Source organism: Nerophis lumbriciformis, linkage group LG37 (genome assembly GCF_033978685.3).
Source record: "Nerophis lumbriciformis linkage group LG37, RoL_Nlum_v2.1, whole genome shotgun sequence".
Taxonomy (NCBI): domain Eukaryota; kingdom Metazoa; phylum Chordata; class Actinopteri; order Syngnathiformes; family Syngnathidae; genus Nerophis; species Nerophis lumbriciformis.
Window position 1 is genome coordinate 23772501 of NC_084584.2, and position 110000 is coordinate 23882500.

General features: G+C 39.0%; 1 protein-coding gene across 2 annotated transcripts; it reads left to right on the top strand.

Moving 5' to 3' along the window:
• The first annotated feature begins 19127 nt into the window (after positions 1-19127).
• slc66a2 (solute carrier family 66 member 2) lies at positions 19128-106305 on the top strand. 2 transcript variants are annotated; one of them, XM_061930734.2, is made up of 5 exons: positions 19128-19835; positions 31126-31259; positions 36805-36852; positions 71059-71275; positions 104723-106305. In XM_061930734.2, exons 1-5 carry the CDS (start codon positions 19633-19635, stop codon positions 104931-104933), a joined length of 813 nt encoding a protein of 270 aa, XP_061786718.1. In that variant the 5' UTR covers positions 19128-19632; the 3' UTR covers positions 104934-106305. The 2 variants fall into 2 exon arrangements, with proteins under 2 accessions (XP_061786718.1, XP_061786719.1); XM_061930735.2 differs by lacking the exon at positions 36805-36852 and having other exon boundaries at positions 19133-19835; positions 104723-106304.
• Positions 106306-110000: the final 3695 nt, after the last annotated feature.

Sequence of the window (110000 nt, forward strand, 5' to 3'; positions counted from 1 at the left end):
ATATACTTCTTGAAATGGGAACAAACTGAAATGTCAGTGCTTGTTGGCAGGTTGTTTTGTTTATTGTAATAATATAGCTCACATAATATTTATATTTACAATGATAAAATACCAAAATGTAATTATGACCAAGGAATATTCAATTTTTGAAATCATGGTAAAGAAAATGTGTTTTGTTTTTTGTAAAGAGAATATAACACAGATTTTAATTATTTTTTCAATAATGAAAAAGTAAATATTGTACATATTTCTTTGTTTAATGTTTTTTTTATTGACAAACAATATATATTTTTAGCGGTCTTATATAATCCATCCATCCATTTCCTACTGCTTGTCCCGTTCGGGGTAGCAGGGGGCGCTGGAGCCTATCTCAGCTGCATACGGGCGGAAGGCAGGGTACACCCTGCACAAGTTGCCACCAAAGAAAAAAAAAGAAAAGAAAAAAAAAAAGTCTTATATAATATTTATTTGATTATTCATCTCCTTATGTACATATAGCATGAGTTATTAACAATTATTTATTCACGAAAGCTTTAGAATGTATTTATTTAATTTGTTTAAGCTACAGCTTGAGCACAGGAGGTAAACAAATGCATTAGAAATGTCTGTGAAACGTAAAAGGGGTATAATTAAATGAGCCTTGCTTCTTCCTACTCCTGCTTCCAACATGTTTTATTGAGAAACTGGAAATATGGTTTGCTCAAGAAAACCCGCCATCAAGCTACTTACTTAGCCTTTATATCTGTATTACATCATATGGATGCTATCATCTCTTCCTAACCCTTTGCACGGCCCATAGGGAGGGTTATTTGGTCATAAAATAGAAGTCAGAGATAAAAATAGCACAACATAAAATCATCAGCATGAACCTTGCAAATAAAACCTACAATGTTGTGAGGGAGCACACCTGTTTACACACTTTGCTTTTCATTCCCCCCAACCTACACACACACACACACACACACACACACACACACACACACACACACACACACACACACACACACAAAAACACGGTCCAAACAAACACACACCTGTCACAGGAGAACACACCATGACTACAAGTGAAGCTGACCCAGTTTCCATGGCGACAAAATAAGGGTCTGTTGCCGGGCGCTGATCCCCCAGGACACACCCATGTTTCACTAACACATAAAGAAGAGATGCTGTCAACAGACTGCTATTTATTTGGGACATTGTGCTTAACCTTACCTTAATCGGCAGCATCTTTATACGCCATTATCCTTGCACATCACGGATATAACAACGGTTTTATATTGGAGGCATTTATCATTTGAATGGACTATAGAAATACTATTAAATTAAATTAAAACAATTGCAATGAACTCCAATAACCATCATTAATTTAAAAAACGATATATTTATAAACATTTTTCCATCCAAAATTCAAAATACACATTTTTATTTTCATGTGTATACTCCTTTTTTGAGAAACCAAAAACGATATAAATTTTTTTTTTTTTTAAATATATTGATATCTTATGGAAATGATAAATACAAAAATCTATGCATTGATAGTCCATGAAACAATAAAGACAAAATAATGTGTAGATTGGTATCTTATGAAAAAATAAATGCAAAATATTTTTTGGATTAGTAGTTTATGAAAAAAACTAATACAAAATACATTTTAAATTGATCGATAATGAAGAAAATAAGTACGAAATACATTTTAGAGTTATCGTTTAGGAAGAAAATAAATACAAAATAATGTGTACATGGATATTTTATGAAAAAATTAAATACAAAATTATTTCTACATCGAGTTAAAAAAAAAAACAGGTAGGAAAAAGGGTAGATTGTTATAGTTTATCGAAAAATAAATACTAAATAATCTATAGATTAATAGTTTTTGAAAAAGATAAATACAACATAATTTATAGATTGATATTTTATGAAAAATTAATACAAAAAATGTGTGGATTGATAACTTATAAAAAAATAAAAATAAATAATGTGTAAATTCAGTATATTATAAACATTTTTTTTTACAATATAACGTTTATAGATTAATAGTTTATGAAGAAAATAAATCCCAAATAATTTGTCCATGATAGCTTGTGAATAAATTAATTGTATACTGATAATTTATGAAACAATTAAGTAGAAAACAAATGTACATTGTGATAGTTTATGAAAATATAAATATACAAAATAATTTGTTGATTGATAGCTAATAAAAAAATAAATACAAAACATTTTGTAGATTCATAGTTTATGAAAAGAATACATACAAAATAATTAGTAGAAAGCATATGAAAAATATAAATACAAAATTTGTTTGGATTATGTTTTATTAAAAAAATAATAATAATAATTTGAATATTAATAGTTTATGGGGAAAAAAATCTTTCATCCTCGCTCAAATTAATGGGGAAATCGTCGCTTTCTCGGTCCGAATCGCTCTCGCTGCTGGTGGCCATGATTGTAAACATGTGTGCAGATGTGAGGAGCTCCACAACCTGTGACGTCACGCTACTCGTCTGCTACTTCCGGTACAGGCAAGGCTTTTTTATCAGCGACCAAAAGTTGCGAACTTTATCGTCGATGTTCTCTACTAAATCCTTTCAGCAAAAATATGGCAATATCGCGAAATCATCAATTATGACACATAGAATGGACCTGCTATCCCCGTTTAAATAAGAAAATCGTATTTTAGTAGGTCTTTAAATACTGTTTAAATATGCAAAAATATATTATCAAACATTCAAACCATTTTTTAAATATAAATAAATACTAATAATAATGATTTCAAAGCAAGCTATCCATGAAATTGTGCAATGTAAGAGTAGCAATAGATTTCATGGTAGAATTGTGAAATTTACTGTGGTTTTTACAGCATTTTACTCTAAATGAAAAAAACGGTACTTTGTTTTACTGTAATAAACGGTGGTGTTGTTTTGGCATTTATAGTAATACACCGGAAAATTTAGTTGTTGATTTGAAAAAAACAAAAAAACAAAACTGGCAGCCCAGGTGCCAAAATTTTACTGTAAAATTGCAGTTTTTTTTATTTACATTAAAAAAACAAATATACATTTTACAGTAAAATTCTGGCAACTGAGCTGCCTTTTTTTTTTTTTTAACCATAAAAACAGCAGTACTGTTTTTCCATTTACAGTAATATACATTAACTTTTGAGGTGAAATTATTGCAATTTACCTTTTTTTTTTTTTTTAATCTACTAAAAAATGCATCAAAAATTTGTGTAATAATTGTATTCACCATTGGGGGCCAAACATAACTGCGATGTGGCCCTCAGTGAAAACGACTTTGACACCTCTGCTCTAAGTGGACTATTCGGGGTAGCAACTCAGTCATCTTCTCTCAGCAAATCCAAAAATAATCTTGTAGAATTCACTACTTTGTTGGCCAGAAGACTAATTGTGTTAAATTGGAGGGCAACAGCGCATCCCTGCCACACCCGCTGGATTAAAGATGTTCTGTAATTTCTCAAACTGCAGACAATTAGGCTGACATTGAACGGCTGTTCTGTGAAGTTTCAAGCAGTAATTAAAAATATGTAAAAGAGACTGTTCTCAGATTTAACCCTGATTGAAAAGTAATTGAAAGGTAGATAATTGATGAGCCCTTTGTCTGTTTTTGTGTATTGCTGCATCGTGTTGGGGACATTCAGGAGTGCAGTTGTTTGTGGCTTCATGTCAAAATGTTCCTGTATATTATTTTTATTTTGTTTTATGTATAATTTTGTGTTTGAGGGAGAGAAAAAAAACACATTTTAAATGTGTTTAATTATATTTCTGGACTGTATTTGTCAAAAAACCAATAAACAAATGTTAAAAAATATAATAATACAAAATAATTTGATAGTTTATGAAAAAAAATGCATTTACTCTGATGAATCACAGATATATTGAAATTGAGTACAAACATATATATTATTTAGAATGCCACAGCTTTATGTTAGAGTAGCTGCACCTTCCACCCATATATGTGCAATGTGGATAAAATGGCGTCTACTAAATGAATTAGCATAATTAAAAAAACATATTTTCTTGCCTTTTCAAGTCCCCCAATGGCCCCAAGCCCCCGCGTGCTGTCTCTCAGAGCTGTGAAATGGCCTGCGACCGTGCGTTTCTATTCCTGTACAAAGAAATATATCAGAGCAGACAGAAGTGATGTGTGCTATAAAGAACCTGAAATAACTGCAGGGCTAAATTTAGGCACAGGTCGCCGAGGGGCACAATGGAATAAAGTAGAATGTATGAATGAGAGTCTGGCTGCTTTTTTGGGGCCGGTGATGGAGGAGAATTTACAGCCACAAAGATAACAGATGGTGGCTGCTGTGTGTGTGTGTATGTGTGTGTTCTTGTATTTCTACTCTTCTTGAGACATCAACAAGGAAAAGTGCCTTCCATATGAGGAGCGGTGAACAAGTTAGGACATAAATCATGGTCCCAATACGGAAAAGCATCGCATCTAATAGAGAATGTCTCATTTCCACACCTGGTGGTGAAATCTATCAAAATGAGTGTGGTCACAAAAAGGAGGGATTTTTCAAATTGACTGTGTGTCGGTTTTAAAAGTGCTCCCCCTCTGGTCAACATATGAAATAACAAGTGTGTGTAAAAATTTGAAGTGCTCCCCCTCTGGCCAACATATGTAATAAGTGTGTGTAAGAAATTGAAATGCGCCCCCTTTGGCCAAAATTAATAAAAAATAAATATGTATATAAAGACATACTGTAATAACGAAGTAAATAATGAAGATTAAAAACCAATTACAAACAAAAAATTAACTAAAAGCAGTTTTTTTCTCACTTTTTTTCTTATAAATTTGGGAACAATTTCTCATATTCTTTCTGTTTCTGTAATATTGCAATATTTTCTCTTAAAATTATTACGTTTTTATGTAAAATTATTATTTTTCAATGCGAAATGGGAACATTTGTCATATAACATTCTGACTTTTATCACAATATTGCCAATGTTTTTGTTGTTCTTGTAGTATAGTGAAATTTTTTCGGAAAATTATGACTTTTGTCATAATTTTGCCATGTAAAATTCCGATGAGTATTATAATATTGCCAAAATTTGAAAGTTTTCTTATAAAATTGTGACTTTTGTCTAGTAAAATTACGACTCTTTTCGTAAAATTGCACACATTTTAAGCTTTTCTCGTAAAATTGCGACTGTTATTGAGTAAAATTCCAACTTTTATCAGAATACTGCACAAATGTTCAGTTTTTCTTGTAAAATGTTGAGTTGCGTTGAGTAAACTTCCGACTTTTATTATAATACTGCCAAAATTCTAAGTTTTTCTTGTGAAATAGTTACTTTTTTCTTGTGAAATTCCAACTAATTTTTCACAACAAGCTGTTTTATATTTGCATATTAGTATGTATATATTATTAATGGTGTAAATACAAATCTTTATATATCTAGAAAGGGAGGTCCTAAAGAGGTATTATCAAGAAGGTAACAAATACAAGAGTGTGTGTGTGTGTGTGTGTGTGTGTGTGTGTGTGTGTGTGTGTGTGTGTGTGTGTGTGTGTGTGTGTGTGTGTGTGTGCGTTCTTGTATTTCTACTCTTCTTGAGACATCAACAAGGAAAAGTATCTTCCATATGAGGAGCGGTGAACAAGTCAGGACATAAATCATGGTCCCAATACGGAAAAGCATTGCATCTAATAGAGAATGTCTCATTTGTACCCCTGGTGGTGAAATCTATTAAAATGAGGGTGGTCACAAAAAAGAAGGGATTTTTCAAATTGACTGTGTGTCAGTTTTAAAAGTGCCCCCCCTCTGGTCAACATATGAAATAACAGGTGTGTGTAAAAATTTGAAGTGCTCCCCCTCTGGCCAACATATGTAACAAGTGTGAGTAAGAAATTAAAATGCGCCCCCTTTGGCCAAAATTAATAAAAAATAAATATGTATATAGAGACATACTGTAATGACAAAGTAAATAATGAAGATTAAAAACCAATTACAAACAAAAAATGAACTAAAAGCAGCCTTTTTCTCACAATGTGTTGACTTTTTTTTCTTATAAAATTGGGAATAATTTATCATATTCTTTCTGTTTCTGTAATATTGCAATATTTTCTCATAAAATTATTACGTTTTTATGTAAAATTAATATTTTTCAATGCGAAATGGTGACATTTGTCATAAAATTCTGACTTGTATCACAATATTGCCATTATTTTTGTCGTTCTTGTAAAATAGTGACATTTTTTGAGGAAAATGATGACTTTTGTCATAATTTTGCCAAGTAGAATTTCGATGATTATTATAATATTGCCAACATTTGAAAGTTTTCTTATAAATATTATATAATATTATTATTATTATTATTATATATTATATATTGTGACTTTTGTCGAGTATAATTACGACTCTTTTCGTAAAATTGCACACATTTTAGCTTTTCTTGTAAAATTGCGACTGTTATTGAGTAAAATTCCAACTTTTATCAGAATATTGCACAAACGTTCAGTTTTTCTTGTAAAATGTTGACTTGCGTTGAGTAAAATTCTGACTTTTATTATAATACTGCCAAAATTCCAAGTTTTTCTTGTGAAATTGTTACCTTTTTTTTGTAAAATTCCGACTCATTTGTCACAACAAGCTGTTTTATATTTGCATAGTATGTATTAGAGACGCGCGGTTTGCGGGCACAACCGCGGAGTCCGCGGATTATCCGCGAATCGGGCGGATGAAATTTAAAAAAATTAGATTTTATCAGCGGGTCGGGTCGGGTCGGGCGATTAAAATAAAAAAAAATTAGATTTTAAATAGATTCAGGCGGGTGGCAGTTAAACCAATTCAGAAATATGATGTAGCGGCTAGCTACGGGGTGTTAGCCAATGGCTTTGGCTGGGGGGCGGGACTTCCGGGCAAGTTAGGGAAGTGACGTTGTTGACCGGAAGTGTTAGTTCGAGTTTTGCCGGGAAAGAGGGGAGACGCACATTGGAGCTGTTGTGTGGTTACATTGCATCTTATTACAATAAATACGAGACAAACGAATAAGTCTATGAGCCTACGTTCCTGGGAACATTACAATATATACATAGTTAAATGTTGTTACCCACATACGAAAAACGCGCAGGCACCTGCTGCATATGCCACAACAGAAAAAAAAGAAAAAGAGATGGACACTTTTACGGAGCGGAGAAGGCCCCCGACGCCTCGCCGGGGTCCGGGACCGAGGCCCCTTCCCCCGAGAGGGCCCCACCGGGAGCCGTAGCTGAGGCGATCCGCGAGAAGGGCCCGACGCACGTCCAGGGTCACTACCGCGCCCACCGCACCGACACCCCGCCTCGTCCGCCTTCGCCGCGGCCGGCGTCACGCGCAGCAGGTAAGCAGCTTACCTGCCCGCCACCCCCGTGGCCGGGGGCTCGTAACAGGGGTCACTCCGCGCGCTCCGCCCGCGCAGCTTACCTGCCCGCCACCCCTGTTGCCGGGGGCGCGTAACAGGGGTCACTCCGCGCGCAGTGCGCTCACGAAAGGGGTGGGGCTCACCCTGGCTGATATATGCAGCAGCTAGGACGGTGGCCATGGAAGTTGGAACCCGCTAAGGAGTGTGTAACAACAAACCTGCCGAATCAACTAGCCCTGAAAATGGATGGCGCTGGAGCGTCGGGCCCATACCCGGCCGTCGCCGGCAGCGAGACGCGCTTGGAGGTGCGCTCAGCGCGGCTCCCATATGATTGCGCACTGGTGTGGGTCTGGGTCGTGACAGCGTGGCACGCGAATGTCTGTGCTGCGTTGGATCAGTCTCCTTTCTTTAACAGGCAAAAGCTTTATAACCTCACTAATGCCTTGCATCGTCTATATTAGATATATAACAACGGGCGGGTGCGGGCGGATGCAGTTCTGATCAAATGTTGGATCGGGTGGATTGCAGATGGTTGACGACTTTCTGATGCGGTTGCGGATGAAATAATTGCCTATCCGCGCATCTCTAGTATGTATATATTAATGTTGTAAATACAATTTTGTACATATCTATAAAGGGAGGTCCTAAAGAGGTATTATTCGGAGGTGTCAAGAAGGTAACAAATACAAGAATATAAGTGTGTGTGTGTGTGTGTGTGTGTGTGTGTGTGTGTGTGTGTGTGTGTGTGTGTGTGTGTGCATTCTTGTATTTCTACCCTTTTTGAGACATCAACAAGGAAAAGTATCTTCCATATGAGGAGCGGTGAACAAGTCAGGACATAAATCATGGTCCCAATACGGAAAAGTATTGCATCTAATAGAGAATGTCTCATTTGCACCCCTGGTGGTGAAATCTATTAAAATGAGTGTGGTCACAAAAAGGAGGGATTTTTCAAATTGACTGTGTGTTGGTTTTAAAAGTGCTCCCCCTCTGGTCAACATATGAAATAACAAGTGTGTGTAAAAATTTGAAGTGCTCCCCCTCTGGCCAACATATGTAATAACAAGTGTGAGTAAGAAATTGAAATGCGCCCCCTTTGGCCAAAATTAATAAAAAAAATAAATATGTATATAGAGACATACTGTAATAACAAAGTAAATAATGAAGATTAAAAACCAATTACAAACAAAAAATTCAAAAAAATAATTAACTAAAAGCAATGTGTTGACTTTTTTTCTTATAAAATTGGAAATAATTTCACATATTCTTTCTGTTTCTGTAATATTGCAATATTTTCTCATAAAATGATTACGTTTTTATGTAATATTATTATTTTTCAATGCAAAATGGTGAAATTTGTCATTATAAAATTCTGACTTGTATCACAATATTGCAATTTTTTTGTCGTTCTTGTAAAATAGTGAGATTTTTTGAGGAAAATTATGACTTTTGTCAAAATTTTGCCAAGTAAAATTCTGATGATTATTATAATATTGCCAAAATTTGAAAGTTTTCTTATAAAATTGTGACTTTTGTCGAGTAAAATGACGACTCTTTTCGTAACATTGCACACATTTTAGGCTTTTCTTGTAAAATTGCGACTGTTAGAGTAAAATTCCAACTTGTATCATAATATCGCACAAATGTTCAGTTTTTCTTGTAAAATTTTGACTTGCGTTGAGTAAAATTCCGACTTTTATTACAAACCCCGCTTCCATATAAGTTGGGAAATTGTGTTAGATGTAAATATAAACGGAATACAATGATTTGCAAATCATTTTCAACCCACATTCAGTTGAATATGCTACAAAGACAACATAATTGATGTTCAAACTGATAAACATTTTTTTTTTTCCAATAATCATTAACTTTAGAATTTGATGCCAGCAACACGTGACAAAGAAGTTGGGAAAGGTGGCAATAAATACTGATAAAGTTGAGGAATGCTCATCAAACACTTATTTGGAACATCCCACAGGTGAACAGGCAAATTGGGAACAGGTGGGTGCCATGATTGGGTATAAAAGTAGATTCCATGAAATGCTCAGTCATTCACAAACAAGGATGGGGCGAGGGTCACCACTTTGTAAACAAATGCGTGAGCAAATTGTTGAACAGTTTAAGAAAAACCTTTCTCAACCAGCTATTGCAAGGAATTTAGGGATTTCACCATCTACGGTCCGTAATATCATCAAAGGGTTCAGAGAATCTGGAGAAATCACTGCACGTAAGCAGCTAAGCCCGTGACTTTTGATCCCTCAGGCTGTACTGCATCAACATGCGACATCAGTGTGTAAAGGATATCACCACATGGGCTCAGGAACACTTCAGAAACCCACTGTTAGTAACTACAGTTGGTCGCTACATCTGTAAGTGCAAGTTAAAACTCTCCTATGCAAGGCGAAAACAGTTTAACAACAACACCCAGAAACGTCGTCGGCTTCGCTGGGCCTGAGCTCATCTAAGATGGACTGATACAAAGTGGAAAAGTGTTCTGTGGTCTGACGAGTCCACATTTCAAATTGTTTTTGGAAACTGTGGACGTCGTGTCCTCCGGACCAAAGAGGAAAAGAACCATCCGGATTGTTATAGGTGTAAAGTTGAAAAGCCAGCATCTGTGATGGTATGGGGGTGTATTAGTGCCCAAGACATGGGTAACTTACACATCTGTGAAGGCGCCATTAATGCTGAAAGGTACATACAGGTTTTGGAGCAACATATGTTGCCATCCAAGCAACGTTACCATGGACGCCCCTGCTTATTTCAGCAAGACAATGCCAAGCCACGTGTTACATCAACATGGCTTCATAGTAAAAGAGTGCGGGTACTAGACTGGCCTGCCTGTAGTCCAGACCTATCTCCCATTGAAAATGTGTGGCGCATTATGAAGCCTAAAATACCACAACGGAGACCCCCGGACTGTTGAACAACTTAAGCTGTACATCAAGCAAGAATGGGAAAGAATTCCACCTGAGAAGCTTAAAAAATGTGTCTCCTCAGTAACCAAACGTTTACTGAGTGTTGTTAAAAGGAAAGGCCATGTAACACAGTGGTGAACATGCCCTTTCCCAACTACTTTGGCACGTGTTGCAGCCATGAAATTCTAAGTTAATTATTATTTGCAAAAAAAATATATAAAGTTTATGAGTTTGAACATCATGGGTGAGAAGCTCTGCCATCCGGGAGGAGCTCAAAGTAAAGCCGCTGCTCCTCCACATCGAGAGGAGCCAGATGAGGTGGTTCGGGCATCTGGTCAGGATGCCACCCGAACGCCTCCCTAGGGAGGTGTTTAGGGCACGTCCGACCGGTAGGAGGCCGCGGGGAAGACCCAGGACACGTTGGGAAGACTATGTCTCCCGGCTGGCCTGGGAACGCCTCGGGGTTCCACAGGAAGAGCTGGACGAAGTGGCTGGGGAGAGGGAAGTCTGGGCTTCCCTGCTTAGGCTGCTGCCCCCGCGACCCGACCTCGGATAAGCGGAAGAAGATGGATGGATGGATGGAGTTTGAACATCAAATATCTTGTCTTTGTAGTGCATTCAATTGAATATGGGTTGAAAAGGATTTGCAAATCATTGTATTCCGTTTATATTTACATCTAACACAATTTCCCAACTCATATGGAACCGGGGTTTGTATAATACTGCCAAAATTCCAAGTTTTTCTTGTGAAATTGTTACCTTTTTTTTGTGAAATTCCAACTCATTTTTCACAACAAGCTGTTTTATATTTTGCATAGTATGTCTATATTAATGTTGTAAATACAAATCTGTATATATCTAGAAAGGGGGGTCCTAAAGAGGTATTATTCGGAGGTGTCAAGAAGGTAACAAATACAAGAATGTGTGTCTGTGTCAGTGTGTGTGTGTGTGTGTGTGTGTGTGTGTGTGTGTGTGTGTGTGTGTGTGTGTGTGTGTGTGTGTGTGTGTGAGGGCGAGAGAATGAAAGCTAACAGGGATTTTCACTTCAAAGTGGGCAGCAGCGCAGCAGATTAAAGCCCACCAGGTATCAAAGAGCTTCAGGTGGTCGGGGGCACACAGGTGGGCTCCCTAACCCACCATACGTATGCATATGTGCTGGAAACAGCCTATTCACCATCGCGCACATTTTACGGGATGCGCTGAAGAGAATCGAAGCCACTTCAAACTACTGACATTTTACTTTGTGCTTCACCTGCTAAGTGACGTGTGCAAAAGTAGCACCAGAGAGAGAGAGAGAGAGAGAAAAAAAAGGGCGAACGAGGCGCTATGAAGTGTTCCCGAGCGTGGGCCACAGGGTCAACGCTCTCAGCCGCCACTCACACCCACTCGCCACTCCACGGCTCACAAACCCACCGCGCCATGGACGTCACAAACCCCCATAACTTTCCTTTTTTCCTCCTCCTCCTACTCGCCTGTCTTGAACAACTTCTTGAGAAACGTCCTGAAGACATGGTTGTCATGGCAACAGCGCCAGCCAATCAGCAGGCTGCTTTGACAATAACTCATCTATTTTTTTAATTTTTTTTTTAAATAGTTTTTCGTGTTTGAAGGACACACAACAGGAGTGCACACACATTTGCAAAATATTTACAGGATTTTTATGGGATGAATACTGACACCTATAGCTACAACTCTGCAACTGCACCCTCTATGAGAACAAAGTGGTACTAATCAACTTCTAAGAGCGCTTAATATTATCAATAATAGCGAAATGACTGTTTTTTACGTCGTTAAGTGGAATTGAGTTAGTATTGAGAGCTTTGGTAGTTCAACTAAGCTCTTGAGCCGCATGTGGCTCTTTAGTGCCGCCCTAGTGGCTCCCGGGAGCATTTTTAAAGAAGGTATGAAAATGAAAAAAACATTTGTTTGTTTTAGTATGTTTTTCGTTTGAGGACAAACATGACACAAACCTTCCCAATTGTTAGAAAGCCCACTGTTGAATATGTTTGTGTGTGTGCTTCACTGATGGGAGCATTTGGTGAACATCGTTTTGTCCTACTAATTTTGTCGGTTCTTGAACTCACCATAGAGTGGAATGTGACACAACAGTTTGTTTACATGTAAAATCTTCCGCTCCTTCTTTGTCTCATTTTGTCCACCAAGCGTTTTATGCTGTGCGTGAATGCACAAAGGTGCGCTTTGTTGGTGTTATTGACTTGTTGGGAGTGCTAATCAGGCATATTTGGTCAATGCTAACATGCTATTTAGGCTAGCTGTCTGTACATATTGCATCATTATGCCTAATTTAAGTTAAGTTAAAGTACCAATGATTGTCACACACACACTAGGTGTGGCGAAATTATTCTCTGCATTTGACCCATCACCCTTGATCACACCCTGGGAGGTGAGGGGAGCAGTGAGCAGCAGTGGTGGCCGCGCCCAGGAATCGTTTTTGGTGATTTAACCCCCAATTCCAACCCTTGATGCTGAGTGCCAAGCAGGGAGGTAATGGGTCACATTTGTATAGTCTTTGGTATGACTTGGCCGGGGTTTGAACTCACAACCTACCAGTATATTTGAGCTCATTTAATTTCCTTTACTTTTGTCGTCTTTCTATATAATTTAGTTTTCCATGTCTCATGACACATTACCTGTATGGAATATTGGCCGCATTTCAGATAGTTGTTTGTGTGCCATGTTGTTCCAGACCACAGCAAACATTACCGAGCTTGCCAAAGATTGTAAATAATCTATTAAAAGAAGGCAGCCTTAACTTGGACACACACATCTATACCTTTGGCCATTAGAAGCCAGTCATTTCCAGGAGTTATCTCACCTTCTGAGTAGCCTCTGATTTACTAATGTTTTTTAATGTTGTAAAAATGTGTAGAATAAATTTTAAATTTCAACATTTCTGTCAACAAAGATTTGCTTCAGCCTGCGACAGTCATTTTGATAGTAGGCTATCATAGCTAATATGGACCCTTGCATCATGTGTTGCCTTCATTATAGCACTTATATAAGATGTTTAAAGTCATTTTGATAGTAGGCTAATAAAGACACTTATGTCATGTGTTGCCTTCATTATAACACTTATATAAGATGTTTAAAGTCATTTTGATAGTAGGCTAATATAGCTAATATAGACACTTACGTCATGTGTTGCCTTCATTATAACACTTATATAAGATGTTTAGTCATTTTGATAGTAGGCTATTATAGCTAATATGGACACTTGCCTCATGTGTTGCCTTCATTATAACACTTATATAAGGCTTTTCATTTTTTGCGGCTCCAGACAGGTTTGTTTTTTGTATTTTTGGTCCAATTTGGCTCTTTCAACATTTTGGGTTGCCGACCCCTGAACTAAGAGATGGAATGAAGAGGAAACAAATCAGGACCAGGGTCAGTGCCAAGCAATACTGCCTGCAATTGGTAAAGACGCCACTAGAGGGAAACATTATTTCACAATCCAATTCAAACACTATGAAATCTGTGTCAATACATCTTTATTTGGCAATTGGAAGCACATTGACACGTTGCATAGCTTAGTCCAAAAAATATTTGACTTTGCAAATACATTTCTATCGGTGCATGTGGTACTTTTTGCACCATTTCAAGAACCAGTGCTCTAGAATGTTAGGACAGGCGTAATACTGTTTGCAACTTTTTTTTTTCTGAGTGCTGTCTTCTTGCTGACTTGTCAAAAGGCCACACATGATTTTCTTTGGCTTTAAAGTGTCTGAGTTACTTTTGGAGCCATCGTATAACACTATTGTGAACGGTGCACAGAGGTAGTAAATGCATATACTTGGCTAGCTGCAGGTGTAGGAATATTTTGGAATGTGCTGGATTTTTTTACTAGTTAGGGAGAAGGTCGCTCATTTTAGAAACAGGCTGATCTTCCATACCAGCTTCGGTCATCAGCTCTGTTACGTTCTTCTCAAGGCCGCTGATGCGTGTTCCCATCTCACCTAGTGTAACAGTCAAGGGATCAATAGAAAGTAAGGGTGGGCGGATGGATTCTAATATCAACATCAATACCCAGAGTAGTATCAGTATCAGATCTATACTAGTGCGATCAGATATTTACTATCATTGTTTGGTATGTTGTTTATATTGTTAAAATGTTGATAGTGTTATATTTATATATTGTTTACAAACTCATTGTTACAAATTTAGACAAAGGAGGACTTTGGGGGGGAAAAAAACAAAGGATTCAAATGAGAGCAAATAGTAGTTTTTGCTTTTGTTTACATAGTTTGCTCCTAAAAAAATTATGTAATTAAAAAATCATATTATTTTGCTGATAATGTAACTAGAGATGTCCGATAATGGCTTTTTTGCCGATATTCCGATATTGTCCAACTCTTAATTACCGATACCGATATCAACCGATACAGATATATACAGTCGTGGAATTAACACAACATGCCTAATTTTGTTGTGATGCCTCGCTGGATGCATTAAAATAAATCAACTGAAGTTATTGAAGAAAATGCCAACATGGCACTGCCATATTTATTATTGAAGTCACAAAGTGCATTATTTTTTTTAACATGCCTCAAAACAGCAGCTTGGAATTTGGGACATGAGGAGGTTGAGGTGGGCGGGGATAGGGGGGTGTATATTGCAGCGTCCCGGAAGAGTTAGTGCTGCAAGGATTTCTGGGTATTTGTTCTGTTGTGTTTATGTTGTGTTACGGTGCGGATGTTCTCCCGAAATGTGTTTGTCATTCTTGTTTGGTGTGGGTTCACAGTGTGGCGCATATTTGTAACCGTGTTAAAGTTGTTTATACGGCCACCCTCAGTGTGACCTGTATGGCTGTTGACCAAGTATGCATTGCATTCACTTGTATGTGTGAAAAGCCGTATATATTATGTGACTGGGCCGGCACGCAAAGGAAGTGCCTTTAAGGTTTATTGGCGCTCTGAACATGTTCAGCGGCGTTTTAAAAAGTCATACATTTTGCTTTATGAAACCGATACCGATAATTTTGAAATCGATACCGATAATTTCCGATATTACATTTTAAAGCATTTATCGGCCGATATCGGCAGTCTGAATTTATCGGACATCCCAAGGCCGCAAAGATTAATCAATTAAAGTAGAAAAAAGGTTTCACCTTATATTTTGTTGTGTAGATCAGTGATTCTCAAACTAGTGGTACGCCATAGAATCGCTTGACTATTTAAACACAGTGTTACTGTTCAAACTGAGTGTAATATTACAGTGACCAAAATATCAAATACACTTGTTAAAAAAAACATCTGCCTTGCTTTTAATGAATATTCATGTCTACTACGCTACTGTATTTTAATGTTTTGTCAATATGGTGCTACTCGCAGAGCCAAGTGATATTTGATAAATCATTTGATAAAAAAATAATCAAGTGTGGACCACATGAAATGCCTGTGACTTAAATACGTTGACATACACTATATTGCCAAAAGTATTAGGCCACCTGCCTTGACTCACATATGAACTTGAAGTGCCATCCCATTCCTATCCTGGAGCATTCAAAGTTCCTTTCACTGGAACTAAGGGGCCAAGCCCATCTCCTAAAAAACAACCCCACACCATAATTCCTCCTCCACCAAATTTCACAATGCAGTCCGAAATGTACTGTTCTCCTGGCAACCTCCAAACCCAGATTGCCAGATGGAAAAGCGTGAGTCATCACTCCAGAGAAGGCGTCTCCACTGCTCTAGAGTCCAGTGGCGACGTGCTTTACACCACTTTAGTGATGTATGGCTTAGATGCAGCTGCTCGGCCATGGAAACCCATTCCATGAAGCTCCCTGCGTACTGTACGTGGGCTAAATGGAAGGTCACATGAAGTTTGGAGCTCTTTGGCAACTGACTGTGCAGAAAGTCTTTGCACTATGCGCTTCAGCATCCACAGACCCCTCTCTGTCAGTTTACGTGGCCTATCACTTCGTGGCTGAGTTGCTGTTGTTCCCAAACTCTTCCATTTTCTTATAATAAAGCCGACAGTTGACTTTGGAATATTTAGGAGCGAGGAAATGTCACAACTGGATTTGTTGCACTGTCCTATGACAGTTCCACGCTGGAAATCACTGAGCTCCTAAGAATGGCCCATTCTTTCACAAATGTTTGTAGAAAGAGTCTCCATGCTTAAGTGTTTGATTTTATACACCTGTGGTCAGGCCAAGTCATTAGGACACCTGATTCTGATCATTTGGATGGGTGGCCAAATACTTTTGGCAATATAGTGTAGTTTACGCACGGTTTATTTTTATTAATGCACACATGTTAAAAGTGCGATTTAAAGGCCTACTGAAACCCACTACTACCGACCACGCAGTCTGATAGTTTATATATCAATGATGAAATCTTAACATTGCAACACATGCCAATACGGCCGGGCTAGTTTACTAAAGTGCAATTTTAAATTTTGCGCGAAATATCCTGCTGAAAACGTCTCGGTATGATGACGTCAGCGCGTGATGTTGTGGATTGTAGAGGACATTTTGGGACAGCATGGTGGCCAGCTATTAAGTCGTCTGTTTTCATCGCAAAATTCCACAGTATTCTGGACATCTGTGTTGGTGAATCTTTTGCTATTTCTTCAATGAACAATGGAGACAGCAAAGAAGAAAGCTGTAGGTGGGAAACGGTGTATTGCGGCCGATTGCAGCAACACAAACACAGCCGGTGTTTCATTGTTTACATTCCTGAAAGATGACAGTCAAGCTTTACCATTGGCCTGTGGAGAACTGGGACAACAGAGACTCTTACCAGGAGGACTTTGAGTTAGATACGCAGACACGGTACCGTGAGTACGCATGCAGCTGCGGCTTCCAAACATTTGATCGCTTGCCCGTACGTGCGTGCCGCTATGTGCATGTCACGTACGTAACTTTGGGGAAATATATGTGCTGTATGAACTTTGGGGAGGTGAACGGTACTTTGGGCTGTGGGATTGAGTGTGTTGTGCAGGTGTTTGAGTTGTATTGGCGGGTTATATGGACGGGAGGGGGGAGGTGTTTGTTATGCGGGATTAATTTGTGGCATATTAAATATAAGCCTGGTTGTGTTGTGGCTAATAAGAGTATATTTATGTCTTGTGTTTATTTACTGTTTTAGTCATTCCCAGCTGAATATCAGGTCCCACCCGCCTCTCACAGCATCTTCCCTATCTGAATCGCTCCCACTGCCCTCTAGTTCTTCACTCTCACTTTCCTCATCCACGAATCTTTCATCCTCGCTCAAATTAATGGGGAAATCGTCGCTTTGTCGGTCCGAATCGCTCTCGCTGCTGGTGGCCATGATTGTAAACAATGTGCGGATGTGAGGAGCTCCACAACCTGTGACGTCACGCTACTCGTCTGCTACTTCCGGTACAGGCAAGGCTTTTTTAATCAGCGACCAAAAGTTGCGAACTTTATCGTTGATGTTCTCTACTAAATCCTTTCAGCAAGAATATGGCAATATCGCGAAATGATCAAGTATCCCCGTTTAAATAAGAAAATCGCATTTCAGTAGACCTTTAAATGATTGATTTAAAAATAAAATAATGGAGGTCATGACAATCAGAACAAAGGTCAAGTATTTTCCCTAAAACATGCATTGCAGCTATAAAGTGTGTTTTATCCAATTATTTGATTAATCGGTTACTAAAAATCTACTTTTTCCTTTACAATACAAGTTTATTTACACACTGTGTTGATACTGAATCAAAAATTAAAGGCAAAATCATTCAATGAGATGGATTTTGAAAGTTGAAGTTACAGTATTGATATCGGATTGCCAATAAATTCTGCAGTATCGACCACAACATTTGATGGCCCCACCTAGTGGAAAGAAATGACACCGAATTACCAGCAAAGTTTACAGGGTTAAAGAGGATATTATGTCCTTCCAGTTGTTCAGAGATAGCCTGGAATCTTTCGTGTAGTCGATCCATTGTTTCATCCATCTGTGAAGTTTAAAAACAACCAAACAATCATTCATCAGACTGTCTGTCCCACTACACATAACAACGATGAAACTCACCGCCTCAGTCATCACTTTGGCTGCCTCGTTCTCTCTTTTTGACATAGTAGAGCTTCCCCACAAGCCAACAAATAACTATTTGGTAAGTTTATTTCATTAAAAAAAAAAAGCGTTATCTTGTGAGCAGCAGTCGGCAACTTTGCTGCAACTTTAGCTAGCGTGCGTAAAATAGCGCTACTTCCGCATCATCGTTTAAAAAATTAAAGTCGGTGTGTGATTCCTCTTCTGCTGTAAACATTTAAATGTTTACTTTTCCAATGTCATTCAAATGTAAACTTACATAATTAAATACGTAAGTCTAATTAATGAGTCCATATGACACACAAACATGAGTCCTACTGGGGAATGTGCTTTTAACGTGAAAGTTGGTATGACGTATTTCCGACAAGCTCCTGCTTTAACATCCGGCAAGATTCTATGACTGTGTAAAGAGAAAAAAAACCCGTTATTATATTTTTAAACCGTTTTACCACTGTGAGATTAATAACATCTCTAACTACCCTCGTTTGGTTTGTAGTCTCTACACAGTTATTAAGTAGTGACAGCCGAAATATTTCAAGATGTCAGTCTAGTCAGGCACAGTTGACTTGTTTCATAACTCCTAAATCATCTGTAGTCCGTGAACTCACCACAAAGATGAACAGACGTCAAAATTCGATGCCGAATTGAAAACGTATTTTATTCGAACTGAAATAATTATACGACAGTAACTATAAATAACGTATAAATGGTCATTTATGTTGCTTGAATACATTTGAAGCCCATTTCCTCTCTCATTCGGCCGCGTGGCGGAAGCAGCCGTGAATCATCTTGGCGGTAAAGTAACATCTTTGGACGTAAAATCGAGCAGCGACGTTTCAGGAAGTGTCGCTTCATATCGCCAGTATCCCCGGTGTCGGTAGGGTTGTTAAAGCTGCTTTCTCGTTGTAATAATTGTTCTTATATGTTCTTTTTTTTACGTTAAATGTTAATTTAAGGGATATTTAACTATCAAATCGGAAATATTTGGTGTTGGTGAAGTGCAGCCTGAAAGTAAAACTTGGCTTTTTCGTCAACATTAAGACAAACACTGCGAATGCAAGCAACTACTATTGCAATTATTAAATTTGGAAAGTAAAAAAAAATGGCCAGTGCAAGTTTAGTGATGGCGTGGCATTAGGCTAGCGACTGTTGTTTGTGTGCTGCAAGGATTATGCAGACAAAACACGGACGATACTCCGATCATTTGAACGCACCAGAAGCGTCCTGTTTTACACGTCTTATATTAAGATATTTGGCAAAAGAGCCAGTAGGGAGCATTCGGCCACGACCGACCGTGTTTGCACGTCGCCATGGAAGAAGAAGCCTTTGCCCAGATAGTGAGCGCTGTCAACCAGCTGGTGTCATGGGTGGCGGCCGGGGCTATGGTGTTCGGCGGGGTGGTTCCGTACATCCCGCAGTACCGGGACATCCGGCGCACGCAGAGCGCCGAGGGCTTCTCCACCTATGTGTGCTTGGTCCTCCTGGTGGCCAACATCCTACGAATCCTCTTCAGGTATAAAATGGACCAACACCACCAAACTCCATTGGGGAAAAAAAAAAGGATCTGATTTAAAGGGGAACATAACTTTTTAAATGTGCAACCCTTATGTAAGCCAAGACTATATGTTTTTCTTTTCTTATGCATTCAAAATCATAAATAAACGTTAGCAATAGTCAGCTAACAAATGAGTTAATGGGAATCGCTCTATTCCGCCTATACAGCATTTAATGTGTTTGTCCGGGTCATACTTGCCAACCCTCCCGAATTTTCCGGGAGACTTCTGAATTTCAATACCTCTCCCGAAAATCTCCCGGGACAACCATTCTCCCGAAAATCTCCCAATTTTCAACCGATTGATTGATTGATTGAGACTTTTATTAGTAGGTTGCACAGTGAAGTACATATTCTGTACAATTGACCACTAAATGGTAACACCCGAATACGTTTTTCAAGTTGTTTAAGTTGGGGTCCACTTAAATTGATTAATGATGCAGATATATACTATCAGATATATACTATCATCATAATACAGTCATCACACAAGATCATCACATTGAATTATTTACATTATTTACAATCCGGGGTGTGGAGGGGGGTTAGGTTTGGTTGTTGAGAGAGAGAGAGAGAGAGAGAGAGATCAGAGATCAGAAGGCATTAGAAAAAGTATCTGCATTTGATTGTTTACATTTGATTATTAACAATCCGGGGAGGGTGTTAGTTTAGGGTTGTAGCTGCCTGGAGGTGAACTTTTATTGCGGTTTTGAAGGAGGATAGAGATGCACTTTCTTTTATACCTGTTGGGAGCGCATTCCACATTGATGTGGCATAGAAAGAGAATGAGTTAAGACCTTTGTTCGGAATCTGGGTTTAACGTGGTTAGTGGAGCTCCCCCTGGTGTTGTGGTTATGGCGGTCATTTACGTTAAGGAAGTAGTTTGACATGTACTTCGGTATCAGGGAGGTGTAGCGGATTTTATAGACTAGGCTCAGTGCAAGTTGTTTTACTCTGTCCTCCACCCTGAGCCAGCCCACTTTGGAGAAGTGGGTAGGAGTGAGGTGGGATCTGACTAGCTTGACAACCATATTGGGGGCGTGCCTTAAAGGCACTGCCTTTAGCGTCGTTTCTCACCTGAAAAGGAGACTACCGTATTTTTCCGAGTATAAGTCGCTCCGGAGTATAAGTCGCAACGATTGAAAATGCATAATAAAGAAGGAAAAAAACATATATAAGTCACACTGGAGTATAAGTCGCATTTTTTGGGGAAATGTATTTGATAAAAGCCAACACCAAGAATAGACATTTGAAAGGCAATTTAAAATAAATAAAGAATAGTGAACAACAGGCTGAATAAGTGTACATTATATGAGGCATAAATAACCAACTGAGAACGTGCCTGGTATGTTAACGTAACATATTATGGTAAGAGTCATTCAAATAACTATAACATATAGAACATGCCAGTGACGTGCGGTGAGGTTGATGGCTGGTGAGGCACTGACTTCATCACAGTCAGATTTACAAACATATGAACCCTAAAGAGTACCTTATTCACCATTTGATTGGCAGCAGTTAACAGGTTATGTTTAAAAGCTCATACCAGCATTCTTCCCTGCTTGGCACTCAGCATCAAGGGTTGGAATTGGGGGTTAAATCACCAAAAATTATTCCCGGGCGCGGCGCCACTGCTGCCCACTGCTCCCCTCAGATCCCAGGGGGTGATCAAGGGGATGGGTCAAATGCAGAGGACAAATTTCCTCACACCTAGTGTGTGTGTGACAATCATTTGTACTTTAACTTAACTTTAATTTTACACATACAAACTGTAGCACACAAAAAAGCACATTTAATAAAAAAAACTTTATTATGGTCTTACCTTCACTTATGAGTGCGGGAACAGTGGTGTTCGTGTTGGAGGAGTTGTGAATGAATGAAATGTGAAATTCGTGCTGCAGTCTGCAGGTGTACCTAATGTTGTGTCCCTGCAGTCGTTCATTGCTCCTCCGGCGCGAGCATTGTTGTTTTTGCACTCTGGCTTCTTGTTAAGTGACTTTTTTTGGGTGGATTCGGTTTTGCACGTGGAGGGTTTTGGTGTGGGCTTTGGTTGGTGTGTCGCTCCCGTCGGGGGGTGCATTCTGCGGCAGGGGTGCATTAACCGGCACCAGGAGGCGGGATTACTGCGAGCCTCACATAGTGCGTCTTCGCAGCAGTTTTATGATTGCTCAGCACAAGAAATACGTTACACACATACAGTTGTTGACAAAATACACTGTACATTATATACCTCAGCTAACTAAACTATGGAAATGTATAATATAATTCATATAGCAATACGGTCTCACTGCACAGCAGGCCAGCAGTTAGCCGAGTCCGCAATCCATGGTGAGGCATAACTGAGTGACGTGCCTCAACTGGCTGCTGATCACCGCACCGTCTCTTCTCAGTATTTGAACGGCAAATGTGAAAATTCAGCGATTTTGAATACAAATAATCTAAAACTGGTGAAGTTAAATGGAAAATAACTTTATAGTATAATCACTGGATACATATAACAATTTAATTTTTTTTTTTTCTTTTTACATTTTTCTTTCTTTCCATGATGGCAGGTGAGGCCCTGCCTCCAGTGACCGCACGTCACTGGAACATGCTATACGTTTACCAAACAATCTGTCACTCCTAATCGCTAAATCCCATGAAATCTTATACGTCTAGTCTCTTACGTGAATGAGCTAAATAATATTATTTGATATTTTACGATAATGTATTAATAATTGCACACATAAGTCGCTCCTGAGTATAAGTCGCACCCCCGGCCAATTTATGAAAAAAACTGCGACTTATAGTCCGAAAAATGCGGTATTATATATGTCTCCATTATCCATAGGTTTATCTATGACCCATAAAGTAGGCAGGCACGGAGCTATTTCTCAACGTGTGTTTATTCCAGCCGGCACGTTAATACACTGACACACAACATCCGGATTCCCATCATGCATTGCTTCAAAACTACGGCAAGTAGTAATGTCCAAAATTTCCAGCCGGACAAACAATATTGGGGGCGTGCCTTAAAGGCACTGCCTTTAGCGTCCTCTCTCACCTGAAAAGGAGACTATTATATATGGCTCCGTTATCCATAGGTTTATCTATAACCCATAACACGGTGGCCGAATGGATATAGTCACTCATGAACGGTCAGAGAAGCACAAGGCGGCGGCAACACATTATTATGGGCCGCCTTGCAAGAAACATTCCGTTCTCATTTGCGGATGTTTTCAACAAATCCGTGAAGGATATGTTCTCGGATTCAAGTACTCAAATGGCAGAACAAAAGCTACTCAAATAGTGAAAGGTAAGTGTTATATATATTTTTTTAAGTAAGCAGCAAGTACAGTGCAGTTAGTAGAACAACTGTGTTTTCATTACTGTTTACTGTACTATATATATATATATATATATATATCAGGCATGTGATTTTTCCGTCTATAGTCGGAAATCCGTCTTTTTTTATCTCTGTAAAAATATAAAAAAATATTTTCCGTTTTTCTTCGTTTTTTCTGACCTACAATGTGTGTTAAAATCTTGATCGGTCTCTTTGCCACACTTGCCAACAACTACGGTTTTTCCGTAAGGAGTACAGTTTTTGATAATCCAGTGGTAAAAACTACGGTTTTCCATAAAAAATTAACTTAAAAATCGAAGCTACGTAGCAAAGCAATCATCACTGATTATTGGTTGGTTTACATATAAGAACATCTATGATTGGTTGGTGGTTTACTATGATGAGGCAAGATAGGGTGGGTCATCAAACCAGGAAGGGAAATCACAACATATCTGAAATGACGACGAGAGTCGGAGAGGAGAAGAGTGAATATTCAAGCGGGCGATTTATATATTTAAAAAACTAGTGGATGATGGCAGAGAGATTCTCTTTTTTAGATTTTTCTTTTAGCGACGTCCAGGAAACCCACAATGCGTCTACTTGGCCACATTTGGACAAATATATGCGTCTGGATAAAACAATGCCCAAAACATTAATTTTAGTTGTTTACCATGTAAGCTCAAATCAAAACTGCTCTCGACATGGAAGACGGGGAATACACATTTAAGAACACAGGTCCAGGCACCTGTGTTCTTAAAGCCCTGGACCTGTGGCCCCCAGACCCCCAGTTTTTTTTCAGTCTTTTTCATTAAGTTCAAATCACATGCCTGTGTATATACATACTTTAATTTCAGTGAATTCTAGCTATAAATATGCTCCTTCCCCTTAACCCCGCCCCCGACCCCGCCCACCCCCGCCCTTCCAATCTCCCGAATTCAAAGGTCTCGAGGTTGGCAAGTATGGTGAGGACCATACTTGCCAACCTTGAGGGGGGTTTGAGGTGGGCGGGGTTAAAGAGGGAGGAGTATATTTATAGCTAGAATTCACTGAAATTCAAGTATTTCTTTCATATATATATATATATATATATATATATATATATATATATATATATATATATATATATATATATATATAGTACAGTACACAGTAATGAAAACACAGTTGTTCTACTAACTGTACTGTACTTGCAGCTTACTTAAAAATAAATAAATAACTCTTACCTTTCACTATTTGAGTAGCCTTTGTTCTGCCATTTGAGTACTGGCGAGCGATCTCTGAATCCGGGAACATATCCTTCACGAATTTGTTGAAAACATCCGCAAATGAGAATGGGATGTTGCTTGCAGCTATCGGCATAGCCGTCTTTGTCTCGGCACATGTTACACCAGTGTTTTTTAACCACTGTGCCGCGGCACACTAGTGTGCCGTGAGATACAGTCTGGTGTGCCGTGGGAGATTATCTAATTTCACCGATTTGGGGTAAAAAATATTATTTGCAAACCAGTAATTATAGTCTGTAAATGATGTGTTGTTGTTGAGTGTTGGTGCTGTCTAAAGCTCAGCAGAGTAACCGTGTAATACTCTTCCATATCAGTAGGTGGCAGCAGGTAGCTAATTGCTTTGTAGATGTCGGAAACAGCAGGAGGCAGTGTGCAGGTAAAAGGGTGTCTAATGCTTAAACCAAAAATAAACAAAAGGTGAGTGCCCCTAAGAAAAGGCATTGAAGCTTAGGGAAGGCTATGCAGAACGGAACTCAAACTGAACTGGCTACAAAGTAAACAAAAACAGAATGCTGGACGACAGCAAAGACTTACTGTGGAGCAAAGATGGCGTCCACAATGTACATCCGAACATGACATGACAATCGACAATGTCCCCATGAAGAAAGATGAAAACAAAGTAGATGCGGGAAATATCGCTCAAAGGAAGACTTGAAACTGCTCCAGGAAAATACCAAAAAAAGAGAAAAAGCCACCAAAATTGGAGCGCAAGACAAGAACTAAAACACTACACACAGGAAAACAGCAAAAAACTCCAAATAAGTCAGGGGGTGATGTGACAGGTGGTGACAGTACACCTACTTTGAGACAAGAGCTATATTGATGCATGCTTGGTTATGCTTTAAATTCATATCCAACGACTTTTTACTGTCAACTGAGTTTCGTTGTTTAATAATTTTTGCTGGTGGTGTGCCTCCGGATTTTGTCAACACAAAAAATGTGCCTTCGCTCAAAAAAGGTTGAAAATCACTGTGTTACACCCTCTGGTCTCCATTTAGCAAGGTGACCCACAATACTGGACTGTGACCGGTGCTGCGTTGCCGCAGCCTTGTGCTTTTCTGACCGTTAATGAGTGAGTATATCCATTCGGCCACCGTGTTCAATGGAGAAGTCTGGGGCCGTATTTATCAAGCGTCTTAGAGTGCCATTTTACACTTAAGTCCTGAGAATTTGCGAAATGTAGTCCTACTATCAAACTTAAGAATAAAAGCTATTTATCAACTTTCTTAAGTCTAAGAATCACTCCTATTCTCCACGATATTTAAGAGACCTTCAGAGGTGTCCTAAGTGGTTAGGAGTTGCCAGCGGGGGATGGCACTGAGGCGAGAGAGACGTGCGCAAACGTTCAGGGAGCGGAAGCATGTCCTGGCTTTGTTTGATGACGAGCAGCTGATCCAACGGTATCGTTTAGACCAGGGGTCGGCAACCTTTACCAGTCACAGAGCCATTTTGACCAGTTTCACAAATTAAAGAAAACAATGGGAGCCACAAAATTATTTTGAAATTTAAAGTGAAATAACACTGCATACAAAGTTTTTTTTCTTGCTTTGTGCTATGTCTAAACCAAAGGTCTCAGACACGCGGCCCACACCTTAATATGAAAATTGAATGTTAGTGCGGCCCGCGGGTTTTATATGAATGGCGCTTGACAGCGTCATACTTGTCAACCCTCCCGATTTTTCTGGCAGACTACGATTGTCAAGGCAACTGTTCTCTCGAACGTGCCGTGATGGTACAGCATTTAGCGCCCACTAAAATCAGCGTGCCGGCCCAGCCACACGTTGTATGGGGCTTCTGCTTGCTCGCGTAAGTGACAGCAAGGCATACTTGGTCAACAACCACACAGGTTACACTGACGGTGGCTGTATAAAAAACTTTAACACTCTTACTAATAATGCGCCACACTGTGAACCCACATCAAACAAGAATGACAAACACATTTCGGGAGAACATCCGCACCGTAACACAACATAAACACAGCAGAACAAATACCCAGAATCCCATGCAGCCCTAACTCTTCACCTCAACCGACGCACAGAGGGGGGGTTGATGTGTGAGGGAGCAGGGTTGGGGTGGGGGCGGGGTTTGGTGGTAGCAGGGGTGTATAATGTAGCCCGGAAGAGTCAGGGCTGCATGGGATTCTGGGTATTTGTTCTTCTTCTTACTCGTCGTCGCCATGACTGTCTCTTCTTCGTTCTTCTGCTTCGTCCCCTTCTTGTTGTGTGTGCAGTTGTGCACTCTCTAAAAGCTGTAGATGTTATAACGTGACTGGGCCGGCACGCTGTTTATATGGAGGAAAAGAGGACGTGACGACAGGCTGTCCTCACTTCCGGCTGGAAATCAGGAGAAATTCGGGAGAATGGTTGTCCCGGGAGATTTTTGGGAGAGGCACTGAAATTCGGGAGTCTCCCGTAAAATTCGGGAGGGTTGGCAAGCACGGTGAGGACTAGAACTAACCAGCGCCAGGCTGGAAAATCCCTGCACACATAGCATTTCTCCTGCAATAATACCCAACTCTAGAGATGTCCCGATCCAGGTTTTTGCACTTCCGATCCGATACCGATATTGTTTTTGCACTTCCGATCCGATACCGATACTGACCGATACTGGCCTATCCGAGCATGTATTAAAGTTTAAAGTTATTTAGCCTACTTTGTTGTCAGAATCATGTTGAAAAGGGTTTTAGTACCCTTGATAACAACTAGCCAGCTGAATTAGGGGAGTTTGAATAATACACAATGGTTGGTAACAAGAAACTGACCTGTTTATTCAAGGATAAACACAAAATAGACAAAATTATACATGACAAACAGAAATGGCATCATTGAACTCGGGCTGGGCGATATGGCCTTTTTTTAATATTGCGATATTTTAATGTCATATTGCGATACACGATATATATCTCGATATTTTGCCTCAGCCTTGAATGAACACTTGATGCATATAATCACAGCAGTATGATGATTCTATGTGTCTACATTAAAACATTCTTCTTCATACTGCATTAATATATGCTACTTTTAAACTTTCATGCAGAGGGGGAAATCACAACTAAAAAAAATCACTATTTTTTTCATACGGTGTTGATGTGGAAATGTTTGCCTCGGCATTTTGATGGTGTGGACATGTGGCACCGAATGGAGATAAGCGTCTCGACAGACCTTACAATATTTGAACAATGATGACGAAAACTGTTTTCTCTGTCGTGTCCGTGTGTCGAAAATTGTTATGCGCTTATTTTTTTTATTTGATTTTGTGCGTGGCATAGATTTGCCGTGCGCAGAGGACGCTTGAGCAGGCGCGCACCTTAGCGGCTGCGCTAGCATCACAGCTAACGTTAGCCATGCTGCTACCTCGCTCTCTGCTGGGAGAGGACATATACGTATGTGACGTGACAGTATGTGACGTGTGTAAGAAGGTGCGCTCGCTGTCTGTAAGAGGGAGACACAGGAAAGAGTGAGAAGAGCCTGTCGTGTAATGCCAGCAGCTAAAAGCAACTGCGTGAGAATCCACAGACCTGTGGATGTGTTGAAGGTGTGCTGGAAAATGCGGAACGGAATTTAGGGAGCAGCAGAAAAGTGGAATGTATTATTTAAATCGGTGCGTTGGAAAACACGGACCGGAGTTTTTTTTAAACTGGATCTGGATCTGCATTTTCCCATGCCTTGCCGATACGCATTTTTTTGCAACTCATAGTGTTTTTTTTTTGTAGTGACCGCGCCAGAGGTGGACATGCATTCTACTGAGGTGGCGTTCAGTTTATCGCAGCACCAAGCAAACAATCTGTAGATTCCCGTCATATCAATTCCTAGATATGGTTGAAATTATTTAAAGCGCACTAACGCAAAATAAACGTAACGTTATTAATATCACTACGACAGATAACATTAACAAAAAAAATCATCAAAACAGCCCACTACCTATAATATGGGCTTTTTAAACATGAAATCATTGTCTCTCAAAACATTATTAGTTAATGAGGTCATCAGAGACAATAATCTTAGCGTCATTGGTCTCAGCGAAAACTGGCTCAAACCAGACAATTTTTTCCCGCTTAATCTCCTCCTCCTAACTATACGAATGTGCATATTGCCTGTCCCCTTAAAAGGGGTGGGGGGGTCGCACTAATATACTATGAACACCTTAGCCTTACCCCTAACCTAAGTAATAAATATAAATCTACTACTAAATCTAATTACTATGAGGTCTGTCGCACCGCTGCCTCTCTTTCTGCCGGTTATCTACCGCCACCCTAGGCCCTATTCGGACTTTATCAGTGAATTCTCAGTGTTTGTCGCTGATCCAGTGACGCACGCCGACAATATAATTATAATGGGGGACTTTAATATCCATATGAATACCCCATCAGACCCTCCATGCGTGGCGCTCCAGACTATAATTGATAGCTGTGGTCTTACACAAATAATAAATGAACCCACGCATCGCAAGGGTAATACGCCCATTGGGTTGAGTTTTTCCTTGCCCTGATGTGGGATCTGAGCCGAGGATGTCGTTGTGGCTTGTGCAGCCCTTTGAGACACTCGTGATTTAGGGCTATATAAATAAACGTTGATGGATTGATTGAACAGGCACGGTCGTAATAACGTAATGTTTACATGTTTTGCTCATTTCAAGCATACGTCAGTTGATTAATTTCACAGACGTTCGCTTTTTCCTGCAACACTGCTACATACGCAGACTTCATGAGAGATAACAGAGATTACTTTTGGACAAATTGTGATCCAGAACCTGATATTTTTTTTAGCCTGAATATAAGCGGGATGAGCGACAAGTTTTAGAAGCTGCGTGCTAAACAGATCCAGCTTCAAGTGAATCATGTAGCAGTATTGCTAAGTGCGGAACAAGATATACAAACATATCAAACACTTACTGTACAATGTCTGCTCTCACTGGGGTACCGACTGCTGGGATTTTTATATCTTCTCGCTTTAATGACAAATTAATCATAATCCCCATTAAGGTTTTAAAGAAAAAGTTGCCGCAAACTTGTGACTTTTTTCGCCATCTCCAGGTCTAAATTGGACGTCAAAGTTGACCAACTACTGAGTATATTGCTACGTCCTTATCCAGATGAGAGGCAGGATTTATAATTTATAATTTATAATTTATAATTTAGAGGCAAAGCAGCAGCCAGTCATCTGCTCAATATGCCAATATAGCAGCATAAGCTAGTTAAATATCTGCGATCAATGCTGCGTTAAAAATAGTTTGTCTGCGTTAGCACTTACTGTAACAATATCGCTTATATTTGTTTATTATTCAGGTCACGAGAAGTACTAGAAATTGAGTATTGTTGGCGGTTTTTGGATGTTTTTTTAGAGTGTTTTTTGGGCGGAACAGGAGCTCCCATTGACTCCATTGTTAGCTGACTTTTGCTAACGTTTATTGTGATTTAGAATGCATAAGAAAATAAAAACGTGTGTTCTTGTCTTGCATAGGGATTGTGAATGATAGGCAAAGTTCCCCTTTAAGACTCACTTGCTTATTAACCATAGGTTGTGTGTCGGTTGTGTACTCTTTCCCAGCTGCGTTGTTTTTCCTGTTCCACCCAGGACTCTAACTTGGGTCATCCGCATGAGAAACGAGCGTGCTAACTACCGAGCTGAATGCCCGGGCTATAGACTCAATAGCCAGCACTGCTCTGGAAGTTGTCAGGGAGTGAGGGTTACCAACATACACTTCGTTACAGTTGCAGTGCAGATACAAAAATTCCACAAAAAGAAATGTTGAAAAAAAAATACCCACATGAAAACAAAAGGGAAATATCAATGAACACAATGCTGATGCAACCAGCTGCCATTTCTACGTACAGCTGCAAAAGTAAAACCAACAAAATGAGCAATTATTGCACACATACGATTGCACCATGCACACAACAAAACAAAAACACAATCTCAACACCCACTCAGTTTCGTCCTGAAATAAATCATCTGTTCAACATATGTTCAATATATCAGTAATAGGTAGATATTGGGCATGGATTCTCAATCTGTGGTAGGAATACCACTGGTGGCACGCAGGCTCCATCTATACCGATGTGTTTTATTAGAAATGTCGACATGGAACAATCATACAAATGCATGTCTTTACCCAAAACAATAAGCTGAATTTGAATTGACGTCAAAATATATATACCAATAGTTTAATGCTCCTCCTATGCCACACGCTTGAGTACGAGCTAAACTGTGATGGCAAGTGGGAGGTAGCAAAAATGGCGGCACTTGGAAAAGAAACACATTTTTGAGGCGGCACTTGGCGGGCGAAGTTTGAGAACTAGGGCTGCACCGAAATTATGATCATTTAAAAAATCATGATTATTCATAAAGTAAGGTGTGGGTGTTTCCCACAGGTTGGCAATCTACTTTGCAAAATAATAGTCTAATAAAACGGCAAAATAAATGTTATACATATATTTTTAAAGACACTAACATTTCATCTTTTTTGGGTGGCCTTCCAGGTCATCAATTGGTCACCCCCGCTGGCCCTTATCATACCTTTTGATTATTTGTTGTGGGAAACATGTACATGCTTTTTTTCTCTACCTTTTAAAGCCCTTCTTTGTGTTCTACCTAACGGTTCCTTGGCATATTTCCTTGTACATTAACAGGCTTTCTCTTGTCAGATTCGGCCGCTACTTTGAGACACTGCTGCTGTGGCAGAGCATCATCATGATCGCCACCATGCTGGTCATGCTCAACCTGTGCACCAGCGTCCGCATGGCCACGGAACTCAACACCAAAAGACGCTCATTCCTAGGTCAGAAACATTGCGTGTGTGTATTTGTGTGTACGTCTCTATTACGTACTGACAGAGTGGACACAGAGAATCATTGTATTATTTTCTCTTAGATAAGAGCTTTGGTAACAGCCGTCTGGGGTTTAATGCGTCATGTGATTGAATGCACATGGTCACATGGGGTGTGTGTGTGTGTGTGTGTGTGTGTGTGTGTGTGTGTGTGTGTGTGTGTGTGTGTGTGTGTGTGTGTGTGTGTGTGTGTGTGTGTGTGTGTGTGTGTGTGTGTGTGCGTGTGCGTGTCTCTGAGGGCGAGTTGGTGTCCTGCCAAGGCAACATATTTAATCCTACTCCAGGATGGGAAGCTATAAAGATAAAATGTCTCCCCTGACCCTTAAAAAAATTAAAGTTGCATATCAAAATAGAAGCTGAGATACATTAAGTAAATATTATATGTACGACTATAGAGTGCCGCCTTTAAATAAGATACAAGTATTTAATATAATCTGTTGCAAAAATTGCTACTCTTGAATAAAAAAATATTAAATTTAGTTGTTTTGTATATATTTAAAGTTAAATATATACAAAACAACTAAATTTAATATATTTTTTTATTCAAGAGTAGCAATTTTTGCAACAGATTATATTAAAGTATAAATAAAAAAATATTAAATTTAGTTGTTTTGTATATATTTATCTTTAAATATATACAAAACAACTAAATTTAATATTTTTTTTATTCAAGAGTAGCAATTTTTGCAACAGATTATATTAAAGTATCATTGGTACTTTAATATAATCTGTTGCAAAAATTGCTACTCTTGAATAAAAAAATATTAAATTTAGTTGTTTTGTATATATTTATCTTTAAATTAGGGACAACTTACATGTGAATTTCATTTAATTGGAATTTTGTATGATTTTTTTTAATTTTATGTTTTCTTTTTATTCTTCTTCTTCTTAATATTATTATTTAGGGTTAAACGATTAATTTATTATTTAAAAAAAAAAAGCTTTGATTTATATTCTGTTACTTTGATTAATTGTTTATAGGAGAACTGCACTTTTTTGGAATTTTGCTCGTCATTCACGATCATTATAAAAGACATGACAACAGATGCATTTAAAAAAAAAAAAAAAAGCATTCTAAAGAGTAAATAAATGCGTTTAAAAGTCAGTTTACAATGGAGCCGCTCTATTCTATATAAAGCCCTTAAAAAACATCCAAACATCTACATTATGGTTTTATATACATGATATGTAATGTAGTAACAGGCACATTTATACTAACATTTAATATTTACGTATTTTGATCATTATAAGCACATTAATTTCAAACAGGCATCACAATGTTTGCTTTTTTTTAACTTCACTGATTATTACTGACTGCAGATGTTATGAGAGCCAACAAACATAATAAAACATCACTTACTGTACAAGGTCTGCTGTCAATAGGTTGCCGACTGCTAGGATGTCCATATAGACGAAGAATGACTCATAATCCTCGCGAAGAAAAGGGGCGTGGAACCAAGCGTCTTTTCGTGTCTTTCTCGCCATTTCTGGGTCTAAATTGGCTGTCAAAGTATACCAACTTGTCAGAATACGTCCTCGTCCTTCTACTATCCAAGTGAGAGGCATGATTTATGATCTAGAATAAACTTCCAGGGAGCAGGGAAGCGAGGAAGCAGCAGACCACTCGATGATGTAATCATTGGCACGCAAGCTTGTGATCACGGCTCCGCTATAAATAGTTTGTTTGCGTTAGTGCTTATAATAACAATATCTATGGCGTCACATTAGTGCCAAAAATCCAAGCGCATAAAATATGGGTATGCTTAGACGGCCCCTCCTTTCTGATTGGCTCTGAGCATTTTTCATAAGACCAATGATTCTCCAGCGTAGCAACGTTGTAGCCATCTTACCTCGGACAGCTAGCCTCAATCATTACATTGATGTCAATGGTACATGTACTAATTACATTACCATAACTTGCTCGATTTTCGACCAATTTACAAACGGTTTGCCTTGTTACAAATCTTATTACATGTAGATATGACATAGGATGCTGTACCTGTTGAAATTACCTCTTTCGCTTTAAAAAAAAAAAAGACTTAATTGTGCAACATAGTTGTGTAGGGTCAGTGTTAGTCAGTTCTCTGATTATTTTAAACTGTTTCAGAACACATTATTAAAAGGCTATTTTTAACATTTTAAAAACAAAATTCAAAGATTATTTCATTAATTTTATGGCTGAATCAAAAGAAATTCCATAAATTAGAAAACAAATGTTCAAGAAGAAGTGAAAATATAAAATAATGTTATGGTTGGATGTCATTGCTGGTGGACCAGTTCTGGCTGAAAGATGTGATTATGGTGTTTGTTGTCTTATTATTTATTTGGGTCACATTTTATATTACCCTGTATTGTGTTTATGTGGTATGAAATAACCTTCATCAGCGCGCACATTTTTTTTATCCACTTCTTCCTCCGTAAATCTTGATACATATTGACGATGACCCGCCCTGCTATACTTCTGATTGGCTCTGAGCATTTTTCGCCTGACCAATCAGAAAGAAGGGGCCGTCTAAGCATACCCGCCCCCAAAGTGCCAAAAAGAAACATGACAGCGCACAGACAGAGACGGCGCGCGCGCAGAAAGGCACCGCACGCGCGCAGAAAGGCACCGCGCGCGCGCAGAAAGGCACCGCGCGCGCGCAGAAAGGCACCGCGCGCGCGCAGAAAGGCACCGCGCGCGCGCAGAAAGGCACCGCGCGCGCAAAAAGTTAAAGTTAAAGTCCCAATGATTGTCACACACACACTAGGTGTGGTGAAATTTGTCCTCTGCATTTGACCCATCCCCTTGATCACCCCCTGGGAGGTGAGGGGAGCAGTGGGCAGCCCGGGAATCATTTTTGGTGATTTAACCCCCAATTCCAACCCTTGATGCTGAGTGCCAAGCAGGGACGTAATGGGTCCCATTTTTATAGTCTTTGGTATGACTCGGCCGGGGTTTGAACTCACAACCTACCGATCTCAGGGCGGACACTCTAACCACTAGGCCACTGAGTAGGCAAAAAGGCACCACGTGCGCTGATTCTCCACTTCGTGCGCGCGACACCCTTTTGCGCGCACGTGGTGCCTTTTTGCGCGCGTGCGGTGCCTTTCTGCGTTTTTATGCGCTCGGATTTTTGGCACTAATGTGACGCCATAAATATCACTAATACTTGGTTAATATTCAAGTCACAAAATGTAAATGGAGTATTGTTGGAGGTTTTTGGATGGTTATTTATTGGGTTTTATGGGTGGAATAGAGGACCTCTCTTTTGCTCCGCTGTTAGCGGACTTTTATTTCCGAGTGAGAATGCATAAAAAAAAAATCCATCCATCGTCATGTCTTTCATAAGGATTGTGAACGAGAGGCAAAATTCTGAATAAAGTGCACTTCCCCTTCAACCCTTGTGCAACGCTACAGCCGAAAACGGGCGTTATATGTGTCTGAAATGTTCTCTCAAGTTTTCTTTATAAAAATTGCATTTTTTTTATTTTTTTATTACAACATTGTTCGAATAGGATATAAACAAATTATACACACTTTTTCTTAAAACATTCTTCTGCCCCATTGACTCATTATAACCGCTGTGAAGTGAAGTGAATTACATTTATATAGCGCTTTTTCTCAAGTGACTCAAAGCGCTTTACATAGTGAAACCCAATATCTAAGTTACATTTAAACCAGTGTGGGTGGCACTCGGAGCAGGTGAGTAAAGTGTCTTGCCCAAGGACACAACGGCAGTGACTAGGATGGCGGAAGCGGGGATCGAACCTGCAACCCTCAAGTTGCTGGCACGGCCGCTCTACCAACCTAGCTATACCGCTGTATTTTTTAAAGACTCTAATCCTGGTATAATGTTCAACTTTTTCCATGAAACTGAACGAATCCCATTCTTGTTGATTGAAAAACAAAACAATATTGTTTTGATGTAATTGCAGCCATTAACCACCAGATGGTGCCAGAAAGCCATGAGAATAAATCTCAGAGCTTCAATAAGAAAATGAGTGACTGCTTGCCACTCAACAGCTGAAATGCCTTGGGCAGTTATAGATAACATGGCAGATATTTATGAAATATTTTGTGAACTCAATAAACTCAACCAAGTCTTGCCTGCTTTCTCTTTCATCCAAGCTCAGCAGGCCCTGTAAAAATAGTTTTTGTCTACTTTTACTAGTGTATCAACATCAATGTTGTCATGAATTATTGATCTATTCAAGGCTGCAATTGGCCAACCTTTGAAATTCCACTCTGCAACTTTTTTTTTTTTTTTTTTTGAAATATTGCATAAATTGCATTTTACTACTTTAAAAAAATTATTTTGTTTTACAAAAAGGCTATCAAACATAAAAACCCGTAACATATAATAAAGAAATAGATAGATCTGAAGTTGTTGAAAGATTTTAAGCATTGAAAGTAAAACATATATTCATTTATTGTTGGCAGATACCCTATGACACTTGTATGGTCAATCTTAAATTCGCACAAGGGTTACTAATAAAAATGTATCAAATCTGCCCTACCTGGAGGGCCCATAACTTTAAACATGCAGACATAGTTTTCGTAGGACCACTACCATTGAGCGCACATGAGAGCGGGGGTGTGTGCATGCAGCCATAATTATTCGGTTTTGATCGGGGAGCACATCTTGTTTTGCACTTCTTCGCAATTACAGTCGTCCTTCACCACATTGCGGATTTATTTAGGATATTAAAAAAAAATTATAAAAGCAAATTCTAAAATTGTTTTGCCCTAATTTAAATATTTTCAACTATGAAAATGACTAAATAAACCAAAAATATCAATACTACAGTAGTATTGGCCACCAGATGAGACCAAACCAATCAGAATACACTATTTAGTATCATGGCCACTGATTGGCTCAGTCTTTGGCAGCAATATTATACTGGATTAAAATAGTGTAAAGGTATTCTATTTCATGTCTAGAATGTTCTAATAATGTTAAAAAAAACTTATTTAGAAGTTCGTTAACAGTTTTTTTAAATTATTATTATTCGCAGTCAGGAGCAAAACCAATCAGCGCGATAAAAAAGGTATGAGTAAACATGCAAATGTTTCCATAAAAAAATAATAACACTAATAATTATTCGACTAAAATCAATAGAAAGTGTCCATTACTGTAGGTTTAATTTAAATGTATTTTTCAAATGTGCATTTATTTAATTTATTGTTTTATAAAAAAAAATATATTTTTAAAATATATACAGTAATGTACTATTTTCCTTACTAGTATGTGTTTCACATTACGGCATACCTATTGTCACTGATTTCATATGATTTTTGTAAGTTTATTTTTTTAGGAATTTTCCACTTTTTGAAGTGAACCAGCCCTACACCTCGTATTAATACTTTTGTTTTTATGACGTCGCTTTGCTAGATTAACGTACATCACAGCCAAGTTCAAATAAGATGGACTCTAAAGCCCAACCAAGCTCTCTTTTTCCCCCCTCTTCTGCCTTTCTTTTTTCCTCACTTGTTGCGTTTATTTTTCGTCTGTAGCGACAGACATTGAGGAGGAGGTCAGAATCCCTAAGAGGCTCTTTCTGGGTAGGTACATGACTTAAATCAATGTCTGCCGTCCAATCATTATCCTTCTCACCAGCCCCTTCAACACTTGACTGATGACTAACTGCATTGACAAGAGCCCTTCTTGCATCCATGATACCCTCATCATGCATGACACGCACTCTCATAACTTGCATTCATTGTGGCATGTTCCTCATCGCCTTCAGAAGAATGCATGCTCATATTTAGTCCTGTATGCTTCAGTCTTCAAATGCATCTTACTGCATGTGAATGAATCCAAACAATCTTTGGGATTTCCATAATGTGTTGCCTTCTCCGTTGATTCACTAAATATGCTGGATGACTTTGAATCAGGGGTTCATATCCCTCATGGGAATGCAATGAAAAGAACGGATCACCTGGCATGTCAGCTTCCTAAAATTATGAGTTAATTTGAGTACAATTACAGCTTTTCCCATGCAAAATGACTATTGGTAAAATTACAACAAATTAAGTTTTTCATGAAAATTACTACTTTTTCCAAATGAAAAATCATTACTTTTTGGTAATTGCAACTTTTGTCATTGTTAATATATGACTCTATTGTCCTAAAGATACAATTGTAAATTATGAATTTTTAATTAATGTTACAACTTTTTTCATTGTTTTAGTTGTATTAGAATTTTTCTCATTTTAAAATGTCGACTTTATCTTGGTAAAATTGACTTTTTTGCTTGTAGTATTGACTTTATTCCAGTAAAAGTACAACTTTTTTTTGTAAAATTATACATTTGTTTGAGTAAAGTTACAACTTTTTAGGATTCTATTCCTAAATTACATATTCTCATTTTTAACACATCCTTATTCTAGCAAGTAGAACTTAAAAAAAAAAATAAAAAAAAATTATTGTAACACTTAATTACCATACAGTTTATTTTATTATTAAGACATCCTAACTTTGTTAGTACGATTAAAAATATACATATTTTCTCATTTTTTACTTTATTTTTTATTATATTTCATATTTGCCTATTACAAAGGTATGCTATTTACCGTATTTTTCGGAGTGTAAGTCGCACCGGCCAAAAATGTATAATAAAGAAGGAAAAAAACATATAAGTCGCACTGGAGCATAAGTCGCATTTGTTGGGGAAATTTATTTGATGAAAGCCAACACCAAGAATAGACATTTGAAAGGCAATTTAAAATAAATAAAGAATAGTAAACAACAGGCTGAATAAGTGTACGTTATATGAGGCATAAATAACCAACTGGTATGTTAACGTAACATATTATGGTATGAGTCATTCAAATAACTATAACATATAGAACATGCTATACGTTTACCAAACAATCTGTCACTCCTAATCGCTAAATCCCATGAAATCTTATACGTCTAGTCTCTTACGTGAATGAGCTAAATAATATTATTTGATATTTTACGGTAATGTGTTAATAATTTCACACATAAGTCGCTCCAGAGTATAAATCGCACCCCCGGCCAAACTATTAAAAAAACTGTGACTTATAGTCCGAAAAATACGGTACTCTCATTAAAGTATTTTACCTCTTCGTTCTCGTAATATTTAAACTTTATCGGTGTAATTTTGCTTTTCAAGACTTTCGTTGAATACATTTTTTTTTTTGTATTTGCTTCTGTAATCATAAATGTATTCCCTGAAATTCTTTGATTAATTTTGAGTTATGCTGTAATACAATGATTTTGAAACTGCAGTGCATCTGGCTGCTGTCAAATATTCGTCTGGTTTATATACGCATTTACTTTTTGAAGGCATATAATACATGAGTAACTCTTCTATATTAATGTCATCACATTGTGCCAGTGTACCTAATATTGTGGTCTGTGACTGTAGTTTTCTGTATGGCTGCTAGATGGCAGTAAGAGGTGGTGTTTGGGCAGTTATAATGCTGGGTGTCATCATAATCACCTGTTATATAATACATATTGCAGTGATTTTCTTATGTGGAGAGAGACATACAGCAATATAGGACCCCTGCTGTGGTGATTGTTGGCCATGCTTATCACCCCCCTGAGGGGATTGATCAAAACACACACACACACCCCCAGATGGGACTCTAACCTTCAGTTAGGAGGCCAGTGCCTTATCCAATAGACCATGGGTGTCAAACTCTGGCCCGCGGACCAAACTTGGCCCGCCGTGTAATTTCACTTGGCCCTTGAGGCGATATCAAATTAACACTAAAGCTGGCCCGCCGATTATATATTGCGGCAGTGCCGCGGTTTCACCGCTAATTCTAATACTTACCAACCCTCCCGGGAGTCTTCCAAACTTCAGCGCCCCTCCCGAAAATCGTCGCGTCTGCTTTTCCGCCAGTCCGAGTGCTGGCCCAGTCTCATAACATGTGCAGCTTCTGCCCGCACACACAATTGAATGCAACGCATACTTCATCAACAGCGATACAGGTTACACTGAGGGTAACCAAATAAAAAACTTTAACACTGTTAGAAATATACACCACACTGTGAATCCACACCAAACACACATTTCGGGAGAACATCCGCACCGTAACACAACATAAACACAACAGAACAAATACACAGAACCCTTTGCAGCACTAACTCTTCCGGGACGCTACAAGGTGTGTGTGTGTGGGGGGGGGTTTGGTGGTAGCGGGGGTGTATTTTGTAGCGTCCCGGAAGAGTTAGTGCTGAAAAGGATTCTGGGTATTTGTTCTTTTGTGTTTATGTTGTGTTACGGTGCGGATGTTCTCCCGAAATGTTTGTCATTCTTGTTTGGTGTGGATTCACAGTGTGGCGTATATTTCTAACAGTGTTGACACATATCTTGTGACTGGGTCTGAACGATGTTAGAATGGCTGATAAGCGGACATGACGATAGCTCGTAGAGTACGTTAAAGGCAGTGCCTTTAAGGCACGCCCCCAAGACTGTGGTCCGGGTGGACGAGATATAATGACTGATGAACACCTTCGTTCGATTATGAAGGTTGCCTCAGCTCAAAGCCTGAGCCCCGGCAATAATGAACTAGCATCCAAGAAAAGATGGCAGGTATCTGGCTTGGGCACATCAGATTAGATCAGTGTGTTGCAAACTGAGCAGTTTAAAGTCCTGAATGGTTGTTTTATTCATTGTTATTTTATTTTCAAATTTATTAGCCTGTGGAAAAAGTCAATGTTGATATTTACCTCAGAAGGCTGCAAATAGAAAAGAGGCATTCTATTTTTATTTAAATTGTATTTGATATGCCATTGATTTTTTTCTAAATTATTATTATTATTATTATTTGAAACTCGATTTTGCATGTCATTATAAAGTTATATAAGCCTTGCTTGTTCAATATTCAATGCAAAACTTGTTTGGGTCCCTATTAAAAGGTTAATTTGTTCAACCTTGGCCGGCGGCTTTGTTCAGTTTTAAATTTTGGCCCACTCTGTATTTGAGTTTGACACCCCTGCAATAGACCACTGTGGTTTGTGACAAACACTTTTGTTGGCGTATCTTCATGAACCAGAATTTGAAAAGACGCCATTTTCTTTGATGCTCACTGCTTCATCCCCGTCTAGATGATGTTAAAAGTCTGGTCAGCATCTCAGCTGTGGCGATAAAACAACCAAAAAGCTAGTAGACTGTAAACTTTTGTTTTTTTCCATCTTGTGTAAAAGCCTTAATCACAGCAGACGGTGTACAGTAATTGTCACATCAGCACGGCACCACTACAGAACCAGCATGCTCCTGTATGCAAGCAGCTTGACATGTGCAAGGAAACGGTGACGTTACACAAAATAAGGATGGTCGATACAATTGTGTATGTAACAGGTGTCACCGTTTAGATTACAATGTTGTTGTTGACATTTTTTCCCTGTGCAGTTGCTTCTGATTGGCTAGAATGGCCTCATGTTTAGGAGTTACAATGCTACCTGTTGTTCAGCATGCACTTATATTTACCTCAAACTGTATTTATTTGTTTAAATTATGCAATTGTTGTTGGTTTTTTTCAAGCATATTCCACATATTTTTGGTGTAATCTAATTTATGCATTTTATAAGCATAAAAATGCCTAAATAAAGTAAAACTATTAATTTTACAGTGGTAGCATCAAGGGTTGGAATTGGGGGTTAAATCACCAAAATGATTCCCGAGCGCGGCCACCGCTGCTGCTCACTGCTCCCCTCACCTCCCAGGGGGTGGAACAAGGGGATGGGTCAAACACAGAGAGTAATTTCACCACACCTAGTGTGTGTGTGACTATCAGTGGTGCTTTAACTTTAACTTTATTAGCCATTAAATGAGACCAACCCATCAGAGCACACTGTTCAGCATTGTGGCCTCTGATTGGCTCAGCCAGCATTACTATTTTAAAATAAAGTAGTGTAATAGTAAATGGGTTATACTTGTATAGCGCTTTTCTACCTTCAAGGTACTCAGCGCTTTGACACTATTTCCACATTCACCCATTCACACACACATTCACACACTGATGGCGGGAGCTGCCATGCAAGGCCCTAACCACGACCCATCAGGAGCAAGGGTGAAGTGTCTTGCTCAAGGACACAACGGACGTGACGAGGTTGGTAGTAGGTGGGGATCGAACCAGGAACCCTCAGGTTGCTGGCACGGCCACTCTCCCAACCGTGCCACGCCATCCCCGTAATAGTGACTACAATTATTTAATCAATTTTAATGGTCTAGATCAGGGGTCCCCAAGCTGCGGCCCATGGGCCGGATCCGGTCCGCCAGCGTCCTAAATCCGGCCTGCGGGAAGTCCCGAGTTAAGTTTTTTAAATCTGTCCTTTCTAATCCATTTCCTACTGCTTGTTACTCTGGGTGTCTCCTAGTCGCTCAGGCAAATCATATTGTCTAAAAATGCATTTTCCCATCGATAACGTAACATCATCGCGGGACATATATACCATCTGCAAAAAGCAGAGATGCAATCCTCTGGCCACCAAACTGGAAACCCTCAACACCCTGACTGCGCCTAGAAATGTTCTCCCTAAAATAATGAATAGGACCGGTGACAAATTGCTGCCCTGGCGGAGTCCAGCGTCCACTGTGAACATGTCTGACTTACTCCCGGCAAAGCGAACCAGACTCCTGCCCAGATTGTACAGGGACCGAATGGCCAGTAGCCACCAGGACCCCGTACTCCTGGAGCACCCCCCACAGGACACTGCGACACGATCAACTTCCTTCTCCAAATCCACAAAACACATGTGGACAGGTTGAGCAAACTCCCATGCCCCTTTCAATACCTTAGCGAGGATATAAATGTGGTCCTGTGTTCCACGACCAAGACGTAAACCACTTTGTTCCTCCTGAATCCAAGCTCGACTAACGGCCCGACTCTTCTCTCCAGCACCCTGGAATACAATTTCCCTGAGAGGCTGAAAAGTGTGATTCCTCTATAATTGGAACACACCCTCCGCTCCTCCTTCTTGAAAAGGGGCACCACCACACCGGTCTGCCAATGCAGAGGTACTTGCCCCAGACTTCCACGCTATGTCCCACAACATTCTAAGCCTTGAGGTACTATGGCGAATCTCGTCCTCTCCTGGTGCCTTGTCACTGGGCAGTTTTTTAATTACCTCAGCGACCTCGGCTTCAGTGATAGACATGTCCGCGTTTGTGACCTCAGACTCTGCCTCCTCCACGGAGGTTGTGTCTGTAGGATTGAGGACATCTTCGAAGTATTTTTTCCACTGCCCATCTATATCCCCAATTGTGGTCAGCAGGCTTCCGCCCATCACAATACACAGTGTGGACAGGCCTCTGCGTTCCCTTCCTGAGGCGTCAGATGGTTTGCCAGAATCAACTGAACATCCTTCTCCATGGTCTCCCCTAATTCCTCCCACACCCGAGTTTTTGCTTCTGCCACTGCCGAGGCCGCGGCTCGCTTGGCTTGTCGGTACCTGCTTCGGGAGTCCCACAAGCGAGTCATGCTCGGTCGGCCTCCTTCTTCAGGTGGACGGCCCCTTTACCTCTGGTGTCCATCATCGGGTTCGGGGGTTGCCGATACAACAGGCACCCCCACCGCCTTCCGACCACAACTCTGATCAACAGCAGATGCAATAGAGGTACAAAACTACGGATGTCCCGATCCAGGTTTTTGCACTTCCAGTCTGTATCTCTTTAATGCTAAATCCTGGACATATCCATGTGTACATTGACATTAAAATGCTTTATTATTCTAAATAGTGTTAACACTTTCACAGCTGTTGCTTTGAACACTTTTAAACAATGGAGGCGCAAGCCGGCTGCAGTAAATCATGCTACGAGCGACATCGGATTATAATACTAACTGGTCCATTGCCAAAAAGTAGGCACCTATCCAATTAGAGTTTTTTTTAAAGAAAATTAATTCTATATTTTGCCGGTGGACGGGGATGCTATTGTCTTACATTGAAAGGCTAAGCTAGCTACACAACAACTCCAGCGAACATTGTGAACGTATCATTCACACATTTTTAACTTACTGTTATTACTTACCATTTCATTTTCTCCTCCATTGCCACAAATAATTGTCACTGAGCACGCCATTAAAAGTAGTTGTTTTTTTTTAGAAAATCCACATTTTTGTGTAGGTTTGTGGTTGAAGCACGGCTAATCTTTGCGCACATTTGAAGCGACTTCTTCAGAATTTTTTTTTAAAGAAAATTAATTCTATATTTTGCCGGTGGACGGGGATGCTATTGTCTTACATTGAAAAGCTAAGCTAGCTACACAACAACTCCAGCGAACATTGTGAACGTATCATTCACACATTTTTAACTTACTGTTATTACTTATTATTTCATTTTCCTCTCTATTTCCACAAATAATAGTCACTGAGCACGCCATTAAAAGTAGTTTTTTTTTTTTTTTTTTTTTTTTTTTTTTAGAAAATCCACATTATTGTGTAGGTTTGTGGTTGAAGCACGGCTAATCTTTGCACACATTTGAAGCGACTTCTTCAGAGTTTTTTTTTAAAAGAAAATTAATTCTATATTTTGCCGGTGGACGGGGATGCTATTGTCTTACATTGAAAGGCTAAGCTAGCTACACAACAACTCCAGCGAACATTGTGAACGTATCATTCACACTTTTTTTTTTTTTTTTTTTTTTTTTGTGTCCTGTCCAGCTTCTCAGGCAAATCATATAGTTGATGTAGATGCCCATGTCGGCTGTTCAGATTTACTTTACAAAAGAGAAGTGTAGGATACTTCTCTTGTTGCCTTATTTGTATTTGACTTTATTAAATGTATTTATATTATCATTTAGTGCAGCCGGGCCGGAGCAGGAGGGGATAGAAAGAGAAAAAAAAAGAAGACAGAGGGGGAAATTGTGGGGACAAGAGGGGGATTAGACAGAGAGACAAAAACAACAACAGCAAACAACAACAACAACAACAATAGAGCAACATCAGCAAATATGACATGTACAAATATGATGGTAAAAGTAATAGCAAATAAGCAGTTAGCGAAAAATAAAAAATAATACAGAAATGACAATGAGCATTATTACACTACAAATGGATCAATACAAATACCAATAGAAATAGCGCTATTGATAATGAACAATACCAATAATTTACCTTTATTATCAACAATACAGTTGTTTAAATGCAACAATACATATACGTAATGATAACTTGAGATACGAAAGAATGCAGAAAAATGGAGGGGGAGAAAGAGAAGCAACCTACAGGTTTTTGCACTTCCGATCCGATACCGATATTGTTTTTGCATTTCCGATCCGATATCGATACTGACCGATACTGGCCTATCCGAGCATGTATTAAAGTTTAAAGTTATTTAGCCTACTTAGTTGTCAGAATCATGTTGAAAAGGGTTTTAGTACTCTTGATAACAACTAGCCAGCTGAATTAGGGGAGTTTGAATAATACACAATGGTTGGTAACAAGAAACTGACCTGTTTATTCAAAGATAAACACAAAATAGACAAAATTATACATGACAAACAGAAATGGCATCATTGAACTAGGGCTGGGCGATATGGCCTTTTTTTAATATTGCGATATTTTAAGGCCATATTGCGATACACAATATATATCTCGATATTTTGCCTTAGCCTTGAATGAACACTTGATGCATATAATCACAGCAGTATGATGATTCTATGTGTTTTGATTGATTGATTGAGACTTTTATTAGTAGGTTGCACAGTGAAGTACATATTCCGTACAATTGACCACTAAATGGTAACACCCCAATAAGTTTATCAACTTGTTTAAGTCGGGCTCCACTTAAATTGATTCATGATACAGATATATACTATCAGATATATACTATCATCATAATACAGTCATCACACAAGATAATCACATTGAATTATTTACATTAGTTATAATCCAGGGTGTGGAGGGGGGCGCCGGATGTAAGTGTCAAAAAGACAGCCAAAAGAGTTTGATATGAGAATAAATCTAAAGTTAAAATATAGGGTAGAAATGCACCCATTTGCAGGAAATGTAGTCTTGATTTTCAAAATTTTCTTTCAAGGCTTGCATGTCTACATTAAAACAGTATTCTTCATACTGCATTAATATATGCTACTTTTAAACTTTCATGCAGAGAAGGAAATCACAACTAAAAAATCACTAACTTTTTCATACGGTGTTGATGTGGAAATGTTTGCCTCTGCATTTTGATGGTGTGGACGTGTGGCCCCGAATGGAGATAAGCGTCTCGACAGACGTTACAATATTTGAACAATGATGACGAAAACTGTTTTCTCTGTCGTGTCCGTGTGTCGAAAATTGTTATGCGCTTATTTTTTTATTTGATTTTGTGCGTGGCATAGATTTGCTATGCGCAGAGGACACTTAAATGCTGAAATGTAACTTACTTCACCAATTATCATTTATTTACTTATTTTATTGTGATTACTTATGGAGTATATTGTGAATAAATTGAGAACAGGAAGTGAACAAAAGTTTTAGCAACTGTTATGTAAAAGAAAAGGGGTAGGATTAAATAAGCTCTGCTTCTTCCTACTCCTTTTCGAACATGTTGAAAAGAGAAACTGGAGATTGTGATGTATCATGTTGTATACTTGCATGTTCGAAATAAACTCAAACTCAAACTCAAACAGTGCGCAATTGCACAGGCGAGCACCTTAGAGGGAGCGTTGCTCGCACGGCTGAGCTAGCATCACAGCTAACGTTAGCCATGCTGCTACCTCTCTGCTCGGGGAGGACGTATACGTATGTGACATATGTCGTGACAGTATGTGACGTATGTCGTGACAGTATGTGACGTGTGTAAGAAGGTGCGCTTGCTGTCTGTGAGAGGGAGACACAGGAAAGAGGGAGAAGAGCCTGTCGTGTAATGCCAGCAGCTAAAAGCAACTGCATGAGAATCCACAGACCTGTGGATGTGTTGAAGGTGTGCTGGAAAATGCGGAACGGAAATTACGGAGCAGCAGAAAAGTGGAATGTATTATTTAAATCGGTGCGTTGGAAAACACGGACCGGAGTTTCTTTTAAACTGGATCTGGATCGGCATTTTCCCATGCCTTGCCGATACGCATTTTTTGGCAAATATCGGCAGCCGATCCGATCCAAATATCGGATCGGGACATCCCTATACAAAACACTTCCAATTCGGACTAAATGTCACCCACCTCCCTACGCAAACTTTCAGCCTCATCTGAAGTAAAAAGTTCCTTACTTTTAACTTTAAAGATTTGTGGCGCTGAGTCTTAAACTCTGAAGAAGTCGCTTCAAATGTGCGCAAAGATTAGCCGTGCTTCAACCACAAACCTACACAAAAATGTGGATTTTCTAAAAAAAACAACTACTTTTAATGGCGTGCTCATTGACTATTATTTGTGGAAATAGAGGAGAAAATGAAATGGTAAGTAATAACAGTGTGTGAATGATACGTTCACAATGTTCGCTGGAGTTGTTGTGTAGCTAGCTTAGCCTTTCAATATAAGACAATAGCATCCCCGTCCACCGGCAAAATATAGAATTAATTTTCTTTAAAAAAAAACTCTGAAGAAGTCGCTTCAAGTGTGTGCAAAGATTAGCCGTGCTTCAACCACAAACCTACACAAAAATGTGGATTTTCTAAAAAAACCAAAACTACTTTTAATGGCGTGCTCAGTGACTATTATTTGTGGAAATAGAGAAGAAAATGAAATAATAAGTAATAACAGTAAGTTAAAAATGTGTGAATGATACGTTCACAATGTTCGCTGGAGTTGTTGTGTAGCTAGCTTAGCCTTTCAATGTAAGACAATAGCATCCCCGTCCACCGGCAAAATATAGAATTAATTTTCTTTAAAAAAAAAAAACTCTGAAGAAGTCGCTTCAAATGTGCGCAAAGATTAGCCGTGCTTCAACCACAAACCTACACAAAAATGTGTATTTTCTAAAAAAACAAAACTACTTTTAATGGCGTGCTCAGTGACTATTATTTGTGGCAATGGAGGAGAAAATGAAATGGTAAGTAATAACAGTAAGTTAAAAATGTGTGAATGATACGTTCACAATGTTCGCTGGAGTTGTTGTGTAGCTAGCTTAGCCTTTCAATGTAAGACAATAGCATCCCCGTCCACCGGCAAAATATAGAATTCATTTTCTTTAAAAAAAAACTCTGAAGAAGTCGCTTCAAATGTGCGCAAAGATTAGCCGTGCTTCAACCACAAACCTACACAAAAATGTGGATTTTCTAAAAAAAAAAAAAACTACTTTTAGTGGCGTGCTCAGTGACTATTATTTGTGGAAATAGAGAAGAAAATTAAATAATAAGTAATAACAGTAAGTTAAAAATGTGTGAATGATATTCCGAGGTGCTGCGTGTCGGCCAGTTGCTGGGGTAGTGACCTTGTTTGTCAGCATGTCTGTGATCTTCTTTTAATTCTTTTTTTTTTTTTTTTTTAATTAATTAATTAATTAATTAATTTATTTATTTATTTTTTTTAAATATATTTTATTAATATTATTTTTTAATTTTTCCCCTCCCTCAGGGGGGGGGCTCGGCGGGGCGGTTGCTGGTTGTTCCATCTCCATCGTTGGGGTCCCTGCGGGTGGGGTGGGTGGTTCCCGTGGCCCTGTGCCTGGGTGGTCCTGCGGCGGCCGGTTTGGGTGGGGTGGCCGGGGGCTGGCCTCGCCGCGCTCTCCGGGGGTGGGGGGTGGGCTCGTGGGGGCCCGGTTGCCGGTGGGGCGGGGGCGGTCTTCCCGTCCGGTTGCGGGGAGTCTCTGGGTCCCTCGGGCGGGGCGTCTCGCCTTTCTGCCCGTGTGGGGTGTGGTCTCTCGCTGGCTTGGGGTCTGGCTGTCCCCTGCTTTTCTCGTGCCCTGTCCTCTGCCGGGTGCGTCTGTCTGCGGCCTGCTGCTGGCCCTTGTGGGCGGTACGGTGGGTCGGGCTCTGGGGTTCCTGTCGCTGGCCGGCTTGGCTGCGTGGGGGCGGTGGTCCCTGGTTCCCTGGGCACCACGCCTCCTGTTTGTGGGTTGGGCTCTCGGGGGTGATGGGGCCGTGCTCTGGCTCCCACGCACTCTGGGAGTCGAATGTATTGTACATGCAAATTCACATATGCTCACATACGTACATAGGTACCTACGCTCCCACATACATACACAAATACAGTACATATTTACCTACCTAATGTTCGTACATCCACACGCACATTCAATATACAAACATACACATACACATACTGTACATATACATTCACTGTACAAACACATATACACATTCTGTACATATACATTCATTGTACAAACACATATACACATTCTGTACATATACTAGTACATATGCATACTTACACTCATGCACATAATCACGTTTCATCAAACATATATTAACGTTGTTGCCCTAGGGTAAACTGGGTGTAACACATGGCACACTGACAAAGCTTAACCTATTGTGACTATAACAATCTACAAGGTTAATATAGGTTGCTTCTCTTTCTCCCCCTCCATTTTTCTGCATTCTTTCGTATCTCAAGTTATCATTACGTATATGTATTGTTGCATTTAAACAACTGTATTGTTGATAATAAATGTAAATTATTGGTATTGTTCATTATCAATAGCGCTATTTCTATTGGTATTTGTATCGATCCATTTGTAGTGTAATAATGCTCATTGTCATTTCTGTATTATTTTTTATTTTTCGCTAACTGCTTATTTGCTATTACTTTTACCATCATATTTGTACATGTCATATTTGCTGATGTTGCTCTATTGTTGTTGTTGTTGTTGTTGTTTGCTGTTGTTGTTTTTGTCTCTCTGTCTAATCCCCCTCTTGTCCCCACAATTTCCCCCTCTGTCTTCTTTTTTTTTCTCTTTCTATCCCCTCCTGCTCCGGCCCGGCTGCACTAAATGATAATATAAATACATTTAATAAAGTCAAATACAAATAAGGCAACAAGAGAAGTATCCTACACTTCTCTTTTGTAAAGTAAATCTGAACAGCCGACATGGGCATCTACATCAACTATATGATTTGCCTGAGAAGCTGGACAGGACACAAAAAAAAAAAAAAAAAAAAAAAGTGTGAATGATACGTTCACAATGTTCGCTGGAGTTGTTGTGTAGCTAGCTTAGCCTTTCAATGTAAGACAATAGCATCCCCGTCCACCGGCAAAATATAGAATTAATTTTCTTTTAAAAAAAAACTCTGAAGAAGTCGCTTCAAATGTGTGCAAAGATTAGCCGTGCTTCAACCACAAACCTACACAATAATGTGGATTTTCTAAAAAAATAAAATAAAAATAAAAAACTACTTTTAATGGCGTGCTCAGTGACTATTATTTGTGGAAATAGAGAGGAAAATGAAATAATAAGTAATAACAGTAAGTTAAAAATGTGTGAATGATACGTTCACAATGTTCGCTGGAGTTGTTGTGTAGCTAGCTTAGCTTTTCAATGTAAGACAATAGCATCCCCGTCCACCGGCAAAATATAGAATTAATTTTCTTTAAAAAAAAATTCTGAAGAAGTCGCTTCAAATGTGCGCAAAGATTAGCCGTGCTTCAACCACAAACCTACACAAAAATGTGGATTTTCTAAAAAAAAAAAAAACTACTTTTAATGGCGTGCTCAGTGACAATTATTTGTGGCAATGGAGGAGAAAATGAAATGGTAAGTAATAACAGTAAGTTAAAAATGTGTGAATGATACGTTCACAATGTTCGCTGGAGTTGTTGTGTAGCTAGCTTAGCCTTTCAATGTAAGACAATAGCATCCCCGTCCACCGGCAAAATATAGAATTAATTTTCTTTAAAAAAAACTCTAATTGGATAGGTGCCTACTTTTTGGCAATGGACCAGTTAGTATTATAATCCGATGTCGCTCGTAGCATGATTTACTGCAGCCGGCTTGCGCCTCCATTGTTTAAAAGTGTTCAAAGCAACAGCTGTGAAAGTGTTAACACTATTTAGAATAATAAAGCATTTTAATGTCAATGTACACATGGATATGTCCAGGATTTAGCATTAAAGAGATACAGACTCTGTAGAAGTTTAAGCTTACTGTATAGTTACAGGCCTGCAGCCTCCTTTCTCTCGTCCGCCTGCATAGTCTCCTTATGGCGCCGACAATAAAACAGTTAGCCGCTGATCTCGCTATATCATCTTGGAGGATATGTTGTGGTGAAAGTCACTCAAAACAGATGGCTGGTGCCGGTCACAGATGTCCAAAAGTGCACAATAAAAGCAGAAAAGCTAAAAAAAACAAAACAACGTAACATTTCTGCTGGGCGGGGGCGAATGCTGACCCAGGGTGCGGGGGCGTGGTAAGGAGAGGTTCATTTGGATCGAACAACTCCGCCTGGCAAAACGAGCTGTTTGCAAATGGAGCAAAATAGGGCTTCCAAATAGGTCTGTAAACCAAAATATATGAAATGTTTTTTCACCAAAGAACCAATATTACATGTCATCCATCCATCCATCTTCTTCCGCTTATCCAAGGTCGGGTCGCGGGGGCAGCAGCCTAAGCAGGGAAGCCCAGACTTCCCTCTCCCCAGCCACTTCGTCCAGCTCCTCCCGGGGGATTCCGAGGCGTTCCCAGGCCAGCCGGGAGACATAGTCTTCCCAACGTGTCCTGGGTCTTCCTCGTGGCCTCCTACCGGTCGGACATGCCCTAAACACCTCCTTAGGGAGGCGCTCGGGTGGCATCCTGACCAGATGCCCGAACCACCTCATCTGGCTCCTCTCGATGTGGAGGAGCAGCGGCTTTACTTTGAGCTCCCCCCGGATGACAGAGCTTCTCACCCTATCTCTAAGGGAGAGCCCCGCCACCCGGCGGAGGAAACTCATTTCGGCCGCTTGTACCCGTGATCTTGTCCTTTCGGTCATAACCCAAAGCTCATGACCATAGGTGAGGATGGGAACGTAGATCGACCGGTAAATTGAGAGCTTTGCCTTCCGGCTCAGCTCCTTCTTCACCACAACGGATCGATACAGCGATCATTACTGAACATTACTGAAGACGCCGCACCGATCCGCCTGTCGATCTCACCATCCACTCTTCCCTCACTCGTGAACAAGACTCCGAGGTACTTGAACTCCTCCACTTGGGGCAAGATCTCCTCCCCAACCCGGAGATGGCACTCCACCCTTTTCCGGGCGAGAACCATGGACTCGGACTTGGAGGTGCTGATTCTCATCCCAGTCGCTTCACACTCAGCTGCGAACCGATCCAGTGAGAGCTGAAGATCCTGGCCAGATGAAGCCATCAGGACCAAATCATCTGCAAAAAGCAGAGACCTAATCCTGCAGCCACCAAACCAGATCCCCTCAACGCCTTGACTGCGCCTAGAAATTCTGTCCATAAAAGTTATGAACAGAATCGGTGACAAAGGGCAGCCTTGGCGGAGTCCAACCCTCACCGGAAACGTGTCCGACTTACTGCCGGCAATGCGAACCAAGCTCTGACACTGATCATACAGGGAGCGGACCGCCACAATCATACAGTCCGAAACCCCATACTCTCTGAGCACTCCCCACAGGACTTCCCGAGGGACACGGTCGAATGCCTTCTCCAAGTCCACAAAGCACATGTAGACTGGTTGGGCAAACTCCCATGCACCCTCAAGGACCCTGCCGAGAGTATAGAGCTGGTCCACAGTTCCACGACCAGGACGAAAACCACACTGTGCCTCCTGAATCCGAGGTTCGACTATCCGGCGTAGCCTCCTCTCCAGTACACCTGAATAGACCTTACCGGGAAGGCTGAGGAGTGTGATCCCACGATAGTTAGAACACACCCTCCGGTTCCCCTTTTTAAAGAGAGGAACCACCACCCCGGTCTGCCAATCCAGAGATACTGCCCCCGATGTCCACGCGATGCTGCAGAGTCTTGTCAACCAAGACAGCCCTACAGCATCCAGAGCCTTAAGGAACTCCGGGCGGATCTCATCCACCCCCGGGGCCTTGCCACCGAGGAGCTTTTTAACTACCTCAGCAACCTCAGCCCCAGAAATAGGAGAGCCCACCACAGATTCCCCAGGCACTGCTTCCTCATAGGAAGACGTGTTGGTGGGATTGAGGAGGTCTTCGAAGTATTCCCTCCACCGATCCACAACTTCCGCAGTCGAGGTCAGCAGAACACCATCCGCACCATACACGGTGTTGGTAGTGCACTGCTTCCCCTTCCTGAGGCGGCGGATGGTGGTCCAGAATCGCTTCGAAGCTGTTTGGAAGTCGTTTTCCATGGCTTCCCCGAACTCCTCCCATGTCCGAGTTTTTGCCTCCGCGACCGCTGAAGCCGCACACCGCTTGGCCTGTCGGTACCTGTCCGCTGCCTCAGGAGTCCCATGAGCCAAAAGAACCCGATAGGACTCCTTCTTCAGCTTGACGGCATCCCTCACCGCCGGTGTCCACCAACGGGTTCTAGGATTACCGCCACGACAGGCACCAACTACCTTGCGGCCACAGCTCCAATCAGCCGCCTCGACAATAGAGGTGCGGAACATGGTCCACTCGGACTCAATGTCCAGCACCTCCCTCGTGACATGTTCAAAGTTCTTCCGGAGGTGGGAATTGAAACTCTCTCTGACAGGAGACTCTGCCAGACGTTCCCAGCAAACCCTCACAATGCGTTTGGGCCTGCCAGGTCTCTCCGGCATCCTCCCCCACCATCGCAGCCAACTCACCACCAGGTGGTGATCGGTAGAAAGCTCCGCCCCTCTCTTCACCCGAGTGTCCAAAACATGAGGCCGCAAATCCGATGACACAACTACAAAGTCGATCATAGAACTGCGGCCTAGGGTGTCCTGGTGCCAAGTGCACATATGGACACCCTTATGCTTGAACATGGTGTTCGTTATGGACAATCCGTGACGGGCACAAAAGTCCAATAACAAAACACCACTTGGGTTCAGATCCGGGCGGCCATTCTTCCCAATCACGCCTCTCCAGGTTTCACTGTCGTTGCCAATATGAGCGTTGAAGTCCCCCAGTAGAACGAGGGAATCACCCGGGGGAGCACTCTCAAGTACTCCCTCGAGTGAATCCAAAAAGGGTGGGTACTCTGAGCTGCTGTTTGGCGCGTAAGCGCAAACAACAGTCAGGACCCGTCCCCCCACCCGAAGGCGGAGGGAAGCTACCCTCTCGTCCACCGGGTTGAACTCCAACATGCAGGCTCTGAGCCGGGGGGCAACAAGAATTGCCACCCCAGCCCATCGCCTCTCACTGCTGGCAACGCCAGAGTGGAAGAGAGTCCAGCCCCTCTCGAGAGAACTGGTTCCAGAGCCCTTGCTGTGCGTCGAGGTGAGTCCGACTATATCCAACCGGAACTTCTCTACCTCGCGCACTAGCTCAGGCTCCTTCCCCCCCAGCGAGGTGACGTTCCACGTCCCAAGAGCTAGCTTCTGTAGCCGAGGATCGGACCGCCAAGTGCCCTGCCTTCGGCTACCGCCCAGCTCACATTGCACCCGACCTCTATGGCCCCTGCTATGGGTGGTGAGCCCTTTGGAGGGGGGACCCACGTTGCCTCTTCGGGCTGTGCCCGGCCGGGCCCCATGGGGACAGGCCCGGCCACCAGGCGCTCGCCATTGTGCCCCAACTCCGGGCCTGGCTCCGGAAGGGGGCCCCGGTGACCCGCGTCCGGGCGAGGGAAATCTGAGTCTCGGTTCTTGCATTTCCATAGAAGTCTTCGAGCTGCTCTTTGTCTGATCCCTCACCTAGGACCTGTTTGTCTTGGGAGACCCTACCAGGGGGCATGGAAGCCCCCGGACAACATAGCTCCTAGGATCATTGGGACACGCAAACTCCTCTACCACGTTAAGGTGGCAGCTCAGAGAGGAGTATTTACATGTCAGGTAGACCAAAATGAAGTGTTTATGGTTTGAGTTTATTTCGAACATGCATACAATTACCACATGATTCATCACAATTTCCAGTTTCTCTTTTCAACATGTTCGAAAAGGGGTAGGAAGAAGCAGAGCCTATTTAATCAGAATCAGAATCGTTTTATTGCCTTTGTTTGAGAACGGGTTCACAAACTAGGAATTTTTCTTGGTGCAATGGTGCAACATAAAACACATATAACACAGATTTGGTAATAACAAGAGCTGTAACTGAGCTATCAGATCTTGTTATAGACTTAGAAGGAATTCTAGGGAATTCTAGGGAGCTACTGTTAGGAGTTATTGTCCATGTTATTGTTGATGTGCGACTGTTAGGAGTTATTGTCCATGTTATTGTTGATGTGCGACTGTTAGGAGTTATTGTTCATGTTATTGTTGATGTGCGACTGTTAGGAGTTATTGTTCATGTTATTGTTGATGTGCCTGATGGCCGAGGGGAAAAAACTGTTCAGGTGGCAGGAGGTGTGGGTGCCTTTTCCATTACATAGCAATAGCTAACACTTTTCTTCAGTTCTTGCTGTCAATTTGTTCACAATATACTCCATAAATAATAATATTAAAAAAATAAATAACTAATGAAGTAAGTTGTATTTCATACAATGAGATGAGTATCAATAAGTTCAAAATGTTTATCATGGCTCTTCTTCCTGACACTTTGTAAACACTTTGAGTTTGAACAGTTTCTTAAAGTGGATCATATTAGTACATTCATTGTTTGATTTTTTTTTTAATCCATTTTATAATTTCATTCCACATACTGATATACTAGAGGTTTTAAGTGTTGTATGTGCATACAAACGCTTTAAGCTACATTTTTATCTGAGGTAGGGCTGCTACTAATGATTAATTTGATAATCAATTAATCTGTCGATTATTACTTCGATTAATCGATTGATAATCTGATAAAAGAGACAAACTACATTTCTATCCTTTCCAGTATTTTATTGAAAAAAAAACAGCATACTGGCACCATACTTATTTTGATTATTGTTTCTCAGCATGTTGCAGTTTATAAATAAAGGTTTATAAAAAAAATATATATTAAAAAATAATAATAATTTGCCTCTGCGCATGCGCATAGCATAGATCCAACGAATTGATGACTAAATTAATCGCCAACTATTTTTATAATTGATTTTAATCGATTTAATCGATTAGTTGTTGCAGCCCTAATCTGAGGTTATATTTCTCTTCTTTTGTTGGGAAAAATTGTTGTACGTTCTTGGGTAACAGGTTATAGTTTGCTTTGTTAAAGTCCCAACGATAGTCACACACACACTGTGTGGTGAAATTATCCTCTGCATTTGACCCATCCCCATGTTCACCCCCTGGGAGGTGAGGGGAGCAGTGAGCAGCAGCGGTGGCCGCGCTCGGGAATTGTGCATAATTTTAGCAGTTTGCAAATTCAATATGTCGTGGAATTTCAATATTTTTGATTCAATAAGTAAAGGGTTTGAGTGTTCTCTATATCCAACGTGATGTATTATTGTATTGTTTTGAAAATAGAAAAAAAAAATCATAATATTACCCCTTTAAATTTTAAGTAACTATTGTAGAATTGTTATCAAACTACTCAAAACTATTTAAAGTAATTGTTTTTGTAAAAAAATGTCTTTCAATGTGACCTTGGGGTTGACCGGCGACAAGTCCAGGGTGTAGTCTGCCTTTTGCCTGCAGCCTGAATTTAACAAGTGGTAAAAGATAATAGATAAATAGATGAACACTGTATTTACACTGACTTTGAATTAGTTTTTATTTTCTAAATATACAAAACCTTCATCTTTTTGTTTATGGGACGGTGTGGCGCCGTTTGGAGAGTGGCCATGCCAGCAACCTGAGGGTTCCTGGTTCGATCCCCAGCTTCTACCAACCTAGTCACGTCCGTTGTGTCCTTGAGCAAGACACTTCACCCTTGCTCCTGATGGGTCGTGGTTAGCGCCTTGCATGGCAGCTTCCGCCATCAGTGTGTGTGAATGTGGAAATAGTGTCAAAGCGCTTTGAGTACCTTGAAGTAAGAAAAGCGCTATACAAGTATAACCCATTTACCATTTAATTTGAATTAAATCCAAAACCATTTGTAATGGAAACGTAGTAATAATTGCCGCTTAGACAAGGACAAACAATGAGCTTAACTTAATAGTTCCCCGCTGACCCACATCTCCCAGAATGTACTCCCAACTCAGCGAGATGTTTTTTGCCAACCGCAGGAAGTCCATTTTTGGGCAGAGTGTAGCTTTTGTGGGAACGCTTGAGGCATACTTGCCAACCCTCCCGATTTTCCCGGGAGACTCCCGAATTTCAGTGCCCTTCCCGAAAAGCTCCCGGGGCAACCATTCTCCCGATTTCCACCCAGACAAAAATATTGGGGGCGTGCATTAGGGATGATGTTTGATAAGAAATTATCGAGTTCGAGCCTATTATCAAATCCTCTCATCAAACTGATTCCTTATCGATTCTCTTATCGAGTCCAGATAGGTTGTTGTATGTAGAAAAAAACACAATATTTGGTTTAACAAAAGCTCACTTTTATTATATAAGAAATAATAAAATCTAATAAATAAATAAATATTGACTGTTACCCCCTAAAAAAAATTAAAAAAAATAAATAATTACTGTTGTTACCCAAAGTATATTAAGTGGGATTTTTCAGAAAAACAAATATATACAGTAACACAAAAACAACCTGTCTCTGTGATCACTATAGGTGTATAAATAATAATATAGTGTTAAATAAAATCAGTCCCTTGGGCACAAAACGTAAAATAATGCAGCTCTCCAAAAAGTGCACTTCTGCTGCTATTGGAACATAACTGTTTGTTATGATGCTTTGACATTTTTGCACTTTATTTCTTTATTGGAAGAAAATTCTATGAAGAGAAAAGTTGTTTGCAAATGTGGTTACAATGCTAAAAAATGAAAAGTTAAAGCTAAAAAAAGAAATACACTTTATTGAGTTAACATTATTTCTTTATAGGGGGAAAGATGTGATGTTATGAGCTAGGGAATATAACAACTACACTACCCACCATGCAACGGGAGTGACGAGCATGCGCGGTAGCCCCGAAAAGTGTTGTTGCATGTCGCCACCCGGCAGCTAAGAATGAGGTTATGAGCACGCTGTGAAAGTAAACGTCAAGAACTCAGCCAACACGCCTCGTCTGCATTATTTATAATTAGACAGACAACACATATACAGTGTGATTTTGTTTTGTTTACAAGGAAAGAAAAACAAAAGTTAAAAAAGGGAGATATATGTTGTATATATATGTATGTGCTGCGGTTGCTTTAAGAACATTGCGACAGCTGCCGTAAAGGAGGTGCGTTGCTAGCCTGGTTGCTATGTTTCCGGTTGGTCGTAAAAGTGTTCGTCATGTGTTTGTACCCTGCTCAAATCTCTCAGTAAAGTTATTCATTGGATTATACTTTTTGTTTTGAACTTTATTACACCTTGGAGCGCTTTTTTCGGTCCATTGTTTTTCCTGCTTTTCCTATCTGCGCCTAATGACTGAGCTACGTGACGTCATTTCTTGTGATGTCTCATGGAGCATTTCTGGTCAGGACGGGATTCGAATAAAGAACCAACTCTTTTTCTTTACTATAGTGGTCTCGATAACGGGTACCGGTTCTCAAAAAGGGATTCGAGTCCGAGGACTCGGTTCTTTTCTTATCGAACAACCGGGAAAACCGGTTTCGAGTATCATCCATAGCGTGCATTAAAGACACTGTCTTTAGCGTCATCTACAACCTGTCGTCACGTTTGCTTTTCCTCCATTCAAACAGCGTGCCGACTCGGTCACATAATATATGCGGTTTTTACACACACATGAGTGACTGCAAGGCATACTTGATCAACAGCCATACAGGTCACACTGAGGGTGGCCGTATAAACAACTTTAACACTGTTACAAATATGCGCCACACTGTGAACCCACACCAAACAAGAATGACAAACACATTTCGGGAGAACATTCGCACCGTAACACAACAGAACAAATACCCAGAATCCCTTGCAGCACTAACTCTTCCGCGACGCTACAATATACACCCCCAACCCCACCCCATCTCCTGAATTCGGAGGTCTCAAGGTTGGCAAGTATGGCTTAAAGATGCACAACTTAGTGTTCTGTACAATTCTGCGTGCACATACAGGTTTATATATATTTATCCTATATTTTGTCAGGTAGGCACCTTGTCACATATTAGTGGACGAGTATAAACAAAATGTGTCATGTTTGCTTCTCTGTGGTCAGTTAGCCTTCATGTGCATCACATTAGGCTTAGTTTAATGTCAAGAGGTGCAATGTCTCTCCCTGCCAGCTTTCGCATCAGGACGCCCGCCACCTTTTTGTTTGGGCCATTATCAGCAGCACCCGGCTGGTGTTACTTGGCCTGCGCCTTGTTTTCAGTGCCAGCTGGGCATCCACAAGCACACCGGGCGCCTACAGGAGGCCACGTACACCTTTTTTGTTTGGCTGTGCCAAGGGGATAAACTGTGTACCATAGGGTTTGTTGACCCCCTGTAGCTCCATTCGTGCGGCCTGTCGCCAAAGAAACAACAATCACAGTTGCCAGGCCAGACGCTGCCAAGCATATTCATTCAGAAATGCCATGTAAATGTCACAAGCGCCTTGCGTTAATCACTCTCTAATGAAATAGTATTTCATCCAGTAATTGGCTCAAATGTCGTAAAAGCAAGCCGTCTTTCTGTTTTGGATTTTGCCAAGCCTTTGCAAAAAAATGGCAATGGGGATTAATTTAAAGTTGAGACAAGTAGTTTCTTTGTTGTAAACAGAAAGAAACTAAACTACAAGATTACATTTTGGTGAGCTATGTAATTAAATGTTATTGTTACAAAACCAGTAATATGTCAAAACAGTGACAAAATCCTTGTACGTATCAACCACACTTTGACTCTCGCAATGTGTTTCAGTTTTTTTTACACGCACAGTGTTCCAATCTTTTCAGCACTTAAAGAAGGCCGTTAAATACACTCAGCCTCTGCAACTACCCTCCATTCTGACTGGTCACTTTAAACACTGTGCCCTGGTCAGAGCCAATCCGAGGGAACTGATACCGTCGAAATGTGTCTTTCAAGTCTAAAATTGAGAGAAAATCATCCATTATATAATTTCGGTAACACTTTAGTATGGAGAACATATTCACCATTAATTAGTTGCTTATTAAAGTACCAATGATTGTCACAAACACAGTAGGTGTGGTGAAATGTGTCCTCTGCATTTGACCCATTCCCTTGATCACTCCCTGGGAGGTGAGGGGAGCAGTGGGCAGCAGCGGTGCCGCGCCCGGGAATCATTTTTGGTGATTTAACCCCCAATTCCAACCCTTGATGCTGAGTGCCAAGCAGGGAGGTCATGGGTCCCATTTTTATAGTCTTTGGTATGACCCGGCCGGGGTTTGAACTCTCAGGGCGGACACTCTAACCACAGGGCTACTGAGTAAAGTAACAAAGACTTAATTTAGAGTTATTTGGACACTAGGGGAACATATAAGGGTTAGTGTTAAAGGGGAACATTATCACCAGACCTATGTAAGCGTCAATATATACCTTGATGTTGCAGAAAAAAGACCATATATTTTTTTAACCGATTTCCGAACTCTAAATGGGTGAATTTTGGCGAATTAAACGCCTTTCTAGTATTCGCTCTCGGAGCGATGACGTCACAACGTGACGTCACATCGGGAAGCAATCCGCCATTTTCTCAAACACCGAGTCAAATCAGCTCTGTTATTTTCCGTTTTTTCGACTGTTTTCCGTACCTTGGAGACATCATGCCTCGTCGGTGTGTTGTCGGAGGGTGTAACAACACGAACGGGGACGGATTCAAGTTGCACCAGTGGCCCAAAGATGCGAAAGTGGCAAGAAATTGGACGTTTGTTCCGCACACTTTACCGACGAAAGCTATGCTACGACAGAGATGGCAAGAATGTGTGGATATCCTGCGACACTCAAAGCAGATGCATTTCCAACGATAAAGTCAAAGAAATCTGCCTCCAGATCCCGTTGAATCTGCCGGAGTGTGTGAGCAATTCAGGGACAAAGGACCTCGGTAGCACGGCAAGCAATGGCGGCAGTTTGTTCCCGCAGACGAGCGAGCTAAACCCCCTGGATGTCTTGGCTCACACCGTCCCTTATGCCACCGAAGATGATCAAGAGAAGAATATCGACCCTAGCTTCCTTGGCCTACTGACATCAACTCCAAAACTGGACAGATCAGCTTTCAGGAAAAGACAGCGGATGAGGGTATGTCTACAGAATATATTAATTGACGAAAATTGGGCTGTCTGCACTCTCAAAGTGCATGTTGTTGCCAAATGTATTTCATATGCTGTAAACCTAGTTCATAGTTGTTAGTTTCCTTTAATGCCAAACAAACACATACCAATCGTTGGTTAGAAGGCGATCGCCGAATTCGTCCTCGCTTTCTCCCGTGTCGCTGGCTGTCGTGTCGTTTTCGTCGGTTTCACTTGCATACGGTTCAAACCGATATGGCTCAATAGCTTCAGTTTCTTCTTCAATTTCGTTTTCGCTACCTGCCTCCACACTACAACCATCCGTTTCAATACATGCATAATCTGTTGAATCGCTTAAGCCGCTGAAATCCGAGTCTGAATTCGAGCTAATGTCGCTATAGCTTGCTGTTCTATGCGCCATGTTTGTTTGTGTTGGCTTCACTGTGTGACGTCACAGGAAAATGGACGGGTGTATATAACGATGGTTAAAATCAGGCACTTTGAAGCTTTTTTTTTAGGGATATTGCGTGATGGGTAAAATTTTGAAAAAAACTTCGAAAAATAAAATAAGCCACTGGGAACTGATTTTTAATGGTTTTAACCCTTCTGGAATTGTGATAATGTTCCCCTTTAAGGTTACTAATAAGCAATAATTCTGAGGTTATTGAGGAAAGACTCTTAGTTCATGGCTTACTGGTTGTATAATAAGGCCATGCAGAATAAGGCATTAATAAGTACTTTATAATGACTAATTAAGAGCCAATATGTTACTAATTTGCGTGTTAATAAGCAACTAATTAATGGTGAATGTGTTCCCCATACTAAAGTGTTACCATCATTTCTTATCAGAGTTCATTTTAAGAGGTTTTTCTAGCTAAAATGAATCTAAATTTAGTTAACTTTACTCTTCTCTTTTTTCCAGGTGTACACATTTTACTATGTTGACCGTGTTACATGCATGCGGTTTTATTTTAGCGGTGAGGAATCCAACGTCCTTATCCCACAAAGAAAAGCATCTAATTGGCTCTCCTTCATAATTCCCCTCCCTCATGTGCCGTTTAAGAGCCGTGATTGGATATATTCCAAACAAGACAAAATTAAATATGATTGGATTTTGTTTCTGTCAACATTTGTCTTTTTGTACTCGTCGACTAAAATGTCAGGATTGTTGTCATCGTCTTAGTCAACGCGCTTTTGTTTTGAATAGTTATCGTCTCATTTTAGTCATGACTAGGGGTGATGAGGTGGCGACTTGTCCAGGGTGTACACCGCCTTCCGCCCGAATGCAGCTGAGATAGGCTCCAGCACCCCCCGCGACCCCGAATGGGACAAGCGGTAGAAAATGGATGGATGGATGGATAGGGTTGTACGGTACACCGGTATTTGTATAGTACCACGATACTAATGAATCATACTCGGTACTATACCGCCTCTGAAAAGTACCGGTCCGCCACATGTAAACATGTTTCACTACCCACCGTAGCTCACCGGCGACAAAATGTAAACAATCGCCATTGGTGGATCTACACCTGACATCCACTGTAATGATACCAAGTACAGTACTGTATTTAGTCAATACTACTATGATTACGTCGATATTTTGTGACATCACAACATTTTCTTTTGTTTATTTATTTATAGTATGTTTGTAAACTCAGGAAATATGTCCCTGGACACATGAGGACTTTGAATATGACCAATGTATGATCCTGTAACTACTTGGTATCGGATTGATACCCATATTGGTGGAAGAATAAGTGATTATTACATTTTAACATACATGTAAATAAAATATGTTAAAAGAGAAAGTAAGCAGATATTAACAGTAAATTAACAAGTAGATTATTAATTCATTTTATACCACTTGTCCTTAATAATTTTGACAAAATAATAAAATGGAAAATGACACATGTTACTGCATACGTCAGCAGACTAATTAAGAGCCTTTGTTTGCTTACTTACAAATAAAAGACAAGTTGTCTTGTATTTTCACTATTTTATTTAAGGACAAACTTGCAATAAGAAACATATGTTTAATGTACCGAAATATCTTTTGTTAAAATAAAGCCAATAATGCAATTTTTTGTGGTTCCCTTTTATTTAGAAAAGTACCAAAAAGTATCAAAGTAATTTTGGCACCGTTACCAAAATATTGTTATCGGGACAACACTAGTCATGATGTAAAAATAGGTTGTTGACGACAACTAAGACGACATCTACTAGTCAACCAAATTAACCCTGTTCCTTATGAAGTAAAGTGTCTAAAAATACAAAAAAATAAAATAACAGAGAAATTTTATCACATTGTGAGGATATCATACATGACACCGTTACATGCCTTTTATCATATGAAGTAAGTCTACAGCATATAATTCAACATACCTGGGGAGCATATACCCAGAGATATTTTGTTTTCTGTAAACTAGGCTATTTTTGATCATGACATCAAATTGTTCGAGATTGCCATTGTTAACATGCTCACACAACATCATAATAAATGGTAAGGCAACCGTTTATTAGGTTGTAGTGGAAAACATGTACCTTATTTTTCGGAGTATAAGTCGCTCCGGAGTATAAGTCGCACCGGCCGAAAATGCATAATAAAGAAGGAAAAAAACATGTATAAGTCGCACTGGAGTATAAGTCGCATTTGTTGGGGAAATTTATTTGATAAAACCCAACACCAAGAATAGACATTTGAAAGGCAATTTAAAATAAATAAAGAATAGTGAACAACAGGCTGAATAAGTGTACGTTATATGATGCATAAATAACCAACTGAGAACGTGCCTGGTATGTTAACGCAGTGGTTCTCAAACTTTTTTTGTCATCCCCCACTTTGGACAAGGGGGAGTTTTCAAGCCCGACCTGCCCCCATCACCCCAACAGAGCGCTAATGCCAAGCTTTAACATTTTCAAATTTATTGAACATCAAGTTGTATACATTCAAACTCAATAACATAAAATAACATTAAGTTCAATAATAAATAAAATAACTGTGCAGCTGTGGTATAACCTGCATCAAGTTCAATAATAAATAAAATAACTTCCATCAAGTTCAATAATAAATAAAACAAAAGTGTTATAACTTGCATCAAGTTCAATAATAAATCAAAAAAGTGTTATAACTTGCATCACGTTCAATAATAAATCAAAAAAACTGTTATAACTTGCATCAAGTTCAATAATAAATCAAAAAACTGTTATAACTTGCATCACGTTCAATAATAAATCAAAAAAAGTGTTATAACTTGCATCAGTTCAATAATAAATCAAATAAAAGTGTTATAACTTGCATCAAGTTCAATAATAAATAAAAAAAGTGTTATAACTTGCATCAAGTTCAATAATAAATCAAATAAAAGTGTTATAACTTGCATCAAGTTCAATTATAAATCAAAAAGTGTTATAACTTGCATCACGTTCAATAATAAATCAATAAAAGTGTTATAACTTGCATCAAGTTCAATAATAAATCAAATAACTTGCATCAAGTTCAATAATAAATCAAAAAAAGTGTTATAACTTGCATCAAGTTCAATAATAAATTAAACAAAAGTGTTATAACTTGCATCAAGTTCAATAATAAAAAAAAAGGGTTATAACTTGCATCAAGTTCAATAATAAATCAAATAAAAGTGTTATGACTTTCATCAAGTTCAATAATAAATAAAATAACTTCCATCAAGTTCAATAATAAATAAAACAAAAGTGTTATAACTTGCATCAAGTTCAATAATCAATCAAAAAAAGTGTTATAACTTGCATCACGTTCAATAATAAATCAAAAAAAGTGTTATAACTTGCATCAAGTTCAATAATAAATCAAAAAAAGTGTTATAACTTGCATCACGTTCAATAATAAATCAAAAAAAGTGTTATAACTTGCATCAAGTTCAATAATAAATCAAATAAAAGTGTTATAACTTGCATCAAGTTCAATAATAAATCAAAAAAAGTGTTATAACTTGCATCAAGTTCAATAATAAATCAAATAAAAGTGTTATAACTTGCATCAAGTTCAATAATAAAAAAAAGTGTTATAACTTGCATCAAGTTCAATAATAAATCAAATAAAAGTGTTATAACTTTCATCAAGTTCAATAATAAATCAAATAACTTGCATCAAGTTCAATAATAATTCAAATAACTTGCATCAAGTTCAATAATAAATACAATAAAAGTGCCACTTTGCAATCTTTGCAAAAAAAAAAGGAGGAGCTATGCATTTGGCAAGACAGGGCAAGTGACAGCACTTTCCCCCAGGAGAGCCACCTTGCTTCACTGTGAAACAGCACGGCTGTATGATCAGCTCCCGTTTCCTCACACAGTGCAGAGAACAGTCGCGCTTTCAGTGGTCGTGTTTTGATCAAATTTACCGCGTTCACAACATCTGTTAAAACCTCATTGAGTTCGAGGCTGAGCTGCCTTGACGCGAGTGCTTCCCGGTGAATGACACAGTGTGTGCCCGTCAGATTTTTGTTTCTCTGCAGGCGCTGGCTCTGGCTCGACGACCTTTGAGGTGCGAGTCACAAATGTATATATTTGTGTAATTGTGATCCACACATTAGCCTGCTACCCATCCGCGCGAAAGTTTGTTCCGCTTAGCCCCGCCCCCATTAGTTACTATTGCTATGTCTGTCAAACTTTCGCTCGTACCGAGAAATATAAAGCCTACAGTAAAAATAAGTACCGGTAATTTCCATTTATTTATATAGCGGATTTCACAGACAGAATCACAAAGTGATTTACAGTGTGTATAGAAAATGAAAGCATAGTAAAAAAAATAATCTAAGAATATAATAATTAAAAAAAAAAATTTAAAGTGAAATTTCCTCCCGTTCCTCGCGCCCCACCTGTCATGTCTCTATTCCCCACCAGTGGGGCGCGCCCCACACTTTGAGAAACGCTGTGTTAACGTAACATATTATGGTAAGAGTCATTCAAATAACTATAACATGTAGAACATGCTATACAATCTGTCACTCCTAATCGCTAAATCCCATGAAATCTTATACGTCTAGTCTCTTACGTGAATGAGCCAAATTATATTATTTGATATTTTACGGTAATGTGTTAAAAATCTAACTCATAAGTCGCTCCTGAGTATAAGTCGCACCCCTGGCCAAACTGTGAAAAAAACTGCGACTTATAGTCCGAAAAATACGGTATATTAGATGACAAAATACACAATTTTTCTTCAGAAGCGAATCCCTTGGATTAGGTCTGACTTTGAGACAGTAAGTGTTTAAAGGGACCAATCAGAAAGGATGTGTATTCAATGCCCCGCCCCTAAGTAAATGTCAAAAGGGTGGAAAACAGAAAAACATATCGCAAACAGAGGCTGCACATGAGTAAAAGGCGGCTCGCGTTGACATGTCGCGAAATGAGTCTGCACGAACGCAGAGTGTGGTTTTTACAATCTAGGATTTTGGCTCTGTTTTGATGCCATAGACCAGCCAGATCCAACAGATGATGTATCAGTCAAATTCAAGCATTACTAGGGGTGCTGTAAATAATGGATTCACATCCAGATTGCTATCTTTATTACCGTATTTTTCGGAGTATAAGTCGCACCGGAGTATAAGTCGCACCGGAGTATAAGTCGCACCTGCTGAAAATGCATAATAAAGAAGGAAAAAAAACATAAGTTGCACTGGAGCCCGGCCAAACTATGAAAAAAACTGCGACATATAGTCCGACAAATACGGTAATAAAGTTTGGGAATCGATTCAAAATTTTCAAGAATCGATTTTTAAAAAGACGTATTGTGACTACTCGTCGTTTATTATAATTTATACACCCAACATATCGCGAGAATCGGTTTGATTCAAGATGATAACATTGAGAATTGATTCATCTCCCCAAGAATTGGAGCCAAATTGAATCGTGAATTGTTGCCAGATTCACATCGCAAAGCATTACTACCGAAAATGCTGTGATTATGACAGCCTTACTTTCACTTAGCTAAACCACAAAGATGTCGTGTTGATCGTAAACAAAGCACAACACCAACAGATGAGTAGCACATCCGACAGAAGGCGACAATGCTGCTGAGTGGTGACCACGTTTGATACTTCAAATGCAGCTGCAGCCATCTTTAATCGTTAATCGGTTAAAGCCGATGTTTTTTTTAATTATTAGCGCTTTGTAGACCGCTATGGTTACCTCTGTGGTTAATTGAATAAAGGCCTTAATTGAAGCATCGACAACATCTTTAATAAACCCTTGTGATCCTTTTGTATCCGTAATCTTATTACAGCCATACCCAATTAATTGTTCAATGTGTGTGTTTGTGCGTTGAATGAAACCGCTTTATGTCACGTGATGCTTGTTTGATTGATTGATTGAAACTTTTATTAGTAGATTGCACAGTGAAGTACATATTTTGTACAATTGACCACTAAATGGTAACACCCCAATACGTTTTTCAACTTGTTTAAGTCGGGGTCCACTTAAATTGATACATGATACAGATATATACTATCAAATATATACTAACATCATAATACAGTCATCACACAAGATAATCATCAGAGTATATACATTGAATTATTTACATTATTTACAATCCGGGGTGTGGGATATGGAGGGGGGAATGGGGGGGGGTTAGGTTTGGTTGGTATCAACACTTCAGTCATCAACAATCAGCATCAACAATTGCATCATCAGAGAAATGGATATTTAAACAGTGTAGGACTGACTTGGTAGGATATGTACAGCAAGTAGTGGACATAGAGAGAGAGATCAGAAAGTATAAGAAAAAGTGTCTACATTTGATTGTTTAATTGTTTACATTTGATTATTTACAATCCGAAGAGGTATTATGTGGAAGGGAGGGTGTTAGTTTAGGGTTGAAGTGTCCTGGAGGTGTTCTTTTTGTGCGGTTTTGAAGGAGGATAGAGATGCCCTTTCTTTTACACCTGTTAGGAGTGCATTCCATATTGATGTGGCATAGAAAGAGAATGAGTTAAGACCTTTGTTAGTTCGGAATCTGGGTTTAACGTGGTTAGTGGAGCTCCCCCTGGTGTTGTGGTTATGGTTTGACATGTACTTCGGTATCAGGGAGGTGTCGCGGATTTTATAGACTAGGCTCAGTGCAAGTTGTTTTACTCTGTCCTCCACCCTGAGCCAGCCCACTTTGGAGAAGTGGGTAGGAGTGAGGTGTGATCTGGGGTGGAGGTCTAGAAGTAACCTGACTAGCTTGTTCTGGGATGTTTGGATTCTAGATTTGAGGGATTTGGAGGTGATAGGGTACCAGTTCATGGTGCTTTTGTTGACCAGAGAGGAGATTCTGTAGAGAAAAATCTTGTTCGTTGGTTGACCTTTTTGATTACCTTGGTTGCCATTTTATCACAGGAAAGATTAGCCTCTAGAATGGAACCTAGGTAAGTGTATAAATCCTATTTTAAAGATGCAGCAGATCTTTGCTATCACCTCTGCCGTTCTCGCTTTCTGGCGCAAATAGACGCAGCCATAACACCTTAGGAAGTAACCGTAAAGACGGCGCGCCTACTCATAGTACCTGTCTCATCATGATCATCACCACCACAAAGCAATCAGTGCCTCTTGTGGCCTTGATACCAGCTCATTCTGAGTATTGACTGCGTTGATCATTCCAGGAAGTCAGCCTTGTGCTCAGAATCTTTATGTTGTCATTCTTGCTCTGAAAACACTCAAGTGACACCAGGCCGAATGTTGTTCATCATTCATTAGTGTCAAGTTTCTCAGCCAATAGCTAATATACCTGGCTTCATCATCATCATCATCATCATCATCCTCCCCATTGGCTGCCTATTTGTAGCAGCAACATATCGTTTTTTATTACATTGTGTGAAGATTCACAGCTCAACTGTGAAGCTTCTTTTTGTCTATGTGCTAATTTATTCAACGCTCAAAAGGAGCTCATTTGCTTGCTTTTACATGCTTTTTATAGCGTAAAAACCTGTTTCTAAACACATTATTTTTTATACTGTTTATCTGAATTTTGTTTACATTTCTGAGATGATTTAGATTGTTTTATGTGTTTGCATAATTATAGATTTGTTGTACATCATTTCTGTCATTTATGCTTACTGGACACTTATAAAAATAAGCATACATTTCCAGAGAAGGATATTTATACAATGCTTGACTGTTATTTAATTCAATTATCCAAATAATTAAGATTTTTGAATTTGTAGATTTATTTTTAGTTTGTTTTTAGTACATTGCACTTAAAAAGATCATATTTCTAAACAGGAATTATATTATTTTAATACTGCTTGACTTTAAGTTGATAACGTTTTCCAGATAATTACAAAAAAGATGTACTTTTATTTACATTTTTTTAATATTTATTTATTTTTTACTTGATTAATGTTTCTTGCGCTCATTCTACACTTGCACATAAAGAAATATAACTTCTATTCTTTTTTTTTAGAACTGACAGATCCTTTTATATTGCTCGACTCTAATTTGATTAAATTGTCCGGATAATTAAAAATTGTACGTATTTTATATGTTTGTATATTTTTTTGATAATTTTTTTTGTAAATGTTTTACTTAAGTTCTGTTTCTTGTTTATTTTCTGGGGTATTATGTTCTGGGGTTTTTTACACTCACTCTACACTTTAGTAAGTACACTGGCACATAAAAAAGAAAACGTTTTTAGACTGGAAGGACATTTTTAATACTGCTTTACGTTAATTTGATGAAATTGTCCAGATTATTAGAAATTGCACATATTTTTATGTACATTTGTTTTTGTTTTTTTAACATATTTTACTTAATTTCTGTTTCTTAAGATCATTTTATACTATACTAAGTACATGTAAAAAATACCATGTTTTTAGACAGGATGGGTATTTTTAAATTGCTTTATTTTTTGATTAAGTTGTCTAGATAATTAAAAATGTTATGTACCGGTATTTTATGCACATTTGTGTATATTTATAAAAAAAATATTTTTTTGCCTAATTTGTGTTTTTTTACACTCACTCTACACTTTACCAAGTACACCTTCACATAAAAAAGAAAGATAACTTTTTTAGACAGAAAGGATATTTTTACACTGTTTTTGTATTATATTTGTATAATCTTTGTACTTGTTTTGTATACTTTTTTTTACTTAATTTCTGTTTCTTACTCTCACTCTACACTTTACAAAGTACAATTGCACATAATTATTTTTAATTTTTTCCCCCAAACAGTAAGGATATTTTCTATACACCTTGGCTGTAGTTTGATTAAATTATCCACATAGTTAAAAAAAAAAAAAAAGAAGTATTTTTTTATTATATTTTGTATAGTTTACATGTTCTCCCTGTGACTGCGTGGGTTCCCTCCGGGCACTCCGGCTTCCTCCCACCTCCAAAGACATGCACCTGGGGATAGGTTGATTGGCAACACTAAAATTGGCCCTAGTATGTGACTGTGAGTGTGAATGTTGTTTGTCTATCTGTGTTGGCCCTGCGATGAGGTGGCGACTTGTCCAGGGTGTACCCCGCCTTCCGCCCAATTGTAGCTGAGATAGGCTCCAGCGCCCCCCGCAACCCCGAAGGGAATAAGCGGTAGAAAATGGATGGATGGATGTTTGTACAGGTTTTTTCATTTCTGATTCTTACGCTCACTCTACACTTTACTATGTAAAAAGGACATGTTTCTAGACAGGAAGGATGTTATTATACTGCTTGACTGTAGTTACAAAAAGTAAAAAGTATGTATTTTTATATTATTTTGTATATATTTTTGTACTTCTTTTATTTGATTTCTGTTTCTTACGCTCACTTTACACTTATGTAAAAAGAACATGTTATTAGACAGGAAGGATCATTTCATATTTAATATTTATATTTATATTTTAATTTTTATTCAAGAAATATGTATTTTTATGTACATTTGTATATTTTTTTTATACATGTTTAACTTAATTTCTGTTTCTTACGCTCACTCCACACTTTACTTGCACATAAAAAACTATTTTTTTTAGGCAGGAAATATATATTTTTTACTGCTTGACTGTAATTTGATTAGATTGTCCAGATATTTAAAATATATTATGTATGTTTGTATACACATGTGTGTGTGTGCGTGTGTGTGTGTGTATATATATATTTTTTTTTTTTTGTTTTGTTTTGTTTGTTTTTTTGTTTTTTTACATAATTTCTGTTTGTTACACTCACTTTACACTTTACTTTATCGTGAAGATGTTTCTCGTCATAAAATATATTTTTATATTGCTTGACTCAACTGTAATTTCATTAAATTGCCCAAATAATTGAAAATTGGATATATTTTATATACATTTGTGTATACATGTTTTTATTTATTTGTACTTAATTTTTTATGCTCACTTTACACTTTGAGTACACTTGCACATAAAGAAAACATGTTTCTAGAAAACATGAATATATTTTTACTCTTTGACAATAATTTGATTACATTTTCCAGATAATTAAAAATGTATGTAAATTAGTGGATTTAAAAAAAAAAAAATTCTTTACTGTTTTTTTTCTTTTCTAAATTTTATACGATCACTGTACACTTTGAGTACTGATTCAGTATTGTACACGAGTTGTAGCCACTATAATGAGTAACATGTGCACTTATTACTGTGTTTAGGGAGTATATTGCAGCTGTTCAAATACAATATATTATTCCTCTCATACACTACATTTCCCTATACAACCCCTTTTTAGACTTCGACTGGAGCTACTTCTGGTCGTGGAGCCGCTTCTTGGACTACTTGCAGTGCGTGGTGGCCTTCACGCTGGTGGCGGCCTACGTCACCTACGTGCTCCTGGACTCGGCCGTCTTCGTAGAGTCACTGGGCTTCCTGGCGGTGTTCACGGAGGCCATGCTGGGGACGCCGCAGCTCTACTGCAACCACCAGAACAAGTCGACAGAAGGCATGAGGTGAGTTTTCCCAGACCTTTTTGCTTTTATTGCATTGGATTGATAACTTTTTTGTGCACTACTATTGTTATATTAAACCTTCCCAGGCCACACAAAGAAAACAAAACACCAGATATCATTGTGACAAATGGATACTTGAGGATAGAAGGTGATATGAGAGAGGGAGGAAAGTAATAGAACACAATTCATTGTCGGATGTCTCCAAGACTGATAAAAAAAAAGTATGCACATCCCTCCCAGCTACTTGGTCCTCTGCACTAGGCAGATAAGAGCAACTCCAGCAGTACTGCGCCACCATCTAACCCGCCATGACGGCTCCCACGCTGGCTTCTCCATACATTCCCTTTTTGTTTTATTCCCTACAACCAAGCAAGAAGGATCCACACGTCTGACTTATCATACTGTATAATATCGCATATATTACCAGTTTTACCCCAAAATGCATTTGACGCACAAAGAATCCAACCCAAGCAACATTTTTCTTTTCCAAAATCTTATTTTGAAGGGACCAGAGAATGTTTACTATTCCGGTGGTAGTGTTTCCAATATTTTAACTAGAGATATCGGCCGAAAAATGGTTTAGAATGTACCGGTAATATCGGAAATTATTGGTATCGGTTTCAACCTCTCGATTTTCGCGGGAGACTCCCGAATTTCAGTGCCCCTCTCGAAAATCTGGCGGGGCAACCATTCTCCCGAAATACTCCCGATTTCCACCCGGACAACATTGTTGGGGGCGTGCCTTAAAGGCATTGCCTTTAGCGTCCTCTACAACCTGTCGTCACGTCCGCTTTTCCTCCATACAAACAGCGTGCCAGCCCAGTCACATAATATATGCGACTTTTACACACACACAAGTGAATGCAAGGCATACTTGATCAACAGCCATACGGGTCACACTGAGGGTGGCCGTATAAACAACTTTAACACTGTTACAAATATGCGCCACACTGTGAACCCACACCAAACAAGAATATGGAGTTGAAGTTGTCCTCTTATTTTGGAAAACCTTGTTTTTGATTGATTGATTGAAACTTGTATTAGTAGATTGCACAGTACAGTAAATATTCCGTACAATTGACCACTAAATGGTAGCACCCGAATAAGTTTTTCAACTTGTTTACGTCGGGGTCCACGTTAATCAATTCATGGTAAAGTTACATTGTTTAATGCAGGGGTGCTCAATACGTCGATCGCGATCTACGAGTCGATCGCAAAGGTAGTATTGGTAGATCGCATTTCATTATTAAAAAAAATAAAAAATAAAAAAAATAAAAAATTTTTTTTTTTTTTTTGTGTCCTGTCCAGCTTCTCAGGCAAATCATATAGTAGATGTAGATGCCCATTTCGGCTGTTCAGATTTACTTTACAAAAGAGAAGTGTAGGATACTTCTCTTGTTGCCTTATTTGTATTTGACTTTATTAAATGTATTTATATTATCATTTAGTGCAGCCGGGACGGAACAGGAGGGGATAGAAAGAGAAAAAAAAAGAAGACAGAGGGGGAAATTGTGGGGACAAGAGGGGGATTAGACAGAGAGACAAAAACAACAACAGCAAACAACAACAACAACAATAGAGCAACATCAGCAAATACGACATGTACAAATATGATGGTAAAAGTAATAGCAAATAAGCAGTTAGCGAAAAATAAAAAATAATACAGAAATGACAATGAGCATTATTACATCAAATACCAATAGAAATAGCGCTATTGATAATGAACAATACCAATAATTTACCTTTATTATCAACAATACAGTTGTTTAAATGCAACAATTCATATACGTAATGATAACTTGAGATACGAAAGAATGCAGAAAAATGGAGGGGGAGAAATAGAAGCAACCTACATTAACCTTGTAGATTGTTATAGTCACAATAGGTTAAGCTTTGTCAGTGTGCCGTGTGTTACACCCAGTTTACCCTAGGGCAGGGGTGCTCATTACGTCGATCGCGAGCTACCGGTCGATCTCGGAGGGTGTGTCAGTCGATCACCAGCCAGGCATTAAAAAAATAGTCCTAAAAATGAGCGATCATAAATCTTCACTATGACGTCACTTTCGTCACTTGATTGACATTCACGGCACCCGAGGGTCTTCTGAGATGACGCTGGCTGCTGCCAGCTCATTAAAATTACCGACTGGAAGACGAGAAACACTTTATTTCAACAGACTCTGGCGCCGTACCTGTCGTCAAAACTCCAAAGACCGACTGCACAGTTGCGCTAACAAAATACGAGTCTCAGAAAGCTGGCGTGCACAAGCTAGCAAGCTACGGAGTTTGCCGACAATGTATTTCTTGTAAAGTGTATACAAAGGAGTACGGAAGCTGGACAAATAAGATGCCAAAAACCAACCACTTTCATGTGGTATTGGACAGAAAGGAGGATTTTTTTTCTCCTCCATTCGAAAATGCGGACCTTATCAGCACCGCTGTCTGATTCCTATCAATGCAAGTCATCAGAATCAGGTAATACACCAACTTATATTCTTGTCTTCATGAAAGAAAGGAATCTATATGTGTTAAACATGCTTGTATTATCTTTAAACACCTTTAACTTGTTAACAATATTAACTATATGTGTTAAACATGCTTGTATTATCTTTAAACACCTTTAACTTGTTAACAATATTAACTATATGTATTAAACATTCTTGTATTATCATTAAACACCTTTAATTTTTTAACAATAGTAACTATGTGTTAAACATGCTTGTATTATCATTAAATACCTTTTAACTTGTTAACAATATTAACTATATGTATTTAACATGCTTGTATTATCATTAAACACCTTTAATTTTTTAACTATATGAGTTAAATATGCTTTCATTATCTTTAAACACCCTTTACTTGTTAACAATATTAACTATATGTATTAAACATACTTGTATTATCATTAAACACCTTTAATGTATTAACAATATTAACTATATGTGTTAAACATGCTTGCATTATCATTAAACACCTCTAACTTGTTAACAAAAACATATATTTCATAAATAAGTAAATATAAATGATATATATGAATGAGGTAGATCCCCACGACTTGATCAATTGAAAAGTAGCTCGCCTGCAGAAAAAGTGTGAGCACCCCTGGTTTAATGCATCCAGCGGGGCATCACAACAAAATTAGGCATAATAATATGTTAATTCAACGACTGTATATATCGGTATCGGTTGATATCGGAATCGGTAATAAAGAGTTGGACAATATCGGAATCCATCCATTTTCTACCGCTTGTCCCTTTTGGGGTGGCGGGGGGGTCGCTGGAGCCTATCTCAGAATATCGGATATCGGCAAAAAAGCCATTATCGGATATCTTTAATTTTAATCTGTTGTGCAGCTGAAAAACAGTAACCCAAATATTCGTAACAGTAAGTACTTTTGTGGTGGTCCCCCCCAAATTTGTGGGGAAATTAGTTAGAAATCTTTTATTTTGAAGGCCAAATCCTGATGATTATGTGCGGTTCTCAAAACTACAGAGAATGTTGCGTTGGTGTTGCTGATATTTACCAACTTATGTGTAGCTAAAAAGTGGTAACCGCAATTTTAAAGACACTTCATCATGATACAGTATACATGTTTGTTATTTTCCTTAAATCTGTGGAAAATATTCTCAATTTGATATCCAAATCCTAAAAAAATGCACAATAATGGGCAAACCACGGAGAATGTTTGATATTGTTTTTGTAGTGTTTGTAGTATGTTACCCCTTATGTGTAGAAAAGAAAGGCTGCACCCAAGTTGTTAGACACCTCTTATGATACAGTATGTAGTTTTGTGTCTGTGGAGAACATTTTTATTTTGAAGGCCAAATCCTAACTACTACGCAATATGGTGCTGGTGTCAAACCACAGAGAATGTTTGCTATTGTGTTTTTGATATTTTGGCCCTCTTGTGTAGCTGAAAGAGTGGCAACCACATTTTTGGAGACACATCTCATCATGATACAGTATGCAATTATCTTCAAATCTGTGGAAATAATTCTTAATTTGAAGGCAACATCCTAACCATTACCAAATAATGTGGTTGTTTTTAAACCACAGATATTTGTTTTAATTTTTTTAGTGTTTCTAATGATTTGCCCCCTATGTGTAGCAAAAGAAGTATGTAACCACATTATTAGGCACCTATTAGGGGTTAGGGTTATGATACAGATTTGTGTTTTTCCCCTCAAAACTGTGGAAAACGCTAATTTTGAAGACCACTCCCTAACCATGACACAATTGTGTACTTATTTTGTCCCTTATGTGGAGCCAAAAAAAGTGGTAACCATACTATTAGACACTTCTTATCATGATACAGTATGTATTTGTGTGTTATTTTACCTGAAGTCTGTGGTAAACACTTTTATTTTGAAGGCCAAATCCTAACTATTACGCAATAACAGAGAATGTTTGCTGTTGTGTTTTTGATATTTTGCCCCTCTTGTGTAGCTAAAAGAGTGGCAACCACATTTTTGGAGACACATCTCATCATGATACAGTATGCAATTGAATTCAAATCTGTGGAAATCATTTTTAATTTGAAGGCAACGTCCTAACCATTACCAAAAAATGTGGTGGTTCTTAAACCACAGAGAATTTTTTTTTTTTTTTTAGTGTTTCTAATGATTTTTGTCCCTTATGTGTAGCAAAAAATAGTATGTAACCACATTATTGGGCACCTATTAGGGGTTAGGGTTATGATACAGATTTGTGTTTTTTCCCTCAAATCTGTGGAAAACGCAAATTTTGGAGACCACTTCCTAACAATGACACAATTGTGTGCTGTTCTCAAAACCACTATGGTGTTTCTAGTATTTTGTCCCTTATGTGGAGCCAAAGAAAAGTGGTAACCATACTATTAGACACTTGTTATCATGATACAGTATGTATTTTTGTGTTATTTTACCTGAAGTCTGTAGTAAACACGTGTATTTTGAAGGCCAAATCCTAACAATTATACAATAATGTTTCTTATTGTTTGTGTAATAGTTTGCCCCTGATGTGTACCTAAAATGTGGTAACCACATTATTAAAGACACTTCTAATCGTGATAAAGTGTATAATTTTGTTATTTTCCTTAAAGGGGAACATTATCACAATTTCAGAAGGGTTAAATCCATTAAAAATCAGTTCCCAGTGGCTTATTTTATTTTTCGAAGTTTTTTTCAAAATTTTACCCATCACGCAATATTCCTAAAAAAAGCTTCAAAGTGCCTGATTTTAACCATCGTTATATACACCCGTCCATTTTCCTGTGACGTCACGTAGTGATGCCAACACAAACAAACATGGCGCATAGAACAGCAAGCTATAGCGACATTAGCTCGGATTCAGACTCGGATTTCAGCGGCTTAAGCGATTCAACAGATTACGCATGTATTGAAACGGATGGTTGTAGTGTGGAGGCAGGTAGCGAAAACGAAATTGAAGAAGAAACTGAAGCTATTGAGCCGTATCGGTTTGAACCGTATGCAAGCGAAACCGACGAAAACGACACGACAGCCAGCGACACGGGAGAAAGCGAGGACGAATTCGGCGATCGCCTTCTAACCAACGATTGGTATTTGTTTGTTTGGCATTAAAGGAAACTAACAACTATGAACTAGGTTTACAGCATATGAAATACATTTGGCAACAACATGCACTTTGAAAGTGCAGACAGCCCAATTTTCATCAATTAATATATTCTGTAGACATACCCTCATCCGCTGTCTTTTCCTGTAAGCTGATCTGTCCAGTTTTGGAGTTGATGTCAGCAGGCCAGGGAAGCTAGGGTCGATATTCTTCTCTTGATCATCTTCGGTGGCATAAGGGACGGTGTGAGCCAAGACATCCAGGGGGTTTAGCTCGCTCGTCTGCGGGAACAAACTGCCGCCATTGCTTGCCGTGCTACCGAGGTCCTTTGTCCCTGAATTGCTCACACACTCCGGCAGATTCAATGGGGGTCTGGCGGCAGATTTCTTTGACTTTATCGTTGGAAATGCATCTGCTTTGAGTGTCGCAGGATATCCACACATTCTTGCCATCTCTGTCGTAGCATAGCTTTCGTCGGTAAAGTGTGCGGAACAAACGTCCAATTTCTTGCCACTTTCGCATCTTTGGGCCACTGGTGCAACTTGAATCCGTCCCTGTTCGTGTTGTTACACCCTCCGACAACACACTGATGAGGCATGATGTCTCCAAGGTACGGAAAACCGTCGAAAAAACGGAAAATAACAGAGCTGATTTGACTCGGTGTTTGAGAAAATAGCGGATTGCTTCCCGATGTGACGTCACACATCTAGCGAATACTAGAAAGGCGTTTAATTCGCCAAAATTCACCCATTTAGAGTTCGGAAATCAGTTAAAAAAATATATGGTCTTTTTTCTGCAACATCAAGGTATATATTGACGCTTACATAGGTCTGGTGATAATGTTCCCCTTTAAATCTGTGAGAAACACTCTTATTTTGAAGGCCAAATGCTAACAATTATACAATAATGTGCTGTTCTCAAACCACAGAGAATGTATGTTATTGTTTATGTAGGTTTTCTAATATTTTACTTTATTATTCGTAGGAAACTTTATTTTGAAGACCAATTCCTTAAGATTGCACACACACACAGATAAATATTCTGCTCCTAAGCACTAGTAAAGTTTACTATTTTGTTGGTGGGGACTGTACCGCATCATACTTAATGTATGTGATACTAGGAATGTCCCGATATACGTTTTTACTTCCGACACGATACAGATATTTTAGTCCTGTGTATTGGCCAATACGATATCAGCACATATCATACATTCTTGTAATATTTTGCAGTGTGAAATGTTGGAAAAGGTTTGATCAAGTAAAGTTAGTCAAACAGAGAACAATGTTAGCTATGAAAAACACTAACGTATTTATTATTAACAGTCTGAAATGGACTTATGCTGTCTTTAAGTTGAAGTGGAGTAGTAATTGTTTAACGAAACTTCGTGGCCACAATAATTCATTAAATTAATCTTATGATGCAGTAGATTGAGGGATGCGGACATGTTTTTTTTACTAGATACTTTCAACTTTCTAATATGCTTCTGCCTTGGAGAATTTGTACCTGTATTTTCTGGGCTATAAAACGCACCAGTATATACAGTCGTGGTCAAAAGTTTACATACACTGAAGGACATAATGTCATGGCTGTCTTGAGTTTCCAATAATTTATAAAACTTTAATTTTTTTGTGATAGAGTGATTGGAGCACATATTGTAGGTCACAAAAAACATTCATGAAGTTTGGTTCTTTTATGAATTTATTATGGGTCTACTGAAAATGTGAGCAAATCTGCTGGGTCAAAAGTATACATACAGCAATGTTAATATTTGCTTACATGTCCCTTGGCAAGTTTCACTGCAATAAGGCGCTTTTGGTAGCCATCCACAAGCTTCTGCTTGAGTTTTTGACCACTCCACTTGACAAAATTGGTGCAGTTCAGCTAAATTTGTTGGTTTTCTGACATGGACTTGTTTCTTCAGCATTGTCCACACGTTTAAGTCAGGACTTTGGGAAGGCCATTCTAAAACCTTAATTTCAGCCTGATTTTGCCATTCCTTTACCACTTTTGACGTGTGTTTGGGGTCATTGTCCTGTTGGAACACCCAACTGCGCCCAAGACCCAACCTCCGGGCTGATGATTTTAGGTTGTCCTGAAGAATTTGGAGGTAATTCTCCTTTTTCATTGTCCCATTTACTCTCTGTAAAGCACCAGTTCCATTGGCAGCAAAACAGGCCTAGAGCATAATACTACCACCACCATGCTTGACGGTAGGCCTCACCTTTTCTCCTCCAAACATATTGCTGGTTTTTGTGGCCAACCAGCTCAATTTTTGTTTCATCTGACCACAGAATTTTCCTCCATAAGGTCTTATCTTTGTCCATTTGATGTCAGATGACACAAAAATGTTGCTGTTTGGCCACAATACCCAGCAAATTATTATTGCAGTAAAACGTGCCAAATAACCAAATATTAACATTGCTGTATGTATACTTTTGACCCAGCAGATTGGGTCACATTTTCAGTAGACCCCTAATAAATTCTTAAAAGAACCAAACTTCATGAATGTTTTTTGTGACCAACAAGTACAAAACATTATGGCCGTTAGCCAAGAACAATTCATAAATTAGCCGCACCATTTTATAAGCCGCAGGCTTCAAAGCGTTGGAAAAAATTAGCGGCTAATTGTCCGGAAAATACGGTAATGTGCAACTATTATTATTTGATACTTAGTTATCCTGACAAATGTGTTTTAGACTGTCCAATTGTATAATTGTTCAATTAGGGACACCTATTACGTATGTCTAGCGTGTGTGCTATTGTGTGCTTAGCTGTTGTGTAGCTGCTAGCTCCAAGTAGCCTGTAGCCTACCATGTTTACTTTTTTTTTTTTTTTTTTTTGTAAAGGACTAGACCCCAACCCAAAATGTATTAGCTCACTGGAATATAAAGACAATAGGGCTGCGAATCTTTGGGTGTCCCACGATTCGATTCAATATCGATTCTTGGGGTCATAATTCGATTATAAATCGATTTTTTTTCGATTCAACGCGATTCTCGATTCAAAAACGATATTTTTCCGATTCAAAACAATTCTCTTTTCATTCAATACATAGGATTTCAGCAGTATCTACCCCAGTCTGCTGACATGCAAGCAGAGTAGTAGAATTTTGTAAAAAGCTTTTATAATTGTAAAGGACAATGTTTTATCAACTGATTGCAATAATGTACATTTGTTTTAACTATTAAATGAACCAAAAATATGACTTATTTTATCTTTGTGAAAATATTGGACACAGTGTGTTGTCAAGCTTATGAGATGCGATGCAAGTGTAAGCCACTGTGACACTATTGTTAATTTTTTTTTATAAATGTCTAATGATAATGTCAATGAGGGATTCTTAATCACTGCTATTTTGAAATTGTTACTAATATTGATACTGTTGTTGATAATATTCATTTTTGTTTCACTACTTTTGGATTGTTCTGTGTCGTGTTTTTGTCTCCCCTCAATTGCTCTGTTTATTGCAGTTCTGAGTGTTGCTGAGTCGGGTTTGGTTTTGGAATTGGATAGCATTGTTATGGTATTGTTTTGTTGGATTGATTAATTTAAAAAAATAAAAATAAAAAAATAAATAGATTTTTGAAAAATGAGAATCGATACTGAATCGTGCAACGTGAGAATGGCCATTTGAATTCGAATAAATTTTTTCCCACACCCCTAAAAGACAATATAACATACATCCATAAACGTGGATGCATATGGAAAAAATGCAAATTATTTATCTGTACAGTAATCTATGTATTTATATCTGCACCTTATTGTTCTTTTATCGTGCCCTACAACGAGCTAATGCAAGACAATTCCGTTCTTATCTGTACTGTAAAATTCTAATTTGAATGACAATAAAAGGAAGTCTAAATCTAAGTCTTATTGGAGGACCTTTAGATGTTTGCACAAATAAACGCACTGCAGGACTACATGGAAGCCGATACTTGTATTTTCTGCCGATATCAGACCAATAACAAGCATAATGGATACCTTTGTTTTAGCTACATAAAAATAGCTAACTATTCTATACATTTGTAGAGACCATATACGATTATCCTCCCAAAGCCTGTAACAACCACTTTATTCAACCATGAGTTGCACTATATGTACATGTGCTGTGAAAAATATCACCAATGTGATTCCTGAATACTCAACCTGTAGAAAAGCTCTCATTTTGATTTTTTATTGTAAACATCAGCTTTTGTTTCCCCTTTTCTCTGGGAGCACAACCTGTTGACAGCTGTTGCTAGGTTACTTCACCTCAGCATTCCATTCAAGGTCCACATGTTCAGGTCTAACATATGTTTAGACACCCAGCCGTGTTGAATGAGTGAGTGTGTGCGCGCAAATTAGTACGTGGGTTTTCTGACGGACAGAAGAGGCACACCAGAGTGCCCTTTCTTGGGGAGGGGGGAAAAAAACAACTAAATCCGTGCACGTCCATGCGGAAAAGCATCGAGCTCCTTTTATCCTAATTAATGTCTCTACGTGCTGTAAGCTACCTGGAGAAGATACCTTTCTTCCTGCTTCTCCTGTTAGAAGTTTGCATTAATTGTCCTCGCTGAGTCAACACACAAGCTCGTCTTTTATTAATGAAGCATGGCGGAGAGTCCTCTTAAAGACCTATTTTGTCCCGCGAGGGCATCCTGGAAGACGGCTCACAGTTGTCTGATGTTCCGTCGATCCTCGCGGGGGTTTGGATTAATTCAGCCCGAGTGTGTAGAATGGAACTTCATTGCACTGCTCCCTTTCTTCTTGCCTGTCGCTTTTTATAATTATGCCTCATGTGTGGGCAGCGGCATCTTTAACCTGATTCAAGGACTATATTACAGGTGCAGAAGCCTGATATTATCATTAGTATTATTACACAGCCTGCTAAAGGTAGAGCTGCATGCTGATGCTGACCAGCCCGCCATAAAACAACTACAAGACAACAAAAAAGAGAGACGGGACATTTAGGACAGCCAACTGCAGCCTTATAAGGATTGTGTTTTTGAGCAGAGTATAGCGAGATAACAGCTTTGTTTAGCCAGCACACACAAAAAAAATAGAAAAAAAACACACACAATTTCCTGACTGATGCTGCCGGGTCGTCTCCCCAGTGGCGATGTGCGTATAAGAGCCTAGCATAAAGCAGCTTTTGGATTAGCTGCAGCCGGACACGCTTGTGGTCAGTTGCAGGACTGCTTTTTCTGCTCAATAAAAGTACATATTAAATTACTCAGGAAATTGCTCCAGCACCTCCCTGCGACCCCGAAGGGAATAAGCGGTAGAAAATGGAATGTATTATGTAATTTTGATGATAATTTAAAATGATAAAACATCCTTTTTAAAAAGTAATACAATACTATGTTTTAAAATTAAATAAAATATGTTGCATATAGTGTTTGTTTACCGTATTTTTCGGAGTATAAGTCGCACCTGCCGAAAATGCATAATAAAGAAGGAAAAAAACATATATAAGTCGTACTATAGTATAAGTCGCATTTTTTGGGGAAATTTATTTGATAAAATCCAACACCAAGAATAGACATTTGAAAGGCAATTTAAAATAAAGAAAGAATAGTGAACAACAGGCTGAATAAGTGTACATTATATGAGGCATAAATAACCAACTGAGAACGTGCCTGGTATGTTAACGTAACATATTATGGTAAGAGTCATTCAAATAACTATGACATATAGAACATGCTATACGTTTACCAAACAATCTGTCACTCCTAATCGCTAATCTCAGTTTTTTATAAGTTTCCGCCAATGTTGAAATGATCAATTTTCATAGGTACGGATGTAGTCGCAGGTAGCATCTTTTTTTTCACAATGCACTTCTGCCATGACCCGCCCCCGCCAAATTTTTATTGGTTGACGTGTGTGTGTGTGAGTGACGATTGCTGATATACGCCTAGTCTCTTACGTGAATGAGATAAATAATATTATTTGATATTTTACGGTAATGTGTTAATAATTTCACACATAAATTGCTCCAGAGTATAAGTTGCACCCCCGGGCCAAACTATGAAAAAAAAAATTGCGATTTACAATCCGAAAAATACAGTATTTATAGTGGTTTTTCTGCTTATTTACTGTATATGTGTAAAATAATGTAGGTCAGTGTTTTTGCAACTTGTTTACCGTATTTTTCGGACTATAAGTTGCAGTTTTTTTCATAATTTGGTCGGGGGTGCGACTTATACTCAGGAGCGACTTATGTGTGAAATTATTAACACATTACCATAAAATATCAAATAATATTATTTAGCTCATTCACGTAAGAGACTAGACGTATAAGATTTCATGGGATTTAGCGATTAGGAGTGACAGATTGTTTGGTAAACGTATAGCATGTTCTATATGTTATAGTTATTTGAATGACTCTTACCATAATATGTTACGTTAACATACCAGGCACGTTCTCAGTTGGTTATTTATGCCTCATATAACGTACACTTATTCAGCATGTGGTTCACTATTCTTTATTTATTTTAAATTGCCTTTCACATGTCTATTCTTGGTGTTGGGTTTTATCAAATAAATTTCCCCCAAAAATGCGACTTATACTCCAGTGCGACTTACGGTATATATGTTTTTTTCCTTCTTTATTATGCATTTTCGGCAGGTGCGACTTATACTCCGAAAAGTACGGTATATTAGTATTCCAGATCTTAACTAGGGATCAACCGATTATTGGCGCCATTTAAAACATTTTTTTTTGTATTTTCGGTTTTACAGCTACAATACAAACAAATCAGCAGATACATTATAAACACATATGATACCGGTATTTATTATGAAACAATTTAAAAAATGGTGATAAGTAGGAACAGGGTTGTATGGTATACAGGTACTAACAAAGTACCGCGGTACTAATGAATTAAAAACGGTGCTATACTGTCTTCGAAAAATACCGGTATCTTTTTATTAGAGATGTCCGATAATATCGGCCGATAAATGCTTTAAAATGTGATATCGGAAATTATCGGTATCGGTTTCAAAAAGTAAAATTTTGGGCTTTTTAAAACGCAGCTTTACGGAGTGGTACACGGACGTAGGGAGAAGTACAGAGCGCCAATAAACCTTAAAGGCACTGCCTTTGCATGCCGGCCCAATCACATAATATCTACGGCTTTTCACACACACAAGTGAATGCAATTCATACTTGGTCAACAGCCATACAGGTCACACTGATGGTGGCCGTATAAACAACTTTATCGGAATATTGGATATCGGCAAAAAGCCATTATCGGACATCTCTACTTTTTATTTTCATGCGCATGCTGCCGTGCGGTGGTGACGTACAGAGCCAAGGCGCATTTTGAGTGTGTCAACACGCGCACACAGAGCGCATACAAGCAGAAAGACTAAGGGGCGGAAGAATGGCAAAAAAACGTCATTATCACTGGTTAATAAAGAGGGTGCGTGAAGCAATATGAAGGTATTTAGACTTCAAATCTAACGATAAAGGTGACACTTTAAAGACAGCTTTTCCGCGCTGCTTTAAAACATGCCTCGCCAAAAGGTGGCAATACTGTATTACACATAAACTTAGGTAAACATGTAAATAACAAGCATCCAGTCCTGCATAAGGAGTTTAAAGAGCGACAGGTAATAATGTAGTTAACTAACTGCCCTGCTGTGCGCATTTCGGTACCCTGCAGCTGGTTGGCTTGTTGTCAGTTATTAGCGCAGACAAAATCACCCACGTAGCGTAAACTAATGCAAGTGAAAATTTAAATGACTAGATTTTGTAACAAATTCCCACAATTTCCTTTGTGTTTTATTTTAAACAATGTGTCTTTTACCTGTTACATGTCTTATCAGTGTAGTTTCAACCATATAAGTGTTTTTAGTATTTTAGTATTATATTTGTTCTAAAGAACAGACTAAGAGTTGCAACCAGAAGCATTTAATATAATGTCAACAAAGCTTTCTAACTAATCCTAGATTATGGCAGTCTATATCTAATATGTAAAATTGGGGCGGCATGGCGTAGTGGGTAGAGCAACCGTGCCAGAAACCTGAGGGTTGCAGGTTCGCTCCCCGCCTCTTACCATCCAAAAATCGCTGCCGTTGTGTCCTTGGGCGGGACACTTCACCCTTTGCCCCCAGTGCCACTCACACCGGTGAATTGAATGATAGGTGGTGGTCGGAGGGGCCGTTGGCGCAAATTGCAGCCACGCTTCCGTCAGTCTACCCCAGGGCAGCTGTGGCTATGAAAGTAGCTTACCACCACCAGGTGTGAATGAATGATGGGTTCTACATGTAAAGCGACTTTGGGTACTTAGAAAAGCGCTATATAAATCCCAGTTATTATCAGTTATTATTAAAATTGTAAATTGTTCTTTAAATGCAATAAGAAAAGACTCATGTGTTTACTGCCTTTTAATTTCAATCTCCTAAAATTGTTCGAGTGCAATAATGTTGTTTAATGTTTCGTAATTTTTGTTAAAATTATGTCAATGGTGACATTTCTTGTAGTCTCTGAGTCTTTTTTTTGGAAAGTATCGATATACATTTGGTACCCGTACCAAGATATTGGTATCGGGACTACCCTAAATAGAGTGTAATAACCAGTGCTCCCTTCTGCTAAGCTGCGGCTAAATTTTACTGCAAATGAGTATCGGCTCCAAATATCGGTTATCGGCTTTCTTGACTACTAATAATTGGTAACGGTACCCGCCCTGAAAAGAACATATCAGTGGATCTCTAATCTCAACATCAAGTATCACTTTAGTTTTGACCCTTAAACTGGTTTACAGCTTTACTGCTCCCGAGGTGTACGCAATTTGTTGCATTTTTGTAGGTTTTTTGGGGGGTTATTTTCAGTTTAAGGGTCCCTATTATGCAAAACCCACTTGTCTTTCCTATTGGTCGCTGCTGTTGTGTATTTGGGATCTGCATAAGTCCCAACATTTTGAAATCAAACTGTGGAAGTATTTCGGAGATATTTACAGTATATAACAATCTTGCCTTCCTGCATACTTGCGGGAAACGAGACGTTTGGATTTTGCCACATTAGTGGCGTCAGCTGATTATCCATATATGGTATACATTTACTCAAAGGGCTTTGCGCGGGTCCGCCATTGGAGTCCAGTGCTGTAGTCCATAATCCTCTTGTCCTCTTGTTGTGGGGCAGACTGGCTCTTACATGCACATGTATCCTCCTTTGTTTCCATTTCTACTACCAAGTAGCGTATAATTCGAATTTAACCAGTTAGTGGACCCCAAATGGAAGCGCTAAAAACTACAACAAAGATGACGGGGAGAAGACTCAATCGAAGTGGAGCCACTTCCTGTCAATGAGAAAGGACGCAAAAGAAAAAGGCTCTGATTCTGCTACCGGAGTTTTTGTTAAATCTGAAGATTTTGACCACTGATTTGTGATCACAGCCACAGGAGAGTCACCTGGCATCTTCGATCTGATATTGGTCAGTTGAGAGGCACAGAAACGCTGAAATAAGGTGATTTGGAAGAGCCGTTAGCCTCAAGCCAACGGCGCCTTGCCGCAGTTCAAAGCGGTTGCCTGGCAACCAAAAGCTACGGCGAGTTTACAGCTGTTTTAAAGTGATTCCGACGTCGCAGAGTGATATAAGTTGACAGGCTGACACCCAAAATTGATCTCTGAACGGCGCAAGGTACGAAATTGTTGAAAAAACAAGTGAAAAGTACCGCAAGTTGCTAAAGAAGTAACTGCCGCTAAGACATAAGAGGCACTGACGTCATCGACTGCCGCGATGAAAAAAGTTAAAGGAAAGACTGAACAAGATTTGAGGCTGGACACGGGACATGATGGGAATCAAGAATGGATACAAAAAATACTCCATGATTTTAAAGAAGAAATGTTAGAAAAATGGAACTACATGATGTTAGAAAAATGGAACTACATGATGGAGGGATGGAAAGAAGAAATGAAAGAAGAACACAGACAAGATGTGAAAAGTCTGCAGCAATGTATAGAAAGTCTGCAATCTCACAAAACCATCAGAAATAATGAAGCCACTGAAATGGGCAAACAAATAAAGATCCTTCAAGAAGACAACAACATGCTGAAGAATATCATAGATGGAATGGATCAGGATAAACGGATGAATGATATCATCGTGACAGGGCACCGAATTAAACCAAGATCCTATGCGAAAGCTGTGAATAATGAAGGTGAACCAGATGAAATGGATATGGTCTCAGCAGAACAGCAAGTGGTCAACTTTCTGCAATCAAAAGAAATTGAAATTGATATTAATACCATCGAAACATGCATCCCACTGAACGGAAGAAACAACAACGCCACTCCAGTCGTGCTCGTGAAACTTGTAAACAGAAAATCTAAAATGGCATTGCTGAGACAGGGAAAGAAGCTGAAGGGAACAAATGTGTACATGAATGAGCATCTCACAAAACGTAATGCTGGAATTGCCAAGAAAGCACGCGACTTGAGAAAGCAGGGAAAAATCCAGGGAACTTGGAGCGCCAACTGTAAAATCTACATCAAGCTGAATGGAGGTCCAGAAGCAAGAGTACTTGCTGTCCAAGACATCAAGGACCTGGACAATTTTTAAAGTTTACACAGCTTCCACAACAACGATGATAATGAACTCTGACAGAAAACAAGCACCTAAATTCAGCATCAACACTACTATGTTCCAAGGAACGACTAAACAAGAGGACCTAGATTCAGGATTGCATCCACCTACACTTATAGAGATTATTGAAACAACATGGAACTAAAAAAAAAACAAGAAAACATGGAACTAAAAAATTTCTGCAACAAAGATCACAAAAATCAGGATTTGGAAAATGATATAGATCCAGATACAAATTTTTTCTCCCACTTCAGTAATAATTGTTTTTATTATACGGATGATCAATATAACAGCAACATTAAATGTGATAACAAATTGTCAATTATTCATTTTAATAGCAGAAGCTTGTATGCAAACTACAACAATATTAAGAACTTTTTGGAACACATCAACGAACCCTTCAAAGTGATTGCTGTCACGGAAACATGGATTGATGATAAAAAAGGAATAGATTTTGATCTGGATGGATATGAACTAAACTACATCAACAGAAACAACAAAAATGGAGGAGGAGTAGCTGTGTACGTGATGAAGAACCTGAACTACAAAGTGGTAAAAAACATGTCATTTGCTATAGATAATATTTTAGAATGTATAACAATTGAAATATGTCAGGAAAAAAGCAAAAACATATTCATCAGTTGTATATATAGATCACCTAAGTCAAGTATAGAAACATTTGAAGAATGGATCAAGGCTACTTACATGGACAATGGGCAAAGAATAATTTTCCTATGTGGTGACTTTAATATTGACTTATTGAACCCTAACAAGCAAAAGTCTATTGATGACTTCATTGATACAATGTACAGCATCAGTTTATATCCTAAAATCACAAAGCCAAGCAGAATTACAGGACACTGTGCCACGCTTATTGATAATATCTTTACCAATGATTTTGATAATAACACTACAAGTGGTCTACTTATAACCGATGTTAGTGATCATCTGCCAGTTTTTACAATATATGATGGAAACTACAAGAAGAACATGGAAGACAAAAGGACATTTCGAAGACTGTGCACAGAGAAGAGGATGATTGCTTTCAAAATTGAGCTACAAAAGCAAGATTGGGACAATGTGTACAATGAAAATGAGGTTGATGAAGCATATGAACATTTCTTAAACAAGTTCATAATACTTTATAACAAACATTGTCCATGGATACAACTCAGTAATAAGCAGAGAAAGAATAATCAACCATGGATGACAAAAGGATTAAAAAATGCTTGTAAGAAGAAGAATACACTATATAGGAAATTTATAGCACAAAGAACTACAGAGGCAGAAATTAAGTACAAAAAGTATAAAAACAAGTTAACATACATACTACGATTATGTAGAAAATAATATTACAGTGAATTATTGGACAAGAACAAAACTAATATGAGAGCAACATGGGGCATCCTCAATAGCATTATTAAAAATGGCACTAAGAGGGACTACCCTCAATACTTCTTAGACGGAAATAAAAAAAATGACAACATAAAGGAAGTAGTTGAAAGCTTCAATAATTATTTTGTAAATATTGGACCAAAATTGGAAGAAAGGATTCCAGACCCAGTTTCAATTGAGGACTATAATGATACCATAGAGCGAAATCCCAACTCCATGTTCCTCAGTAATGTGACACAGGAGGAAATAGTTACAATCGTGAAAAAATGTAAATCCAAGACTTCAACTGATTGTAATGAAATTGATATGGAAACGATAAAAAAGGTTATTGATGAGATCTCAGGACCATTAATGTATATTAGTAACCTATCATTTCAAACAGGTACATTTCCAAACAAAATGAAAATAGCTAAAGTTGCACCAATTTACAAGACTGGCGACAAACATCAATTTACAAACTATAGACCTGTTTCCTTACTTCCACAATTTTCTAAAATCATTGAAAAACTGTTCAATAACAGATTAGAGAGTTTCATAAATAAAAATAGAATACTCGAAGAAAATCAATATGGATACAGAGCTAATGTTTCAACTTCGATGGCTTTAATTGAAATTACAGAAGAAATTACCAATGCTATAGATAATAAAAAATGTGCGGCAGCAGTTTTTATGGATCTAACTAAAGCATTTTACACAATGAATCACAATATTTTAATCAAAAAACTAGAACGATATGGCATCAGAGGGTTAGTCTTAAACTGGATAAGAAGTTATCTAATGAACAGGAAACAATACGTGAAGGTAGGCGAACACACCTCTACAACGCTAAATATATCCTGTGGTGTACCTCAGGGATCAATACTAGGACCTAAATTATTCAATCTATATATAAATGACATTTGTAAAGTTACAAAAGATTTAAAGTTAGTATTATTTGCGGATGATACAACAGCGTTTTGTTCAGGAGAGAACACACAGAAGATACTACAAATTATAACAGAAGAAATTAACAAATTAAAAAGATGGTTTGACAAAAACAGACTATCGTTGAATCTCAGTAAAACTAAAATAATGCTATTTGGTAACAGTAGAAGAGAAAGTCAAACACAAATACAAATAGACGGAATAGAAATTGAAAGAGTAAATGAAACCAAATTTCTAGGTATAATGATTGATGATAAATTGAACTGGAAATCTCACGTAAAAAATATACAACATAAAGTAGCAAGAAACACGTCAATAATGAATAAAGCAAAACATGTTCTAGACAAAAAATCACTTCATATTCTCTACTGCTCACTAGTGTTACCATATCTGAGTTATTGTGCAGAAATATGGGGAAATAATTACAAAAGTACACTTCATTCATTAACGGTGTTACAAAAAAGATCAGTTAGAATAATACATAATGTTGGATATAGAGAACACACAAATCCTTTATTTATTGAATCAAAGATTCTGAAATTCTACGACATAGTGAATTTGCAAACAGCTAAAATTATACACAAAGCAAACTATAACCTGCTACCCAAGAATATACAACAATTCTTCTCAAAAAAAGAGGAGAAATATAATCTTAGAGAGAAATGTAATTTAAAACATTTGTATGCACGTACAACACTTAAGACCTTCAGTATATCAGTATGTGGAATTAAATGATGGAATGGATTAAGCAAAGCAATCAAACAATGTACTAATATGATCCACTTCAAGAAACTCTTCAAACTTAAAGTGTTTACAAAGTACAAAGAAGAAGAACCATGATAAACATTCTGAATGTATTTAACTCATCCATTCTTTCATTCTTTCACTCACAAAATAATCTTACTTATCTCAACATATGAAATGTAACTTACTTCACCAATTATTATTTATTTACTTATTTTATTGTGATTACTTATGGAGTATATTGTGAATAAATTGAGAACAGGAAGTGAACAAAAGTTTTAGCAACTGTTATGTAAAAGAAAAGGGGTAGGATTAAATAAGCTTTGCTTCTTCCTACTCCTTTTCGAACATGTTGAAAAGAGAAACTGGAGATTGTGATGTATCATGTTGTATACTTGCATGTTCGAAATAAACTCAAACTCAAACTCAAACATAAATAAGACCACCCACAAAACGGGGCATCTTGAGGAGACGTTGAGAAAGCGGCTTGAAGATTATCTGTAAAACATAATCTATGCAACATTTTGACCAAAGAACCACCATTACATAATATGTAGACCACAAAGAAGTGTTTTAAATGTAGAAAAAAAATGATGTACTATAACTTAAGTTACAATTTGGATTGGCCCGCGGCACGTTGTCCAAATGAAAGTACATAAAAAATGTGTAAAAAATAACAATTATTTCAATGTTGACTGTTCTGAAGTGCCAGCAATTCATTTCAATAGTTAAACATTGTAATTCATCAACAGTACCGCCATGTGGTGCAACTAGGAAGTCACCTATAATATTTGGAACATGTAATTTTTTATTAATAGAAATAATTTTAAATGGTTATTAAATGCAAAATCGAATATCTATTTCCAGCGGTTCGTCCACATTTTTCTGTGTAGAACATAGGTCATGGTTTTGCGTAACACAGAACATGTTAGTCAACATGGAACAAGCATTTTCTGTATCTTGAAGTTTTGGGCTTTTTTTCTGCGCGTTTTGCGTAAGATGAACGAACTTCCAGTACTGCTAGCAGGGATGGAACATTATATGAAATCATGTCTTGCTTGGATCATGTGTTTTTTCTTTGTGTTACTAATTACCAGTGTTGGGACTAACTTACTGTAACGCCGTTAGTTACGGCGGTAACTAGTAATCTAACGCGTTATTTTTTGTATTCAGTTACTCAGTTACCGTCACTACATGATGCGTTACTGCGTTATTTTACGTTATTTTTTATGTAGTGTCGGCTAGAAACAGAAGATCTGAGTGTGTTTTATTGGAGCGCTGCGGTGTCGTCCTTCTGAATGTTCTTGTTTCGTGCGTGCGTGCGTGCGTGCGTGCGTGCGTGCGTGCCTTGAAAGACGTGCTGCTGTACAAGAATAGCTCTTCTCATCTGCTGTGAAATAAGTCTGCATCGGGTCTCATCACAGTCGAAACTTTCTGTGGTACGAAGCCTGCTTCAATGATTTTTTCATACTCGTGAGCGCCGTTAATAAACTTCTCGTAAATACCGTATTATTTGCACTATAGAGAGCACCAAGATAAAAGCCGCACCCGCTAAATTTGAAAGAAAAACTTTTTTTTCCATATGTTAGCCGCACCGGACTATAAGTCGTAGATATAAATGTTGTGTTTTCTAAATGTTTATCCACATACCTTAATTGTTTCCAAACAGTGCCTGTCACACGGCAGTAAAACGGAAGATTGGACAAAACAGAAGTCATCGTCATGGACCCACAAGCTGCGAGAGCTAGCTCTCTAATCAGCTAAACAGGTTCAATAACTCCACGGTGACGTTTTGGTGAATTTACAATACTGAAACGATACAAAAACAAAGCCATTGTAAGTTAATAATACTAATACAGACACTCATAAATGTGTTAGCATAATAGCTATTGCTAACGATGCTAGCTTGATAATAATACGATAGCACTACTCCTTTTCGGATGTTAGGTTAAAGTTAAACGTTAAAGTACCATTGATTGTCACATACACACTAGGTGTGGTGAAATTTGCCCTCTGACCCATCCCCGTGTTCACCCCCTGGGAGGTGAGGGGAGCAGTGAACAGCAGCGGTGGCCGCGCCCGGGAATCATTTTTGGTGATTTAACTCCCAATTCCAACCTTTGATGCTGAGTGCAGGGAGGTAATGGGTCCCATTTTTATAGTCTTTGGTATGACTCGGCCGGGGTTTGAACTCACGACCTACCGATCTCAGGGCGGACACTCTAACCACTTGGCCACTGAGCAGGTTGTGCTGTAATGAAAGAACTACAAATATGTGACGCATTACATTGTATCGTATGCATGTTTGAAATGAACTGAAACTGAACTGATTGTACAAATATGCATGAAAACACTCCTACAGACAGTAAGAATTGTTTTAGTTATATTGTAAAACGTACACACGTTGCTTGGAGGGATGAATGAAGAATCCACACAAGTAGAAACGCTATATACAGGACTTCTACTTCCGGTTGAAGGCTCAGTTCAAACTGAAGGGCAATGCAGCACCTGCAGTGAGCAAACCTGTCCAAAAGATGGTGTCATAGCACAAACGATAACACACCTATTCAGTGTATTTGACCTGTATTTGACAGTGTATTGACAGACTAGAAAAAAAACACACACACCAAGTTTTTGTTTGATACCGTCAAGCGTCACAGCATTATTGTGAAGACTTTGAAACCAATACTGTTGCACCCCTAGTAAATAACTCATTTCACAACATACCGTATTTTTCGGAGTATAAGTCGCACCTGCCGAAAATGCATAAACATATATAAGTCGCACTGGAGTATAAGTCGCATTTTTGGGGGAAATTTATTTGATAAAACCCAACACCAAGAATAGACATTTGAAAGGCAATTTAAAATAAATAAAGAATAGTGAACAACAGGCTGAATAAGTGTACGTTATATGAGGCATAAATAACCAACTGGTATGTTAACGTAACATATTATGGTAAGAGTCATTCAAATAACTATAACATATAGAACATGCTATACGTTTACCAAACAATCTGTCACTCCTAATCGCTAAATCCCATGAAATCTTATACGTCTAGTAGGGATGTCCCGATCCAGGTTTTTGCACTTCCGATCTGATACCGATGTTGTTTTTGCACTTCCGATCCGATACCGATACTCACCGATACTGGCCTATCCGAGCATGTATTAAAGTTTAAAGTTATTTAGCCTACTTAGTTGTCAGAATCATGTTGAAAAGGGTTTTAGTACTCTTGATAACAACTAGCCAGTTGAATTAGGGGAGTTTGAATAATACACAATGGTTGGTAACAAGAAACTGACCTGTTTATTCAAGGATAAACACAAAATAGACAAAATTATACATGACAAACAGAAATGGCATCATTGAACTAGGGCTGGGCGATATGGCCTTTTTTTAATATTGCGATATTTTAAGGCCATATCGCGATACACGATATATATCTCGATATTTTGCCTTAGCCTTGAATGAACACTTGATGCATATAATCACAGCAGTATGATGATTCTAAGTGTCTACATTAAAACATTCTTCTTCATGCTGCATTAATATATGCTACTTTTAAACTTTCATGCAGAGAAGGAAATCACAACTAAAAAAATCACTATTTTTTTCATACGGTGTTGATCTGGAAATGTTTGCCTCGGCATTTTGATGGTGTGGACGTGTGGCACCGAATGGAGATAAGCGTCTCGACAGACGTTACAATATTTGAACAATGATGACGAAAACTGTTTTCTCTGTCGTGTCCGTGTGTCGAAAATTGTTATGCGCTTATTTTTTTATTTGATTTTGTGCGTGGCATATATTTGCCGTGCGCAGAGGACGCTTGAGCAGTGCGCAATTGCACAGGCGCGCACCTTAGAGGGAACATTGTACGCACGGCTGCGCTAGCATCACAGCTAACGTTAGCCATGCTGCTACCTCTCTGCTGGGAGAGGGCGTATACGTTTGTGACGTATGACGTGACAGTATGTGACGTGTGTAAGAAGGTGCGCTTGCTGTCTGTGAGAGGGAGACACAGGAAAGAGTGAGAAGAGCCTGTCGTGTAATGCCAACAGCTAAAAGCAACTGCGTGAGAATCCACAGACCTGTGGATGTGTTGAAGGTGTGCTGGAAAATGCGGAACGGAAATTAGGTAGCAGCGGAAAAGTGGAATGTATTATTTAAATTGGTGCGTTGGAAAACACGGACCGGAGTTGTTGTTTTTTTAACTGGATCTGGATCGGCATTTTCCCATGCCTTGCCGATACGCATTTTTTGGCAAATATCGGCGGCCAATCCGATATTTGGATCGGCCATCCCTAACGTCTAGTCTCTTACGTGAATGAGCTAAATAATATTATTTGATATTTTACGGTAATGTGTTAACAATTTCACACATAAGCCGCTCCTGAGTATAAGTCGCACCCCCGGCCAAACTATGAAAAAAAACTGTGACTTATAGTCCGAAAAATACGGTATATATCTGCGGTTTATAGTCCGGTGCGGCTAATGATTTTTATTTTCTTCTAAAATTTAGCAGATGCATCTTATATACCGATGCGCTGGTCTGGAAAATACGGTAGTTAGCACAACTGTCTCTTGCACCGTGGTTCGTTGCAATGCGGTCTACCGTACGCTGTGTAGTGCTTTTTTTTTTTTTTGCTTTTTTTTTTTTTACCTATAACTTGCATTTTTTAACATTTTATACCAGTATTGCCACTCCACGACTCAACCCTCAGTCATTCCAGCCCACACACAGGTGACAAATAAGTAGCCAGATGACATTCATGGCTGTTCCCAGGCACCCTCTGTGTTGGAGAGGCGGGGGAGGACTTGATCAAACAAGATTCCCCGCCTCTCTCATGGTTACCTGCAGAAAGGACGGAAGGCGTCCTCATAACCGAGACGGCGGTTCGCCGAGGAACCGGTGTGGAGGAGTGTAAAGAACATAGCTAACAAGCTCCTCACTGTGAGTGCGAGGTCGGCATGCTGCAGGGAGGCAAGCAGGTACAGAAGGAGGCGGATTGAAGGGGAATGGGCAATGAGAGAGCGAGACAAGTACTGAGAGAGTGAGCAGGTGAAAGAGAAGTGCAGCAAGAAGTGAGCGTGAGGTAAACGGCAAGGTTTGCACAATTGGGCCTTTCGAATGAAAAGGGCTGAGGTGAACCTGGAGGCATGAATAATGCAAAGGGAGGTTTGGCGGCAAAGCTTTACCTTGACACACGTTTGCACGAGCAGACGGTGTATGGGATGCAGACGACGTGGTGAACACCAGATCACCCGTCATTCTTTTCTTTGCAGAAAGCTAATCAGCGTATAGGGAGGCATGGGACTAATTTTGTTTGTTTCCAGCCTGCAGGAGGTAGTCCTGAATGCATGAGTGCTGCGTACGGGTCAGGATCGTGGAGCGAGCGCTGACATAAGTGGGTATTCACCGGAAAACACATTAAACATGTTGAATGGCTTCCCACTGAGATGTTTCAGAAAAACACGTTCACTGTGACTCTGTATTTACTTTTACTGGCTGCAAGAACCCTTTTTAAAAGAGGGTGATTTCACAAGATTTGACGTTGGCACAAACAACATAGATCCTTTATTTACTGCAGATTTAGACGACATTTGGGCTTGGTGTGTTTTTTTTGTGTAAAACATCTTAAGCAAGCAGCATACCACGCACTGTAAGGTTGTACGGTATACCGGTATTAGTATAGTACCGCGATACTAATGAATCAAATTTGGTACTATACCGCCTCTAAAAAGTACCGGTCCGCCACATGTAAACATGTTTCACGCATTTTGGCTTATTAACTAAAGATAAAGGTGAAGTTATAACACTGAAACGCCCTCCGGAAGAGATGCTTTAAGACATGGCTAGTTAGCGGCTAAAATCTATCCGCAGTTAGCAGTGTTGTATCTATCCATCCATCTTATTCCACTTATCCGAGGTCGGGTCGCGGGGGCAGCAGCCTAAGCAGGGAAGCCCAGACTTCCCTCTCCCCAGCCACTTCATCCAGCTCCTCCCGGGGGATCCCGAGGCGTTCCCAGGCCAGCCGGGAGACATAGTCTTCCCAACGTGTCCTGGGTCTTCCCCGTGGCCTCCTACCGGTCGGACGTGCCCTAAACACCTCCCTAGGGAGGCTTTCGGGTGGCATCCTGACCAGATGCGCGAACCACCTCATCTGGCTCCTCTCGATGTGGAGGAGCAGCGGTTTTACTTTGAGCTCCTCCCGGATGACAGAGCTTCTCACCCTATCTCTACGGGAGAGCCCCGCCACCCGGCGGAGGAAACTCATTTCAGCCGCTTGTACCCGTGATCTTGTCCTTTCGGTCATGACCCAAAGCTCATGACCATAGGTGAGGATGGAAACGTAGAGCGACCGGTAAATTGAGAGCTCTGCCTTCCGGCTCAGCTCCTTCTTCACCAAAACGGATCGATACGGCGTCCGCATTACTGAAGACGCCGGACCGATCCGCCTGTCGATCTCACGATCCACTCTTCCCTCACTCGTGAACAAGACTCCGAGGTACTTGAACTCCTCCACTTGGGGTAAGATCTCCTCCCCAACCCGGAGATGGCACTCCACCCTTTTCCGGGCGAGAACCATGGACTCGGACTTGGAGGTGCTGATTCCCATCCCAGTCGCTTCACACTCGGCTGCGAACCGATCCAGTGAGAGCTGCAGATCTTGGCCAGATCATCTGCAAATAGCAGAGACCTAATCCTGCAGCCACCAAACCAGATACCCTCAACGCCTTGACTGCGCCTAGATATTCTGTCCATAAAGGTTATGAACAGAATCGTGATAAAGGGCAGCCTTGGCGGAGTCCAACCCTCACTGGAAACGGGTCCGACTTACTGCCGGCAATGCGGACCAAGCTCTGACACTGATCATACAGGGAGCGGACCGCCACAATAAGACAGTCCGTTACCCCATACTCTCTGAGCACTCCCCACAGGACTTCCCGGGGTACACGGTCGAATGCCTTCTCCAAGTCCACAAAGCACATGTAGACTGGTTGGGCAAACTCCCATGCACAGCAGTGTTGTAGCTACTTCTAAATCACTAATCCTTGTCTCCATGACGATTAGCAAAGTGCATTAATTTCATGTATAATCCCTGAAGGACGAGTGATAGTTATACATGCTTCACAACATACCGCAGCACCCCGGACTCGTTACATTGGCAGTGTTAAAACTGGACTAAAGTAACCAATCGCAAGTCAAGATTCCATTACGTCCACTCTATTCATTACGACGGACATCTTTGCTTTAAACACACTACACAAATGTGAATGAAGGTCATACTTGCTCAACAGCCATACATGTCACACTAAGGGTGGCAGTGTGAACAACGCCAACACTGTCATAAACATGTGCCATATAGTGAAACCACACTAAACAAACAATGACAAACACATTTTGGGAGAATATTTGCACCGCAACACAACATAAACACTCCCAGAATTCCCTGCAGCGCCCACTCTTTCGGAACGCTACAATATAAACAAACGCCATTGGTGGATCTACACCTAACATGCACTGTACTGATACCAAGTACAATAGCGTATCTAGTCGATAGTACTATGATTACATCGATATTTTTTAGCATCACAAAATCATTTTCAGAAAATGTATATTATGTTTATAAACTCTGGAAATATGTCCCTGGACACATTAGGACTTTGAATATGACCAATGTATAATCCTGTAACTACTTGGTATCGGATTGATACCCAAATTAGTGGTATCATCCAAAACTAATGTAAAGTATCAAACAACAGACGAATAAGTGATTATTACATTTTAACAGAAATGTAGATAAAACATGTTAAGAGAGAAAGTAAGCAGATATTAACAGTTAATGAACAAGTAGATTAATAATTAATGTTCTGCCACTTGTCCTTAATAATTTTGACAAAATAATAGAATGGAAAATGACACAATATGTTACTGCATATGTCAGCAGACTAATTTGGAGCCTTTGTTTGTTTACTTACTACTAAAAGACAAGTTGACTTGTATGTTCAATACTTTATTTAAGGACAAACTTGCAATAAGAAACATATGTTTAATGTACCCTAAGATTTTTTGTTAAAATAAAGCCAATAATGACATTTTTTGTGGTCCCCTTTTATTTACAAAAGAACCGAAAAGTACTGAAATACATTTTGGTACCGGCACCAAAATATCGGGACAACACTAATGCACTGTCTTTCTTGCACACAACCTTATATTGAATAGTCAAAGTGATGTAAAGGCAGACTTGGCGTGCATGGTTTAGTTATTTAGTTTAGTGTCTCATTCTACATGTAAAGCGACTTTGGGTACTTAGAAAAGTGCTATATAAATCCCAGTTATTATATGCAGCTGTAGAAAAACATTTGGGTCCATTTGTCTTTTTCCACTTACCTGACTTCCGTCAACCAATGCAGCAAGCAGCGTACCATGCACTGTCTTGCATGCTCCTTAATTTTGACAATTGAAATTAATCTTAATGTCTTATCTCCGAGCTTTCGTAGTTTAACTTCAAATGTAGCGCCTCTATTATCTGTAGAAATGGACCACATTTTTCCTTGTCCCTTAGTTTAGCAAAGCATAGCGCCAAGCAGCAAACCATGCACTTGCATACTCTCACATATTTTGACCATTGGAGGTAATAGCAATATTTTATCTCCTATCTTGCATAACCCTCTTATAGTCTGTAAAAATGGACAACATTTGTGTCCATTTGTCTTTTTTTATGTTTGAACAATAGCAGCAGGCAACATACCATGCAATGTCTTGCGTACTCATATTTTGACCATTGAAAGTAATATAATTTTTTCATAGCATACCTTGCATAGATTACTTAAAACATAACCCCCTATTTTTCTGTAAAAATGGACAACATTTGGGTCCTTTTGTATTTTTCCATATTGGAGTTCAATGAAAAATAGTACCAAGTAGCATACCATGCACTCTCTTGCAAACTCACATAGTATGACCATTCAAAGTATTGGTAATGTTTAATCTCCTACCTTACATAGTTGTTTTTTTTACAAACATACTGTAACCCTCTAATTATCTGTAAAAATGGACAATATTTAGGTCCATTTGTCTTTTTTCATGTTCCTTTGTTAAGCAAAGCATAGCAGGAAGGTCTTGCATACACACTATTTTGTTTAATCGCCTACCTTGCATGGTATATTTACAAACATAACCCTATATTTATCTGTATAAATATAACAATTGGAACCATTGTCCTTTTCCACGTTGCGTATTCATTCAGCAAAACAGCATACAATGCACTGTCTTGCATATTAACATGTTTTGACCATTCAAAATAAGGGTGATGTTTTATCTCCTTGCTTTCATTGTTGAGTCTCGAAGGTAGTGCTTTTTATTACCTGTAGAAATGAATTTGGGTCCAATAGTCTTTTTCAATGTCTCTTAGATGAGCAAAGCATAGCAACAAGCCGCATACCATGCACTATCTTGCATAGTCACATATTTTGACCATTGAAAGTAATGGTGATTTTTCATCTCCTACCTTGAATAGTTTATTTACAAACAACCCTCTATCTGTAGAAATGGACAACATTTGGGTCCATTTGTCTCTTTCCATGTTCCTTAGTTAAGCAAAGCATAGCAGGAAGCAGCATACCATGCACTGTCTTGCATACTCACATATTTTGATCATCACATAGTTTGTTTAATCTCCTACCTTGCATGATACATTTACAAACATAACCAATTGTTAATGTATTTCTATAAATTAACGATTGGTTCCATTGTCTTTAAAAAAAGAACGTTTTGTCTTTTTAGTTATTGTTTATTAACTCAGGTAATAAGTAGTTTTTGCTTTCGTTAAGGTAGTAATCGGTATAATTGTCATCAACATTTGAATCGTATTTTCATCATGAAAATTTCAGGTATGCACATTAGTATGACCAATACTGCCCCTGTAGCTACTTGGTATTGAATGATACTCAAATTTGTAATAATTAGGGGTGTAACGGTACACAAAAATTTCGGTTCGGTACGTACCTCGGTTTAGAGGTCATGGTTCGGTTCATTTTCGGTACAGTAAGAAAACAACAAAATCTAAATTTTTTGGTTATTTATTTACCAAATTTGTAAATAATGGCTTTATCCTTTTAACATTGAAAACACTATAATAATTCTGCCCACGTTAATCAACATTAAACTGCCTCAAGTTGTTGCTCAGATTAATTAAAATGACAAAACTTTTCTTCTACATATAAAAAGTGCAACATCAAACAGTTTCAAGTCAACTCATCATGCTTAATTTATTACAGCATTTGGGAAGCCTGTAGTTGATTTTTATTATGTAAATGTTGTGTTTTTATCAACATGTGATAGCAGGGACCCTGCCATTCAAAACTAGGCTGAAAAAATAGTACAATAGCAATAGGAGAGACTTTTCATCCCTAAACACCATGGAGTTCATGTAGGCTTTATGATGCAGTTACATTATTATATCAGCTATCAGAGACAGAAACTCTTCATTTAACATAATGTCCTTTTTTGCTGCTTCAACACAGCTCAATCAACACAGAAAAAGGTAAAGTGAAATAACAGACAGACAGGGCTTTGCTGTCCGTAACACACACATACACACGCACACACACACACACACACACACACACCGCAAAATGAGCTAACGTTACGCTAAAAGCGAATTAGCCTTCACCTCAAGCCAGGACTGCGAGCGAGCTGAAGCTGCCGTTTATGTTTCTGGAACATCAACGGGCTCATAGTGATGTTACTAGTAGTTGACTGTAAGGTGTTTGTTATAATTTGGGGAGAGTCCGCTGCCTGATGCTTACCTGCTAAACGCTAAGCACTGACTCCATGCGCTCTTAATACTCACTGCTGATTGACTGTTACCGCTCTGTTTGTAACCAATCAGATGGTTGTGTGGGTGGGACAATGCTGGGTGCTGTGTAGAGTACTGACAGAGACAGGCAGAAGGAAGCGGAGCAGCTTGTTAAGACTTTAGGTTAGGCGGCTACTTTATATGTTCGTGTGGAAACTCGTTCGGTACACCTCCGAACCGAACCGAAAGACCCCGTACCGAAACGGTTCAATACAAATACACGTACCGTTACACCCCTAGTAATAATGCATAAGACTTATGTGGAGTATCCAAACAACAGAAGACTAAGTGCTTTGTACGTTTTAACAGAAGTGTAGATAGAACCGTGTTACAAGGGAAAGTAAACAGATATTAACAATAAATGAGCAAGAAAATCAATATAATAGTTTTGAGAAAAGAATACATTGGGAAAGGAAAAAAGGGAAATATGTTACCGCATATGTCATTAGCTAAATAAGTCTTTGCAACCCAATTTCAAATGATTCTAGTATCATTTAAATGTCAAATAATATATTGTGATTTATATATGCAGATGAGCAATGTAAAGACGGACTTTCATATCCAAGCTGACATAGTTTAACCACGCAACATATTCAACTACGCATATCAGTGAGCAGCAAATCATGCACATTCCTTCATGTTGATGTATATCTTGTATTTTCCAGACTACAAGCCTCTACTTTTTTTCCCACGCTTTGATTCCTGCTGTGCGGCTAATTTATGGATTTCTTCTTTGTTAACAGCCATAATGTTTTGTATTCAACAAATAGCATTCATATTATGCCGACATAGACACTGAATAGGTGAGTCATTGTTTGTGCTATGATGCCATCTTTTGTACGAGATGCTGTGGGTTCGAAATGTACTTCCTGTTTGGTTCCTTAAACCGGAAGTAAAACCGTGCATAGCGTTTCTGCCGAAAGGATTCTTCATTCATCACTCCAAGCAACATTTGTAAGTTTTACATCCATCCAGCCATTTTCTACTGATTGTCCCTCTCGGGGTTGGCTGGAACCTGTCCCAGCTGCATTTGGGCAGAAGGCAGGGTACTCACCTTCACACACTAGGGCCAATTTAGCGTTTTAAAATATAACTAAAACAATTCATACTTACTAAACCGTAACATGTGTGATGTCTGTAGGAGGGTTTTCATGCATATTTGTACGTGCTATCATAATGTACGGCAATTAAGCTAGCGTCATTAGTATGAGCTAATATTCTAACACTGTGCTAGTATTATTAACTTACAATGTCATTCTTTTTGTATTGTTCCAGTTTTGTAAATCCACCAAAACGTCACCGTGGAGGTATGGAGTCTGTTTAGTTGATTAGAGAGCTAGCTTCCGCAGCTAGTGGGTCCATCACGATGACTTCTGTTTTGTTTGATCACCCGTTTTACTGCCGTGTGACATGCACCGTTTGAAAACAATTAAGTATTAAATATACACTTACAAAATCTTTCATACCGTTGTATATCTGCCGCTTATAGTCCGGTGAGGCTAATATATGTAAACATATTTCATATATCTAAAATATGGTTGGTGCGGAAAATATGGTACTTCAATGATGCAACATAGCACCCATTTATTCAACTAAGCTCAACAGGGAGCAGCATATCATGCACATTCCTAAATGTTGACGCTTATAATGATAATTATAATAATAATAATATAAATGAATTAGATTTATATAGCGCTTTTCGAGACACTCAAAGCACTTCACAGAGAAGTGAGAACACATCATTCATTCCACATTCACACATTCATGGTGAATGGGAATCTTTGGCGACCACACGATTCGATTCGTGGGGGTAATGATTCGATTCAGAATAGATTCTCCAGTCAAATCAATACTAATTAATAAAATTGGTTGCCAGTTCTATGATTAACTACATTTCTCCATAAAATAGGTAACCGCTCTGATAAATTTCTTTATTACTTAAAAGAAACTTGGTTTTGTTTAATAAAATTCTACCCAAACATTTAATAAAGTCAAATACAAATAAGGCAACAAGAGAAGTATCCAACACTTATCTTTTGTAAAGTAAATTTGTACAGCAAATATGAGCATCTATATCAACAATATGTATTGCCAGAGTAGCTGGATAGGACAGATTGAATAAATGAATACAAAAAATATTATATATGTGTGTGTGTATATATATATATATATATATATATATATATATATATATTTTTTTTTTTTTTTTTTTTTTTTTTTTTAACCGATTTAAAACAAATTTTATTTGATTAAAAATTATTAAAAGGAAGAATCGCAATTCATTCGAAAATCTTTATTTTTTTGTATTTATTTTTTTAACACCCCTAGTAGGCTACATTTGTAGCGACAGAAGGAATTGTGGCTGCCAATTGGTGCCTGGAATCAAACTTGAAATCTTCCAACTAGGGCTGCAACAACTAATCGATTGAATTGATTAAAATCGATTATAAAAATTGTTGGCGAGTAATTTAGTCATCGATTCGTTGGATCTATGCTATGCACATGCGCAGAGGCTACTTTTTTTTAATTAATTTTTTTAATTTAATTTTTTAATTTTTTTTATAAACATTTATTTATAAACTGCAACATTTACAAACAGCTGAGAAACAATAATCAAAATAAGTATGGTGCCAGTATGCTGTTTTTTTTCCAATAAAATACTGGAAAGGATAGAAATGTAGTTTGTCTCTTTTATCCGATTATTAATCGAAGTAATAATCGACTGATTAATCGACTTTCAAATTAGTTGTTAGTTGCAGCCCTACTTCCAACTGAGCCACGCCGTCCCTTTATAATAAAGCTTGCACTTTCAGACATCATGATCCCACCGGACTTTATTGCCCAGATGCACCTGTAGGTGCATCTATCCTAGCATGGCGTAGCGTCCTTACTGTATCACAGGTAAATACTGGACTGATCCATAAGGGAACCTCTTACTAAATCATCAGTGTTGAATTGCATCAGGTGTTTCTTTATGGAGGACCAGCCTTCAGGGGATTGCCATAGTGCTCAGTGACCGTCAGTTGACTGGAGTGTACATGCCAGAATAAATTAAGAATACAGTACCGTATAATAGATCCATAGATGAAGATGGGAATTCTTCGAAAGCGATTCGTGAATAAGTTATTGAAATGTGTAGAGGGGGAGGAGTAGGGGGTTGTCTTCCGCTTGAGTGAGTTATGGGAAATGTCAGAGGAGGTCAATCAAGCTCGGCACTGTTCATTAGCTTGATAAGGTTGATTGATTTTTGATTTAACGATGGAAGCCGTCACGGCTCGGCTCATTTGCGTCTTCAAACGAGCTCCAACCCTCCACACGATTGCTTTTTAAAAAAAAACATTTTGATTGAATCCCCAACCCTCTCGACTGTGTCCTCGCAGCATCAAGATGGTGCTGATGTGGACAAGCGGCGACACCTTCAAGACGGTCTACTTCCTGCTCACCCAGGCGCCCGTGCAGTTCTGGACGTGCGGCCTGCTGCAGGTAATTGTGGACTTTGCCATCCTCTTCCAAGTTTACTATTATAGTCGCTACCCACACAAACCGGCGTCGCACACCGTCTCCCACACCACTAGTGCCAAAGCCCTCTGAGATCTCGCCAAGAGTGGGAACCGGAAACAAAAAACCCTGTTTATTTATGATACTCAATATGAATAAAAAGTTACTGTAGTATTGGTCGGGACATGTACAGTAGTGAAGGCGTTCATATGGCCCCATTCCAGGAAGGTGGGGGGTTAATCATTATGCAGTCTGCTGAAAATAATGGAAAGCCGCACTCTACATAGCAAATGGTCAAAGTTGGAGTTGTTACAAAATGCATTTTAAGATATTCAACACACCCCCTCCAAATTTGTCACGTTTCAAGTGTCAGGTCAACCGTGACAAATGGGGCCTAATGAATCCCTTTCCTGCTGAAAGTGAAAATGGAGGACTTTGGAGTGTTTTCATGGGGAACTTACCCCTTTTTAAGGGGTTTTTGTCAGTGTTCTGAAGTTGAACTCTCTTGTGGACTAAGAAAAAAAGTGTTCACCCAGAACTCAAAGCAAAAGGCAAAGATGAAGACTGCAGAATCTTTTTTTGCACAGACTTTGTGGATTGACTGTTGCATGGCCGCCCTTCCTCTGCCTTAAAAACCCACAATCAGACATGGACAACCCAGTTCTATATATCATTGAATGTACAACAAGGCTTTTTTTTTTTTTCACGTCGAACAATCAAAGGAGCAAAGAGTATAAGAACAAACAAGAGCAGACTTCCAAAAGGATCACTTGAAGAACTTTTTTTTTCCTCAAAGATGAATTGTGAATGGTTCAATTCTCTACCAGAATTGTATCTTCTTACCCTTCACACCACCGCATGACCCTTGTATTCATCACATTGCCAATATAACACCTCCTTCTCGTCCGTCCATCCTTGTCATTTTATTTTTTTTACATGAAAATTAATTTCCTGTTCAGTTGAATACCGAATCAGACCCTCATCACCTGAAGAATCAGACCATCGTCACCTGAAGGCCCTTATCTTCCCTGCAAGCCATATATATATATATATATATATATATATATATATATATATATATATATGCAGTATGTGTATAATCTCTTCCTACTGCTATTAACTATTAATCATGATAAGTCTTCAGTCAACTGCACTGTTTCTGCTCCTCAGCAGCCGTATGAATATTAATTCCATATGGATTTGCCTCCTTGTTCCTCACACAGTCGACAAGCTGGAATAACCTGGTAACAGTAAAATTTGTTTTTTCTCTCCTTAATGTTACTTTACTTTTTACATTGTCTCATTTATGTATTAGCTTCTATACCAAAACTACCCTTTTTTATATAGTTCTCTTTATGTATTTGCAATGTTACAAAATGGCTTTTGAGCGTCCGCCAACACTGGTTTGGAGGAAATGGACCAAATAAAAAAAAGACATGGAAAGACTCCTGTTGAGTTTTGCATTTTTAATATGTTTGTATTAGCCCCATCTTCTAACAATTCCGTTTTTTTTTGTATCTGATTGTGTAGTACACCATGTACCGTATTTTTCGGACCATAGGGCGCACCCGTTTATAAGGCGCACTGCCGATGAATGCTCTATTTTTTATATTTTTTCATATATTAGGCGCACTGGATTATAGGGCGCATTAAAGGAGTCATATTATTATTATCCATCCATCCATCCATCTTCTTCCGCTTATCCGAGGTCGGGTCGCGGGGGCAGCAGCTTAAGCAGGGAAGCCCAGACTTCCCTCTCCCCAGCCACTTCGTCCAGCTCCTCCCGGGGGATCCCGAGGCGTTCCCAGGCCAGCCGGGAGAGATAGTCTTCCCAGCGTGTCCTGGGTCTTCCCCGTGGCCTCCTACCGGTCGGACGTGCCCGAAACACCTTCCTAGGGAGGCGTTCGGGTGGCATCCTGACCAGATGCCCGAACCACCTCATCTGGCTCCTCTCGATGTGGAGGAGCAGCGGCTTTACTTTGAGCTCCCCCCGAATGACAGAGCTTCTCACCCTATCTCTAAGGGAGAGCCCCGCCACTCGGCGGAGGAAACTCATTTCGGCCGCTTGTACCCGTGATCTTGGCCTTTCGGTCATGACCCAAAGCTCATGACCATAGGTGAGGATGGGAACGTAGATCGACCGGTAAATCGAGAGCTTTGCCTTCGGGCTCAGCTCCTTCTTCACCACAACGGATCGATACAGCGTCCGCATTACTGAAGACGCCGCACCGATCCGCCTGTCGATCTCACGATCCACTCTTCCCCCACTCGTGAACAAGACTCCGAGGTACTTGAACTCCTCCACTTGGGGCAAGATCTCCTCCCCAACCCGGAGATGGCACTCCACCCTTTTCCGGGAGAGAACCATGGACTCGGACTTGGAGGTGCTGATTCCCATCCCAGTCGCTTCACACTCGGCTGCGAACCGATCCAGTGAGAGCTATTTTTTTCTAAATTTAAAAGACTTCCTTGTGGTCTACATAACATGTAATGGTGGTTCTTTGGTCAAAATGTTGCATAGATGATGTTTTACAGATAATCTTCAAGCCGCTTTCTGACAGTCGCTTCCGGATGCGCCGTTTTGTGGGCGGTCTTATTTACGTGGCTCACCTTCGGCAGCGTCTTCTCCTCGTCATCTTTGTGGTAGCGGTGTAGCGTGCAAGGACGGGAGTGGAAGAAGTGTCAAAAGATGGAGCTAACTGTTTTAATGACATTCAGACTTTACTTCAATCAATAACAGAGCAGCATCTCCTCATCCGGAAACAACAACAAATGTGTCCCGTAAAAAACCGTCCAACCGTAACTCTCTAATAACTAAAGTTCCTTGGGTGAATAATGTAAACTCACTACACCGGTATGTTTTAGCGCTTTCATGGCGAGTTTACTGACAGATATAAGTAGGGATGTCCGATAATGGCTTTTTGCCGATATCCGATATTCCGATATTGTCCAACTTTTAAATTACCGATGCCGATATCAACCGATGCCGATATCAACCGATACCGATATATACAGTCGTGGAATTAACACATTATTATGCCTAATTTGGACAACCAGGTCTGGTGAAGGTAAGGTCCTTTTTTTTTTAAATTAATAAAATAAAATAAATAAATCAAAAACATTTTCTTGAATAAAAAAGAAAGTAAAACAATATAAAAACAGTTACATAGAAACTAGTAATTAATAAAAATTAGTGCAATTAACTGTTAAAGGTTAGTACTATTAGTGGACCAGCAGCACGCACAATCATGTGTGCTTACGGACTGTATCCCTTGCAGACTGTATTGATATATATTGATATATAATGTAGGAACCAGAATATTAATAACAGAAAGAAACAACCCTTTTGTGTGAATGAGTGTAAATGGGGGAGGGAGGTTTTTTGGGTTGGTGTAATAATTGTAAGTGTATCTTGTGTTTTTTATATTGATTTAATTTTAAAAAAACAAAACAAAAAAAAACGATACCGATAATAAAAAAAACGATACCGATATTTTCCGATATTACATTTTAAAGCATTTATCGGCCTATAATATCGGCAGGCCGATATTATCGGACATCTCTAGATATAAGTAAGAACTTTACACTACTTTATATTAGATATGGCAACAGCGGAGGATGAATGTCCCATAACAAGAACATAGAGAAAAAGAAAAAGATCATCGACTACAACGGACGCATGATTTTTCAGAACTTATGCAGATCCCAAATACAGATCAGCAGGTGCCAGAAGGTAAGAAAAGTGCTTTTGCATAATATTGCGAAACAAAACGCCAGATAATATGTCTTACCTTATACACACACCATAATAATACTCTTATGTATAATGCGCTGACAATCCTTCAAGCGGTGCGGCTTCGTAGCTTACCAAAGTTGTACTAAAACATTTTAATAGATTTTTAAGCGCCGTCTGTAATGTTCTATATTTTCAATGAAACATTTGAAATGTTGGTGTTGTTTACTTATTATATATTTACTTACATATTACCATCATAGTGGCAATATACACTTATCTCTTATGTTTGACTGCCATCTACTGGTCACACTTATCATTACACCATGTACCAAATACAATAGCTTCAAGCTGGGTAAGCTCAACCAGAATTGTTCCTTACATTAGGCGAACCGGGTTATAAGACGCATTGTCAAGTTTTGAGGAAAAAACAGGGATTTTAAGTGCGTTTTATAGTCCGGAAGATACGGTAATATATTTGGTCGGAAAAAAATCAGCACGATGGCATCAAATATGCCAAAATTAGCCTTTGTGGCTAAATTTGGCATCTTTATATCTTGAATTCTAATGTGCTCCCGTGAGCACATATGCATTGTCCACATTTAAATAGATAAAATACAACAAATAATAGCAATCTTTTGTAAAATGCCAAACTGAGTACTAGAGATGTAACGATTTGAAAATTTCATATCACTGTTATTGTCACCAAAATTAATCACGGTATTGTTGAATGTGCTCAAAAAGTACTTACCGTATTTTCCGGACCATAGGGCGCACCGGATCATAAGGCACACTGCCGATTTTCAATGGAACATTTCAAATTTTTGTGTTGTTTACTTGAGACCCATCATAGTGCAGGCTACACTTATCTCTAATGTTTGACTGCCATCTACTGGTCACACTTTTCATTACACCATGTACCAAATAAAATAGCTTCGAGGTGGGTAAACTCAATCAAACTTATTCCTTACATTAGGCGCACCGGGTTATAAGGCGCACTGTCGAGTTTTGAGGAAAAAAATTGATTTTAAGCGCGCCTTATAGTCTGGAAAATACGGTATACACATTTACAACCAAGTTTTATTGAAAAATTCAAATACAATACATATCAATAGCCACAAAATATACTTTCTTTGCAGATTTTTTAAATATATATTAATATTGTTCTGGCCACTTAAAGGGGAACTGCACTTTTTTTTTTAATTTTTGAGGGGCGGGGTTTAAAGATGTTAAAAAACGCTTGCAAGATGCGGCTAATGGAAGCCACTGTTGTAGCCTTCAAAGCCCTCTCAAATAACTTCAAAACCCTTCATCAATGTTTTATATATACGCAAGTTTATATATAATGTAGTAACCGACACGTTCATAACAACGTAAGTCACTATACTATTGATTATTATACACGCAGCTCATCAACGTACAATTAC

Bases quoted from the DNA above. Each gene is read 5' to 3' on its own strand.
- slc66a2 (XM_061930734.2), top strand. From the start codon at position 19,633: ATGGAAGAAGAAGCCTTTGCCCAGATAGTGAGCGCTGTCAACCAGCTG. The intron at 19,836-31,125 runs GTATAAAATGGA...TTCTCTTGTCAG, and splicing joins ATCCTACGAATCCTCTTCAG to ATTCGGCCGCTACTTTGAGA. The intron at 71,276-104,722 runs GTGAGTTTTCCC...GTGTCCTCGCAG, and splicing joins AAGTCGACAGAAGGCATGAG to CATCAAGATGGTGCTGATGT.